Source organism: Staurois parvus, unplaced genomic scaffold (genome assembly GCF_062004578.1).
Source record: "Staurois parvus isolate SC_StPar_1 unplaced genomic scaffold, SC_StPar_1.0 ptg000380l, whole genome shotgun sequence".
In the NCBI taxonomy this organism is placed as follows: domain Eukaryota; kingdom Metazoa; phylum Chordata; class Amphibia; order Anura; family Ranidae; genus Staurois; species Staurois parvus.
In genome coordinates, this window is record NW_028318176.1 from 1,405,924 (window position 1) to 1,527,819 (window position 121,896).

Genomic DNA, 121,896 nt, shown 5'->3' on the forward strand with positions numbered 1-121,896 from the left:
ATGACAAGGGGGGCACATCTTCACGGGGGACTGATCTTGGGGGAGGGAATGACAAGGGGGCAGATCTTCACGGCGGATTGATCTTGCTGGGGGGGAATGACAAGGGGGGAAGATCTTCACGGGGGACTGATTTTGGGGTGGAATGACAAGGGGGGCAGATCTGCACGGGGGACTGATCTTGCTGGGGGGGAATGACAAGGGGGGCAGATCTTCACGGGGGACTGATCTTGGTGGGGAATAATGACAAGGGGGACAGATCTTCACGGCGGACTGATCTTGCTGGGGGGTAATGACAAGGGGGCAGATCTTCACGGGGGACTGAATTTCACGGGGGGGGGGGGGGAATGACAAGGGGGGCACATCTTCACGGGGGACTGATGTTGGGGGGAATGACAAGGGGGGGCAGATCTTCACGGGGAACTGATCTTGAGGGGGGGGGATGACAAGGGGGGCACATCTTCACGGGAGACTGATGTTGGGGGGGAATGACAGGGGGGCAGATCTTCACGGGGGACTGATGTTGGGGGGAATGACAAGGGGGGCAGATCTTCACGGGGGATTGATGTTGGGGGGAATGAGAAGGGGTGGCAGATCTTCACGGGGGACTGATCTTGAGGGGGGGAATGACAAGGGGGGCACATCTTCACGGGAGACTGATGTTGGGGGGGGAATGACAGGGGGGGCATATCTTCACGGGGGACTGAGCTTGTTTGGGGGTAATGACAAGGGGGGCAGATCTTCACGGCAGACTGATCTTGCTTGGGGGTAATGACAAGGGGGGCAGATCTTCACGGCGGACTGATCTTGCTGCTACAGGTGTGGGGAAGTGACATGGGGGGGTGCATGACATGCGGTGTACAGTCACATGTCGGGGGATCAGTGACATGGGGGGGCCATAACATGTGTTGGTGAGGCAGTTACATGTGGTGGCCAGTCACATGGGGGGGGGGTAATGACATGGGGAGGACAATGACGTGTGGGGAGGATGGGGGTGTGACATGGGTAGGACATTGACATGTGGGGTTGAGGATGGGGTGGCCTTATATGGGGAGTACAGTGACATGAGAGGGGGAAGTGACATGGGGAGAACAATGACATGGGGGGGCATGACATGGGGAGGAGAGTGACATTGGGGGTGCATGACATAGGGAGGACAGTGACATTGGGGGGGCATGACATGTGGAGGACAGTGACATGGGGGGGTTAGTGACAGGGGGGTGCAGTGACATGGGGGGGTTAGTGACATAGGGGGGTGTGACATGAGGAGGACAGTAACATTAGGGTGGGCACCGAAATGGGAAGAGGACAGTGACATGGTGGTGCAGTTAGTGGTGCATTTTTGTTTTGTGCTGCCCTAGGCAAGACTAAAATCGGGCACCCCCGCAACTAAAGTTGTCCCACCAACTCATCTGCAAACTCCACCCCTTCCTCTTTAAGCTCCACCTCTTATTAGAGCTCCACCCACTGACAATGATGGGGCACTATTTCTCCCGCTGACACTAATGTTGGGACACTATTCCTCCCACTGACACCAATGATGGGGCACTATTCCTCCCACTGACACCAATGATGGGGCACTATTCCTCCCACTGATACCAACGATGGGGCACTATTCCTCCCACTGACACCAATGATGGGGCACTATTCCTCCCACTGACACCAATGATGGGGCACTATTCCTTCCACTGACACCAATGACGGGGCACTATTCCTCCCACTGACACCAATGATGGGGCACTATTACTCACAATGACACTAAGGATGGGACGCTATTCCTCACACACTGACAATAATTATGGGGCACCATCATTGGTGTCAGTGGGAGGAATAGTGTCCCATCATTGGTGTCAGCGGAAGGAATAGTGCCCCATCATTGTCAGTGGGTGGAGCTCTAATAAGAGGTGGAGACTAAAGAGGAAGGGGTGGAGTTTGCAGATGAGTTGGTGGGACAACTTTAGTTGCGGGGGTGCCCGATTTTAGTCTTGCCTAGGGCAGCACAAAACAAAAATACACCACTAACTGCACCACCACGTCACTGTCCTCTTCCCATTTCAGTGCCCACCCTAATGTCACTGTCCTCCTCATGTCACACCCCCCTATGTCATTAACCCCCCCATGTCACTGCACCCCCCTGTCACTAACCCCCCAATGTCACTGTCCTCCACATGTCATGCCCCCCCCCAATGTCACTGTCCTCACCATGTCACTTCCCCCTCTCATGTCACTGTCTTCCCCATGTAATGCCCCCCCCAATGTCACTGTCCTCCCAATGTCATTACCCCCCCATGTCACTGGCCCCCACATGTAACTGCCCCACCAACACATGATATGGCCCCCCAATGTCACCGATCCCCCCCACATGTGACTGCACTCCCCAATGTCACTGTCCCCCCCATGTCACTTCCCACACTTGTAGCAGCATGATCAGTCCCCCGTGAAGATCTGCCCCCCTTGACGCAACCCCCCCCCCCGAAGCAGCGAGATCAGTCCCCCGTGAAGATCTGCCCCCCTTGACACAACCCCCCCCGTAGCAGCGAGATCAGTCCCCCGTGAAGATCTGCCCCCCTTGACTCAACTCCCCCCCCCGCCTGTAGCAGCAAGATCAGTCCGCCGTGAAGATCTGCCCCCCTTGTTATTCCCTCCCCCCCTCAATATCAGTCCCCCGTGAAGATCTGCCCCCCTTGTCATTTCCCCCCCAGCAAGATCAGTCTCCTGTGAATATCTGCCCCCCTTGTCATTCCCCCCCAGCAAGATCAGTCCCCTGTGAAGATATGCCCCCCTTGTCATTCCCCCCCAAAAATCAGTCCCCCGTGAAGATGTGCCCCCCCTTGTTATTATTCCCCAGCAAAATCAGTCCCCCATGAAGATCTGCCCCCTTTGTCATTCCCCTCCCCAAGATCAGTCCCCCGTGAAGATCTGCCCCCCTTGTCATTCCCCCCCAGCAAGATCAATCCGCCATGAAGATCTGCCCCCCTTGTCATTCCCCCCCCCCCCATGATCAGTCCCTCATGAAGATGTGCCCCCCTTGTCATTATTCCCCAGCAAAATCAGTCCCCCGTGAAGATCTGCCCCCCTTGTCCATACACCCCCCTAAGATCAGTCCCTCGTGAAGATCTGCACCCCTTGCCATTACCTCCCCCAAGATCAGTACCCCGTGGAGATCTGCCCCCCTTGTCATTACCACCCAGGAAGATCAGTCCCCTGTGAAGATCTGCCCCCCTTGTCATTACCACCCAGGAAGATCAGTCCCCTGTGAAGATCTGCCCCCCTTGTCATTATTCCCCAGCAAAATCAGTCACCCGTGAAGATCTGCCCCCCTTGTCATTCCCCTCCCCAAGATCAGTCCCCCGTGAAGATGTGCCCTCCTTGTCATTATTCCCCAGCAAAATCAGTCCCCCCGTGAAGATCTGCCCCCCTTGTCATTACCCCCCAGCAAGATCAGTCCCCCATGAAGATATGCCCCCCTTGTCATTATTCTCCAGCAAGATCAGTCCCCCGTGAAGATATGCCCCCCTTGTCATTATTTCCCAGCAAGATCAGTCCCCTGTGAAGATCTGCCTCCCTTGTCATTACCACCCAGGAAGATCAGTCCCCTGTGAAGATATGCCCCCCTTGTCATTATTTCCCAGCAAGATCAGTCCCCCATGAAGATGTGCCCCCCTTGTCATTCCCCTCCAGCAAGATCAGTCCCCCGTGAAGATCTGCTCCCCTTGTCATTACCCCCCAGCAAAATCAGTCTGCCATGAAGATCTGTCCCCCATGTCATTATTCCCCAGCAAGATCAGTCCCCCTTGAAGATCTGCCCCCCTTGTCATTTCCCCCTAGCAAGATCAGTCCCCCGTGAAGATCTGCCCCCCTTGTCATTCCCCCTCAGCAAGATCAGTCCCCCGTGAAGATCTGCCCCCTTGTCATTCCCCCCCAGCAAGATCAGTCCCCCGTGAAGATATGCCCCCCTTGTCCTTATTCACCAGCAAGATCAGTCCCCCGTGAAGATCTGCCCCCCTTCTCATCCCCCCTAAATCAGTCCCCCGTGAAGATCTGCCCCGCTTGTCATTCCCCCCCAGCAAGATCAATCCACAGTGAAGATCTGCCCCCCTTGTCATTTCCCCCCCAAGATCAGTCCCCCGTGAAGTTGTGTCCCCCTTGTCATTATTCCCCAGCAAAATCAGTCCCCGTGAAGATCTGTCCCCCTTGTCATTACCACCCAGCAAGATCAGTCCCCCGTGAAGATATGCCCCCCTTGTCCATACACCCCCGCAAGATCAGTCCCCCGTGAAGATCTGCACCCCTTGTTGAAGGGAAATGTATGTCTTTTAGGTCTGTCATTTTGTTTTTCCCTACTCCATTTTATATTCCATGTTGATTAATTGTTTTGTATTATAACCAGAATGAGTTAATGAAAATATGCTATGTCAGTTATGTGTTACAGAGCTATACTCACAATATTCTTCTATCTCTTATCTTAGCTTAGCCTTGGTAGAGACGGTGAAAGTATCCAACTATTTCTTTGTATTAACAAGCACCTGTTTCTGTTATGATACAATTAAATGTCAAATATTTCTGTCCCATGAGAAAATAATTGTTTGTTACTTATAACTAATTACAATGCCTGAGAAAGATCATGTTCACAGCCTTGAAAAGTATCTAGCCAGATTCTATTGTATGTAGCAGATAAGTTTTTTGTAATATTATAGACACATTCCTTATTCCTGGGAAAGTTAAATTTTGCTTCTCATCATTATTCAGGATTGACGTAAATGCTTGTATTTGTATTCAGCCAATCAATTACTGAGAATTAAGTTTTTCCCAGATACTCTGTGCCCCCCACCTTTCTTTTTTGTTATATTAATCCTCTTCCCGCTAATAAAAAATGTAGATTAATTTCACCTATCACTGTGTGCACTTGTCTATTACTTAGGTGAAGTTAGTCTTCTGGACGTCCATACCTTCAAACAGACTGATCAAGACAGATAGCCAGGGGCTAGCGACAACCTTTCAATTGGAGGTCCCACCGAGATTGGGAGGTCAACCCGTTTGCGGTCACCCGGTAAGATAAACAAAATCTGTCTGTCTGTCCGGCTGTCCGTGGGCTCTGACTAAACTCTCGATCTCTGAACTGTAACAGGAGTATTCTGGGAATACTTCATTGAGTCTCAGGGAGACTCAGATAAGGAAAGGTGATTTCTGTAGACGGGGTCTACATTTAAAATACCTAGACAGGGTCTAGATTAATTACAGAGTCTTAACTAGTCTGTTGAGGGTAACCAACTTTCTTTTCTTTGCTTCTATTATCAAATGCATAGAGTATAAAATAATTTGTTTATGCAAATAAGTGAACCCGGTTGGTAAGTGAACAGGTCGAAGTTATTGAAATAGAGTCAATATTTAAGTTCTTACTGTCTATCCTTTGTTGAGAGTGATAAGTGGTCACGTGTCACTCGACCCGCTCCATACTGTCAGCACGGCTGAAGTACCACTGTGGCTAGCTCACGTTTATGGAAGGCGCACCAAAGTGAAAACTGCGGTGGCAGCTGAGCACTGTGAGCATTCCACTAGATCTCACATATGTGTGGTGTATTGATCCAAAATACCGGGGTAGATGTAGGAGAACACATAATCAGATACATTTCCGTTGACCCTTACAACATACACCAAGCGTCACCTACCATAGATAATCCAAAACAGTACTGTAAAAGACAGTACCTTTATAAACATAATTTTTCCTTTTTAATACATAACGATTTTATTGGGCGAACTTTAGGAGATTTACGATTTTTTATTAAGTCATTTAACAATTTTGTAGGACCAATATGGGAGGTGGTAAATCTAAATCAATTTCCCATCCCCTCCTCAAGCTGAAGAGACATGCAAGGACTACATAGCTCGTGTCTGTGGCACGGACTATTTCCTCATTAACCCTTTTGTAGATAATCTTTCCGGGTGGACTGAGTCCATGGGAAGTTGTAGTCCTTTCCCTAGGAACGGGGCAAATGATTCCTTCCATATGGATATGGTAAAGGGGCTGTGTTTAGGAGATGAGGAAGCATGGCCATATTTTGGTCCCGACCCTCAATGGGACCATAATTATATGGAAGAAGGAGGACTAAATTGGTTAACATATGCTCCACACTGGTATGAGACAACTGATAAGGGACAGAAAGTGAAAAACAAAAATAGTCAGGTTAAGTTTCACGAACTACAAAATAAATTGACAGCAAATATTAAGCCCAACAAACCTCCTCCATATAAACACATCTATCCCTCTTTATCACAAAAGGACATAGATGAACTTATGATGACTAGTGCCACCCTATTACCCCCACCACCCACTGTTCCCACGCTGCCTGACCAAAGACAAGACGTTCCCGGAGCAGACGGTTCACCCGTCATAGCAGACACAACAACTCATGACCACCCAGAACAGGAATCTGACGAGGAGGAAAGTCCTCCTCCCTCGAGACATGAGACACAACCTGACTCCACACAGTCCAAAGCCACCCCAAGACGGTCCGTTTTAAAGATAGAATTACCACGAAGGACAGGTAGGAATGCTAGCAAGAGTAATGAAGCAACACACCTGCCGTTTATGACGGTTGGGGAGCAACTCTTAAAGAAACCAATCGAAATCAAGGACATTAATAAAATAGTGAAACACTGTCCCAAACCAAACACGGCACCACAGGGCACCATTACTTATTTAAAGAAAGCATGTAGGGGGAGAAATTACACTCAGGAGGACATGCGGTTAATCATAGACGGAGTTGTAGGGACACACTCTGGATGGGATTGAACAAAGGTACCCTCCATTAACAACATTCAAACGGGTGACCCCAATGGTAATCCCATTGTTCCCTATCCCACAGCCTCTACCTATGCCCTTAACACCCCAGAGGGACAAGAAACCATGTGGCAGGAGATTATTGACCATATGACGGAGATCTTTAAAACCAGATCCTCCCTTTCCACTGCTATAGCCTGTAAACAGAAGGGCTCTGAGACCCTTACTGAATTCTGGAGGAGATTTGATGCCTTTTGGACTCAGGAAGCAGGACTGGAGAAGACTAATAATGCCAGCCTCCTGATTTCAACATGGATCAGTGATACCCTGCCACACTTGACGGTCCCAATCAGGCAAATGATTCCCTCATGGACATCCGATACACTAGATGATTTTCAGAAACAACTTTATGATAGAGAAGCTGCAGGATGCTTTGACATCAAGAAAACAATGCCCTCTACACATAACTATGACAATATCCTCGCACCACAGAGAGGAAACCATCCCCGTGGAAGAGGTAGAAGGGGAGGACAGACAGGTAGAAGTGCCCCTAATAAATACCAACAACCCCAAACTCACCGCAACTTAGATTTCTCACCGGTCCAAGACCCACAGGTTTGCTATAACTGTGGCAGGCCAGGACATTGGGCCAGAAACTGTCCACAACCCAATAAGAAACAACAACCTAGGAATGAAAGCGCAACAATCACACAAAAGCCAGCACCACCCCAGTTCCCCATAGATTGGAATAACCACCAAACCTCACGTTTCTGAAGGGGCCCGGAGGCTGGTATCCCGACTTTTCCTCAGATCACTGACAGTTGGAGGGAGGCTCTCTTGATTGTTCTCAACATCAATGGATCCTCCATTCCATTTCTCGTTGATTCTGGGGCAACCACTAGTGTGATATCTGAAGAACACTATGATGGTCCTAGAGGAAAGTCGGAGCCTTCTGTGGGTATAAATGGGATACCAACAAAAACTTACTGCACAAGACCACTCATCATTACAACAGATGCAGGAGATGTGGTAACCAAACATGTGTTCAGGATCGTACCAGGGTGTCCTGTAAATCTACTAGGGAGAGACCTCTTTGACAAATTAAGTCTTTCCATTTCAGTCTCCCCACATGGCGGGGGATTACAGGCAGAATCTCCACTGTTACCCATCTCAATCCCCAGAGGCAAACATCAGCAAGCCCTACCCGAGATCTTGGCTTTCCAGGATCTCCCAGAAGAAATATGGGCTACAGAAGAGTTTGACATGGGTCTAATCTCCTGTACCCCATACAGGGTCACCTTAAAACCAAATGTGGCCCCAGTGTTTCAAAAACAATATTCCCTGTCACAAGAGAAAATTGAAGGTATCACCCCAATGGTTGAGAGGTTCTTACAGGAAGGTATTCTAGAAGAGATTATCTCTCCCTATAATACCCCTGTGAACCCGGTAAAGAAACCCAATGGTACATACCGATTTGTACAAGATCTGAGAGCGGTTAATGACCTGGTGCAGCCTATAGCCCCCATAGTACCAGATCTAAATGCCCTTCTCACTCGCATACCACATGACGCAGCAGTATTTACTGTAATTGATCTTAAAAACGCCTTTTTCAGTGTCCCAGTTGACAAGGAGACAAGACCCATTTTTGCTTTTTCCCTTGATGGGCGGCACCAACTGACCTGGTGCAGAATTCCACAAGGCTTTGTGGACAGTCCCGTGGTATATAGCATTGTTTTACAGTCCACTCTAAGGCCCTGGCAACCCCCCCAAGGTTCGGTAGTACTACAGTACGTCGATGACTTGATGGTCTGTAGTAAGTCCTGGGAGTCCTGCCAATCAGATAGTGAATCACTGATGTTATGGTTATGGAAGTGTGGTCACAAAGGCCCTGATTCACTATTGGGCGTGGGCGCATATTTATGGGCTTAAGCCCAATTTTCATGGGCGTCCGTCCATTTTTGACCCTGCAACCTAATTCACTAGTGAGCAGAGCCCATAAGCAGACGCCCAATCTAATTCACAAAAAGACACACGCCCGGAATCAGACTCACAAAAGCAGACTTGCTAAGAAGCACGTCTAACACCATGAAAAATCACTGTAGAGACATGTTCACTTAGAAATTTGCTTTGCCAAATATCAGGACTTCACTTGAAACAATATCTGCTATTTCCAAAAAAATTAAGAATGTGTTAAAAATCGTTTTTCTCAAGGAAATCGACACAGTAAAAATCTAGATGCCCGTGCAGTGTCTTTGGCAGATAGAACTGAGCATGTGCAGAACACATTTTAGTCCTCTGCCATGGGCGTTTGCTTTTTAGCCACTGACTAATAGTGAATCTGATTGTGGATTCCTCTGACAGCCGGCACTCGGTCGCGACTACTGTGTTTAATAAACAGCATTAAGCATATCTTCATGTAATCTAATTAGATTTCCTTCGTTTTAGTGATTATATTTTTGTTTCTTATCCTTTATAATTATTTCTGTTATGATTTTACTTATTTTGAAGGTCTAGATAAAATTTATTTTGAAAGCTGAATGTAAAAATAAAGGTCCGCAATAAAAAAAAAAAAAAAAAAAAAACAGCGTGGGTCCCCCCTCTCATCCATACCAAGCCCTTCGGGTCTGGTATGGATATCAAGGGGGAACTCCATGCTGAAATTTTAAAAAAAAACAGCATGGGTCCCCCTCAATATCCATACCAGACCTTTATCCGAGCATGCAGCCCGGCAGGTCAGGAAAGGGGGGGGACGAGCGAGCGCCCCCCCCTCCTGAACCATACCAGGCCACATGCCCTCAACATGGGGGGGGTGCTTTGGGGCAGGGGGGCTCCCCCCCCAAAGCACCTTGTCCCCATGTTGATGAGGACAAGGGCCTCTTCCCCACAACCCTGGCCGGTGGTTGTGGGGGTCTGCGGGCGGGGGGCTTATCAGAATCTGGAAGCCCCCTTTAACAAGGGGGCCCCCAGATCCCGCCCCCCCCCCCCCTACGTGAATGATTCTGCGGTACACGGTCCGCAGACTCATTCACAAAAAAACTAAGTGTGGTGTAAAAAAAACACAGTACAGGGTCTTTGACAAGTCCTTTATTAAAACAATGTCCCCCGAAGTAGATCCAACGTCAATCACGGCGGCGGCGGCAGGGACCTGAAAAAAGAAAAAAAAAAAAGGTTCCGCTCCCGTCCGAGGCTTCCAGCCTAGTGAAGAAGAGGCTAGCTGACAGTTCTTATATAGGTATGGGGCGGGGCCAGCCGGGCACATCATCCACGCCCCTTACCTATTTGAGAAATGTCACCCTGTCTCTCCACTGAGGCTAACTAGCTGAATGCAGGAGACAGTCTGACATTTCTTATATAGCTATGGGGCGGGGCCAGCCGGGAACAGCAAGCATGTGACATGGGGCGGGTCACTCAGATGATGTCCCCGGCTGGCCCCGCCCCATACCTATATAAGAACTGTCAGCTAGCCTCTTCTTCACTAGGCTGGAAGCCTCCGACGGGAGCGGAACTTTTATTTTTTTTTTCGGGTCCCTGCCGCCGCCGCGACTGACGTTGGATCTACTTCGGGGGACATTGTTTTAATAAAGGACTTGTCAAAGACCCTGTACTGTGTTTTTTTTACACCACACTTAGTTTTTTTGTGAATGAGTCTGCGGACCGTGTACCGCAGAATCATTCACGTGGGGGGGGGGGGCGGGATCTGGGGGCCCCCTTGTTAAAGGGGGCTTCCAGATTCTGATAAGCCCCCCGCCCGCAGACCCCCACAACCACCGGCCAGGGTTGTGGGGAAGAGGCCCTTGTCCTCATCAACATGGGGACAAGGTGCTTTGGGGGGGGAGCCCCCCCTGCCCCAAAGCACCCCCCCCATGTTGAGGGCATGTGGCCTGGTATGGTTCAGGAGGGGGGGGGTGCTCGCTCGTCCCCCCCCTCCCCTTCCCTGACCTGCCGGGCTGCATGCTTGGATAAGCGTCTGGTATGGATATTGAGGGGACCCACGCTGTTTTTTTTTTACATTTCGACGTGGAGTTCCCCCTTAACCTCCTTGGCGGTATTCCCGAGTGTAGCTCGGGGTAACATTTCAGTACCAAAAGCGGTAACCCCGAGCTACACTCGGGCTTACCCTGCGGCACTGCTCCGGCATGTGTTCTTCACTTACCTTACCCTGCGCTCCCACGATGTGTCCCCTGCAGCGTCCCCGGCCATCTCCTCCGGCCGATGCCGGCATCCGGCTTCTGTGTCCTGTCCCTGTGATGTCGGGACATACGGGCGCCGCCGCCGCCGCCGCCGCCGGCGGCGGGAAATTTAAAAATTTTAAAAAATGTCATTTTTTTTTTTTTTCATTTTACACAGTAAAACATTGCTGTTTCAACCTATTTCACATACATATTGTCCCTAGTGCTTTGTCCTGCGCCCTGCCTGCATTTTGTCTGTTCTTTCTGCCTGGAAACTGAGAAATGTCCATGGCGTCCAAAAAGTGTCCCTTTAGGTCAAAAGCGGTTTAGATCAGCTAGAGAACAGCGATAGTAAATCAGAACCACTTGCAGAATTGAGTGATAATGATTTGTGGGGGAAATTCGTCATCAGACACTGAAAACGATTTTGCGACTGAGCTCAGCAATGTGCGAACTTGGCGCTCTATTTCACATTTCAGTGTTTTTGGTTTGATTATATTATTGAATTAAATTTTTTATTATTTTTATGATTATTTATTAAATTATAATTTATGATTTTGTGTTTCAAATTTTATCATACCCGGGATGTTTACTAGACTCTTGTTCGGACAGATTTCAGTGAGTTTTTCCTAAAAATTACAGCCTACAATAAAAAAAATACATATTTCCATGCAAAAAAATGGTACCGCTTTCAGCACCAAAAATCTGAAATAATCATACCGCCAGGGAGGTTAATATCCATACTAGATCCGAAGGGCTTGGTACAGATGGGAGGGGGGACCCACGCTTTTTTTCTATTATTTATGCAATAAAGGGAATTATTTTACATTCAGCTGTCAGTGGGGAACCCCGCTGACAGATGAAACATTAACTCATGGCTGTCGCTCCTACAATCCCGCATGAGTTATGTTATCAACTCATGCGGCGTTTTAGTAGTGAAAACCAATGCAGCGCTCATGTTTCAGCTGTCGGCGGATTTCCCCACTGACAGTTGAATGTCAAAGTATTGCAGGGATTTAGAAACAGTTCTTTAAATAACTGGCGTGGGGTCCCCCCTCCCATCCATACTAAGCCCTTCGGGTCTCGTATGGATGTTAAGGGGTACCTCCACGCTGAAATTAAATAAAAAACAGCATGGGGTACCCCCCAAAATCCATAACACATACTTATCCGAGCATGCAGCCCGGCAGGTCAGGAAAGGGGGGGGGGGACGAGCGAGCGCCTCCCCCCCTCCTGAACCATACCAGGCCACATGCCCATACCAAATTATTCAAACATTTGTAAACAGACCAATTAACTGAAATGGTTTGGCATTTGTACCCCAAATATGACGTTCCCTGAGGCTTTGGTAAACCGAGGTACGCCTGTATTAGTATTGCAATCCTTTGTATTGGGATACATAGAACCAACATACATCTGAATTGGCAACATAGCACAACATTTGTGTCACATTGGAGATATCTGGCTAGTTAAACTGACCATGCCCAGGGACCTAGGATTGATTCACAGCACAGAAATACAGGCTGGGTTAGCAATTTAGCTCCGTGGGTTAGTGGTTAGCACTGCTGCCTCACAACTCTAGGGTTGTCGGTTCGAATCCCAACCCCGGCGAGGTAGTAGCATGATCTCCGTGTGTGGCTGTCTTCACATACATGTTCTGGCAACATCTTTGCATTCTGTCTAAATGATCCCTAAAATGTGAATTAGAATGAGGCCTTGTCTGTTGAAACACCTTCAAAGCTGCACCTTATGTGAATGTCATACAATGGTATAAGATAAGGGCCTGAATCACTAATAGATTTGATAATGATGGTTTACACTCCACCCACTTTTGTGAAGGATTTGGCAAGCAAAGAGCTGACAGAGAGAGAGAAGAGTGAGACGAAGAAGAGTGAGCGAGAGATACATATGAAGAGTGATAAAGAGAGACATTCAGAAGAGTGAGCGAGAGAGAAGAGCGAGCCAGTGAGACGAAGAAGAGCGAGCCAGTGAGACGAAGAAGAGTGAGCGAGAGATACATACTGAGGAGTGATAAAGAGAGACATTCAGAAGAGTGAGCGAGAGAGAAAAGACTCGGTTGGTGAATCCACACATCAAACTTGTCACAAATCCTGGCGTGCATTTTTCCCCCAAATGCATAGCAGTCCCTTATCCCAGCAGGCAGGTACCGCACGCCTTCAAAGATTTATTTCCTTTGGTGATTTTCCTGCTTTGCTCACACTATATGCAATTGAAAATTACTCTTTAAGTTGCCAATTTTACTGTGTTTTCTAGAGAATTACTAACTAGTTGTGTTTTCAATTGTGTGTAGCATTGCGATTTCTATTTGAGTCTAGATGTTAAATTGCTAATAAATGGCCACAATTCTCAAATACCTTTGAACTCTCGCTGCAACAAATGGTGTATGTTAATACACTCACATTCATTATATCCAATATCAGGTACGATGTCAATGCACAAATCGCACCTGAAATTGCACACCCTGGATGTGACTTGTCATGTGATTGGCATGGCCAGCAGCTTGCTCTTTGCATGGCAAATTGCACCCAATGTTACTGGGGGCCAACACCACTGTCACATCTAATCCGATGCGGCAATTGTCCAACTTACAGTGAAGTTGCACGAGTTCACAATCCAATTGGATGTGAACAGAGCCTACAGTGGCCAATAGGGTGCGACTTGGTCTACGATTTGCAAGTCGCCTGTCATGCCAATTGCATGGCAATCGCAAACAATGTTACTAGGGGCTACCCGGTCACATTAAAGCAGATTTCTAAGTGGTGTTATTGACACCACAGTCACATCATGTGACTTGCATAGAAGTTGCATGATTTCAAAGTCGGGGTACATGGTGATTTCAAGTGCAATTTGCAAGACATTCGACATCGATCTCTCAGCAAATTGCATGAAAAGTAGTGTATTCATTACTCTATTATTACTTGCGGCTCCTACCAAGTTTGAACCACAACAATATGAACGCTCCAATAGCGTGCTCATTGAGTGGGACTTGGCATGTGATTTGCACAACATGCAAGCTGTAAATCGTCTGCAAAGTCGCACCCTATTGTCTGCTATTAGAGTGACCACATGGGTGCGTTTCAAACACTGATTTCTATAGTAGTACATGTACTACTTTAGTGGCAATTTGCATAGAGATCTGTGTCAGATGTCTTGAAAATTGCATTGAAATGGTCAACTTTACTGTAAGTTGCATGATTTGTAAATCAGCTTTGCCCAGAGTGTAATGTTTGGTGATGTTTGATTTCTGGAGTGTTTTACCAATTGATGGGAAATTCACCATACTAGTCAAATCGATTTGTCATTTTCAGTATTGCATACAAGATGTGGTCATGTGACTGTCTTAACTCATGCGAGAATCTGGAGGGAATTGTGACCATAGTAGCAATAAAGGTTCCAATTGGGGTTCCCTTTCACATCCCTGCTCAATGTTCTGTTGTATGCTGCACACGTACATTTCACTGTATATTTCTTTCTGATTTGTGGGGCCTGTATACCAAGGGTTAATGCAGGTAGGAAGGGGATTCATCAGGTGAAAACACTTTCACTGACCAAATTAAGGTCAGTGGTGGGTGTGGCTTCATTGGGTGTGGGGCCTTGTTTGGCGTGCTCCAAATACAACCTAGCTTATATAAAGATGTGCAGTAGGGAGTGATTTGGCCTGTTACTAGGCCGGGTGGTTTGTGACCAAGTCCTTGCTTGCAGTGGTTTGGGGGAGGAAGAGATTTTGTGCTGAATTGCCCCAGACACCACTCAGGCTGTGTTTGGAAGTGGGCTGGAAATGTTTGCGTATTTTTGGCCTTGTAAAGTGTGTTTGTGTGTTATTGCACAATGATTGTGTTTTTTTCTCTTTGCATTGAAAGCCTCACACATGTCAATCGTTTTGTTTAAAATCTGCTCTTGTTTTAATTTTGCTTGCTTATTTAGACTCAAATGCATTTTTCTTACAAACCTGCTGACAAATGTATGTGTAGGGGATTTGTAGAGGTGGGAGGGGATTTGTAGAGGTGGGAGGGGATTTTCACATATGTCTTGTTTTCTTTATATTTTGATGTGTAGACTTTTTTTGTGAATGGATCTTTATACTAAATGATTGTGTAAGTAAACCTTATGTGCACGAAAATGTTACTTGATTCATCTTCCCCTTTGTTTCCTGCTATAACCTGAGCACACACAGTTCACTAGAAGTATCTTTAGATTGTAAGCTCTTATGAGCAGGAGTGTTTTATTTTTGCCACATCAATCCTATTTTTGTGACTCACCAAGATATTGACTATACCTACTTGTTCCTGCTGACCAAATAAATGAAGATATATTTGATCAATAAATGTTTCACCAATGTTTTTGTGTTTATTTTATGTTCAATATATGAACAACCTTAATAGTTACTTTGTATACTTATATAATCTGCTCAAATGTAGCTTGTAAGAGCGTGAATATGCAAGTGGGTGCAAACTGGCTTTTTCAAAACCAAACAAAAAAATAAAAAACCTGCTTGCACCACAATATTGTTATGTACTAATGAATATGTCACATTCACTGTGCAGCCAGCTACAGGTTTTCTACAATTTGATTTACAGTAATAAAATAGTCCCCACTGTATGTTGATTTTTGGCCTTTGGCAACAAATATATATTAGCCAAGGTTTAAAAAGAAAAAAATCACTAAAACACACATTCGCGAAAGCTATCATAGCCGTGCATAGAAATGAGCGATCGTGCATAGATATGCGCGATCGTGCACAAATAAACGCCAAACAGGTGTCCCCCATGGCGCACGAGCAGCTATCCTCCTGGAAGTCCGTCATCTGGTGCGCGCGCACCCGGAAGTGGTTGTGGGGAGTGTAAGTGGATGAGAAGTGGTTGGAGGTTTTGTGTTGGTTGAAAATTTTGATAACTTTATTGGCATTTGGACATGGCGAGAGCACAGTTCTCAACTGAGGAGATGATCCTTATATGTAAAGTAACTGTGGCCATTGCAAATATGTTTAGAACATGTGAGGGACAAGTAATTGTAATTTTGTGGGTGGGGCCTAGCAGAATCTCACTTGGTGCACATGCTACTTATCTGTACATTAGCTCCTGGGTATTGATGGGTCAATTATATTAACCACTTGCCTACTGGGTACTCATACCCCCTTCCTGTCCTGGCCAATTTTCATCTTTCTGCACTGTTACCCTTTGAATGACAATTGTGCGGTCATGCCACATTGTACCCATCTTAAATTTGTATCAGTTTTTTCAGACAAATAGAGCTTTCTTTGGGTGGTATTGACTTGCTGCTGTGAGTTTTACTTTTTGCTCAATAAACCACAAAATAGCTCATAATGAATAAAAGTCTGTTTATATTATAACATTTGGTAAACTGGTAATTTAGCAACACTGATGTGCGTTGATGAGGCGGCACTGCTGGCCACAGGTGGGCGGAACTGTTGGGTGGCACTGGTGGGCACTGATCATCGGGGCCGACCCCTGCTTTGATAACTGCTGGTTCTCGGCAGTACTTTCCACACATTCTGACAGCGTGATGAAAGTGCAGCCAAGACCCGGCAAATGCATTTCCCGGTGATCAGCGTGTCGTTGGACATGGCTGATCACATGGTAAAAAGCCGCTGTGATTGGTCTTTACCACATCACGTGATCAGCTGTGTCCTTAGGACACAGCAATCACGGAGAGCGCGTTCTGCCAGGATGTCATATGACACCCTCCCAGAGCTGCCTGGATGCAGTGTAGCGTTATTCGGCTATCTGCGGTCGCCAAATAGGTAACCAGCTAGGCCTTCATGGCTAATCTTTGAATATCTGGACATGTATACTGCGTATAATGCATTACATTCTACAATGTGTTGGTGTACATGGTATAACAGTGTGCAATGCGTTGCTGGATTCTGCATGACAGTGGACAGCGTATCACAGTGTGCAATGCGTAGCTCCAGCCTGCATGACAGTGTACAGTGCATTACAGTCTACAATGTGTGGGTGTACACGGTATCACAGTGTGCAATGCGTTGCTCCATCCTGCATGACAGAGTACAGTGCATTACAGTCTACAATGTGTGGGTGTACACGGTTTTACTTTGTACAGAGTATTACAGTGTGCAATGCGTTGTACACTGCAGTGTGCACTAAAGCATTTTACACTCATGCACTGTACACACTAACGCATTTGACATTTCTAGTGTGCAATGCGTTAGTGTGCAATGCCTTGGACAGTACAATGCATTTGCAGTATTGGTGTATGTTTATTAAGCACAGATAATTCATCTGATTTTAGTTATCAAGGAGAAGTCTTCTCTGTCCCCCTGTTTATGAGGTGGAGGACAATTGTTTTCCGAAGAGGAGAGGAGACATTTTTTCAAGGAGATCTGTATAGATTTCCAGAGATATGTGTAGATGGTTGAGGGACTGCATGTGATCTCCGGAGATAATTGTGATTAATGATCACCTGAGTTAAACCAGTGAATGAAAAGTGTAAAAAAACATGGATTGAAAATAATCTGCAGTGACCACTGTGCTTTGTCAAGCCACATATTGGCACATTCTGGTGTCACACAGATGCGATGTGAAATTTGCAGTGTTTTCTGTGCAAGCGCTGCACCGCATCACAACCGCAACCCCTTCATGCCACCTGCTGCGGCTTTCTAGGTGAAGTTACCAACACACCAATATTGGTACACAAAGCGTATTGCGATTTGCCAAATTGGATGGCATGCCTATTCACACCCATGTGCATACCCTGAAAAAGGGTCCTGCACATTTTTGGCCCGGATGCGGTGCAATTTGAGGTGTGCAAAATGTTTGTCTCTAATTGCAACGCACACAAATTGCATGTGATTTGCCCAGGAGTGCGGTGTTAGACCACAATGCATGTATGTGAAGCCAGGATAAAAGGATGTGGATTTTGTCTATTTTTACTTGCGCATGTTAACATTATGGAAGTGCGTTATTCTTCTGTTTAACATGCTATAGAAATGCAACATGCATTTGGATGTAGTGTTTTTGTATGTGCATTTTGGAAGTATTCTAAACACACATTGACCCTAGGGCCACACCATATCTTATGCAGGCCATAGATGGGTCGAAAATCGGCCGATTTTTCGGCCGAAAATAAAATCGGCCGATTTTCGGATCGTTAGTGGGCTATTTGTTCGGCCGTTTTTCGGTATTTTGGCAGATTTTTTTTTTCGGTAAAGTTGGAAAAAAACGGCCGAATTTGCCGATCGGCCGATTTTCGCGGCAATGATGGGCAAATCGGCCGATTTTTTTACTGATAAAAAATCTGCACATGAGCAGTGACCTGCAAGAGGAAGACAAAAAGAAGAAAAAGAAGAAGAGGATGATGATGATGAAGATGATGAAGAAGAGGATGATGATGATGAAGAAGAAGATGATGAAGAGGAAGAAGAGGATGATGATGAAGAAGAAGAAGAAGAAGAGGAAGAAGAAGGATGAAAAATGAGAGGAATTCCAGTATGGCAAAAAGTGTCCCTGCAGAGAGCTCCGCTATTTCTTTGACAGTTCCTTGACATTTACAGCGGTTGCAACATTGTATCTATTTGTTTCCGAATAAAAACATCTGTATCCAAAATGGATACAAATACATTGTTGCAACCGCTATAAATGTCAAAGAACTGTCAAAGAAATAGCGGAGCTCTTTGCAGGGACACTTTTTGCCGGCTGTAGACGGGATGAAAATCGGCCGATTTTTTTTTTACCATTGCTGGTAACGTCGGCCGCCTGAACAACCGATTTTTCATTTTTTAAAAGAAAAATCGGCTGTTTTTCTCCCCGTCTATGGCCTGCATAAGCATTAGTGTGCCTGGGGGAGGGGGGGACCTTTGGCCTTTCCAAACACAGTAGATGCTCCAAGAATGTTTCCTTGAACTCTTGAAATGGTTAAAAAGGAAAGACACTCTAGATAGCCTGCACTGAGAATTGACTGTCATGATGACGTGTCAATGATTATTTGCTCTCATTTTTCAGGAGTGGTACTGCTTGCGGTTGAAGCTGGTAGAAATCCACCTTCACGTCCTCCACTCACCTTCACTTGTGGCCAGTGGATATTTTGTGGCCGCAGGCAAGAACTGGCATCGAGGACCTGCATAATGACCCTGGCATGCCAGAGGTGGTTTGGAAGCAGCACAGCAATTTGACCATCCCTTTCCTCTATGTTGGTTTTAGGGTGCAGAATTGCTTCTCGTTCGTGAACGGACTGTCGCCGGATATCAGAGTCCCCATATTTTCAAGATATGTTTTAGCCATGTTGGCTTATTTTTATGTTATTTTCCAAGTGTGTCGCACCTAACCGCACAGTAGTGTGGTGCCATGCGTATTTGTGGCTGTGAATGGGGCTGTTTTTAATAGACGTGTGTAGGTGCAACAACGTTTTCATCATGGTACCTGCGCACATCTACATAGGGCATTGCATTTCTTTGCTGTGCTGGAAAATGTGTGTTCTTGCATGCGTTTCTGCACCACCAATGGTGTGAACAAGTCCTAAGGGCTGGTTCACACTATAGAAACAGTCTAGATGTGTTCCTGATGGGTTTTTTTCATGCCCTTTTGGCATGCATGTTTAGTGTGTTCCAGTACATTTTGGATGCGTTTTGGACATGTTTACATTGCATTTTTGTATCCCTTCCACTTATTTTTTTCTATTTTCTTTGTATTCAATGTAGTTAGGGACATGTGCGTTTTAGTACATTCAAGGACGTTTCAATGTGTTCCAGTACAGTTCTGTGCAGAAACAATGCAGCGCTGATGTGAACTATGACATTGACAACCATATAACCTTCTTTCTGTGCGTTTGTGATGCTGAAAAAGCAACTGAAACACATGTAGTGTGAACTGGCCCTAAAGGTTATTAGAGGTCAGGGAACAGGACTGACCAGGAATTGTGAATTCAATCAGACTAGTGGTGAGATACAATCAGCAATTGTATAATAATGTGAGATCTGAGCTGTAGCTGATAGAAAATGAGACACATTCACTTGATCAGTAAATAGATAGTTAAAGAGTGGGGCGGTGATCCATAGATTTGCATATGGGACAGGTGATGATGGGGTGGGGGAGGGGGTCAAGTTGTATAAGGAGACAGATTTAAAAGAGAAAAAAGTTACAATGAAATATACACGGCATGAAACTTGCACATGACCTAATTGGCAGAAGAACAGTACGCAAGTAACATTCATCCACTTTCTAGTCACTAGGCAAAATCATAATTGATTGATCAATATTCCTGCCACAACCCAGAAAATTGATCTCCATTTTTTTGGGATGTTGCCAAGACTGGGATTAGAACCCATGACCCAAGTGCTGTAAGTTCTGAGCTCTAACCACTAAACCACTGTGGGAAACACAGTTTGAGCTATAATGTAGAATAGTTACATTGTTTAAAAATGATAAAGCGAGCGCTGGTCAAATGATATAGACTAGTAAAATGGTATTACACAAGATAAATATAACCACGAACAGTAGTGCATGAACTCGTGAAAGGTCATCCACCCCTGTGACAGTGTACTACACTATTGAGCACCTTTCTGGCTCCTGTGGCTGAGCTAATTCCTCCCCAGGACCATTTGGGCACCCACCCTGATGGATGGATGGATGGAGCTGGATGACTAACCCATAGCTGCCAGCATACCGCTGCACCCCCAGATGTGCGATGTGTATAACCCATGCACATTAATACTTTTTTTCTGGTGAGTGTAGACCAGTCCCAAGGGTGGTTTACCTTTCACGAGTTCATGCACTACTGTCCGTCACGGAGAGACCACACGTGCCATTCATAGGCACTCTCTGAGTTGGTACTCTCACACGAAGGACATTCCATTATTCAGGAATGATTCTATGAACTTATTTTAGCACGATTTACCAGTTTACATCATTATTGCAATTCTTTGCACTTTTTGGTTTTTACATGCGTTCATTATTGATCACATGCATTTATAGCGCTGCACTTGTCTTTAACATAGAATAGTTTTGTGATTAAAGAGAATGAAGATATATAATTATATTGGGAAATTAGAAGTATATAAATTATTTGAGATATAAGTGTGAAAAATTTGAAAATAAAATGTATGACATTCATTAGTGAATGCAATACTTTCCTGATCATTTTGGAGAAACAGCCAAAAAAAAAAAATAGCAAAAGAGAATTTTCAGAATGTAATAGTACAGCTGTATTAGAATTTTCTATCAGAAAAACGCCAATGTTAATAAAGCCCGCGCTTGTGCGCCATCTAGCGAATATATCCGGTATTGCACCTAAAAATGTGCCAGACGGGATACCACATTCACTAATGGCAAAGTAGTCAGTAGACGCTCGTTAATGAGCTTGCTAGACGCTGGTCAGACCACTGATTGATTGACCGGAGTCTGCCTGAATGGTCAGTCTCTGCTAATACACTCACATCTCAGTGAATCAAGGCCAAAGTGTCTAAGCAAAAGCTGCAGTGGTGTAAGGGACAAGTACAGTATTTGGGCTGTGTCTTCACAAAAGGTCAAAGGAGAATCAGTACTGAGCGCATCCATGCCATCTTGGGCCTGGTCACCCCACAAACTAAGAAGGAAATGCTGTCCTTTCTTGGAATGATAAACTACTGTAGGCAGTGGATCGCTGACTGCTCCTATTATGACAACATTTTAAGACAAGCCACCCTGAAAGATGCCCCAGACACCATACACTGGTCTAATGAAATGTTACAAGCTTTTCAAACTTTAAAAAGGTCTATGATTGTCAGCCCTGGTTTAGGACTCCCAGACTACAAACTTGTATTTCATGTGTATGCTAGAGAAAATTGTAAAACCATGGCGGGCGTGCTGGCACAAGAACACGGTGGCAAGCTACGGCCTGTAGCTTATTTTTCAAAGGTCATGCCTCTCCAAGTCCAGGGACTCCCCTCATGTTTGCGGGCGTTAGCGACATGTGCTATGATAGTGGAAATGTCAACTGTTCTCACATTAGGCCACCCTACCGAACTTCATACTTCACACAATGTAGTTACTCTTCTTAAGGGTATACACACACAACACATGTCTGCCCAACGACTCAGCGGATATGAGGTCATTTTGATGAGCAACCTCATGTTGCATATCAAGTATAGCGCAAACAACTCAGGCCCAAGATCCTAAACGCACTGTTGGGTCTCAAATCGTCAAACGATCTGGAACCCGAGGCTCATGACTGCCTCAAATCCATTGAGGCTAATACTTCACCCAGACTGGATTTATCAAAGTTTCCAATCCCAAATGCTGATGTTGTTTTCGTAGATGGCTCCTGCACTAGGCCCAACGATAACACTTACCATGCTGGCTATGCAGTAGTTAAACTCCCTAACACCATTATAGAAGCAAAACCAATCCCTTTTCAATCAGCCCAGGCTGCTGAATTGATTGCTCTCACTAGAGCATGTGAACTGTACAAAGACCAGTCTGTCACTATTTACACGGATTCCAAATATGCCTATGGAACAGTATATGACCATGGTGTATTATGGTCTCTCAGAGGCTACATAAGAGCTGATGGGAAAAAGATTGCCCATTCCCAACTAATAGCCAATTTGCTCAAGGCTCTCACACTTCCCAAGGTACTTGCTGTCATACACTGCAGAGCACATACCAAAGGGGACGATGATATAACAAAAGGTAACGCTCTAGCAGATTATGAAGCAACTTGCTTTACTACAGATGCCTACTCTATGCCCCATCCTCCCAGATGATTCCCAATTGATCACAACGTTGCAGCAGTCAGCTTCCACAGAGGAGCTCAAAGACTGGTGCTATCCTATTTTACAGAAGAATCCAAAGACTGGATTAATCTGCAAAGAGGGGAAACCATGCATCCCACGGTGTAGCGCCCCAATATACATTGCACAATACCATGGGATAGGACATATAGGATGGAAGGCAACCCTAAAACAACTTCAAAAAGATTTTTATATCTGTGGAAGCAGTCAGCTTCCACAGAGGAGCTCAAAGACTGGTGCTATCCTATTTTACAGAAGAATCCAAAGACTGGATTAATCTGCAAAGAGGGGAAACCATGCATCCCACGGTGTAGCGCCCCAATATACATTGCACAATACCATGGGATAGGACATATAGGATGGAAGGCAACCCTAAAACAACTTCAAAAAGATTTTTATATCACAGAAGTGGCGGAGTTAGTACAAGATTATGTGAAAAGATGCATCACATGTATCAGTAGTAACCCAAACAACCCAAATAAAGCCATGCATCAACACCTGCCTTACCCCACAACACCTTTTACACATCTTCAAATTGACTTTACACACATACCCCAACCAAAGGGAGGACAACAACCAGCTTGTGTGGTCACAGATGTGTTTTCCCGATGGCCAGAAATGTACCCCACAAAAAGAGAAGATGCCAAAACCGTGGCTAGATTGCTCACACGGGAAATAATACCTAGATGGGGAGTGCCATTACAGATCAATTCAGATCAGGGTCCAGCTTTCACCTCCCAGATCTGCAAGGAGCTGGCCAGATCTTTGCGGATTGAGTGGAAATTTCACATCCCATATCACCCACAGAGTTCAGGGATAGTGGAAAGGATGAATAGGACTATCAAGGATAAGTTAAGGAAGGCAACAGGAGGCACATATAATGACTGGAAAAGGTATCTCCCAGCTATATTGGCAGAAATTAGGATGACACCAAACAAGACTACAGGATACTCACCTTTTGAAATCCTTATGGGAAGACCATTCCCTACCCCCTGGGCCAGGGATATATTCATGACAGGAGACAACTATGATAATATCAGAGATGAATATGTAAGGAAGCTTATTGAAATATTGATAAAAACTGAGAACGATGTTATCCGCAAGCTTCCGTCTTTTCCACAGGAAAATACCCACCCGTTCCAGGCCGGAGATCGTATTGTGGTAAAACAACTGACGAGAAACAAGAAACAGCAGGATTTTGCCTATGGACCAGAAACTACGGTCGTAGCAGTAACCAGAACAGCAGTCCTCACTGAACATAGCCCCACCTGGATCCATGCTTCCAGAGCAAAGCTGGTCGAGAAAGGCCCAGGACCAGACCCAAGGGAAACAGGAAAGGAGGTACTAACGGGGGCAGAAAGCCCTGACCTCGAACAGGACAATCAAGGAAAGGAGGTACTAACGGGGGCAGAAAGCCCTGACCTCGAACAGGACAAGGTGCTGTTTATTAAAGGAGGTGAAGCAGGTGATACAAATCCTCGAAGAGTGAGTGAAGCCGGTAACAAAGTCTCTGAAAATAATCAAGATGAGCATTCTGTTAGCCAAGGACTCTGGCAAACTATGGATTCTGCTGGGACTGATTACATTTTTAGTGTTTACCCCAATATGGACAGTGACTAACTGTATATACTCCCCAGAGGATTTGGGTGCTGTTCAGGTTATATGTGGTCACAACAACAATGCTAAAAACACCTCAGAAAAACACACATTTGATAAAAACACCTCAGAAAACGCACACCCAATAGACACTAGGACCAAAAGAGAAACCAATGTACCAGCACAGAAACCAAAGGTTGCTATAACCAGAGAGGGGAAGATTATTACATTGTGGTTTGACTCTTCTAATCCAAATTAAAAGGTATGCGCTAATAACAAACTTATACAAAAGTGTATGTCATCATCCAAAAAACATTAGTGTTTTAAATAAATTATAGTGTCCAAACATAAATTAGTGTCCAAAAAAAAAATATATCTTCAGTGACTTGAACCAATTGTGAGAAATCCACCACCAAAGGAGATTAAATAAACTCACCAGAGCTAATGGCTGGTCAGATTATGAACCAGCAACAGCGCTTGTGCTCTGGGAGCAATGAACCCGATGTCCAAATAGATATGGTGATGTTTCAGATACTTCCAGATAATAATCACAGCCAAACAACTTTGCAGCCCAAGCTCTTATGATGAACTTCTCCACTCTTTCTCATACCTCCATGAGAGCATGCAGTACACTCAGGGACAAAAAAGAGAACATAATGGTGCAATACGTTTTTTTCATTTATCTCTTTAATAAAAAAGGTATAAGGAAACTCACAAACAAGGTGTCCAAAATTTATTTTGGGTGGGATATGCTGCTGACACTTTGGTGTTTTTTGTAAGTGGCGCTTTTTTCTTTTTTAATTTGGTAGTGACTCTTCTAATACCTATGTTGCTACCTTTTCTTTCACCTATGACGACCTAACAGAAAAAGGGGATGAAGAGATAGCAGGAAAAGGGCGCATAAGAGGGAGGGAATAGGTTACATTTGTGTAACTGATGATTATTGGGGGAGTAACTGTGATTATTGGGGAGCAGTGGGATGGAACATAGGAACTGACTGGGGATACAAACCTGACACAGCCATAAATAAGAAGGACAAGAACGGAAAATCCCTCATAAACAGAATGACTCTTACCAAGCCCAATGCCAAATATACGCTTACCATAGAAAATCCCAGCCCTAGTTATTCGGGAATGTATGTATTTGGGTTATACTGGGGAGGAGGTATATCAGGCACAAGGGGAAAATTTAGGATACAAGACATGCATAATAACAATGATTACAATCCCCTGAAGCCACGTATCAGTACTATTAGGGATATGATTGCCATTGCTGATCCTTCTTTCGAAGATACCGTAGCAGCGGAGACGGGATTTTCAGATGTAAATCTTTGGTTAGAATGGATGAGGTATAGTGCCCTGCAGTACAACAAGTCTAATTGTTATGTCTGTGGAGCAGCCAGACCCCATGTGGGAACAGTGCCACTAAACCTTCCTGAAGATGTTGAAGAATGTTTTCTAAGACTTTTTACAGGAACACATGACAAGAATGCTTCCTGTGAAACCTGGAAAGCAAAGTATCCCATAGTTACAAAAAACCCCAAACCAGGCGAAGGTTTGCAAATTTACCCAGGGAATTATACCTGCTATAGAGGATTGGCAAGAAAAAGAAGTTTTGGAAATTTTACAAAAGGTTTTTGTCACACATACAGCAACATCTCATCTAGGCTTTTACAGAATCAGACACAATCTTTAGGTGATATCTACTGGATTTGTGGTGATGGTATGATCAGGTCTAGATTGGAGAAGGAGTGGTCTGGTGAGTGTGCTTTGGCCAAAGCTATTATGCCCCTGCATATTTTTAGTGAAATTCCTTCTGAGATCCCTGAAGATGTAACAGGAGGTACTCAGAGGTACAAGAGGGAGGCCCCGATGGGTAGTTTTGACCCACATGTGTATATAGACGCCATAGGGGTTCCAAGAGGGGTCCCAGATGAGTTTAAGGCCAGGGACCAGGTCAAAGCAGGTTTTGAGTTAATCATTCCAATCATCACCGTCAACAAGAATGTTGATTGGATAAATTATATATATTACAATCAACAGAGGTTTGTCAACTACACCAGGGATGCATTGAAGGGGATAGCGGAGCAGTTGCAGGCTGATTCCACTATGACCTTTCAAAATCGTATGGTCTTAGATATGATGCTTGCAGAAAAGGGTGGTGTGTGTGCAATGATAAAAGGAACAGGTACTTGTTGTACCTACATCCCAGACAACACTGGGCCAAATGGCAAGGTCACTATGGCTATAAAAAACTGTCTGATCTGTCGGAAGAGTTGAAAAGGAATTCAGGGATCACTGATCCATGGGATCAATATTTTGGATGGCTCAAGGGATGGAAGCAGATGCTAGCACAAATAGGAGTGATTATTGTAGTCACCCTGATACTTATAGCCCTGATAGTGTGCTGTGTGATTCCCTGTATAAAGAAGCTTATGAACAAAGGTATAGATATGACTATGTACGAGGAAGAAATCCAAGAACAAACTGCCCCACTGAACCCAAAACCCAAAGAGTACAATAGTTATCTAGCCAAATACAGAGAGAAGCAGAAAAAGAACTATGTTGTATAAGGGAAAATTAAAATCATATATGTAAATAATGATTATAAGAGGGGATTGAAGGGAAATGTATGTCTTTTAGGTCTGTCATTTTGTTTTTCCCTACTCCATTTTATATTCCATGTTGATTAATTGTTTTGTATTATAACCAGAATGAGTTAATGAAAATATGCTATGTCAGTTATGTGTTACAGAACTGTACTCACAATATTCTTCTATCTCTTATCTTAGCTTAGCCTTGGTAGAGACGGTGAAAGTATCCAACTATTTCTTTGTATTAACAAGCACCTGTTTCTGTTATGATACAATTAAATGTCAAATATTTCTGTCCCATGAGAAAATAATTGTTTGTTACTTATAACTAATTACAATGCCTGAGAAAGATCATGTTCACAGCCTTGAAAAGTATCTAGCCAGATTCTATTGTATGTAGCAGATAAGTTTTTTGTAATATTATAGACACATTCCTTATTCCTGGGAAAGTTAAATTTTGCTTCTCATCATTATTCAGGATTGACGTAAATGCTTGTATTTGTATTCAGCCAATCAATTACTGAGAATTAAGTTTTTCCCAGATACTCTGTGCCCCCCACCTTTCTTTTTTGTTATATTAATCCTCTTCCCGCTAATAAAAAATGTAGATTAATTTCACCTATCACTGTGTGCACTTGTCTATTACTTAGGTGAAGTTAGTCTTCTGGACGTCCATACCTTCAAACAGACTGATCAAGACAGAGAGCCAGGGGCTAGCGACAACCTTTCACTTGTCATTACCCCCCCCCAAGATCAGTACCCCGTGAAGATCTGCACCCCCTTGTCATTACCCCCCCCAGGATCAGTACCCCGTGAAGATCTGCCCCCATTGATGCAAGCAACCCCTCCCTCCCCCAAGCAGCAACCTCACGTGCAGATCTACCCCCCCCCTTGACGCAAACCCCCCCCAGCAGCAAGCTCAGTCCCCGTGAACATCTGCCTCCCTTGACGCAAATCCCCACCCCCATGTGACTGGCCCCCACGTGTAACTGCACCACCAAAACATGTTATTGCCCCCCATGTCACTGATCCCCCCACGTGACTACTCGCCATGTCACAACCCCCCGCAGCTTGGCAACATGTTGCGGTAGGATCGTCAGCGGCAGTAATCCAAGGGATGTGATTCAGTGGTTCGTGTAATTGCAATCCAGCATAAAAGGGGTTAACAGTGTAACAGAGCGAGATCTCTGATCGTCTGCTTATGCCTGAAATTGGCACATGCGCAGTTGTGTTAAGGGGGCAGATCTTCACGGGACAGTTCTGGAACACTGAGCTAACCAGAACACGTGTCACCACATCCTCCCCCCACCACTAGAGGTCTCCGCTCTACATACGAGTTCACGGAACAGGCGCCATTTTTCCGGAGACCACCCCCTCCTCCGGGTAACAGAATTCCACCCATCCTCAGGGGAGATCCGCTGCCCTTGTAGTGGAAAGCAATCCGATCATCGGACTCTGAATATGAAGGCGGGGTCTGGTCTCCGAAAGGATGAAGGAGTGGGAGGGGTCAGGACGGGGTTTAGTCTCCTGGACGATGGAAGGGTCGGAGGAGAGGATGGGCGTGTCAGGGTGTGGTCAAGGAGGTATATAAGAAGGGGGCGGGAAGTACCGACACATTGCTATGTGAGCACCTGACAGGTGAGAGGAGTCGAGAGCAGAGCCGGGCGGGGTTTAGTCTCTGGGAGGATGGAAAGGTGGGAAGGGTCAGGGCGGGATTTAGTTTCTGGAAAGATGGAGGGACGTGTCAGGGTGTGGCCAAGGAGGTATATAAGGAGGTTGCGGGAAGTTGCGGCACATTGCTGACTGACCGCCTGACAGGTGAGAGGAGGCAGGGTTGGAGTGCAGATGGCCCGTTTGAGAAGCTGCTGATAGAAGCGGACTCCTTGGCTGTGATGACGTCACTCGGAGCAGGACATCGATTCACAGATTCCATCGGAGCTTCCCCCCCGCGAATCTCCTCTCTCAGGAGAACTTAACACCCCCCCACCCCCCTGACTGGTGACTGTCCTCTCGCAGGAGATATTCTATCTCCCCCCGTGACTGTCTTCTCGCAGGAGATAATATACTCCCCCCGTGACTGTCCTCTCGCGGGGGGGGGGGGGGTTGGGTGGAGAATCTCCTGCGAGAGGACAGTCACGGGAGGGGGGGGAGGGGGTGAATATCTCCTGCGAGAGGACAGTCACGGGAGGGGGGGGGGGAGGGGGTGAATATCTCCTGCGAGAGGACAGTCACGGGAGGGGGGGGGGGAATATGGAGATTCCCCCCCAATGACTGTCTCGCAGGAGATATTCTCCCCCCCCCCCCATGACTGTCGTCTCCTGCGAGACAGTCATTGGGGGGGGGGGGGGATATCTCCTGCGAGACAGTCATTGGGAGGGGGGGGGGATATCTCCTGCGAGACAGTCATTGGGGGGGATATCTCCTGCGAGACAGTCATTGGGGGGGATATCTCCTGCGAGACAGTCATTGGGGGGGATATCTCCTGCGAGACAGTCATTGGGGGGGATATCTCCTGCGAGACAGTCATTGGGGGGGATATCTCCTGCGAGACAGTCATTGGGGGGGATATCTCCTGCGAGACAGTCATTGGGGGGGATATCTCCTGCGAGACAGTCATTGGGGGGGATATCTCCTGCGAGACAGTCATTGGGGGGGATATCTCCTGCGAGACAGTCATTGGGGGGGTTATCTCCTGCGAGACAGTCATTGGGGGGGGGGGGGGAGGTATCTCCTGCGAGACAGTCATTGGGGGGGGGGGGGATATGACTGTCGTCTCGCAGGAGATTTCCCCCCCCCCCCTATTGCTGACTCTGTGCTCCCTGTGTGATGAGTCATTGGGCGGGGGGGGATGTCACTCAGCTTCCAGCAGACACTTCTCACACTGGACTTCTCCCATAGGTTTGACATCAGTTGTAGGTGGTTTCTGGTGATCTGCCCACTGTGGGGTCCCCCTTCAGCTGATTGGCTGATGAGAGTCCCTCGGTTTGGTTTGGGGAGGGTTGTTTGTGTTGGGGGAGGATCGTGTGTGTGCCCATCTCTCTCTGCACGCAGGAGATCTCCCCCCCCACACTCTCCTCACGCAGGAGATCTCCCTCCCCTCATGACTCTACTCTCGCAGGACATCACCCCATTGCTGACTCTGAGCTCCCTGTATGATGAGTCATGGGGGGGGGGGGGGGGGATGTCACTCAGCAGACCCTTCTCACACAGGACTTCTCCCATAGGTGTGACATCAGTTGTAGGTGGTTTCTGGTGATGCTCCGCCCACTGTGGGGTCCCCCTCCAGCTGATTTGCTGATGAGAGTCCCTCGGTTTGTAGAGCGGCTCCTTTGGGGTGCTTGGCGGTTTCCTGCCTCTAAACTCACGAGGACTCGGGCTCAGGGGAGGTAGGTGAGGGGCTCCTATAGGGCTGTGTCGGGAGGAGAGGATTGGGTGTGTCTAGAGGGAGGATCGGTTGGGAGGGAGGGGAGGATTGTTTGTGTTGGGGGAGGGGAGGATTGGGTGTGTATAGGGGGAGGGTGTGGAGGATCAGTGGAGGGGAGTATCGGTTGTGGTGGGGAGGATTGGGTGTGATAAAATGTGGCTCCTCCCATCACCTGCTGACCTCTTTTCTCTTCCAGTTCCGGAGGTGAAGTCTACACCTACTCTGCTGGCACCATGGTGGAGTCCCCCTTGAGAGGTAACCGGCTGGGAGATGCCCATTCCACACCCTTCTCTGCAATGATTTGATGTAGCCTGTGGGCCCCTCCCCTCGGATGTACTCTGTAGGGATGGGGAAGGGGCAAGCTTTGGGGGTCCTGTCATCTGAACCAGAAGTGAGTCTAGTCTCCCAGACTAGGGGGTATGGCAAGCGACACTTCAACCTCCCCCATATATACTAAGAGGATGGGCCCGGGCGGAGGCCGGCGTGCAGGAGGGGTGGGCCCGGGCGGAGGCCGGCGTGCAGGAGGGGTGGGCCCGGGCGGAGGCCGGCGTGCAGGAGGGGTGGGCCCGGGCGGAGGCCGGCGTGCAGGAGGGGTGGGCCCGGGCGGAGGCCGGCGTGCAGGAGGGGTGGGCCCGGGCGGAGGCCGGTGTAGGGTGGAGCTCTAATCATTTCTGAGGTCCATATAACGTTCGTCGGGGTCGAAGAATAGGAACGCTCCATAAGATGGGTTTATGCTTCACTTTCTATCTGCTGCTCCTCAACTTGATCCACATTTCTCCTCCACAGAATGGAAATCCAAGTATCTGGCATCAGTGAAAGAAGTCTTCCAACACATTGAAGCCCATGACTCCCATGTGGGGAAGGTTGTCAGCCTTGGGGAGAGATATCCCAGGCTCCGCCCCCTCCAGGTTAATCGGGAGGAGAATGATACAATACCTTATTCTGGCACTTTACTTGAGCGGGCGGAGGTCACAGAGTCCTCAGACCGATATTCCCCATCCAAGGTCCAGGACCTGTTTGTTCCTGATGGCAGCGGGTTTGTCCCCAAGACTGTGGTGTTGGTGGGACCTCCTGGAATAGGGAAGACTCTGACCACATGGAAGATCATGCTGGACTGGGCCTCTGGAAGCCTCTACGCCGACCGCTTTAGTTTTCTGTTTTACTTGAACAGCAGAAAAATAAATAAGATTAACGGCAATATCGATATTGAAGGACTTGTGGCCAAAAGCTGCTCCAAGCTGCAGTGCCCAGAGAATATGATCAAGTCGGCTTTCAATGATCCTTCCAAGGTTCTGATCGTTCTTGATGGGTTTGATGAGCTGAGGTGGACCATGGAAGATGACGATGAGGACTGTGATGACCCTTTCCAACAGACCCACAAAGACACCTTCCTAAGATGCCTATTGAGGAAATCTATCCTTCCTGAAACCTCTCTGCTCATCACATCCAGATCCATGTGCCTCCCAAAGATGAAGGAGCTCACTCAGTCCCCTTGTTCTGTAGAACTTCTCGGGTTGTCAGAAGGAGATCTAGAAGAATATTTCCACAACTTCTTCAAAAACAAAGATGAGGCATACCAGGCAATCTCTGTGGTGAGAGAAAATGAATTTCTATTGGGTTTGTCTTCAGTTCCTTTGACCTGTTGGCTTGTCTGTAAGATACTGAAGGTGGGAATGAAGAACGAGCTGAGCCCAGCAAACTGTAGAACCCTCACCTCCGTCTACCTGTCGTATCTCAGGAGCTTACTCCTCAACCAAGGCGGCAACCAGGCTGCACTCCAGTGTCTGCAGAACCTCTGTGCCTTGGCCATCGAAGGCACCTCGAGTCAGAAGAGCTTGTTTGATGAGGAAGGTCTTAGACTGTGTGATTTGACTATATCGGTGGTAGCTTCTGTCTTCCCAGATGACAGCATTTTCCAGAAGGATGTGGAAGCCACAACCAACTACAGCTTCATTCACAAGAGCGTTCAGGATTTCTTTGCTGCATTGTATTATGTGTTGGATGAAGATGCTGAGGTTAAAGAGACCGGCATGGTGAGTGGAGATACGTTCCTCCCAAGAGTCTGCAGAGGAAGATCTCTGATTTTTCAGGCTGAATATCAGCCATACTTGAACTCCACCATACAGTTCCTCTTCGGCCTCCTGAATAATGATCAGCTAAAGGCGTTTGCAGAAGGCCTTGGGTCTAGCGTTTCCTTACGAGCCAAATCTGCCATGGAGAAATGGCTTGTTGATGGAAGGCTCTGCACCGATGCCCTAACCTGCTTCTACGAGGCTCAGGACAAGGAGCTGTGCAGCCGAGTGTTCAGTGCCAAAGACCTGGTGTTTGAGCCGTGTTTTTACAGCTCATCCATGGAGAATGTACGGCTCAGAGAGATGCTGTATTGTCTGGCAGACCAGAGGAGCTTTGTCTCTATCTGCCTGGAGGATCAGCTGATGAGACCCCGAGACCTGGAATTGCTGTCTCCCTTCTTCCATAGCTCCTCAAAGCTTTGGTAAGTCTTCTGTAGTCCCTTTACCCCAAACTAACATCTCTGATGTCTAGAGACCTTTCTTGTAGGACGTCATGAACAGTCACACCAACACATGGATCTTCCATTGCTGCTGGGGTCAAGTCTTCACACTTGCGTTTGTCTTTTGTAGTCTGTAGATTTAAGTTAAATTGAAGGCCTTTGAATGTCCAGCATCATGCAGAATGGACTACCTCTTAGGAAAAAAATGCCTCAAACTGTCTTCAGCTGGAGAACCAGGAGATCTGGTATGGAAACCCTTCCAGAATTGTGATAATCTAACATCACTGGAAGGCTGTCCTGACCATACCTGAACCCTGGGTGTTTGTGTATAGAGGTCTCATCTGTAATTCATGGCCTACAATGCTGGACCTAATCCACTGTCCATGGCCATTGTTTCTTAGGGAGGCCAAAGACTAAGTGAATTTCTTTAAGCTGAGAAATTCGCGAGTTTCCCCCATCAACACAGTGACTGGGATCCCTCTCGCTGAGCCATTGTGTTCTGGTGGGGGGGAGCTGTCCTTACTGGGAGAACAGGGATTATTGCTAGCAGCAGGCTGGTTATACCCAAGTTGATTGATGCATTCAGCCTCCCCATATATGGTTCAAATCTCAAGAGTTCCTGCTGAACCAGCAGAGATTCAAGCAGTGTATGGCTGGCTTTAGTTTGTTGGAGATGGTGGATGTCGTGGTCGAGGTTTGGAGTGGTTTGTGTTCTGGTTGATCAGTTGATGTGTTTTGGGTCTCCTCCTCCATGGGAGACCTCATTATCTAGTAACAGCTTCTTGAACCCATTGACCTGTGACAGAAATATGTTAAAGGGCTCTTGGCTTCAGAAGTTTGTCTCGTAAAATAATTGTTTGGTTCTGAGAGATCGTTTGATTTTTCCTGCAGCTTCACACGATGTGGCTTTGCTGAGGACCTTGCAAAGGGTGGAAAGGCTTCTTGGATGTCTAAACCGGACAGCAAGATCGAAGAACTGGAGTAAGTTTGTGCCCTTCTGGCCTCTTCCCTAATCTCTCATCAGGCTGCTTGTGACCTAGATTTGAACCTCAGGGTAGTCATGGTGTCCTTCCAATTTTCCGAACTGCTCATCATAAATAGAAATGTTTTCTGCTTGGTAGAAAACCTCTGGTGGATCCTTTATTCACTGGTGGACATGCAGACTTCTGGATTATAGTGTCCCATCACCACCATGTTGGACATTGACAGCTGCTCCTTCCTCATGGGTTGTCCCCTGCTGCTCCTTCATGGGCTGTCCCCAGGAGTCTACATTCTGTTCCCTACATGGGACTGTTAGCTGGGAATATAGGTCCCACAAATTCCTGATCCAGGTTCTCAAGGAAGGAAAGGAGTCAAGTTGTGGTGTGTGGGTTTTTTTTTTTTTTCTGGTTTTAGTTGGACTTTTTTGCCATCTTGGACCACAATCCTGAAGCTTTTGCTCTCCTCACAGGTTTCAGGTCTCTGTGGTCACCCCGTCCTTCTACGAGGATCTCCGTTCTGTTATTTCTTCCAGCCGATCGCTCACCAAACTTGTCCTGGGTCACCACACTCTGGAGGACTCTGCTCTGAAAACCATGTGCGATGGCCTGCGCCAGCCGGGCTGTGTCCTGCGGGAGCTGTCGTAAGCATTCTCCTTGAGGGGGAGGGACTGGTGGATGGGGGGGGGGGGCGGGCAGTCTCCTGGAGGGGGAGGGACTGGTGGATGGGGGGGGGGGCAGTCTCCTGGAGGGGGAGGGACTGGTGGATGGGGGGGGGGCAGTCTCCTGGAGGGGGAGGGACTGGTGGATGGGGGGGGGGCAGTCTCCTGGAGGGGGAGGGACTGGTGGATGGGGGGGGGGGGGCAGTCTCCTGGAGGGGGAGGGACTGGTGGATGGGGGGGGGGGGGCAGTCTCCTGGAGGGGGAGGGACTGGTGGATGGGGGGGGGGGGCAGTCTCCTGGAGGGGGAGGGACTGGTGGATGGGGGGGGGCAGTCTCCTGGAGGGGGAGGGACTGGTGGATGGGGGGGGCAGTCTCCTGGAGGGGGAGGGACTGGTGGATGGGGGGGGCAGTCTCCTGGAGGGGGAGGGACTGGTGGATGGGGGGGGCAGTCTCCTGGAGGGGGAGGGACTGGTGGATGGGGGGGGCAGTCTCCTGGAGGGGGAGGGACTGGTGGATGGGGGGGGCAGTCTCCTGGAGGGGGAGGGACTGGTGGATGGGGGGGGGGGGCAGTCTCCTGGAGGGGGAGGGACTGGTGGATGGGGGGGGGGGGCAGTCTCCTGGAGGGGGAGGGACTGGTGGATGGGGGGGGGGGGGGGCAGTCTCCTGGAGGGGGAGGGACTGGTGGATGGGGGGGGGGGCAGTCTCCTGGAGGGGGAGGGACTGGTGGATGGGGGGGGGGCAGTCTCCTGGAGGGGGAGGGACTGGTGGATGGGGGGGGGGGCAGTCTCCTGGAGGGGGAGGGACTGGTGGATGGGGGGGGGGCAGTCTCCTGGAGGGGGAGGGACTGGTGGATGGGGGGGGGGCAGTCTCCTGGAGGGGGAGGGACTGGTGGATGGGGGGGGGGCAGTCTCCTGGAGGGGGAGGGACTGGTGGATGGGGGGGGGGGCAGTCTCCTGGAGGGGGAGGGACTGGTGGATGGGGGGGGGGGCAGTCTCCTGGAGGGGGAGGGACTGGTGGATGGGGGGGGGGGCAGTCTCCTGGAGGGGGAGGGACTGGTGGATGGGGGGGGGCAGTCTCCTGGAGGGGGAGGGACTGGTGGATGGGGGGGGGGGGCAGTCTCCTGGAGGGGGAGGGACTGATGGATGGGGGGGGAGGCAGTCTCCAGGAGGGGGAGGGACTGGTGGATGGGGGGGAGGAAGCAGTCTCCTGGAGGGGGAGGGACTGGTGGATGGGGGGGGGGCGCAGTCTCCCTGAGGGGGAGGGACTGGTGGATATGGGGGGGGGGCAGTCTCCTGGAAATGGTGGGACTGGGTGGGGGAGGCAGGCTCTTTCTGGGGGGAGGGGGTGGGACTGGGTGGGGGAGGCAGGCTCTTTCTGGGGGGAGGGGGTGGGACTGGGTGGGGGAGGCAGGCTCTTTCTGGGGGGAGGGGGTGGGACTGGGTGGGGGAGGCAGGCTCTTTCTGGGGGGAGGGGGTGGGACTGGGTGGGGGAGGCAGGCTCTTTCTGGGGGGAGGGGGTGGGACTGGGTGGGGGAGGCAGGCTCTTTCTGGGGGGAGGGGGTGGGACTGGGTGGGGGAGGCAGGCTCTTTCTGGGGGGAGGGGGTGGGACTGGGTGGGGGAGGCAGGCTCTTTCTGGGGGGAGGGGGTGGGACTGGGTGGGGGAGGCAGGCTCTTCCTGGGGGGAGGGGGTGGGACTGGGTGGGGGAGGCAGGCTCCTCCGGTCGTTGGTCTCCTCCCTGAGTTCAGACATCTTTATGGTCCAATCTAAGTTCACAAGATGGCAGATTCCCAATTATGAGGCTCTGACTTTTGTTTGCAGGCTTAGTGACTGCAACTTGACTGCCCCGAGCTGTCAGATCCTTGGCTCCGCCATGAAAGAAAATCGATCTCTACACAAGTTGGATCTGGCACTGAATAAAATTGAGGACGAGGGAGTGAAATTTCTGTGTGAAGTGTTGGAGGTTCCGGGGTGTACCCTGCAGGAGCTGAGGTGAGTCTTCAACTCGTACAATAGAAGTACCAGAAGGGTTGTCCCATCCTAGACATGGCATCACTTCCTGTCCTGTAGACACAGGAGGACCAGAAGGTCTGTCTTGTAGACACAACAGGAAGTGATTGAAACTTCCTTGTAGACTGTCACTAGAACGGGGGTCCCCATTGGAGGATTTCCACTATTCCTTTTCTGGTGACAACTCACAATATTGGATTTCCCTTCCCTCTCAGCCCTAATATAGAGGGATAACCGTACTGGTGTCACAGAACCTGATGGGTTCCAGCCTTCCTTCCACGTGCCATCTTCAGCTTTCAGCACCAAATCTCTGTGTATTGGGTTGTAGATATTACTGGTAAAGCCGAGCCATAAGTTCTAACTGGACTTGTCCTTCCAGGATTGAGTTCTCTGATCTGACTCCGGCCTGCTGTGAATTCCTCCGCTCTGCTCTGATGACCAATCGATCTCTCACCACCCTGTACCTGAGAGAGTGCAACCTCGAGGACACTGGGGCCAAGATGCTGTGTGAGGCTTTCTGCCAGCCGGGCTGCTCTGTGAAGATGCTGGCGTAAGTTTTGGTGGGCCCATTGGTGGTGGGGAGGTGGTCTGGTGTTCTCATTATAGAACAGGAGAGAACTGTTGTAATGTACTTGTGGGGAGTAGATCTGTGATGGGATGATGCTGAGTATGAACCGCTTCTGACAGCAGATCCCAGGGTTGCCATGTAAATCCATACCCCCCTTCCCCCGCAGGGTGACTAGCAGTGGGAGGAGCCACCATACTGGGCAATTCCAATCCAGTTCCTCTCCACTATACACCAAACTATCCTGGAATTACTGTAGTGTGGACAATCTTTTATTTCCCACCAATGCTGAACAGACTGAATGCAGGTTGTCCATGGGGGGGCTCCTGGTCACATGGTCTTTGTTCTCTGCAGGTTGTTTGAGAATCAGCTCACCAGCTCGTCCTGTGAGGATTTCCGATCAGTCATTCTTACAAACCGGACCCTAACCAGCCTGAATTTGAGGGACAACAAGCTTGGGGACTCCGGAGTGAAGCTCCTCTGTGAAGGACTGTGTGACCCGGGCTGTACTGTGCAGGAGATGGAGTAAGAGTTCAGCCAATGGGGCTCAAGTCTAGCACCAGGTCCCAGGAGCTGATTGGGTAGATTTTCATATGGATGTCTCTTTCCAGATTAGCCACTTGTGAGCTGACCCAGGCATCCTGCATGGACCTCCGCTCCGTCCTCTCCACCAGCCGGTCTCTGACCAAACTGAGTCTCACCTGGAATAGTCTGGAGGATTCTGGAGTGAAGCTTCTGTGTGAAGGACTGGGAGACCCACGCTGCATCCTGCAGGAGCTGGAGTGAGTTCTATATATGCTGCGTAATGACAATTGGTTGGGGGGCAGTTTCTGTTTGATCGGTCCAAGTGCAGACCACCTTGAATAATGCCCTTCCAGCAAAATGTATCGTTCCCCCCCCCCCCCCCCCCATTAGTGCAATTACCCCAAGTGGGCCCCATTCCTTCTCAGATAAGCGTCATACTGCTGGAGTCCAAGAGTAGAGGTAACCCACAGTAGTATGTATGTGGTGGCTGTGGCTGACCGGGGCCCTTACAGGTAGCTCTCCCTTTGCTCTGCATTGTCACGTTTTTGTCATCCATGTCCAGCATTAAGCTGACCCTCCATGTTCCCTCCTCCAGGTTGTACGGGTGTGACCTGTCCTCCTCCTCCCTCCAGGATCTGGCCTCTGCCCTCCTCACCAACCAATCACTGACCAGCCTGGATCTGGCAGGAAACAAGTTTGAGGACTCTGGAGTAAAGCAGCTGTGTGAGGCCCTCCAGACTCCAGGCTGTACTCTGCAGACAGTCAGGTGACTCCTCCCTCATGGTAAGCACAGGTCTCTGAAGTAAAACTCCATACTTACCTCCTTGTCTCCGTTGTACAGAGTTGGGTATTGTGAGCTGACCTCCTCCTGCACTGAGGAATTCATGGCTGTCATCGATGCAAACACTTCTCTGGAGGAGCTGGACGTGTCGTTTGGCTATGAGGATGTAGCGCCCCCTGTTGATCTGGATGTGATGTTGCTGAGATTTGATCACCCATCCATCGCTGTGCGGAAAAACAAGTAAGTGTACGCTCCCCTGGCTGTGCCAGGAATGACCATGCCCTGTAATGCCTCTTTACATGAACTCTTCCCACAGGACTGCACCTGTCACCCAGTGCACCGGCCCCCACTGAACCGTTATTTTGTTTTCTTGTAGCACCCAGGATGGGCTATTCATCTATGTCAAATACAAGAAGCAGAATTGAGGAATCCCAGATTCCTGAGGGTCCCAACCTCCCATCCAAGGTAATTCCCCAAACCCCCCATCCCAATTCAACATGACCGCGCCACCCAAAATGTAGAGGAATGTAATTGAAATGAGACAACTCTGACACCCCAGTAAGTCTGCCCATGTATGGGTGGCCTAGGTGCTACAAACAGCCTTTCTGAACTGGTCCAGCCTGTCTACCCAACGCTGACAGGATAGTGATGGATGCTGGTGGGTGGAGTCTCCTGGTGGCTTCTGATTTTGTTTTGGGCATTTCATTGTCCCCCATAATTTAATTCTTGCTCCTCTTGCATGATTTTCTGCAGATCTGTACCCCAAGTGCCAGGTGTTGTGGTGGCCAGTCCTGAAGGAGCCCAAACCCCTTAATGACTGATTACCTAGGCCATGTCCACTGAATATAGTATCATTCATTGGTGAACCCTCCAGGATGAGCATTGGGGTATTAGAGTTGTGGGCCTCCCAGGATAAGCAGTGGGTGGTGGCAGTTGGTGCACCCTCTGGGATGAGCAGTGCATTTTAGAGTTGTAGGCCTGCCAGGATAAGCAGTGAGTGTCAGTTTGTGGGGCCCTCCATATGTAGTTGGAGCCATGAGACTTCCAGGATGAGCAGTAGCTCTTCAAGGATGAGCTTTGGGTGGTAGAGTTGGGCCCTCCAAGATGAGTAGTGGTCAGTAAGTAAGGGCCCGTGAGTAATTCCTCCGATAAGACCGGAAGGACCCAGTGCCTCCTGATTTGGACGGATCTACCTTGTCTGGCCAGGGGTCGGGAAGGCAGAAAGTCTGCAAACTCGGTGCCCCCTGAGTAGACTCCCTCAGGGGTGCCACTAGTAACACCTGGGTGTGGGACCCCACAGTGTGCAGATGGCACAAGGTCACTGTTTTTCACTTTTTGCACAAGCGCCCTTAGGACCAGGCCTTTTGGCTAGGACAGGGCAATTTTTGCTACAGGCCTCAGGGCCTGGTCTGTGCACAATTTGGCACGGTCCACTTTTTTTTTTTTCTATTTTAATTTATTATCACTCCCACATTTTGTTACTTTTGCTTACTTTTGTGTGTTTTTCCACAGGATGGAGGGTGTGGGTCCTCGGGCCTGCCCTGAAGTCTAGGGGGAGGATGTGTGGCCTTTTTGGTTCCTTCCTCCCCTGATCCCTAGGGGGTTTTCCTCTTCGGGAGAGCCCCCTGACCAAGTACTGGGTGTCCGGCTTCGGCTGGACACGAGGAACTGTGGTCCACCAGGCCTTTTGGCCAGGAGGACCAAATGGGAACCTTGTCCCTGTCAGGAGCTTCGTGCCCCGGGGGATCAGGGTAGCGGTCCTGCTCCTTTAAGGGTAGGACAAAAGCACACCCCTAAGTGCACTTTTTCGTGTGGTGTTTTGCACTTGCACTTTTTTTGTGAACACTTACAGGTTTTTTTGTTATAGTTGCACGTTTGCGGACTTAAAAAAAAAAAAAAAAAAAAAAGTCAGTAAGACCTTCACAATGAGCAGTGGGTGGTAGTCTTGGATCTGGACCCCTTTAAGTTCATCAGTTGGTGGGCCCTCCAGGGTGGGTGGTGGCTGTTGGTGGGCACTCCAGGAAAGGACAGTAGGCGGTGGGGGTTGGTGGGCCCCCTGGGATGAGCGGTGGAGGGTGGCAGGTGGGCCCCCTGGGATGAGCAATTGGTGGGCCCTTTGGGATGAGCAGTGGGAGGTGGCCGTAGGTGGTGGGCCCCCTGGGATGAGCAGTGGGAAGTGGTTTCGGTTGGTGGGCCCTCTGGGATGAGCAGTGGTGGTTGGTGGGCCCTCCAGGATGAGCAGTTAATGGCGTTCAGAAGATTTGGTAATGTAACTTCTCTTCTCTTTCAGGTATTCTGTGGTGACAGCCCCTCCTCCGCTCAGCACCTTATACACCGCTGGACACCAAAGACTCAGGACATGCCTCAGATTACAGGTGGAGGTGATCATTCATCCCCACCTAGGACTACTCCACTGATAACTGCACTATTCTCTCTCCTGACCTCCTGCACCTCAATTAGTGGAATGACCTAATCTGCAGATGATCGCTTTGTGACCTCTGACCCTCCCCCCCACCCTCATCCTTTCTGCAGCAGCAAGCTTTAATGTAAAGCTTTCTATTGGTGGCTTGTTCTGGATGGAGTGGAGGAAGTTTGGTCTCCATTGATCTGGTAACCATTGTTGGACAGGAAGTGATGGGTGATACCAGAACAGGAAGTGGAGATCTTCCAATGGGGACACCAGGATTCCACTCACTACCTGTTGTGTATCCTAGGACAGGAAGTGATGAGAAATCTCCCCAGTAGGCCAAAGGCTGGCATTAACCTACCTGGGGGGGGGGGTCTCACCTCTGCTCCATCCAAAACAAACTGCCTTTTTAGATAAAATTCCAGAAATGTCAGCAGCTGCTGTGCTTTGTAGAATGTGTCTGCAGCCAAGTGCCTTCCAGGGCTCCGAGCCCATCTCTGACTTTTACTACTGGGGATTTGTTTGCACTAGACAGTTATTCTGCCATTATTGGCACTATTCCATCCCCATAGCAACACTCATTTATAGTGTGGGGATTGGTGGTTGGGTCACATTTCATCTCACTTTTGTATCAGAAATGGTTTTGTTTAATAAAGAGCATTGAATGAAAGCAGAACTGCGTGATTACTTCATAGTGTGGTGTCACTGGGGTTGTATGACCTGGGGAGTGGTGGTGTCACATGACCTGGAGTGGTGTTGCAGATGTCACATGGCATTACTTGGTCATGGTTACCAGTGATGTCAATGAGGTTTTATGACCCAGGAAGTGGTGGTGTCACATGACTTGGAGTGATTTCACTGGTGTCACAATTTGGAGAGTCAAGACTCAGCCTTGGCATTACTTGTCCTGACAACTGATGGTGTCACTGGGGTTGTAGGACTTTGGGTGAGTTGACTGGTATCACATGACCCAGTTTGAACATGCCCTATGATGTTCCTTGGGTAACCCTTCCCCTGTGTCACATGACGTGTGGCAAGGCCCATATCTGTAGGTTTATTCCAGAGGCAGGAGCTGCTCCCACATGTCTGCTGAGACCATTCCACCACTAGGAGGAACTCCTCCCTGACTGACCGGCCGTTCCTCCCCCTAGAATTCCATCTGAGTTCTCTATCCCCTAATAGAGGGGATGATCGTTTTCAGCCATAGTGATTAAAGCTCAAAGAGCTGAATGGTTTTTCACTTCTGAATTGAATATTTTGATGAACTTGTCAATTGATGGTCTTGCCTCTGATCTGATACTTGTAGTGCCTCCCTCAGCAAAGGAGATGTCCTGCCGGTCCTCAGGAATGATAACATCGCCATCCAATAGTGTAGCATAATTGCTGCTCAACCCAATCCAGTCTGTGGTTGCCATGTCTAAGATGGGAGGAGCCTTACACCACTGCAGGCCATGCCCTCTGACATGGTTCTCCCCACCCACAGCAGCCTAGGGGTAAAGGGAGAGGCAGGACAGAATTTGTGAGTTCTTGTGTTCTTCACCTCTACAACTACAGGATGGGTGAAACATGTCAGAGGGCGTGGCCTGTAGGGTGCTGTAAGGCTCTGCCCATCTTACACATTCTCCAGAGTGGATTGGGTCTCTGCTGGTATCACTGAAACCTATTGATTTCCTTCATATGGGCATCCACCTGCAGAGGGCTAGCTTTAGATTGGTCAAAGTCCCTGGATCAGCGGTTTCTCCCAAGACTGGTGCACACATGACACAATCTGGTTGTACAATCTCCTTTTTAGATCTTCCTGATTTGGATAGTTTCTGGTACATCTGAAGTTTAGAAAAATTGACATTTGATAGTATAATGGAGGGTAAATGTTTATTGGAGGTGGCTACTAAATGCCAATATAATCCATCCAAGTTTATGCCTGAGAAGGGTTGCTCTGGGATAAATCTGTGAGGAGACAACCTCACCATAGATGTAGCACAGAATGTCACCCAACATGTTTCTCGCCACAAAGTCCACGTTCCAAGGATGAATTTGCAGTTCCAAGTGATAACACATCATCCAGGTCCATACAGCCACTATCGGACTGATACATTTGTTACATTGTGGTGGGGGAGGGTTCTCCATTGTGGAGATCTCCCCACCCAATTCAGTCTATGGGGCATTTTCCTCTCCTTTGTACCCAGTGCCTTCTGAAGGGTGACCTTTTTTTTTTTTTCATAGAAATGTTGAAAGACAGTCATAACTCCTCCCTCTGAGCTGTCGCATGCAGTCTGTGTATTGATCGATTAGACCACATGGAATGTATGGACATCTGTAATCTGTGACATGTTTTGTTCTATCACTGCACACCCTAGGGTGTGTCATTGTCTCTAGGGGGAGGGGTTGTCTGTGACCATTGATGAAATCTTTATATGAGAAGATAAACATTGGATGCTTTCATCTGTCGGGTGTTTGAGGTTCACATCCCATAAAGATCCTTATTTCTTAGGGAGTGAAGGATAGGGATGCCAAAAGCGGATGACTCCCTCATACTGTCAATTGTTTTCTATGGAGGTTCCTAAATCTAAAGTGTATTCAAGACTGCAACCCGGCCACTTACGTCCTGGATCTGACACTTCCTAGGATGACCACCTGGGCAGACATGGAGCTCAGAGTGTGATGGATCGACCTGGGCAGACATGGAGCTCAGAGTGTGAGGGGTCCACCTGGATAGACATGGAGCTCAGATTGTGAGAGGTCCACCTGGCCAGACATGGAGCGCAGAGTGTGAGGGATCCACCTGGCCAGACATGGAGCTCTGAGTGTGAGGGATCCACCTGGCCAGACATGGAGCTCTGCGTGTGAGGGATCCACCTGGCCAGACATGGAGCTCTGCGTGTGAGGGATCCACCTGGCCAGACATGGAGCTCGGAGTGTGACGGGTCCACATAGGTCAATTATACTTCAGTGAGATGATCAGATTTTGTTGAATTATTTCCGCCTTTGTCAAATTACAGTAAAAACAGGCAGAGTTATTGCTCAGGGAAGGTCTATGATTGGCCGAATGGACTCCTTGTGGGAAGAACCGGTTCTAATAATCTGCCATTCTCTGAATTCATGTGAAAGCTTCAGCATGAAAAAACTTTATTTACCAAGATAGAAAACATGATTCATTCATGTTCACTTCCACCCTCCCACCGCTCTGCCCAAAATATGTCTCCGCCCTCTCACCGCTCCGCCATATGATTGTCTCCGCCCTCCCACCGCTCCACCAAAAAAATGCCTCCACCCTCCCACTGCGCCACCAAATTATTGTCTCTGCCCTCCCACCGCTTCCCCCAAATTATTGTCTCCGCCCTCCCACCACTACGCCAAAAATATGTTTCGACCTTCCCACCGCTCCACCAAATTATTGTCTCCGCCCTCCCAGCACTCAGCCAAAAATATGTCTCTGCCCTCCCACTCCGCCAAAAATATGTCTCCGCCCTCCCACCGCTCCGCCAAAAATGTCTCCGCCCTCCCACTGCTCCGCCAAAAATATGTCTCTGCCCTCCCACCGCTCCACCAAATTATTGTCTCCACTCTCCCACCGCTCCGCCAAAAATATGTCTCCGCTCTCCCACCACGCCACCAAAAATATGTCTCCACCTTCCCACCACTCCACCAAATTATTGTCTCTGCCCTCCCACCACTCCACCAAAAATATGTCTCTGCTCTCCCACCACACCACCAAAAATATGTCTCCACCTTCCTACCACTCCACCAAATTATTGTCTCCGCCCTCCCACCACTCCGCCAAAAATATCTCAATGCCCTCCTCCCACTGTTCTAGCGAAATATCATCTCAACCACTCTTCTGAAGGAATACTCTTTGCCCTCACAACACCCCAATAAATTATCCCTCTAGCACCCTACCACAAAACCCCTCTGTCCCCTCACCACCCTACCAAAAAAAATTCCCTCCATCTTCTCGCCAGCCTGCCAAAGAAATCCCATCTTCCCTCACACCACCCCACCAAAAAATCCCCTGTTCTCCCACCACCCTACCAAAATTATCCCTCCCGCCCTCCTTCCTCTGTCCCACTAAAATATCCCCTCCATCTTCTCACCAACCTTCCAAAGAAATCCCATCTGCCCTTACACCACCCCACCAAACAAATCTCACCGGCCCACCAAAACATCCTGTCTGTCCTCCCACCGCCCCATCAAACGCCAGCTCAGTTTTAATTGCGGTGTGTCCTCTGGTGTCTGGTAAGATGGGTCTTCCTGCTGAACCTCTTATTGCACTGGATGCAGGGGAAAGGCCGCTCCCCTTGGTGGATCTTCTCATGTCGGTGCTGAACTGACTTCAGTGTGAAACGTTTCCCGCATTCGGAACACACAAAAGGTTTCTCGCCAGTGTGTTTTCTCTGATGGACGATAAAAAGGGACATCTTGGCAAAGCACTTTCCACACTCGAAGCATATGTGCGGCTTCTCACCTGCATGGCGGGTCACATGTCCAACAAGGCCGGAGAGATCAGGGAACACTTCGTCACAGTTGGAGCAGGAGAATTGTTGCTCCCGCATGTGCATCCTTTGGTGGATCATGAGCGTTGAACGCAACTTAAAGCCTTTCCCACAAACTGAGCAGGTAAAAGGTTTATCTTGCATATGGACGGCTTGATGGCGGTCAAGATTAGTGCGCTGGCTGAAACATCTCCCGCAGTCAGCGCAAGAAAAGGGTTTGACTCCCGTGTGGACTCTCTCGTGGTTCTCCAAGTCTGATTTCCGGGTAAAGCCTTTGCCACATTCGGAGCAAACAAATGGCTTTTGGCCTGTATGGCTCCTGAGATGGACGGTGAAGTTAGTTTTACTCTTGAAACCCTTACCACACTCAGGGCAAACCAAGAGATTCCACTGCCCGACCTCAGTTTTCGGCAAAACCATGGAATCTGTCCAACCATCAGAAGACGCAGAATGCCGTTCTCCAGTATGAACTTGGAAATGGGAAACAAGTGTAGACCACCGACTGAATTTCCTTTCACACTCCAAGCACTCAAATGGTCTATCGCCTGTGTGGCTCTGCATGTGACGGACCAGCGTTCCTCGCCGGTTGAAACATTTACCACATTCAGCACAGACAAACGGCCTGTCACCATTATGAAGCCTCATGTGATTCACCAGACTGGCCTCAATGCCAAAACACTTTCCGCAGTCTGGGCATTCAAATTGTTTCTCTCCTGAGTGAATTTTACTATGAATGGCCAATTCAGACTGCCAAGAAAAACACTGACCGCATTGGGGACAAGAGAACAGCATGTTGGATGGAGAATGCTCAACTCTGCCGATTATTGGCTTTCCAAGCTTAGTACTGCCTAACTGGTTTTCCATAAGATTCGAGGCACTGTTAGAGTGTTGTTGATGGTTGTCAAGATTCAAGGAACTGGTAGAGTGTGGTTGATGGTTGTCAAGATTCAAGGAACTGGTAGAGCGTGGCTGATGGTTGTCAAGATTCAAGGAACTGGTAGAGTGTTGTTGATGGTCATCAAGATCGAAGGAATTGGCAGAGCATTGTTGATGGTCATCAAGACTCAAGGAACTGGTAGAGCGCTGTTGATGGTCGTCAAGATTCAAGAAACTGAGAGAGCGTGGCTGATGGTCATCAAGACTCAAGGAACTGGTAAAGCATGGTTGATGGTGGTCAAGACTCAAGGAACTGGTAGAGTGTGGTTGATGGTCATCAAGACTCAAGGAACTGGTAAAGCGTTGGTTGATGGTCGTCAAGATTCAAGGAACCGGTAGAGCATTGTTGATGGACTTCAAGATCCGAGGAACTGGTAGAGCATTGTTGATGGTCAACAAGATAGAAAGAACTGGTAGAGAATTGCTGATTGTCTACAGGATGAAAGGAACTGGTAGAATGTTGATGATGATTGCCAAAATCTGAGGAACTGCTAAAACTTTGCTGATGATCAAAAATTTCAGAGGATCTGGTAGAGCTCTGCAGATGGTCATCAAGGTCCGAGGAATTGGTCAAACTTTGTCGATGATCAGATGGGTTATATATCTTATCTGAAGAGTTGGTTGCCATCTGTGCATTAACATCTCCAGGACAGAGTGCCAAGGTAATAGGTAAATATTGTATTTGGGGGGAAGGTGTGTCTCCTTGAAGGATGTTTTTTACTTCACTTAAGAATGGTTCCTCCTTGATGGTTGAGGGATTTTCAGCTGTTATGTCTGTGTTTAAATCTATTGAAAATACAATCGTCATGGTCAGATCCATACATTTTCCAATTTCGGAATCTAGCTTAAAACCTTTCCACAAATCGATCAGCTGTCTCCCGTGTCTGAGTAGACAATGTCAAGTCTTTAACATGACCCACCACTAGTCAGAGGAGAATTAAAGTCACTTTTGGAAGTGGGAATATCTTTTCTAGCATTACTTAGATATGATTTATAACATGATAAAATATTCTCTTACCTGGATCTGGGAGGGGGTGGTGGTCCTCCATCATGACGTCCTTGTAGAGATCCTTGTGTCCTTCTAAATACTCCCACTCCTCCATGGAGAAATAGACAGTGACACCCTGACGCCTTATAGGAACCTGACACATACAATGATACAGTCACCATCCAGACACATCCCTTGTCTGTTACTGGAGAATGTCCCAGAATTCCCGGCACCGCTCACCTCTCCTGTCAGCAGATGGACCATCATGGTGGTCAGTTCCAGGATCTTCTGCTCTTTGTTCCTCTCAGGTATTGGGGAACGAGGGGGAGGCACCATGGTGGGGCTCTGGATCCTGCTCCATCCTCCTGAGATTGGCTCCCCACTAGACTTCTTCACTACAACATAATCCTACAGATCAGGAGAAAGAGAAAACGATATCAATCATCTGACATCATCTACATGTCTACAAGAAGAACATGGTCTATTGGCCAGACTAGACCAGAGGGTTGTCATGTGACCTCCCAGAATCCTCCTCACCTCTCCGGCCAGGTCTCTGTGATGTCATGTGACCTCCCAGAATCCTCCTCACCTCTCCAGCCAGGTCTGTGTGATGTCATGTGACCTCCCAGAATCCTCCTCACCTCTCTGGTCAGGTCTGTGTTTTATTAAAAGAGATGAGAGTGATGTCATGTGACTTCCCAGCATCCTCCTTACCTCTCCGGTCAGGTCTGTGTGATGTCATGTGACCTCCCAGAATCCTCCTCACCTCTCCAGTCAGGTCTGTGTTTTATTACTAGAGATGAATGATGTCATGTGACCTCCCAGAATCCTCCTCTCCTCTCCGGTCAGGTCTGTGTGATGTCATGTGACCTCCCAGAATCCTCCTCACCTCTCCGCTCAGGTCTCTGTTTTATTAATAGAGGTGAGAGTGATGTCATGTAACCTTCCAGAATCCTCACCTCTTCGGTCAGGTCTGTGTGATATCATGTGACCTCCCAGAATCCTCCTCACCTCTCCGGTCAGGTCTGTGTGATGTCATGTGACCTCTCAGAATCCTCCTCACCTCTCTGGTCAGGTCTGTGTGATGTCATGTGACCTCCCAGAATCCTCCTCACCTCCCCGGTCAACAGATAGACGATGTCTAGGGCGAGTTTTAACATTTTTGCAGTTATGTCCATCTTTCTCTTCTCCATCCTCATGCAAGACTTTTTGTCTTCGCTAGGTGACCACCCTGGAAGCAGAAACATGGTGACATCATCATGGTGACATCATCAGACCGGAAGAACTTCTCATTTTTATTACCGGTCTTTGATAACCGTCTCCCTCCAGCCAGTGATCACGACTCCAATCTTCATCCAGGAGGATCTTCATGAGAAGTGAGGCCTCCTCAGCAACTCCTAAGTCTATGAGTGTCCTGCTATTCATTCACCAACCACAGCTGGCTTGGTGGCCGCTGTCTCTGGTCCCCCAGATGTAAGATGAGTGGCCAGTGAAGGGGGGGGGGGGGTGAAAGGGACTGGCCAGAGAGCTCTGACTGCAATGTCTATAACTGTGGGCCCTTGGGTATTGGGGCTCCAGGAATAGACCAAGGATCTAAAGGTGGTCCATTTACAATGTTAGGGGTCTCGGGGGAAGTTTAGTTCAGTCTGAGTGGTTATATCATTTTCAGAGAAGTCTGGAGGATTTGTTTTAGGGGTCTATCTATGATAAAATACCACAGACATTTGTCCAGCATATCTGCACGTACGTTCATTCTGTGTGCATTGGGTAAAAACGAATGTTCTTCAGGCTACTTCCTCTTCCCAACGAATGTTCTTCAGGCTGCTTCCTCTTCCCAATGAATGTTCTTCAGGCTACTTCCTCTTCTGAACGAATGTTTTTTAGGCTAGTTCCTCTTCTGAACGAATGCTCTTCAGGCTACTTCCTCTTCCCAACGAATGTTCTTCAGGCTACTTCTTCTACCCAACGAATGTTCTTTAGGCTACTTCCTCTACCCAACGAATGTTCTTCAGGCTACTTCCTCTACCCAACAAATGTTCTTCAGACTACTTCCTCTACCCAACGAATGTTCTTCAGGCTTATTCCTCTTCCCAACTAATGTTCTTCAGGCTAATTCTTCGTCCCAACAAATGTTCTTCAGGCTACATCCTCTTCTGAATGAATGTTCTTCAGGCTACTTCCTCTTCCCAACGAATGTTCTTCAGGCTACTTCCTCTATCCAACGAATGTTCTTCAGGCTACTTCCTCTTCCCAACGAATGTTCTTCAGGCTACTTCTTCTTCTGAACGAATGTTGTTTTATTGCAGGCAAAAGTAAAATGCAGCATGATGGCCGCTAGGTGGAGCTAAGGAGCATGGGAAATACGAATGTCTATGTAACAATTCCAGGGGACACTCACCATTGGATCCATCGATTTGCTTGTTCCCTCTATCGTTCTTTAGGATTGTTACATTGTATCTCTAGGTACATGTATGTATTTCCTGTGCTCCTCGGCTCCATCTAGTTGCTACAATGTCAGGAAATATCCTACAAACATTCGTCTTTCCTCGGTTCGCACAGAACGAATGTCCACGGGGATTTCCTGGACAAATAACCGAATGAGAAGAAATATTTTAGTTCATTTTATGTATTTTATCAGATAGAACAGCTGCTCCTCCCGCAGAGACGAGGCCTTCTGGTTGGGGGCCCTCTACAGGCGGTACCGGGGAGCTTTAGGGGCAACACAAATGCAACATGGGGGAGGAGTCACTGTGTACAATGGTATACTCCCAGCTGGGACCATGTATTGTTTTCAGGCATGGATGTGTGAAACGCAAAGCGCCGGGCACGATACTCGAATCACTATATACAATACTGACCGGACAGAACGGGGGCGCACTGCGAGGAATCCGCGTCCTTCCCGCCGTCTCCGGGAAACTCGCACCTCTCCCTACCTCTCCGCCAAAACCGGTTTAGTCACCTGCAGGTTTTTTTGAAGGCTCCTGGTCAGGACACGCCCACTTAACCCTTCCACCGCCACAACCCAGCTCCGCCCACGGGCCCCGAAGGGTGCAAGAGAGCAAAAAAAAAAAAGAAGTGCAAATACTAAAACAAAACAGGAAAATAAAGATCACAGGAATTGTTACAGAGTACAAGACGCCGAAATAAAACAACACAAAATTCAACGAAAAAGAACATAAAATAAAACAAAACAACTTAAAAAAAACAAAAAAATGAATAAATACAAATAAAACAAATGTAATAAATAAAATGAAACAATAACTATAAAATAAATAAAATAACAAACCAACCAGTAGTTGGTGTCTCTGCCCCTCCCACAATGGGGAGATTTCCCCTAGTAGTTTGTGTCTCTGCCCCTCCCACAATCAGATTTCCCCCAGTAGTTGGTGTCTCTGCCCCTCCCACAATGAGATTTCCCCCAGTAGTTTGTGTCTCTGCCCCTCCCACAATGGGGAGATTTACCTGTAGTAGTTTATGTCTCTGCCCCTCCCACAGTGGGGAGATTTCCCCCAGTAGTTTGTGTCTCTGCCCCTCCCACAATGGAGAGATTTCCCCCAGTAGTTTGTGCCTCTGCCCCTCCCACAATGGAGAGATTTCCCCCAGTAGTTTGTGTCTGTGCCCCTCCCACAATGAGTTTTTCCCCAGTAGTTGGTGTCTCTGCCCCTCCCACAATGGGGAGATTTCCCTCCAGTAGTTGGTGTCTCTGCCCCTCCCACAATGGGGAAATTTCCCTCCAGTAGTTGGTGTCTCTGCCCCTCCCACAATGGGGAGATTTCCCTCCAGTAGTTGGTGTCTCTGCCCCTCCCACAATGAGATTTCCCCCAGTAATTGGTGTCTCTGCCCCTCCCACAATGGGGAAATTTCCCTTCCGTAGTTGGTGTCTCTGCCCCTCCCACAATGGGGAAATTTCCCCCAGTAGTTTGTGTCTCTGCGCCTCCCACAGTGGGGAGATTTCCCCCAGTAGTTTGTGTCTCTGCCCCTCCCACAATGGAGAGATTTCCCCCAGTAGTTTGTGTCTCTGCCCCTCCCACAATGAGATTTCCCCCAGTAGTTTGTGTCTCTGCCCCTCCCACAATGGGGAAATTTCCCTCCCGTAGTTGGTGTCGCTGCCCCTCCCACAATGAGGAGATTTCCCCCAGTAGTTTGTGTCTCTGCCCCTCCCACAATGAGATTTCCCCCAGTAGTTTGTGTCTCTGCCCCTCCCACAATGAGATTTCCCCCAGTAGTTGGTGTCCCTGCCCCTCACAAAATGAGATTTCCCCCATTAGTTGGTGTCTCTGCCCCTCCCACAATGAGATATCCCCCCAGTAGTTGGTGTCTCTTCCCCTCCCACAATGAGATTTCCCCCCCAGTAGTTGGTGTTTCTGCCCCTCCCACAATGGGGAGATTTCCCCCAGTAGTTGGTGTCTCTGCCCCTCCCACAATGGGGAGATTTCCCTGTAGTAGTTTGTGGCTCTGCCCCTCCCACAGTGGGGAGATTTCCCCCAGTAGTTTGTGTCTCTGCCCCTCCCACAATGGGGAGATTTCCCCCCAATAGTTTGTGTCTCTGCCCCTCCCACAATGGAGAGTTTTCCCCCAGTAGTTGGTGTCTCTGCCCCTCCCACAATGAGATAAAAAAAACAAAAAAAATGAATAAATACAAATAAAACAAATGTAATAAATAAAATGAAACAATAACTATAAAATAAATAAAATAACAAACCAACCAGTAGTTGGGTGTCTCCGCCCCTCCCACAATGGGAAGATTTCCCCCAGTAGTTGGTGTCTCTGCCCCTCCCACAATGGGGAGATTTCCCTGTAGTAGCTTGTGGCTCTGCCCCTCCCACAGTGAGGAGATTTCCCCCAGTAGTTTGTGTCTCTGCCCCTCCCACAATGGAGAGATTTTCCCCAGTAGTTTGTGTCTCTGCCCCTCCCACAATGGGGAGATTTCCCCCCAATAGTTTGTGTCTCTGCCCCTCCCACAATGGAGAGATTTCCCCCAGTAGTTTGTGTCTCTGCCCCTCCCACAATGAGATTTCCCCCAGTAGTTGGTGTCTCTGCTCCTCCCACAATGGGGAGATTTCCCCCAGTAGTTGGTGTCTCTGCTCCTCCCACAATGGGGAGATTTCCCCCAGTAGTTGGTGTCTCTGCCCCTCCCACAATGAGATTTCCCCCAGTAGTTGGTGTCTCTGCCCCTCCCACAATGAGATTCCCCCCAGTAGTTGGTGTCTCTGCCCCTCCCACAATGAGATTTCCCCCCCAGTAGTTGGTGTTTATGCCCCTCCCACAATGGGGAGATTTCCCCCGGTAGTTTGTGTCTCTGCCCCTCCCACAATGGGGAGATTTCCCCCAGCAGTTAGTGTCTCTGCCCCTCCCACAATGGGGAGATTTTCCCCAGTAGTCGGTGTCTCTGCCCCTCCCACAATAGGGAGATTTTCCCCCCCCCCAGTAGTTGGTGTCTCTGCCCCTCCCACAATGGGGAGGTTCAGTGTCAGGTCACCTTGATAGTTTCTCTGTAGGTGGGTCAGTGACCCTAGGGTGTAACACGGCGCTGGTCTTCACACATGGAGGACAATTGTCATGCGTTTCTCCTGCGTTGCTGACCACGCCCGGACTGAACGAGTCCTTGAAGGACATCACAGAGGAAGACAATCGATTTTTCTCTGGTTTGGGTTCGTTCTTCCATATTCCTGTATTTGTGGAAATATATAAAAACATTCCATAAATTGTTGATGAAGAAAAGATTCTGCAGAGATATGAAGACAATGAGGTTCTTCAGAGGGAATGTGACTAAGAGGTGGAGCTCCAAAACTGCCCCCCCCCTCCCCCAACACACAGACCTCTAAATAAGGTTTGGTGCCTTGGTACCAGAATAAGTGGTGGGTGGTCGGTCTTGGACCTCATGGCCTTGATCCAACTCTGGAGAACATCATCAGTACTGCCGAGTGGAGGTAGATGCACATGGTCAGTGCAGTCATCTCCTCAGGATGGTGTCACAACGGGGGGGAGGCGGAGTCTGTTCTCTCACAAGGTCACCCTGTACTGACTGGATATGAGTTGGTGGAACAGTGGAGCCCAGGATTGGTAGATATCAAGGTGAGCTTTCTGCCAAGAGGGGTGTCCTGGGAGGGGGGGGTCCCCGGAATTGGCCAGAACCAATGAAAAGATGACAATGCCACAAACCTTGAATAAGTCCAGGAAAATTTTATTTTTCACGATCAGATCTACAACACATTTTAGGGGGTCAAAGCTCCCCCTTCATCAGGGCCCGAATATTTCTCTGTCTGGTGACACCGAACTTATCATCAGCTGACTTTGGAACCATCTTTGTAGGTTTACTCTGAGCATTCGAGCCCTCATGATGGAGGAGCTGTGGATATTGGGCATGTGGTCATGAAGGAGGAGCTTTGGATGTTGGAAATGTGGTCATGAAGGAGGAGCTGTGGATGTTGGTCATGAAGGAGGAGCTTTGGATGTTGAGCATGTGGTCATGAAGGAGGAGCTTTGGATGTTGGAAATGTGGTCATGAAGGAGGAGCTGTGGATGTTGGGCATGTGGTCATGAAGGAGGAGCTTTGGATGTTGGGCATGTGGTCATGGAGAAGCTTTGGATGTTGGGCATGTGGTCATGAAGGAGGAGCTTTGAGTGTTGGGCATGTGGTCATGAAAAGTAAAATCTTCCTGGACCCATTCGGGCCTAGTGCTGCCCTCTTCTCGTTAATACATTCTAGTCTACTCCAGTGATCCTCAGGGGCGGAGATCTGCCTTGGAAATCTGGATTCTCACCTCAATATCTACCAATCGTGGGCTCCACCAACACATATCCACCAATCCCGGGAGAGCCTGGTGACTGTGTGAGAGGACGGCCGGCCAACTGATCCCACAGAGGAACCTGAGAGGACCTCTGCTGACTGGAGCCACCCAAGTGTTGTGCTGCTCCCACGTGACACCAATAGATCAGTATGAGAACCACCGCCCCCCCGGTTCAGCCAATGATTGGAGATCAATAATAACAATAGTGCAGCGCTTGGAGGAAAACAAGAAATAAATACTGATAAAAGTCTGGTAATAAAAGTCTGGTTTCATAAAAAAAGTGCCAGGTGACTGGTAGTAATCAATGGTGATGATCAGTGAAGAATAGCAGAAATGCACACTCACCAGAAAGTAAATAAGTATAGGTGGTGTATATCATAGCTCCAGGATCCTCAATCAGGAAGAAAAGGTCTGGTCAGAATGGGTCAATCCTCCCTCAGGAATGTATTCAGGACTTGCCCAAAATTGATGTAAACCAGATCCAGGAGGTATCCAACATCCATTCCATGCTGCAGCAAATTCTAGCAGGTTCCATGTATGTGAACAAAAAGTGTATTAAGCCTGTTAGGCTTGTAAGGAGAAGTTCCTTTTTGCAGGGCCCTGTACCACGATTCCAGGCACCATACAGGCAACCCCTTCCATCCATCCAATTATAGAAGACCTCTGGATACCTGGATCTGGTTTACATCAATTTTGGGCAAGTCCTGAATACATTCCTGAGGGAGGATTGACCCATTCTGACCAGACCTTTTCTTCCTGATTGAGGATCCTGGAGCTATGATATACACTGCCTATACTTATTTACTTTCTGGTGAGTGTGCATTCCTGCTATTCTTCATGGATCATCACCATTGATTACTACCAGTCACCTGACACGTTTTTTTATGAAATCAGACTTTTATCAGTATTTATTTCTGTTTTCCTCCAAGCGCTGCACTATTGTTATTATTCTGCTGTAAGTCTATATTGGTTGCTTAGAGTCAGGGGCGGACTGACAACTCATGGGGCCCCTGTGTCCTTGCCCAAACTCAAAAAAGCCTATGAAAAAGTACCAGGGGTATCCCATGGGGCCCCCTACTGACCCCGGGCCCTCGGGCAGTGCCCGAGTTTCCAAATGGTCAGTCCGCCCCTGCTTAGAGTGTATAGCTGCTTTTTGGTTAGCGCTCACTTCTTACTTTATTCACAATGATTAGAGATCCTCTGATTGATCTTCTAATAACTCCGCAAAAGTCCACCTAACCAGCGGGATGCAGGGACTCCTCAATGACACCAGAAAGATATGGTGGCCAAAGTTCTGGTGTCACCACTGAGGAGGCTGCAGTAGACAATCATTGGTCTGAAGGCTGCGGGGTCAGGACTGGTGAAGGACGAACACCAATGGTGACTCAACTGGAGTTGGGGGTGTGTTTGGTGAAGAAAGGAGGACAGAGATCAATATGGGGGGGGGGGGGTGGGGTAAAATCAGATGTTACTGAAGACATGGGACCCTCAGTACCCCCCCTGGATGGATGTACTTCAGTGAGAACACCCCTTCGTTGTATTATATCTATGAATACAGTGCAGCAGGAGAGGTGAGACTTCCAATGAGTTTCGTGTTGTAGAACGATTCATCATTGCACCCCTCCCCCATACGGCTCCCTATACACCATTGGGGGGGGGGGGGTTCCGATCATGGAGAGCGAAGGGTTAATGAGAACCAGCATCCCGAAACTGCCTGACACTGGAACCCGGCATCCCGAAACCAGACCATCCGGCCGGAACACCAACCACAGTGCAAGGGAGGGGCGCTCAGAGTCATCCCCAGACCTGAGTCATGTAACCCATTCAAGGGCCTGGCCGGACGGACCTACAGAGAGGGAAACCCTCCATGATTGGCTGGCGTGTGTGGTGGTGAAAGCCATGGAACATTCGCTGCCAGTAATTGGCGGAGCTTCAATGGTCGGTGTCACTCAGTTGGCGCCTCTGCGACTGAAGTCAACGATTTATTGGCCGCGTGGCCAGGTTCAGGGTGTCAGGACAGGTCTGATGATGATTGGAGGAGAGCGGAGGGGGGTGTCAGAAGTCGGAAAATTGGAGCAGAGCAAGGGGGAGGATATCAGGAGAAGTCTAGTGAATGGAGGGGGGGGTGTCGGGACAGGTCTGATGATTGCAGGAGAGTGGGGTGGGGTTAGGACAAGTCTTGTGAATGCAGGAGAGAAGTGGGGGAGGGGTGTCAGGACAAGTCTGATGATGATTGGAGGAGAGGGGGAGGGGTGTCAGGACAAGACTGCTGATGATTGGAGGAGAGCAGGGGGAAGGGTGTCAGGACAAGTCTGATGATTGGAGGAGAGCGGGGGGAGGGATGTCAGGACAAGTCTGATGATGATTGGGGGGGAGGGGTGTCAGGACAAGTCTGGTGATGATTGGAGGAGAGTGTGGGGGGGAGGGGTGTCAGGACAAGTCTGGTGAATGGAGGAGAGTGGGGGAGGGGTGTCAGGACAAGTCTGATGATGATTGGAGGGGAGGGGTGTCAGGACAAGTCTGGTGATGATTGGAGGAGAGCGGGAGGGGGGGAAGGGGTGTCAGGACACGTCTGGTGATGATTGGAGGAGAGCGGGGGGAGGGGTATCAGGACAAGTCTGGTGATGATTGAAGAGCGGGGGGGAGGGGTGTCAGGACAAGTCTGATGATGATTGGAGGAGAGGGGGAGGGGTGTCAGGACAAGTCTGATGATGATTGGAGGAGAGAGGAGGGGGAGGGGTGTCAGGACAAGTCTGATGATGATTGGAGGAGAGCGGAGGGGGAGGGGTGTCAGGACAAGCCTGATGATGATTGGAGGAGAGCGGAGGGGGAGGGGTGTCAGGACAAGTCTGATGATGATTGGAGAGAGCGGGGGGGAGGGGTGTCAGGACAAGTCTGATGATGATTGGAGGAGATGGGGAGGGGTGTAAGGACAAGTCTGGTGAATGGAGCAGAGCAGTGGGGGGGAGGGGTGTCAGGCCAAGTCTGATAATGATTGGAGGAGAGTGTGGGGGGGAGGGGTGTCAGGAGAAGTCTGATGATGATTGGAGGAGAGCGGAGGGGGAGGGGTGTCATGACAAGTCTGATGATGATTGGAGGAGAGTGGGGGGGGGGGAGTGTCAGGAGAAGTGTGATGATGACTGGAGGGGGGCAGGGGTGTTGGCAGGACAAGTCTGATGATGATTGGAGGAGAGCGGGGGGGAGGGGTGTCAGGACAAGTCTGCTGATGATTGGAGGAGAGCGGTGGGGCAGGGGTGTCAGAACAAGTCTGATGATGATTGGAGGAGAGCGGAGGGGAGGGGTGTCAGGACAAGTCTGATGATGATTGGAGGAGAGGGGTGGGGATGTCAAGACAAGTCTGATGATGATTGGAGGAGAGGAAGAGGGGTGTAAGGACAAGTCTGGTGAATGGAGGAGAGCAGTGGGGGGAGGGATGTCAGGCCAAGTCTGATAATGATTGGAGGAGAGTGTGTGGGGGAGGTGTGTCAGGACAAGTCTGATGATGATTGGAGGAGAGCGGGGGAGGAGTGTCAGGACAAATATAATGATTGTAGGAGAGCGGGGGGTGTCAGGACAAGTCTGATGTTTGGAAGAGAGCGGAGGCGGGGGTGTTGGCAGGACAAGTCTGATGATGATTGGAGGAGAGCGGGAGGGTGTCAGGACAAGTCTGATGATGGAGGAGAGCAGAGGGGGAGGGGTGTCAGGACAGGTCTGATGATGACTGGAGGAGAGTGGGGGGGGAATGTCAGGACAAGTCTGATGATTATTGGAGGAGAGCGGAGGGGGAGGGATGTCAGGACAAGTCTGATGATGACTGGAGGAGAGCGGGGGGAGGGGTGTCAGGACAAGTCTGATGATTATTGGAGGAGAGCAGAGGGGGAGGGGTGTCAGGACAAGTCTGATGATGACTGGAGGAGAGGGGAGGGGTGTCAGGACAAGTCTGATGATGACTGGAGGAGAGCGGAGGGGTGTCAGGACAAGTCTGATGATGATTGGAGGAGAGCGGAGGGGGAGGGATGTCAGGACAAGTCTGATGATGACTGGAGGAGAGCGGGGGGAGGGGTGTCAGGACAAGTGTGATGATGATTGGAGGAGAGCGGAGGGGGAGGGGTGTCAGGACAAGTCTGATGATGACTGGAGAAGGGAGGGGTGTCAGGACAAGTCTGATGATGACTGGTGGAGAGCGGAGGGGTGTCAGGACAAGTCTGATGAGGACTGGAGGAGAGCGGAGGGGGAGGGTTGTCAGGACAAGTCTGATGATGATTGGAGGAGAGTGTGGGGGGGAGGGGTGTCAGGACAAGTCTGATGATGATTGGAGGAGAGCGGAGGAAGAGGGGTGTCAGGACTAGTCTGATGATGATTGGAGGAGAGCGGGAGGGTGTCAGGACAAGTCTGATGATGATTGGAGGAGAGCAGAAGGGGAGGGGTGTCAGGACAAGTCTGATGATGACTGGAGGAGAGCGGGGGTTAGGGGTGTCAGGAAAAGTCTGATGATGACTGGAGAGCGGAGGGGGAGGGGTGTCAGGACAAGTCTGATGATGATTGGAGGAGAGTGTGGGGGGGAGGGGTGTCAGGACAAGTCTGATGATGATTGGAGGAGAGCGGAGGGGGAGGGGTGTCAGGACAAGTCTGATGATGACTGGAGGAGAGGGGAGGGGTGTAAGGACAAGTCTGGTGAATGGAGGAGAGCAGTGGGAGGAGGGATGTCAGACCAAGTCTGATAATGATTGGAGGAGAGTGTGTGGGGGAGGGTTGTCAGGACAAGTCTGATGATGATTGGAGGAGAGCGGGGGGGGGGAGTGTCAGGACAAATATAATGATTGTAGGAGAGCGGGGGGGGGGAGGTGTCAGGACAAGTCTGATGATGATTGGAGGAGAGCGGAGGAAGAGGGGTGTCAGGACTAGTGTGATGATGATTGGGGGAGAGCGGGAGGGTGTCAGGACAAGTCTGATGATGATTGGAGGAGAGCAGAGGGGGAGGGGTGTCAGGACAAGTCTGATGATGACTGGAGGAGATCGGGGGGGGAGGGGTGTCAGGAAAAGTCAGATGATGACTGGAGGAGAGCGGAGGGGGAGGGGTGTCAGGACAAGTCTGATGATGATTGGAGGAGAGTGTGGGGGGAGGAGTGTCAGGACAAGTCTGATGATGATTGGAGGAGAGCGGGGGGGAGGGGTGTCAGGACAAGTCTGATGATGATTGGAGGAGAGGGGAGGGGTGTAAGGACAAGTCTGGTGAATGGAGCAGAGCAGTGGGGGGAGGGGTGTCAGGCCAAGTCTGATAATGATTGGAGGAGAGTGTGGGGGGAGGGGTGTCAGGACAAGTCTGATGATGAGTGGAGGAGAGCGGGGGGGGGGTTGTCAGGACAAGTCTGATGATGACTGGAGGAGAGCGGAGGGGGAGGGGTGTCAGGACAAGTCTGATGATGATTGGAGGAGAGCGGAGGGGGAGGGGTGTCAGGACAAGTCTGATGATGACTGGAGGAGAGGGGAGGGGTGTAAGGACAAGTCTGGTGAATGGAGGAGAGCAGTGGGGGGAGGGATGTCAGACCAAGTCTGATAATGATTGGAGGAGAGTGTGTGGGGGAGGGGTGTCAGGACAAGTCTGATGATGATTGGAGGAGAGCGGGGGGGAGGAGTGTCAGGACAAATATAATGATTGTAGGAGAGCGGGGGGAAGGTGTCAGGACAAGTCTGATGATGATTGGAGGAGAGCGGAGGAAGAGGGGTGTCAGGACTAGTCTGATGATGATTGGGGGAGAGCGGGAGGGTGTCAGGACAAGTCTGATGATGATTGGAGGAGAGCAGAGGGGGAGGGGTGTCAGGACAAGTCTGATGATGACTGGAGGAGATCGGGGGAGGGGTGTCAGTGAAAGTCAGATGATGACTGGAGGAGAGCGGAGGGGGGAGGGGTGTCAGGACAAGTCTGATGATGATTGGAGGAGAGTGTGGGGGGGAGGGGTGTCAGGACAAGTCTGATGATGATTGGAGGAGAGCGGGGGGAGGGGTATCAGGACAAGTCTGATGATGATTGGAGGGGAGGGGTGTAAGGACAAGTCTGGTGAATGGAGCAGAGCAGTGGGGGGAGGGGTGTCAGGCCAAGTCTGATAATGATTGGAGGAGAGTGTGGGGGGGAGGGGTGTCAGGACAAGTCTGATGATGACTGGAGGAGAGCGGAGGGGTGTCATGACAAGTCTGATGATGATTGGAGGAAAGGCTGAATCCCCGACACAGAGAAGTGTGGTCAGTAGTGGGGAGGCGGGGCATGGAGGGGGGAGGAGACTCTGTAGGATTGCAGTTGTCACCTGGACAGGAGGTGTATGGCAAGCCACGCCCCTGTTGGCCAATCAGGGCCCCGCCCCGACTAGACTTCCGGAGGGGGCAATTTCCCAAGCGGAGTCTCCGGTACAATAGCAGAAGCAGATTGCGGTGTCCCGGCCTCGGAGACATGATTCTGGGGCTCCCTTACAGCTCTAGTTATTCTGGTCTCCGGTAAAATGGCGGACGTTCAGGCACATACAGTGTCTCCTCGTGTTGGCCTCCAGTAAAACGGTCGGAATGCGGAACAGAAGAGGTAAGCCCCGCCGTTCCCCCATGGCGGCCTGTGATTGGTTTAGTGAGAATGCGGAAGTAGGATTGGCCAATCATTGGCGGGCTGTGGCGCTTCTCCTGGATTCAGCCGGTGGAGGGAAGAGAGGGATCTCCATAAGGTAAAGAGTGGACAGGCGTGACGTCACCTGGACCCCCACACACAACATTGCGGCTGCGGGGAGGGGGGTTAAAGGGGAACCCCAGGGCGGGGCTAGTAGAAAGTGTGGGGCCCCTGAGGGGGGAGGGGCCCCTCTGGGGTGTCAGACACATGGGGGAGAGGGGCCCCTCTGTGGGTGTCAGACCCATGAGGAGGGAGGGGCCCTTCTGTGGGGTGTCAGACCCATGAGGGGCTCAGAGCTCAGTGTGTGCCTGGATGAGGGGTCATTGCTCTGGGGGAGGGGAGGAGGGTGGGGTGAAGTTTCCCACATGGGGCATTGCTCTCCTCCAATCATCATGAGACGTGTCCTGACACCCTCCCCCCTCCTGTGTTCTGAGTGGAGCTCAACTCACACCTCCCCCAATCTCTGGGAGTTCCCCTTTAAGAAGTGAGCTCAGATTTGCACTGTCACCAATGACCACCCCCCTGCCCAGCACAGATTGACCCCCCCCCCAATTCACTATATATTGTATAACATCTTCCTTCCCCACCCAGGGGAGGGACTTCCTGTAACTCAGGGGTTGGCTGTCACATGATCTGATCTCTACTATGGGGGGGCGGGGACACCTCATCCCTGTGTGTGGATGTAAGTCCCGCCCACTTTGCTCAGGGGGTGTGTACATCATCCATTTGATTCTTCGGCTCTACCCCCTGTATATGGGGGGGCTCTGACATCACCCACAGGCTCCTATGTCCTGCCCATTGTCAATCCCTCCCCCCTTTGAAGGGATTGGATACCACAACTGGTTGGCCACGCCCCATTCTGCATTCTTCGGTTTCCTCGCTTTCTATTGGAGGTTATCGCTGGAATCCATCCCCCAGAAATATCCTGCGAGGGCAAATCCACTCCGGGGAAATATTCTGTGTCCCCCACTTCACTCTGCTTCCCCCCCCCTGCTTCACTCTGCTTCCCCCCCCCCCTGCTTCACTCTGCTTCCCCCCCCCCGCTTCACTCTGCTTCCCCCCCCCCCCCCTGCTTCACTCTGCTTCCCCCCCCCCCGCTTCACTCTGCTCTCCCCCCCCCCCGCTTCACTCTGCTCTTCCCCCCCCCGCTTCACTCTGCTCTTCCCCCCCCCCCCGCTTCACTCTGCTCTTCCCCCCCCCCGCTTCACTCTGCTCTTCCCCCCCCCCGCTTCACTCTGCTCTTCCCCCCCCCCCGCTTCACTCTGCTCTTCCCCCCCCCCGCTTCACTCTGCTCTTCCCCCCCCCCCGCTTCACTCTGCTCTTCCCCCCCCCCCCCCCCGCTTCACTCTGCTCTTCCCCCCCCCCCCCGCTTCACTCTGCTCTTCCCCCCCCCGCTTCACTCTGCTCTTCCCCCCCCCCGCTTCACTCTGCTCTTCCCCCCCCCCCGCTTCACTCTGCTCTTCCCCCCCCGCTTCACTCTGCTCTTCCCCCCCCCCGCTTCACTCTGCTCTTCCCCCCCCCGCTTCACTCTGCTCTTCCCCCCCCGCTTCACTCTGCTCTTCCCCCCCCGCTTCACTCTGCTCTTCCCCCCCCGCTTCACTCTGCTCTTCCCCCCCCCCCCCGCTTCACTCTGCTCTTCCCCCCCCGCTTCACTCTGCTCTTCCCCCCCGCTTCACTCTGCTCTTCCCCCCCCGCTTCACTCTGCTCTTCCCCCCCCGCTTCACTCTGCTCTTCCCCCCCCCCGCTTCACTCTGCTCTCCCCCCCCGCTTCACTCTGCTCTTCCCCCCCCGCTTCACTCTGCTCTTCCCCCCCCGCTTCACTCTGCTCTTCCCCCCCCCCGCTTCACTCTGCTCTTCCCCCCCCCCGGCTTCACTCTGTCACTCTGCTCTTCCCCCCCCCCGCTTCACTCTGTCACTCTGCTCTTCCCCCCCCCGCTTCACTCTGCTCTTTCCCCCCCCCGCTTCACCCTGCTCTCCCCCCCCCCCGCTTCCACTCTGCTCTTCCCCCCCCCCGCTTCTTCACTCTGCTCTCCCCCCCCCCCCCGCTTCTTCACTCTGCTCTCCCCCCCCCCCCGCTTCTTCACTCTGCTCCCCCCCCTCGCTTCTTCACTCTGCTCTCCCCCCCGCTTCTTCACTCTGCTCTCCCCCCCCCTGCTTCTTCACTCTGCTCTTCCCCCCCCCGCTTCTTCACTCAGCTCTTCCCCCCCCCCCGCTTCTTCACCCTGCTCTTCCCCCCCCCCGCTTCTTCACTCTGCTCTTCCCCCCCCGCTTCACTCTGCTCTTCCATCCCCCCGCTTCACTCTGCTCTTCCATCCCCCCGCTTCACTCTGCTCTTCCATCCCCCCGCTTCACTCTGCTCTTCCATCCCCCCGCTTCACTCTGCTCTTCCATCCCCCGCTTCACTCTGCTCTTCCATCCCCCCGCTTCACTCTGCTCTTCCATCCCCCCGCTTCACTCTGCTCTTCCATCCCCCGCTTCACTCTGCTCTTCCATCCCCCCGCTTCACTCTGCTCTTCCATCCCCCCGCTTCACTCTGCTCTTCCATCCCCCCGCTTCACTCTGCTCTTCCATCCCCCCGCTTCACTCTGCTCTTCCATCCCCCCGCTTCACTCTGCTCTTCCATCCCCCCGCTTCACTCTGCTCTTCCATCCCCCCGCTTCACTCTGCTCTTCCCCCCCCCCGCTTCACTCTGCTCTTCCCCCCCCCCCCGCTTCTTCACTCTGCTCTTCCCCCCCCCCGCTTCTTCACTCTGCTCTTCCCCCCCCCCGCTTCTTCACTCTGCTCTTCCCCCCCCCCCCGCTTCTTCACTCTGCTCCTCCCCCCCGCTTCTTCACTCTGCTCTTCCCCCCCCCCGCTTCTTCACTCTGCTCTTCCCCCCCCCCGCTTCTTCACTCTGCTCTCCCCCCCCCCCCCCGCTTCTTCACTCTGCTCTCCCCCCCCCCGCTTCTTCACTCTGCTCTCCCCCCCCCCGCTTCTTCACTCTGCTCTCCCCCCCCCCCGCTTCTTCACTCTGCTCTCCCCCCCCCCCCGCTTCTTCACTCTGCTCTCCCCCCCCCCCCGCTTCTTCACTCTGCTCTTCCATCCCCCCGCTTCACTCTGCTCTTCCATCCCCCCGCTTCACTCTGCTCTTCCATCCCCCCGCTTCACTCTGCTCTTCCATCCCCCCGCTTCACTCTGCTCTTCCATCCCCCCGCTTCACTCTGCTCTTCCATCCCCCGCTTCACTCTGCTCTTCCATCCCCCCGCTTCACTCTGCTCTTCCATCCCCCCGCTTCACTCTGCTCTTCCATCCCCCCGCTTCACTCTGCTCTTCCATCCCCCCGCTTCACTCTGCTCTTCCATCCCCCCGCTTCACTCTGCTCTTCCATCCCCCCGCTTCACTCTGCTCTTCCATCCCCCCGCTTCACTCTGCTCTTCCATCCCCCCGCTTCACTCTGCTCTTCCTCCCCCCCGCTTCACTGTGCTCTTCCACCCCCCCCCGCTTCACTGTGCTCTTCCACCCCCCCCGCTTCACTGTGCTCTTCCACCCCCCCCCGCTTCACTGTGCTCTTCCACCCCCCCGCTTCACTGTGCTCTTCCACCCCCCCCCCCCCGGTTCACTGTGCTCTTCCACCCCCCCCCGCTTCACTGTGCTCTTCCACCCCCCCCCCCTGCTTCACTGTGCTCTTCCACCCCCCCCCTGCTTCACTGTGCTCTTCCACCCCCCCCCCCCCTGCTTCACTGTGCCCTTCCACCCCCCCTGCTTCACTGTGCCCTTCCACCCCCCCTGCTTCACTGTGCCCTTCCACCCCCCCTGCTTCACTGTGCCCTTCCACCCCCCCCTGCTTCACTGTGCCTTTCCACCCCCCCCCTGCTTCACTGTGCCCTTCCACCCCCCCCCTGCTTCACTGTGCCCTTCCACCCCCCCCGCTTCACTGTGCTCTTCCACCCCCCCCCCCCGCTTCACTGTGCTCTTCCACCCCCCCCGCTTCACTGTGCTCTTCCACCCCCCCCCCGCTTCACTGTGCTCTTCCACCCCCCCCCCCCCGCTTCACTGTGGTCTTCCACCCCCCCCCCCCGCTTCACTGTGGTCTTCCACCCCCCCCCCCGCTTCACTGTGGTCTTCCACCCCCCCCCCCGCTTCACTGTGGTCTTCCAACCCCCCCCCGCTTCACTGTGGTCTTCCAACCCCCCCCCGCTTCACTGTGGTCTTCCAACCCCCCCCCGCTTCACTGTGGTCTTCCAACCCCCCCCCGCTTCACTGTGGTCTTCCAACCCCCCCCCGCTTCACTGTGGTCTTCCAACCCCCCCCGCTTCACTGTGGTCTTCCACCCCCCCGCTTCACTGTGCTCTTCCACCACCCCCCCCCCGCTTCACTGTGCTCTTCCACCCCCCCCCCCGCTTCACTGTGCTCGTCCACCCCCCCGCTTTACTGTGCTCTCCCCCCCCCACACGCTTTACTCTGCTCTTCCCCCCCCCCGCTTCACTCTGCTCTTCCCCCCCCCGCTTCACTCTGCTCTTCCCCCCCCCGCTTCACTCTGCTCTCCCCCCCCGCTTCACTCTGCTCTCCCCCCCCCCCGCTTCACTCTGCTCTCCCCCCCCCCCCGCTTCACTCTGCTCTCCCCCCCCCCCCCGCTTCACTCTGCTCTTCCCCCCCCGCTTCACTCTGCTCTTCCCCCCCCCCCGCTTCACTCTGCTCTTCCCCCCCCCCCGCTTCACTCTGCTCTTCCCCCCCCGCTTCACTCTGCTCTTCCCCCCCCCCCCGCTTCACTCTGCTCTTCCCCCCCCCCCCGCTTCACTCTGCTCTTCCCCCCCCCCCCGCTTCACTCTGCTCTTCCCCCCCCCCCTTCACTCTGCTCTTCCCCCCCCCCCGCTTCACTCTGCTCTTCCCCCCCCCCGCTTCACTCTGCTCTTCCCCCCCCCCGCTTCACTCTGCTCTTCCCCCCCCCCCGCTTCACTCTGCTCTTCCCCCCCCCCCCAGCCTCACGCTGCTTCCCCCCCCCCCCCCCCAGCCTCACGCTGCTTTCCCCCCCCCCCCCGGCCTCACGCTGCTTTCCCCCCCCCCCCCCCAGCCTCACGCTGCTTTCTCCCCCCCCCCCCCCAGCCTCACGCTGCTTTCTCCCCCCCCCCCCCCAGCCTCACGCTGCTTTCTCCCCCCCCCCCCCCAGCCTCACGCTGCTTTCTCCCCCCCCCCCCCCCAGCCTCACGCTGCTTTCCCCCCCCCCCCAGCCTCACGCTGCTTTCCCCCCCCCCCCCAGCCTCACGCTGCTTCCCCCCCCCCCCCCCCCAGCCTCACGCTGCTTTCCCCCCCCCCCCCCAGCCTCACGCTGCTTTCCCCCCCCCCCCCCCCCAGCCTCACGCTTCACTCTGCTTCCCCCCCCTCCCCCGCGCTTCACTCTGCTTCCCCCCCCCCCCCCCCCAGCCTCACGCTGCTTTCCCCCCCCCCCCCCGGCCTCACGCTGCTTTCCCCCCCCCCCCCCCCAGCCTCACGCTGCTTTCTCCCCCCCCCCCCCAGCCTCACGCTGCTTTCTCCCCCCCCCCCCCAGCCTCACGCTGCTTTCTCCCCCCCCCCCCCAGCCTCACGCTGCTTTCTCCCCCCCCCCCCCCAGCCTCACGCTGCTTTCTCCCCCCCCCCCCCCCAGCCTCACGCTGCTTTCCCCCCCCCCCCCAGCCTCACGCTGCTTTCCCCCCCCCCCCCAGCCTCACGCTGCTTTCCCCCCCCCCCCCAGCCTCACGCTGCTTTCCCCCCCCCCCCCCCAGCCTCACGCTGCTTTCCCCCCCCCCCCCCCAGCCTCACGCTGCTTTCCCCCCCCCCCCCCCCCAGCCTCACGCTTCACTCTGCTTCCCCCCCCTCCCCCGCGCTTCACTCTGCTTCCCCCCCCTCCCCCGCGCTTCACTCTGCTTCCCCCCCCTCCCCCTGCGCTTCACTCTGCTTCCCCCCCCTCCCCCGCGCTTCACTCTGCTTCCCCCCCCCCCGCGCTTCACTCTGCTTCCCCCCCCCCCCCGCGCTTCACTCTGCTTCCCCCCCCCCAGCCTCACGCTGCTTCCCCCCCAACCTCACGCTGCTTCCCCCCCCACTCCCCCGCGCTTTACTCTGCTTCCCCCCCTCCCCCGCGCTTTACTCTGCTTTACCCCGCTTCATTCTGCTCGCCACGCTTCACGCTGCTTGTATGTGTATATGTATGTATGACTTTGTGCGGCCCTGTAGCAGTGATCCTCCATAGGGCGGTATGTGAGCGGTTCAGATGCCCCCCCTTCCCCTGAAGCTGATGGAAGGACCACCTCTGGTGGGGACATCACTGGCCCCCCGATGTGTCCTCCTAGTAAAGGTCGGCAGGTTCAGGATTTGTTGCTGTTGACGTTCAGTTTTGGGGGGAGCCCGGAGCTCCTGTGTCATGTGACCCAGATTGGGGGTCTCCATTCCTCATCAGTCTTTTCTGCTGTTTCCACAGATGACCCTCCCCTGACCTCACAGGTCACCCCACCCCCTAGTGATGGCCACACCCTCCTCTACAGGTAAATAAAATTGTGAACACGTCAGTTGAAGTCTCTCCAGGAGGGAATTTAGTTCAGTATGTCTGGAGGGGCCCTTTATTACAGGGGGCCAGTGAGGGGAATATGGGGTACATTAGGGGATAGGATGGGGGGGAGGAGATAGACTCACTATGGACCAAACAGCTTCATAGCCAAAGCAACAGGTTCTCTTTATGACTTCTGTCACGAATCGCAAGATTGCCGCCACCAACATGCGACAATCTCACGATCGCGACATCCATTATGTCGCGATCGCGGCGTCAGACCCCAGACCTTCTCACCAAACTCGTGACTGAAGGACTGGCCGATCTAAAACCCGCTATGTGACGTGCTTAACAATACCACGCCCAGCCGCACCCTGCACAAAGATTTTCCAGCTAATGGACTACAATCTATGTACCTGCGACCTGAGCGATTGTTACTGGGTCGGGTTAATTACGCAACTAACCCTCCACACTGCCACCACCGCCTTTTTGATCAGACAAAGGAGGAAACTCGCAATATCGCTATAACACTAATAATAATTGAAATAATCGTCCGCATAACCCGGTCATTGACACAGGCCGGTTATACAGAGAGTTAAACAAACAGTAGCGTCTCTTTAAAGGCAGGGATTCGTAAATTGCAATTAAGAGTTATAGAAACAGTTCAACACTTTCAGAAAGAGAGATTTATTACTAAAAGGGTCAAACAGGTGCAATAAAAATATTTACAGAGAAGATATAACTAAGATATATATACATATACAGGAAACAGCATAGCACAGCAAAGAGATAACAGAGAGAAGTTAAAGGGTTAAGTTACTTGCCAGTAAGCCTTTGATGTAAGTAGATCCAAGCTTTTTAGAGCAGAATGGTGCTTTGATCTCCTGCTGTTACGATGGAAAAATGGGAGATATCTTCAATTCTACTTTCCTTAGGCTTGACAGCCTGTTTTAAAGTTTCCCAGCAGGGGGTGGTTCTGAGGTAAGGGCTCGTTCACACTTGACTGTTTTACCAACGCTTGCCAAACGCCCCTATACTGTTTGGCAAGTGTTGGTCCGGCGTTTGCGGAGCGTTTTTTAATGCCCCGCATGCGCGGTTTAGTGGTGGTTGCTAGACATTTGCCGAGCGTTAAAAACGCCCCACAAATGCCTATAATGCAGTTTGAATGGTGTTACCACTCCGCAAACGCCCCGCTACTGCACCACAAACGCCGGCCGGGCGTTTGCTGAGCGGCACCATAGACTAGAATAGCAATAGGGTTGGGGGTTTGGCCCATGTTTAGGGTTGGGGGTTTGGCCCATGTTGGGGGTTGGCCCATGTTAGGGAGTCAGTAAGGGGTTCGTTGACGTTTTGGGGGTTAGGTGTGAGGAATAATTTGAGGGTCTCTCCCTTCTTGGTGGTGCTGTTTGTCTCTCCTTGTCCCCTGAAGGCCAGACGCACATCTTTCACTGTGCCTCTCAGGAAGGGAGGGGGGAACGAGAATGAGGTTGAGGCCAAAATGGTTGAACCGTGTCCATCTCTGATGTGCACGTTTGCAACAACTTCCTCCACTAATCCGATCCCCCGTGGGGGTGGGGAGGAACTCCTGACACCCCCCCCCCCCCCCGACCCTCTCATGTATAGGGTTAGAGGTTGGTGGTAAGGGGTTCAGGGTTTGGCCCATGTTCAGGGTTAGGTTCTGGCTTCATGTTTGTGGTTGGGGGTTTGGCCCATGTTCAGGGATGTGGGTTTGGCCCGTGTTCAGGGATGTGGGTTTGGCCCGTGTTCAGGGATGTGGGTTTGGCCCGTGTTCAGGGATGTGGGTTTGGCCCGTGTTCAGGGATGTGGGTTTGGCCCGTGTTCAGGGATGTGGGTTTGGCCCGTGTTCAGGGGTGGGGGGTTTGGCCCGTGTTCAGGGGTGGGGGGTTTGGCCCGTGTTCAGGGGTGGGGGGTTTGGCCCGTGTTCAGGGGTGGGGGGTTTGGCCCGTGTTCAGGGGTGGGGGGTTTGGCCCGTGTTCAGGGGTGGGGGGTTTGGCCCGTGTTCAGGGGTGGGGGGTTTGGCTCGTGTTTTGGGGGTTGGCTCGTCTTTAGGGTTGGGAGGTTTGCCTGTGTTTCGGGTTGGGGGGTTGGCCCGTGTTTCGGGTTGGGGGGTTGGCCCGTGTTTCGGGTTGGGGGGTTGGCCCGTGTTTCGGGTTGGGGGTTTGGCCCGTGTTTCGGGTTGGGGGTTTGGCCCGTGTTTCGGGTTGGGGGTTTGGCCCGTGTTTCGGGTTGGGGGTTTGGCCCGTGTTTCGGGTTGGGGGTTTGGCCCGTGTTTCGGGTTGGGGGTTTGGCCCGTGTTTCGGGTTGGGGGTTTGGCCCGTGTTTCGGGTTGGGGGTTTGGCCCGTGTTCAGGGGTGGGGGGTTTGGCCCGTGTTCAGGGGTGGGGGGTTTGGCCCGTGTTCAGGGGTGGGGGGTTTGGCTCGTGTTTTGGGGGTTGGCTCGTCTTTAGGGTTGGGAGGTTTGCATGTGTTTCGGGTTGGGGGGTTGGCCCGTGTTTAGGGTTGGGGGGTTGGCCCGTGTTTAGGGTTGGGGGGTTGGTTCAGAGTCAGGGTTGGGGGGTTGGTTCAGAGTCAGGGTTGGGGGGTTGGTTCAGAGTCAGGGTTGGCCCATGTTTAGGGTTGGGGGGTTGGCCCATATTCAGGGTCAGGTTTGGGGGTTGGCCCATGTTTCGGGTTGGGGGTTGGCCCATGTTGGGGGTTGGCCCATGTTAGGGAGTCAGTAAGGGGTTCGTTGACGTTTGGGGGTTAGGTGTGGGGAATAATTTGAGGGTCTCTCCCTTCTTGGTGGTGCTGTTTGTCTCTCCTTGTCCCCTGAAGGCCAGACACACTTCGTGGACCAGAATAGGGAGAAGCTGATTGGCTGCATAGACAATGTGGAGGTGGTCCTATCACAGCTGCTGCAGGACAATCTTCTCGTCTCCGAGGAGTACGAAGCCGTGAGGACCAGAACTACAAACAGGGAGAGAATGAGCAAACTCTTCTCCTTCATCCAGGACTGGACCAACTCCCAGAAGGACAAACTCTACCAAGCCCTCAAACTGAACTATCCAGCCACCGTGCGGTACATGGAGAAGACGATGGAGCAAGGTACCTACCTGTGTGCTTAGTACCTTACTGACCAGAGCACCCTTCAGTCCTGGGACACTTCATTATTAGGGGACCTGAGTAGGAAAGTATCGGGACATCTGTCCGTCTGACATCTTATACTGAGGCTATTAATTAGGAGTCCATCCTCTGTGTTGGCCTCCACAGGGAAGATCCTCTAGATTCTGGATCATTGGTTGGACTGAAATGTAGAGGACCATCAGTGGAGGCTTTGATGGCAGCAATGTAAGTGGCCACTACACTGACCACTGATATAAGGGGGTCCTTTTCCCATCGGTCACCAATGTAAGGGACCACTACACTGACCACTGATATAAGGGGGTCCTTCTCCCATCAGTCACCAATGTAAGAGACCGCTACACTGACCAGTGGTATAAGGGGGTCCTTCTCCCATCGGTCACCAATGTAAGGGACTGCTACACTGACCACTTATATAAAGGGGTCCTTCTTCCATCGGTTACCAATGTAAGAGACCGCTACACTGACCAGTGATATAAGGGGGTCCTTCTCCCATCGGTTACCAATGTAAGGATTTACCACTTCAGGTGACCATCAGTGGAGGCTTTGATGGCAGCCAAGGAGGATGGACTTGATCCTTTTGTAGGCCAGATGTTGGACAGACTGGTGTCTGGTGGCCATGTACTGCAGGTACCCACAGTATTTAATACCTAGTGTTGGTGAGGATGGAGAGATCGATGGATAGATGATTTTCGGAGGGACGGTTCAAAAGTGTTCTGGGTGGAGCAAAGGCTGAGAACAACCTGGAAGAGGGTTCTAGAGATCGGGTCAGCTGTAGGGGACCAGACTGAACAGCGCTTTGTGTGGCCGCCATGATACTTTATAGAATATTATCGTCTTTCACTGAATCTGGTAACATTCTAAATATCGTTTTTCATTTTCCATTTTCCACCCATAACAGAAGAAGACATTGAGACGTGTATAAATACGCACAGGGAGAACCTGAAACGCCATTTCCAGTTGGTGAAGGACCGGAACTCCCGCATGGGTGAGAGAGCCGTCCTGAGGAGGAGGTACACCAAGCTGGTTCTGTTGCGGAAGTTTCGGGGCGAAGAGGAGAAGAAGCGGGAGTTGAGTTCTTCGGGGGAGGAGCAAGCTCAAATACTGATTGACCGGTCTTCTTCTGAGGAATATTCCTCGACTTCCGTCGAGGAACTGTTTGACCCGGACGATGACGGTGTCGTTCCAAAGACCGTGATCATACACGGACCGACCGGTATCGGGAAATCTCTGACCGCCCACAAGATCATCTGTGACTGGGCCACCTACAATCTTTACGAAGGGAAGTTCGATTTCTTCTTCTATATAAGTTATAAGGATTTCAACAAGATCACCAAAAATGTGAGTCTAGCTGGACTTCTCGCCAAAACCAGCGGAGTCGGTCTGTCCCCCAGGGTCCTTCGGAACATTCTGAGCCGCAGGGAAAGGTTAGGGTTCTTGATTAGCAGCTTCGATCAAATGAAGTGCAATTTACGGGACCAAGGCGACCTCTGCCAAGACCCGTTTGAGGAGACCCACAAAGATGTCCTCCTGAGAAGCTTGCTCAAGGGACAGCTTGCCAAGGGAGCATCTCTAATCATCACCACCAGAACCTTTTTACTGGATCAGCTGCAGACTTTCTTACCAGATCCGCCCCGACACGTGGAAATTGTCGGGTATACAGCGGAAGCCCGGGAGTATTACATCCGGGCGTACTTTGGAAGCATAGACACGGAGATGGCTGTGGACATCACCAAAAGGAACGAAGTTCTCTTTAGTCTCTGCACTGTGCCTTTCATGTGTTGGGTCGTTTCCACCGTCACCAGGCAACAGATCTCAAACTATCCCTCGAATTTCACCACCGACACCTCCATGTTCCTCTACTACCTCAAGGGTTTAATCCTCTACCACAGTAGGGATGACGCTGTGGTTTCCTGCCTGAAGAAAGTCTGTGGTCTGGCCAACGAAGGTGTCCTCAATCGGAAAGTCCTCTTCGAAGAAGAAGACCTGAAACGGCACAAACTTTCCATGTCCTTGGTGGAATCCGTGTTCCTGAACAACGTCTTCTTCCATGGCGATGTGGAGAAACGCACCTGCTACAGCTTTGTCCACCACAGCTTTCAGGAGTTCCTGGCTGTGCTGTACTACGCCTTGTCCGGGGAGGGAGAGAGTGGCCGTTCCGGAATGAGGGTGGTGAGGGAGAGCACTTACCTGCCAGAGGTCTGTAAGGGGAAATCCTTAATGGACCTTCTGGAAAAACACCCGCATTTGGCCCTGCCCATCAGATTTCTCTTCGGACTCTTGAATCAAGCGCAGATTGAAGACTTCAACAGTAGCGCTGAGTGTAGCCTGTCCTTCCAAGGTACCACGGCCATGATTACGTGGCTCTTTGGGGGCGAAATAACTGAGTTCGATACGGAGCGCCTGTTGTTCCTCTACGAGACACGAGATGATGAGTTCATGCAGTATGTGGTCAACCGTGCCGTGAACCTGACCTTCTCGCAGAGCCAGAAACCTGACAACTGGGCCTACCAATTGGCCTTTTGTCTGAAGGCGTGTGCGGGCAGGAAAGTCACTCTGTCTGGGTATGTGCTGGACCGAGACAACCTGGCAGCCTTGTGTCCCGTGCTGAAGAAGTGTTCCCAGGTTTGGTAAGTGGACTTGAGTTCAATCGCATGCCTTCCATCCTTGGGGAGCCACTTTCCTGAACTTGTGTTCTTCTTGCAGCTTTCGAAGTTGTCGCTTTGCAGATGACGTGAACTCTCCGAAAGGTTGGAAGAACTCGTTGTTTGCATCAATGGTCATCCAGGACAGTCAAATCCAAGAGCTATGGTGAGGAGGAATCTTCCATGATCACCTATATCTGGGGGACCCCAATAATGTACAGCTGTCCACAGGCTCTTACTGATTCATTGTTGGATGGGGGATGGGAGAGTACTTCTGCTGACATAAAGACGACACCCCACATCACAAAATACTGCACCCCCAGATCTTTCACATCCCTCTGCTGCCATACACAGTGTACCCCACATCTTACCTGTACAATAGAGGAAGCACCCCACATCTTACCTCTACAATACGGGAGGCACCCCACATCATACCTCTACAATACAGCCGACATCCCATATCACAAAACACTGCACCCCCAGATTTTTCACATCCCTCTGCCGCCATACACAGTGTACTCCACATCATACCTCTACAATACAGCCGACAACCCACATCACAAAACACTGCACCCCCAGATCCTTCACAACCCTCTGCCCCCATACAAAGGGTACCCCACATCATACCTCTACAATACAGGAGGCACCCCACATTACGTTGTTCAGGTCATGAGACCTGTCTGTACCAAATACAGTCCACATATTAGACCTACATAGGAAATCCTGCACCCCCAGATCCTTCACAACCCTCTGCCCCCGTAAAAAGGGTACCCCACATCACGTTCAGGTCATGAGACCTGTCTGTACCAAATACAGTCCACATATTAGACCTACATATGAAACTGCACCCCCAGATCCTTCACAATCCTCTACCTATACAGTGTACCCCACATTATACCTCTACAATACTGCCGACACCCCACATCACAAACCACTGCACCCCCAGATCCTTCACATCTCTCTGCCCCCATGCACAGTGTACCCCACACCTTACCTCTACAATACGGGAGGCACCCTACATCATACATACTACACCCCCACATCGTATATACATACTATACCCCCACATAATTTCCCAAAACTCTACCCTACGTCATGAACTGCCCAGTACAACCTGCACTGCACTTTGCCATTGGCAGTGGTAGGTCACATGGTACCGGCTTAGTCTAATTATCATCTTCTTCCTGACCCAGCCCAGCCTGATGTCTCTGCCTACAATGGAGGTGGGAGCAGGTTTGGCATGGGAAGGACAACCACATGGAAATGGACCGGGGTTGGGTTGTGCCCTATGGGCCATGAGTTGGATGTAGACATGTCCCAGGCTTGAGTTGTGTCCTATGGGCCGTGTGTTGGATGTGGACATGTCCCAGGGTTGGGTTGTGTCCTGTGGGCCGTGCCTTGGATGTAGACATTGACCGGGGTTGGGGTGTGTCCTATGGGCCGTGTGTTGGATGTAGACCTGTCCCAGGGTTGGGTTGTGTCTTGTGGGCCCTGTGTTGGATGTAGACATGGACCAGGTTGGGTTGTATCCTGTGGGCCGTGTGCTGTATGTAGATGTGGACCGGGGTTGGGTTGTATCCTGTGGGCCGTGTGTTGTATGTAGATGTGGACCGGGGTTGGGTTGTGTCCTGTGTTGGATGTAGACATGGACCGGGTTGGGTTGTATCCTATGGGCTGTGTGTTGGATGTAGACCTGCCCCAGGGTTGGGTTGTGTCCTATGGGTTGTGTGTTGGATGTAGACATGGACCGGGTTGGGTTGTATCCTATGGGCCGTGTGTTGGATGTAGACCTGCCCCAGGGTTGGGTTGTGTCCTATGGGTTGTGTGTTGGATGTAGATATGGACCGGGCTCGGGTTGTGTCCTATGGGCCGTGTGTTGGATGTAGATATGGACCGGGGTCGGGTTGTGTCCTGTGGTCCGTGTGTTGGATGTAGACATGCCCCAGGGTTGGGTTGTGTCCTATGGGCCGTGTGTTGGATGTAGACATGGACCGGGGTCGGGTTGTGTCCTATGGGCCGTGTGTTGGATGTAGACATGGACCGGGGTCGGGTTGTGTCCTATGGGCCGTGTGTTGGATGTAGACATGGACCGGGGTCGGGTTGTGTCCTATGGGCCGTGTGTTGGATGTAGACCTGGAGCGGGCTTGGGTTGTGTCCTATGGGCCGTGTGTTGGATGTAGACGTGTCCCAGGGTTGGGTTGTGTCCTATGGGCCTTGTGTTGGATGTAGATGTGGACCGGGGTCGGGTTGCGTCCTGTGGGCCGTGTGTTGGATGTAGACGTGGATTATGTCCTGTACATTGTGTATGGTAGGTAAGTTCCATCTCCTATCCATGATTCCTCGCCTTCTCTCTCTCCAGCCTGTTGGGTTGTATGTTGCCTCAATCCACGTGTGAAGTCCTTGACAACGCCAGCAGGCAAAGCCGCAGTCTCTCTATACTCTATGTGATGTTTAAAGTCAATACCAAGGAGGAACAAGAAGAAATGAGACGCTACCATCAGGTCTTTAAATCTCCAGAATGCACCGTGTCAACCAAAAAGTACGTCCTGTGTGTGTTTTTTGTACATGTATGTGCGTTTACATGTGTGTACAGGATATGTGTAGAGGTGTGTGACTCCAATGTAAATTGAATACCTATCCAATGTGTGGTGTAGAGGCTCACAAGGAGGCTTCCCCCGAGATATTCCTACATGTCATGTACAGTGTATGCCAGTCTGATGACACGAGGAGGATTCCCCCCAGAAGGTCGAACCTTTCATATATACCCTGGACTGAGGATGATGGGAGCTCCTCTGATGGTCTGGAGGACATCCTGTGTCTGTTGGCCAATACTGGAGGCCTATGCTTGGAGGTCACAAATGTTCCTCCTCCATGTTTCACATTCATCGCTCTAACGGGAAATATTTTTTAGGCCCAAAAACCAGGTTAAAAAAAGGAAATCTATATAAAAAATCACACAAAACATTTTGTTTCCATTCTAGTAGGATTGTGTTCCAGGTAAGTGTCAGGTGGCCAGTCCCTCACAGATCTGCGGATAGTCCTGTGGAAGAGGACCAATGACATGGAGATACATTTGGCTTTCTGGACTCATGAGTAGTAAAAGGGTGGACTATAGAGAGCAGAGTACAGAGATCCTACTGGGGTCTCTGACCTGGAGAAAGGTCCAGGACCAAAACTCACCTCAAGTGAGAGGCCAAAAGTCACAGTCCCTGTATAATGTCCATATACTGGAGACATCATGAAATACCACCATTGTCCCCTCAGTGAGGACCACATTCTCTGAGAAATGTCCATATACGTTTGATGAAATGCTTGGGCTTCATTGTCCAAGTTCACATACAATTCTTGTCCCTAATGAGGACCTCAGTCCAGAGTTTCATAATCAGTTTGAAATGTTTCGTTCTGTAGACATCAATGTGTTTGTTTCGTGTCCTGAACTCTTCTCTCTTTCTGCTTTTAGGATGTTGGGTAAAACCTGGTTCATGATGAGGTGCAAACGGGAGAGGGTTCCCTCCTTTGAGATGGGACCTCATATGAGATGGGACATGTTTGACCCGGAGGACTTTCCCTTCGACTTCCGCGCCCGGATTCTTTTTTCACGCAGACATCTGTGATCGCGGTTTGTCCTGGCATTGGCCTGTTGTCCTGGCATCGGCCTGCAGTTCTCTACAGACGTTCTCCGGGAGGCCAGAAGAACATTACATTTTCCTTTTTTATACGTTCTGCGAGAAGTTCGTTTGTTGGACTCGTCCCTTTTATTCTGTTACCAATCAGCACACGTAGATGGCGTGTCGGTTTTATATTTCCACAAATGTAATCATCGGACGACTTCTACCTTTTATAATTATATTCTGATTAAAGTTCTTTATTCTTTCTGTGGTTGTCACCTGGAACCTCGTCTGTCCCGTGTGTGTGTGTGTGTGTGTGATATGTCAGTTAGGGTCCCTCTATGTGAACTGCTAGTCCTCAACCCTGGATGGAAGTGTTTAACAGAAGATCGATGGATTGAAGAGTGCTGGATCGATGGGCACCAGAGTAGGAGAACTGGATGGAATAGCATTGATTGGAAAGGTGATAGATGGATGATCACTGGATTGAAGAGTGCTAGATCGATGGGCACCAGATGGAGGAGGATCGAAAGGATAGATGCCAGATGGATGATCACTGGAAGAGTGCTAGATCAATGGGCACCAGACGGAGAACTTGATGGAACAGTGTTGATTGGAAAAGTGCTAGATGGAGGAATGCTGGCTTGAAGAGTGCTAGATCGATGGTCACCAGATGGAAGATCAAAAGGAGAGACTCCAGATGGATGATCACTGGATTGAAGAGTGCTAGATCGATGTGCACCAGATGGAGGAAGATCAAAAGGAGAGACGCCAGATGGATGATCACTGGAAGAGTGCTAGATTGCTGGGAACTAGATGGAGGAGGATCAAAAGGAGAGACGCCAGATGGATGATCACTGGAAGAGTGCTAGATTGCTGGGAACTAGATGGAGGAGGATCAAAAGGAGAGACACCAGATGGATGATCACTGGAAGAGTGCTAGATTGATGGGCAGCAGATGGAGGAGGAACAAATGGAGAGATGCCAGATGGATGATCACTGGAAGAGTGCTAGATTGATGGGAACCAGATGGAGGAAGATCAGATGGATTATCATTGTATTGAAGAGTGCTAGATTGATGGGCACCAGACTAGGAGAACTGGATGGAACAGCATTGATTGGAAAGGTGCTAGATGGAGGAATGCTGGATTGAAGAGTGCTAGATCGATGGGCACCAGATGGAGGAGGATCAAATGGAGAGACGCCAAATGGATGATCACTGGATTGAAGAGTGCTAGATCGATGGGCACCAGACAAAGAGAACTGGATGGAAAAGCATTGATTTGAAAGGTGCTGGATAGATCACTGGATTGAAGAGTACAAGATTAATGGACACCAGATGGAGGAGGATCAAATGGAGAGACGCCAGATAGATGATCACTGGAAGAGTACTAGATTGATGGGCACCAGATAAAGGGCACCAGATGGAAGACAACTGAAAGGAGAGACGCCAGATGGATGATCACTGGATTGAAGATTGCTAGATCGATGGGTACCAGATGGAAGATCAAATGGAGAGACGGCAGATGGATGATCACTGGAAGAGTGCTAGATCGATGGGTACCAGACAAAGAGAACTGGATGGAACAGCATTGATTGGAAAAGTTCTGGATGGAAGAACTCTGGATTGAAGAGCACAAGATTGATGGACACCAGATGAAGGATGATTGAAAGGAGAGACGCTGGAAGGATGATCACTGGAAGAGTGCTAGATCGATGGGCACCAGACACTGGATTGAGGAACAATGATTGGAAAGGTACCAGATGGAAGAATGGTGAATTAAAGAGTCAGAACAATGGGCACCAGATAAGGAGTATTTAATGGAAGAGTATTGAACCATAAGGTGGTGGATTGAAGAGTTCTAGATCGATGGGCAACAAAAAAAGGAGTGCTGTATGGATGAGCCCCAGGTGTAAGGTCACTGGATTGAAGAGCATCTGATTGTTGAGCACCAGATGGAAGAGCGCTGTACTTTTCTGTACAGTTGAGAAGATCCAAATCATGCTTAGAACATCCCCCCCCCCTTTCTCTGATTCTGTACATTAAGAATACATTTTGTACCTGCCGGTCCTTGTGTTGTCCCCGGTGTATGTAGAGGAGAAGACAATCGGGTCCACCTAAACACATTTACTACCCAAGTATTGATGTTCATATATTATACATGCCATGTGTTACTGCCACGTGTGTTGGGTCACCCCTCTAGAAGTCCTATAAGAATCTGTCCTAAGAGATGGGTTAAAGCCTGGATGGCTAGAGATCCATAATACGCCCCACTCTGGAACCAGAGATGGGTTAAAGCCTGGATGGGTAGAGATCCGTAACACGTCCCACTCTGGAACCACAGATGGGTTAAAGCCTGGATGGGTAGAGATCCGTAACACGTCCCACTCTGGAACCACAGATGGGTTAAAGCCTGGATGGGTAGAGATCCGTAACACATCCCACTGTAGAAGCACAGATTGGTATTGATCCATAATGGACCTCCCCCTTTGTAACCATGGATAAGTTTGGTTCTATAGTATAGATCCATAATATATATCCCCTCTGTAATGCTGGACGGGTATTGATGCACAATGAACCCCAGATGTGTATACACTAGATCAATGATGTATGCTTGGACATCCCATTTCAAACCATGGACCTTAACCCCTTCCAGTCCGGACACTTTCCCCCCCTTCCAGTCCAGACACTTTCACCCCCCCTTCCAGCCCAGGCCAATTTTCAGCTTTCAGCGCTATCACACTTTGAATGACAATTGCGCGGTCATGCAACACTACCCATAGGAATTTTTTTGAGACAGATAAAGCTTTATTTTGGTGGTATTTATTCACTGCTGGGATTTTTATTTTATTGCTAGATAAATGAAAAGGTCTAAAAATTTTGAAAACTTTTTCTTATAACATTTTGCAAATAAATAATCTTTCTTCATAAATCTTGGCCAAAATGTATTCAGTAATCTTTTTAGCAGAACAAAAAAAATAACCCAAATTAGTTTATAACCAAAAATTATAATTTTTCACAATTTTTTTTTTTTTTTTTACATTTTTATTTTATTTTTTATATATATTTTTACATACTGTCACCCTAGCAGTACAGTGTCACCATGTCTTTATGGAGCTGGCTTTGTACACGGGGGACAGTCATGGGGGAACAGAAAGGGTCCTTCACCAAACTGGTCATCCATGTCTTTATGGAGCTGGCTTTGTACATGGGGACAGTCATGGGGGAACAGAAAAGGGTCTTCACCAAACTGGTCATCCATATCTTTATGGAGCTGGCTTTGTACACGGGGGACAGTCATGGGGGAACAGAAAAGGTCCTTCACCAAACTGGTCATCCATGTCTTTACGGAGCTGGCTTTGTACACGGGACAGTCAAGGGGGAACAGAAAAGGGTCTTCACCATACTGGTCAGCCATGTCTTTACGGAGCTGGCTTTGTACACGGGACAGTCAAGGGGGAACAGAAAAGGGTCTTCACCAAACTGGTCAGCCATGTCTTTACGGAGCTGGCTTTGTACACGGGACACTCATGGGGGGACAGAAAAGGGTCTTCACCAAACTGGTCCTCCATGTTTTTACGGAGCTGGCTTTGTACACGGGACAGTCAAGGGGGAACAGAAAAGGGTCTTCACCATACTGGTCAGCCATGTCTTTACGGAGCTGGTTTTGTACACGGGACAGTCAAGGGGGAACAGAAAAGGGTCTTCACCAAACTGGTCAGCCATGTCTTTACGGAGCTGGCTTTGTACACGGGACAGTCATGGGGGGACAGAAAAGGGTCTTCACCAAACTGGTTATCCATATCTTTACGGAGCTGGCTTTGTACACGGGGGACAGTCATGGGGGAACAGAAAAGGTTCTTCCCCAAACTGGTCATTCATGTCTTTACGGAGCTGGCTTTGTACACGGGGGACAGTCATGGGGGAACAGAAAAGGGTCTTCACCAAACTGGTCATCCATGTCTTTATGGAGCTGGCTTTGTACACAGGACAGTCATGGGGGAACAGAAAAGGGTCTTCACCAAACTTACCACAACTGGGATGTCACTCTTAGTCTGACCCATCACCTTAAGACTTGTTTGACTGGGTGACCCTACCAGGGTGAAGGTTTCCATTGGCACAACTTAACTTTCAGGCACACAAGCCATTCCAGGATTGGGGTGGTGGGGGTTATTCTTTCCCATTTAAATCTCTTCATAGCGATTGGACAGAAGGATCGGGGGAAGTTTGTATCCAAAAAAATAAGAACTGTAAAGAGTCCTGATGAAGGTTCTCAGGTAGTCTTGCCTGTCTGTAAAGAGCTCAACGACCAAGGTGGGTCTCCGATCATATCTTGTGCAATGGTTGACATCCGAGGTAGATGCTTCTGGTCAGGTGTAGTGTCAGGTATGGTCCTGAGGCCTTCAGGCATGTGGTGCAATATCTTGACCATCAGGGCGATGGCTGTGATGAGCCGTGTGGACCTTTTCAGATGGATCATCTTCATTATCACCCCCCTGTTGATGTCTATCTGGGTCTTCAGAAGCTGTTCCACATGATGATCCAAGTGGTGTTTGATGGTAGGATGGTCAATGTACTGGCAGGAGTAATAGACGGGGTTCATAGTGGGGACATGGCCTCACAGCAGATCTTTTGATGTTTTGTGGGAAGGTCTTCATCACCAGGCTTGATCAAATGTACGGCCATAATGAGCCATTCTGTGGCTATCCGGGCAAGACGTTCTCTATTCATACTCATCATTATGAGGATCTGATCCACAAGGCTTCATCTGTAGTACAGCCATGGGATGGGGAATTGTGAGCTGTACTACCGTCCGAGGTCTGGAACTCCTCCTAAGACTTATCATGGACCCATCCTCAGCTGCAGCATGGGGGGGATGGGGAAGTGTGAGCCGTGCTACTGTCCGAGGTCTGGAGCTCCTCCTAAGACTTATCATGAACCTATCCTCGGCTGCAGCATGGGGGGGGATGGGGAGCGGTTAGCCCTGCTACTGTCCATCAGGCAACCGAAACCCCACATGGAACCATCCATAGCTGAGACATGGGCTCTGCTGCTGTTCGGTAGGGTGGGGGTGGTGTTGGTCTCTGCCCTGATCATGGACCCATTCTCAGCTAGAGTGTTTGGGGGGAGGGGGGGAATAGGGAGCAGTGGGCTCTGCTAGCTCCCATGGGCCTTGGAGTGATTCTTCATCCACCACCCTTCATGGACCCACCCTCAGATGAAGCATGGTGGGGGGGGGGGTGGGCTCTGCTACTTTCCATTGCCCTTCATGGACCCACCCTCAGATGAAGCATGGTGGGGGGTGTGGGTGTCGCAAAAACTGCACAAAACAGTGAAGTACGCAGTTCAACCATTTTGTAGGCACCTCCATCTTGGTACGGAGTATATATTGTGTGTCTCATTTCTCATTCTCCTTCCCCATCCCTTCCTGAGAGGCACAGTGACAGATGTGTGTGTGTTAAAAGTGTCACTGGCAGGTAGAGCAGCAGGGGGCCCAGAGCTACAAAGCCCCCCCAGAGAGACAGAGCCTAGCTGCCCAAGAACATGTGTAATTTCTCACTTCGTAACCAAGATAAGGCAGCTTTTCCCAGGAATTGAAAGAGATTGTAACCTCATAAAACCTAGCAACGTAGGTGACAGAATTAAATGAACATTCCTCAAGTCAGTTTGTCCCCTATGTTTCATATCATGAATTATGAAGATGTTGGTTCTAATTCAGAGTCTGCCCGGTGATCCCTCCCTAAACAGAGTATTGGGCAGTTACTCAGAGCCACCCCCCTGCTGGGGGACTTTAAAACACAGGCTAGCAGGCCTAAAAAGTTAAGTTGAAGACTTCTCCCATTTTTTCCATCGTAACAGCGGGAGATCAAAGCACCATTCTGCTCTGCAACTTGGATCTGCTTACATCAGTGGTTCTTAACCTTGTTGGAGGTACTGGACCCCACCAGTTTCATATGCGCATTCACCGAACCCTTCTTAATTGGAAAAATAAAATATGATTTTTAAAATTCAAAACATAGGTATATATTTATACATAGGTGCACAAAATGAACAAAACCGTTAAGAACAAAGAACAAAACCATTAAAACATGATTTTCACACAAAAACAAAAACATAATAATGAATATTTACTGCACGAATCGTATGAGTCAGGTGTGGGTCTTCACCTCCGCAGAACCCGCGAGACTGACTCACCGAACCCCTGGGGTTCGATCGAACCCAGGTTAAGAACCACTGGCTTACATCAAAGGCTTAAATGGCAAGTAACGTAACCCTTTAACTTCCTTCTTATTATCTCTCTGCTGTGCTATGGTTCTTTGTGTGTGTATATATATATATATATCTTAGTTACATCTTTTTCTGTAAATATTTTATTGCACCTGTTTGACTCTTTTAGTAATAAATCTTTCTTTCTGAAAGTGTTAAACTGTTTCTAAAGCGCTTAATTGCAATTTACGAATTCCTGCCTCTAAAGAGACGCTACTGTGTTTGTTTTCTCTGCCCAATCGGCCTGCGGTGACCGTATTGGACAGACGACTTTTCAACCATTACAGTGTATATTTGATAGAGAGTTTCCCCTTTCTTTGTACAAAAAGGGGTGGTGGCAGTGAAGGGTTAGTAGCGTAATTAACCCGACCCAGTAACGATCGCTCAGGCTGACGGCACATCGATCAGTTGACCATTAGCTGGAAAATCGCTGTGTAGGGTGCAGCTGGGTGTGGCATTGTTACGCACGTCACATCGCGGTTTTAGATCGGCCGGTCCTTCGGTCACAAGTTTGGTGAGAAGGTCTGGGGTCTGACGCCGCGATCGTGACAGTGGGCTCTGCTACCTCCCATTTGCTTTGGGGTCATTCTTCATCCAACACCCTTCATGGACCCACCCTCAGATGAAGCATGGTGGGGGGGGTGGGCTGGTATGGGGGTACCTGTTGGGGGTGGAGCCTGGTATGGGGGCGGAGCTATATATACAGAAACTGATAACCACTCTATTATGTTGTGATGAGGGGGTGGAGCTTGCATGTACAGGGGGCGGAGATTGCAGTGTATGGGGGTGGGGCCCCCGGAGAGCAACCTAGAATCACCCCTCCTGGATGAGAGCGCCCCCACTCTGGAGGAAGGAGCACAGGGGCCACAGCAGCATTGCCAGTGTGGAATAGCAGATTGGGTCACGTGACCAGCAGGGACTCCCACCATTGGTGAAGGATCTGTGACCTTTGCCCCGGAGATGGGCTCCTGTGATTGGTCAGGACGGTCCTCCCGGAGAGGAGAGCATACGCCCGCTGCAGGCCTGACATCCAATCATCGCTCAGCTCACATTTCTGTTTTTAGGGTTGCGTACCACTTTAAATCTGCCAGGGGGGCGGAGACTGCCATGTCTGGAGGCGTGGCTATGCTGTAACGGCCGTCCTCTACCTTCGCTAATCCTTATGGGAGGGGCGTAGATTCCTTTGTGGGCGGTGCAATGCAACGGGATGAGATTGGAGGGCGGGGCCTTACTGAGACGATCTCATCCCGGGGGCGGGGCTTTGCAGGATGTAGAGTGACGTGAAGGGGCGGGGATGGAGCGGTATCTTGGGCACATGCGCAGTGTGAACAGAGCGGCGTGGACGCGCACGGGGAGTCGGGAATACAGACGAGGAATCGGATCGAGGTGTGAGAGGCCGGACACCGACTACGAGCACGGGGGGCGGGGCCACTATACGGGGGGGAAAGGTTATGGAGGACCTGGGAGGAGCCGACAAGAGAAAGACGGCAGGGGCGGGGCCTGGGCAACCTCCTGGTCACATGACTGCTGAGTGTTCTTCCAGGAGCCCCAAAATCTGGAGAGAGGAGATGGAGGAGGGGCAAAACCCTGCAGGTAAGGGTGGAGCCAAGATTGGGAAACGCCCACATGATGCCACCCCCCCCCCACAGAGCTGTACTTCCTGTCACATGACACCCCCAGAGCCCTTCCCACATACAGAGCTGTACTTCCGGTCACATGACACCCCAGAGGAACACCCCCAATACAGAGCTGTACTTCCTGTCATGTGACACCCAAGAGCAACACTCCCATACAGAGCTGTACGTCCTGTCACCCCAGAGCCCCGCCCCTCATACAGAGCTGTACTTCCTGTCATGTGACACCCCAGAGCGTCCACCCCATACAGAGCTGTACTTACTGTCATGTGACACCCCAGAGTCCCCGCCCCCAATACAGAGCTGTACTTTCTGTCACGTGACACCCCAGAGTCCCCCCCATACAGAGCTGTGCTTCCTGTCATGTGACACCCCAGAGCGCCCCCCCCCCCATACAGGGCTGTACTTCCCGTCATGTGACACCCCAGAACGCCCCCCCCATACAGGGCTGTACTTCCTGTCACGTGACACCCCAGAGCTCCTCCCCCCCATACAGAGCTGTACTTCCCGTTATGTGACACCCCAGTGCCCCGCCCCACATACAGAGCTGTACCTCCTGTCACGTGACACTTTAGAGCGCCTGCCCCCATACAGAGCTGTACTTCCTTTCATATGGTACCCCCAGAGCTCCGCCCCCCATACAGAGCTGTACTTCCTGTCATGTGACACCCCCAGAGCTCCGCCCCCCTATACAGAGCTGTACTTCCTGTCACGTGACACCCCAGAGCGCCTGCCCCCATACAGAGCTGTACTTCCTTTCATGTGGCAGCCCCAGAGCTCCGCCCCCCATACAGAGCTGTACTTCCTGTCATGTGACACCCCCAGAGCTCCGCCCCCCTATACAGAGCTGTACTTCCTGTCACGTGACACCCCAGAGCCCCCCCCCATACAGGGCTGTACTTCCTGTCACGTGACACCCCAGAGCGCCCCCCCCATACAGGGCTTTACTTCCTGTCAGGTGACACCCCAGAGCCCCCCCCCCATACAGGGCTGTACTTCCTGTCACGTGACACCCCAGAGCCCGCCCCCCATACAGAGCTGTAGTTCCTGTCACGTGACACCCCAGAGCGCCCGCCCCCCCCATGCAGAGCTGTACTTCCTGTCACGTGACACCCCACAGCCCCCGCCCTCCCATACAGAGCTGTACTACCTGTAATGTGACACCCCAGAGTTCCCGCCCCCATACAGAGCTGTACTTCCCATCACACCCCAGAGCCCCCGCTCCCCATACAGGGCTGTACTTTCTGTCACGTGACACCCCAGAGCCCCCGCCCCCCATACAGAGCTGTACTTCCCGTCACGTGACACCCCAGAGCCTCCTCCCTCCCATACAGAGCTGTACTTCCCATCACGTGACACTACAGAGCTGTACTTCCCATCACGTGACACCCCAGAGCCCCTGCCCCCCATACAGAGCTGTACTTCCCATCACGTGACACCCCAGAGCTCCTCCATACAGAGCTGTACTTCCTGTAATGTGACACCCAGAGTCCCCGCCCCCCATACAGCGATGTACTTCCCGTCATGTGACACCCCAGAGCCCCCGCCCCCCATACAGGGTTGTACTTCCTGTCATGTGACACCACAGAGCCTGCCCCCCATACAGAGCTGTACTTCCCATCACGTGACACCCCAGAGCCCCCACCCCCCCATAGAGGGCTGTACTTCCTGTCATGTGACACCCCTGAGCCCCCACCCCCCATACAGGGCTGTACTTCCTGTCATGTGACACCCCAGAGCCCCCCCCCCATACAGAACTGTACTTCCTGTAATGTGACACCCCAGAGCCCCCCCATACAGAGCTGTACTTCCTGTTATGTGACACCCCAGAGTCCCCCCATACAGAGCTGTACTTCCTGTTATGTGACACCCCAGAGCCCCCCCATACAGAGCTGTACTTCCTGTAATGTGACACCTCAGAGCCCCCGCCCCCCATACAGCGCTGTACTTCCCGTCATGTGACACACTAGAGGCCCCCCCCCATACAGAACTGTACTTCCTGTAATGTGACACCCCAGAGCCCCCCCCATACAGAGCTGTACTTCCTGTTATGTGACACCCCAGAGCCCCCCCATACAGAGCTGTACTTCCTGTTATGTGACACCCCAGAGCCCCCCCATAGAGAGCTGTACTTCCCATCACTCCCCAGAGTCCCCGCCCCCCATACAGGGTTGTACTTCCTGTCATGTGACACCACAGAGCCTGCCCCCCCATACAGAGCTGTACTTCCCATCACGTGACACCCCAGAGCCCCTACCCCCCTATACAGAGCTGTACTTCTTGTCATGTGACACCCCAGAGCCCCCCCATACAGAGCTGTACTTCCGGTCATGTGACACCCCAGAGCTTGCAGACACATAAAGGGTCACTCCCCACATCTGTGGCTTCTTACATTGCAGTCAGTGTCTGTGTGTAGAGTTCGGTGTCACATGTCACATGGATGGTCTGAGCAGGCGAGATCTCCAAAGCCTTGAATATAGCAGTCAGTGCTTTTCTGTCAGTAAGAAGTGGAAAGTTCAGGGATCTCTGGATACCAAGCCAAGGTCAGGTAGACCAACAAAGATGGCTGCCCCAATGGCCGGAAGAATTGTCCGGGATACAAAGAAAACCCCCCACAGGTGACCTCGGGGAGTCCAGGCGGCTCTGGAAACAGACAGTGTGATGGCTTCAAGGAGCACAATACAGTAATACTTCAACAAAACTGAGCTGCATGGTGGAGTTGTCAGAAGTCTTTTTTTTGTGTCATTGGCGCAGTAAAGACTTTTTTTCTGGCAACTCCACCATGCAGCTCAGTTTCGTCGTATCATCACATTGTGCTCCTTCACACGACCACACCGTCTAATTCCAGAGCATTTCTCCTGAGGTGACCTAGGGGGTTATGCTTTGTTTCCCGAACAAACACTTGCTGGGTGTGGTGGTGATTTTCCTGGGGGAGGAGTTGTGGGTGGAGTTTTGTATTTCAGACACTTGCTGGGTGTGGTGATAATTTTCCTAGGGGAGGACTTGTGGGTGGAGTTTTGTATCAGACACTTGCTGGGTGGGTGTGGTGGTAATTTTCCTGGGGGAGGAGTTGTGGGTGGAGTTTTGTATCTTCGACACTTGCTGGGTGTGGTGGTGATTTTCCCGGGGAGGAGTTGTGGGTGGGTTTTGTATCTCAGACACTTGCTGGGTGGGTGTGGTGGTGACTTTCCTGGGGGAGGAGTTGTGGGTGGAGTTTTGTATCTCAGACACTTGCTGGGTGGGTGTGGTGGTAATTTTCCTGGGGGAGGAGTTGTGGGTGGGGTTTTGTATCTTAGACACTCGGTGGGCGTGGTGGTGTTTTCCTGGGGGAGGAGTTGTGGGTGTAGTTTTGTATCTCAGACACTTGGTGGGTGTGGTGGTGATTTTCTTGGGGGCGGAGTTGTGGGTGGAGTTTTCCAGGACTGCAGTAACAATGAGTGACCTCTCCCCTACAGGTCCATCTGATACTCAGCTCCTCCCAAAGTCCAGGACTGCAGTTCCTGTGGCCAAGGCTCCCTACCTGATGGAGAATCGTATTCCGCCCCCAATTGGCCAGTTCCTGGATGCCACCACTCATCCCCCCGTAGGTCGTATTGATGGGCGATATCCCGCAGTCATGGGGTCCGTGGAGCCATATTGGAGCGGAAATTTCCTGAGCACCCGACACCCTTCCCCAGCACAGTACACTCTGTCCAATATGGCGGAGTTTAGTAAGGGCGGAGCTTATATGACAGAGTCGAGCAGGATGCGCCCACCAGGGCCCCCAGCCCTCTCAGAGCCTAATGTGGCCTGTTCTCCGGTCCTAACTCCCACTTACTGCTCCAACTGCAAGAATATGTTCGCCACCATTGAAGCCTTCACCAGACACGAGCCCATGCATGCCCTGAGCATCAAGCTCTTCCCGTGTGTGGAGTGCGGTAAGTACTACCGCCACAACACTGCGTTGGTCATCCACCGCCGCACCCACACCGGAGAGAAACCGTACGGCTGCACCGAGTGCGGCAGGCGCTTCAACGCTCGCTCCAGCCTGGTCACTCACGGCAAGATCCATGCCGGCAAGAAGCTGTACAAGTGTTCCGAGTGCGGCAAGTCATTCACCCGGACCGACGACCTCTTCCACCACCAGCTCATACACAACCGAGAGAGGAAGTTCGCCTGCGACGACTGCGGCAAGTGCTTCAAGGCGGAGTCCGAGCTTGCCGCCCACCGCAGGGCGCACCCGGCCGAGGAGCTGTTCCTGTGCTCCGGCTGCGGCAGAGACTTCACACAGTACACCAAACTTCTCCGACACCAGAAGAGTCACCCCCAACCACCGCCTGTCTTCATCACTGGGGAGAGGGTGCTGGCTGACCAGTGAGCCTGAAATACGAAACTATCACAAGGGATCCAATCGTAACATTTGGAAGTCCACATTCATAGTGTTTCTACAACGGAAATGTGGCATTCATTCTAGAGCCTGCTGGCCTTTCCCAGAAGATTCATGCACCAAAGAACAGCTGACATTTTTGCCCAATTTTGGATGGTGGCCCACCCATGGGATAGATCTCCTTACTGTACATGGGACAGTCAGAACCAACCCTCACCACCTGCCCACCCATGGTATAGACCTCCAGAACCAGCCCTCACCACCTGCCCACCCATGGGATAGACCTCCTTACCGTACATGGGACAGTCAGAACCAGCCCTCACCACCTGCCCACCCATGGTATAGACCTCCAGAACCAGCCCTCACCACCTGCCCACCTATGGTATAGACCTCCAGAACCAACCCTCACCACCTGTCCACCCATGGGATAGACCTCCTTACCGTACATGGGACGGTCAGGACCAGCCCTCACCACCTGCCCACCCATGGTATAGATCTCCTTACCGTACATGGGACAGTCAGAACCAACCCTCACCACCTGCCCACCCATGGGATAGACCTCCTTACCGTACATGGGACAGTCAGAACCAGCCCTCACCACCTGCCCACCCACGGTATAGATCTCTTTACCGTACATGGGACAGTCAGAATCAGCCCTCACCACCTGCCCACCCATGGTATAGATCTTACCGTACATGGGACAGTCAGAACCAGCCCTCACCACCTGCCCACCCATGGTATAGACCTCCTTACCGTACATGGGATGGTCAGAACCAGCCCTCACCACCTGCCCACCCACGGTATAGACCTCCTTACCGTACATGGGACTGTCAGAACCAGCCCTCACCACCTGCCCACCCATGGGATAGACCTCCTTGCCGTACATGGGACAGTCATACCAGCCCTCCATACCATATACCGGCCCACCCACGGTATAGACCTCCATACCATACACCGGCCCACCCACAGTATAGACCTCCATACCATATACCGGCCCACCCATGGTATAAACCTCCATACCATACACAGGCCCACCCACAGTATAGACCTCCATACCATACACCGGCCCACCCACGGTATAGCCCTCCACACCATATACCGGCCCACCCATGGTATAGACCTCCATACCATACACCGGCCCACCCACGGTATAGATCTCCATACCATACACTGGCCCACCCACGGTATAGATCTCCATACCATACACTGGCCCACCCATGGTATAGACCTCCATACCATATACTGGCCCACCTACGGTTTAGACCTCCTTACCGTACATGGGACAGTCAGAACCAGCCCTCCATACCGTATACCGGTTTACCCACGGGATAGACCTCCATACTGGCCCACCCATGGGTCACTATTTGGTTGTATGCCGGCTCCTGGGTTTCCATACTCCAGTAAATGTAGCTTGTCTTGTGATCAGTAACTTAAGACATTTAAAACTGATGAGTTGTTGTTGGCTGGAGAGCCGGAGCAGCTTTGTTCGGAAATTGCAGACCCGTAGGATGTGTCATATGTAGACCACAAACATACAACTGTGCCACGTCACCAGAAGGCGAGCTTTCCTCCTAGTCTCCTGTCTCTTTACTGGGCGATAATATTGTAATGGGCATCTTTATAAAGAGGGCTTAGAGTTTTATAGAGAGGATGACGGCCATCTTTAGAAATGAGGCCTAGAGCTCTCCAGTAAGGGAGATGACCATCTTTATATATGAGACCCAGAGCTCTCCAGAGACATAAACAGCCATCTTCATAAACAAGGCCCAGTGCTCTCCAGAGGCATGGATGGCCATCTTTATAAACAAGGCCCAGTGCTCTCCAGAGGCATGGATGGCCATCTTTATAAACAAGGCCCAGTGCTCTCCAGAGACATACATGGCCATCTTTATAAACAAGGCCCAGTGCTCTACAGAGACATAGACGGCCATCTTTATAAACAAGGCCCAGTGCTCTACAGAGACAGACAGCCAGCTTTAAAAACAAGGCCCAGTGCTCTCCAGAGGCGTGGATGGACATCTTTATAAACAAGGCCCAGTGCTCTCCAGAGATGTGGATGGCCATCTTTATAAACAAGGCCCAGTGCTCTCCAGAGGCGTGGATGGCCATCTTTATAAACAAGGCCCAGTGCTCTCCAGAGGCGTGGACGGCCATCTTTATATACAAGGCCCAGTGCTCTCCAGAGGCGGGGACGGCCATCTTTATAAACAAGGCCCAGTGCTCTCCAGAGGTGTAGATGGCCATCTTTATATACAAGGCCCAGTGCTCTCCAGAGACGTGGATGGCCATCTTTATAAACAAGGCCAGTGCTCTCCAGAGACGTGGACGGCCATCTTTATAAATGAGACCCAATTTCCATTGGGGAGTCCTAGTCCCCGAGATACTTCTCCTCTACCTTCCCATTGGGGAGTCCTAGTCCCTGGGATACTTCTCCTCTACCTTCCCATTGGGGAGTTCTGGTCCCCGAGACACAGCAGGAAGTCAGAGAAAATATCTGAACGTGTTATCACCAGGTGTCCCCATTGCAAACCGTCTCCTCTATTCTTCTGGTGACAACTGCAAACGTTGGGGTTCCCCGTCACATTGACCGCCACCGGTTAAATTTCCCCAGAGGGGACACAAACAGCAATAAAAACCTTTCAAAATGAAGGGTGTAGGAGGAACGCCTTGTGGTTCTCGGAGTCAAATGGTCTACTTTATCCAGAGATACAGGAGGAAAACAGCGGGAGACGTGTCCACAAACCAGACACGCAATCCAGGAAATGTTGGCCTCCCACAAGTATCTATGGGGGTCATACAAAGGGTCTCAGATTGGCCGAGGCTCCTTCTGCAGGGGCTTCCACATATTTTGTAAAATATTTCCAAAGAACTACCAGAAGATATTGAAGTATGCCAAATACTCGAGTGTAGACGTGTCAAAGTCTGGTGACCACATCAGGACTAAACACGTCAAGAATGCCAAGTACATCAATAGCCAAAAGCCATTGCTGCCAATGGATTCCCAGGTCCTCGTCGGTCAGGAGAACCTCCCAAACGTCACCCCTGGGGACCTCCTGGCCATCGGACTGTAGCTTTATTATTGCAGATTACTCCATTTTTTTACATGTTATTTTTGTTATTCTTGCTTATTATGTGCACTTGTATATCATGTCTCCTGTGTATTGTTCATGTCCGCACTGCCAATAAAATCCAAAGCACTTGTAGCTGTATGATGGAGGTTCTCCCGTCTTTAAGGTGGGCATGGGGTAAGGGCTTTGCATTTTAGAGTCCATCACAGGTTACGTAATTCTTTTGATGTGTAGATTCCGTATGTGGACAGAGGTAGGCTGTGCCACGGCTTTGTGTTGTACTCAGCAGGTGCAGTACTGGGAGCACCTCTAACTCCAGCTTGGATGGAAAAGGTCCTTCATCAACATCCCGTCACTAGTCTAATGATGTAAGACCAGGGCGGCCTTGTATTTCAAATGAGCAAAATGAAGGTGGCTTTTGCAAGGTAGGATGGGCTTTCAATGGCTCCTAAGCTTTATGGAAACGTCTTTCAACTATGCCAGACCTGTCCACGTACCAACAAAACAGCCCCGGGGGGGGGGGGGGGCCGGGAACATGATGTCAACGTGACGCAGATCCATACAATAGAAGGTATTATACTGTATTTACCTCACCTCCATCGCCCTGTGTCTTCCACCTCACCTCTCCAGTGACCCGTGTCTCCTACATCACTTTAGTGACCCGTATCTCCTACATCACCTCTTCAGTGACCCGTGACTCCTACGTTACCTCTCCAGTGACCCGTGTCTCCTACGTCACCTCTCCATCACCCTGTGTCTTCCACCTCACCTCTCCATCGCCCTGTGTCTTCCACATCACCTCTCCAGTGACCCGTGTCTCCTACATCACCTCTCCAGTGACCCGTGTCTCCTACGTCACTTTAGTGACCCGTGTCTCCTACCTCCCCTCTCCAGCAACCCATGTGTCCTACCTCACTTCTCCAGTGACCCGTGTCTCCTATCTCCCCTCTCCAGTAGCCTGTCTTTTACCTCACCGCTCCAGTAACCCGTGTCTCCTACGTCACCTCTCCAGTGACCTGTGTCTCCTACGTCACCTCTCCAGTGACCCGTGTCTCCTACCTCTCCTCTCCAGTGACCTGTGTCTCTTATCTCCCCTCTCCAGTGGCCTGTGTCTCTTCACTTCTCCAGTGACCCGTGTCTCTTACCTCACCTTTCCAGTGACCCATGTCTCCTATCTCCCCTCTCCAGTGGCCTGTGTCTCTTACCTCACCTCTCCAGTGACCCGTGTCTCTTACCTCACCTCTCCAGTGACCCGTGTCTCTTACCTCACCTCTCCAGTGACCCGTGTCTCTTACCTCACCTCTCCAGTGACCCTTGTTTCCTACCTCCCCTCTCGTGAATTGTGTCTCCTACCTCCCCAGTGACCCGTGTCTCCTACCTCACCTCTCCCATGTCTCCTACCTCTCTTCTCCCATGACCCGTGTCTCCTACCTCCCCTCCCCAGTGACCTGTGTCTCCTACCTCTCCTCTCCCATGACCCATGTCTCTTACCTCACCTCTCCAGTGACACGTGTCTCCTATCTCCCCTCTCCAGTGGCCTGTGTCTTTTACCTCACCGCTCCAGTGACCCGTGTCTCCTACATCACCTCTCCAGTGACCCGTGTCTCCTACGTCACCTCTCCAGTGACCCGTGTCTCCTACGTCACCTCTCCAGTGACCCATGTCTCCTACCTCACCTCTCCAGTGACCCGTGTCTCCTATCTCCCCTCTCCAGTAGCCTGTGTCTCTTACCTCACTTCTCCAGTGACCCATGTCTCTTACCTCACCTCTCCAGTGACCCGTATCTCCTATCTTCCCTCTCCAGTGGCCCGTGTCTCTTACCTCACCTCTCCAGTGACCCGTGTCTCTTACCTCACCTCTCCAGTGACCCGTGTTTCCTACCTCCCCTCTCTCGTGACCCGTGACTCCTACCTCACCTCCCCAGTGACCCGTGTCTCCTACCTCACCTCTCCCATGTCTCATACCTCTCCTCTCCCGTGACCCGTGTCTCCTACCTCCCCTCCCCAGTGACCTGTGTCTCCTACCTCTCCTCTCCCGTGACCCATGTCTCTTACCTCACCTCTCCAGTGACGTGTCTCCTATCTCCCCTCTCCAGTGGCCTGTGTCTTTTACCTCACCCCTCCAGTGACCCGTGTCTCCTACATCATCTCTCCAGTGACCCGTGTCTCCTACGTCACCTCTCCAGTGACCGGGGTCTCCTACATCACCTCTCCAGTGACCCATGTCTCCTACCTCCCCTCTCTCTTGACCCGTGTCTCCTACCTCCTCTCTCCCGTGTCTCCTACCTCCCCTCTCCCGTGACTCCTACCTCTCCTCTCCCGTGTCTCCTACCTCCCCTCCCCAGTGACCTGTGTCTCCTACCTCTCCTCTCCCGTGACCCATGTCTCTTACCTTTCCTCTCCAGTGACCTGTTTCCCCTACTTCCCCTCTTCAGCAGCCCATGTGACTTATGTCATCTCTCCAGTGGCCCGTGTCACCCACCTCACTTTTCCGTCAGAGTTCTGGTGATTCTTTACAGTTTCCAAGTGGGAGAATTCAGAGAAAGTGGTCACCCAAGTCGTGTTCAAGACTTGTATCACATGTGGATGATGGCAAATGAGCTCACCATTGGGCAAGACTATCAGGGACAGGAGGTTCAATTCACCAAGGTGTACCACAAGGACACGGATCTTTATTGTGACTCAGATAAAAATAACTGCCACTTTTTTTTTAAAGAAGGATCTTTATCCCGGTGGATTCTTTTATTTTTCCTTGCCCTAAACGGCTTCTACCTGAGGAGAGTTCACCTTTTTCCACACTGACTTCTACAGGTGGAGAAATTGGTTCAAGTGAACTCGGCTCTACACCATCCAAAATTCACACAACTCGCTTCAGGTCCTTCGAGTCTTCTTCACAAATGGCCAACCTACAGAAGACCTGAGGGGATGAAGGGATGCCGTCCGATGTTCAGGCCTTCAGTTTGGACCTGCTCAATATTCTTCTGTCTGGGCGTGGCAGCAATCGCTATTTAAAGGTACAGTCCCACTTTTCTAGACTCCCCAAGACTCAGCAAATTCTACCACCCAGGTTGGGCAAATCACCCAAAGAGTCTACAGAGTGTACGAGGGCCACTCATTGCTCATTCCATTTATGAACATCTGGGCTGGTGGGCAGCAAACCCCAGGACACCCCAATGGAGGATCACCAGACCCCAGGACTCCCTAATTGAGGATCACCAGACCCCAGGACACATCAATGGAGGATCACCAGACCCCAGGACACACTAACGGAGGATCACCAGACCCAGGACATCCTAATGGAGGATCACCAGACCCCAGGACACCCCGATGGAGGATCACCAGACCCCAGGACACCCCGATGGAGGATCACCAGACCCCAGGACACCCCGATGGAGGATCACCAGACCCCAGGACACCCCGATGGAGGATCACCAGACCCAGTACACCCTAATTGAAGATCACCAGACCCCAGGACACACTAATGGAGGATCACCAGACCCAGGACATCCTAATGGAGGATCTCCAGACCCAGGACACCCCGATGGAGGATCTCCAGACCCCAGGACATCCTAATGGAGGATCACCAGACCCCAGTACATCCTAATGGAGGATCACCAGACCCCAGAACATCCTAATGGAGGATCACCAGACCCCAGGACATCCTAATGGAGGATCACCAGACCCCAGGACATCCTAATGGAGGATCACCAGACCCCAGGACACCCTAATTGAAGATCACCAGACCCCAGGACATCCTAATGGAGGATCACCAGACCCCAGGACACCCCGATGGAGGATCACCAGACCCAGTACACCCTAATTGAAGATCACTAGACCCCAGGACACGCTAATGGAGGATCACCAGACCCAGGACATCCTAATGGAGGATCTCCAGACCCAGGACAACCCGATGGAGGATCACCAGACCCAGGGCACCCCGATGGAGGATCACCAGACCCAGTACACCCTAATTGAAGATCATCAGACCCCAGGACACACTAATGGAGGATCACCAGACCCAGGACATCCTAATGGAGGATCACCAGACCCAGGACACCCCGATGGAGGATCACCAGACCCAGGGCACCCCGATGGAGACCAGACCCCAGGACACCCCGATGGAGGATCACCAGACCCCAGGACATCCTAATGGAGGATCACCAGACCCCAGGACATCCTAATGGAGGATCACCAGACCCAGGACACCCTGACGGAGGATCACCAGACCCCAGGACACCCCGATGGAGGATCACCAGACCCCAGGACACCCCGATGGAGGATCACCAGACCCCAGGACATCTAAAACGGAGGATCACCAGACCCCAGGACACCCCGATGGAGGATCACCAGACCCAGGGCACCCCGATGGAGGATCACCAGACCCCAGGACAACCTAATGGAGGATCACCAGACCCCAGGACAACCTAATGGAGGATCACCAGACCCCAGGACATCTTAAAGGAGGATTACCAGACCCCAGGACACCCCAATGGAGAATCACCAGACCCCAGGACACCCCGATGGAGAATCACCAGACCCCAGGACATCTTAACGGAGGATTACCAGACACCAGGACCCCCCGATGGAGGATCAACAGACCCAGGGCACCCCAATGGAGGATCACCAAACCCCAGGACACCCCAATGGAGGATCACCAGACCCAGGACAACCTAACGGAGGATTACCAGACCAGCACACCCTGACAGAGGATCACCAAACCCAGGGTACCCTAATGGAGGATCACCAAACCTCGACACCCTAATGGAGGATCACCAGACCCCAGGACACCCTGATGGAGGATTACCAGACCCCAGGACACCCTGACGGAGGATCACCAGACCCAGGGCACCCTAATGGACTATCACCAAACCCAGGACACCCTAATGGAGGATCACCAGACCCCAGGACATCCTGATGGGGGATCACCAGACCCCAGGACACCCTGATGGAGGATCACCAGACCCCAGGACACCCTGATGGGGGATCACCAGACCCCAGGACACCCTGACGGAGAATCACCAGACCCAGGACATCCTAATGGAGGATCACCAGACCCCAGGACATCCTAATGGAGGATCACCAGCCCCTCCATCCCACTCTGTGGCTAGGTCTTCCCATCCATCAGATTATTGATACCCACCAGACCCTCCACACCATGCTGGGGCCACATCTTGGAGCCCACCAGATCCACCAACGTATGAGCAGCCTATGAGTGACTGGGATCTCCGTTGGAGGCGGAGCTATGACACTACACACCACCTGAAATATCACTAGGTCACCTCGGGATGGCAGCTCCTAGGGGGTGGAGCTGATCATTCTGGGTGTGTCCACAGGGCAGGTTAGAGAGTTACCAATCAGGTTTAGGTCTTCCTGGGAGTCTATCCTGCAATATCTGTAGATGTATACCCACCAGCCCCCACATAGGGAGCCCCCCATATAAATATAATACACTCCTCCCTCATATATGTATGTGTGTATATATATATATATATATATATATAATTACACTCCTCCCCATATATATATATATATATATAATAAATACTGCTGACCTACATGGATTATTACCCCCCTGTGATGACAGTGGGGGTCAGGCAGACATCTTCCTCCTACCTCAGTGCAGTGTATGGCGCAAGGCATGCCGGGATAGCTCCACCCTCTCCGCCGGCTTCATTTTCCGTACTGCGCAGGCGCCTCACGGAGAGGGAGGGCGGGGATACATCCACGGATGGCAAACAGACCGGAAGTGTCTGAGGACGTGACCCGCAGAACACGGAAGTAGCGTGGAACGCAAAACCAGAAAGGGGAGGGGGGACTTCTGGTGGAGGCCTGCAGCATAAAAAGGAGCAGACAGCAACTGACAGGAGGAGGTAACTGTGCCTCATACCTCACCTGGGGGGGGGGAGGGGATAACTGTGCCTGATACCTCACCTGGGGGGGAGGGGATAACTGTGCTTCATACCTCACCTGGGGGGAGGGGATAACTGTGCCTCATACCTCACCTGGGGGGGAGTGGATAACTGTGCCTCATACCTCACCTTGGGGGGGGGGGGATAACTGTGCCTCATACCTCACCTGGGGATGGAGGAGGGGCACACAGTGTGGGGATGGGGGTCCTCCATTATCTTCTATGTATATAGGTGGTGGGAGGAGCATGTCTCCCAGAGCTCCTCCCACCTGAGTTTTATATTGATGTATTTTCTGACTTGTAGGTTAGAAGAGCTGAGAGCCCAGCCCGATGTCACTGAGCACCGCCCCCGAGCACCTCTCCTGACCTACCATCCTCAAGCACCGCCCCCGAGCACCTCTCCTGACCTACCATCCTCAAGCACCACCCCTGAGCACCTCTCCTGACCTGCCATTCTCAAGCACCGCCCCTGAGCACCTCTCCTGACCTGCCATCCTCAAGCGCCGCCCCCGAGCACCTCTCCTGACCTTCCATCCTCAAGCACCGCCCCCGAGCACCTCTCCTGACCTGCCATCCTCAAGCACCGCCCCCGAGCACCTCTCCTGACCTGCCATCCTCAAGCACTGCCCCTGAGCAGTAACTAGACTCATTCCTCAACTGGAGTGGAGCAGACAGAGCACCTCATGACATCCTGATGAAGGATCCAAACACCAATCACATCACCAGGTGAGAGGAGGGGGAGGGGCTGATGCCGGGGGAGGGATCAGTTCCTCCAGTGTAGCCCTGTGACCAATCATCAGACTGGGATTTTGGTGCAGAAAATAAGATTTCTGATTGGCTGGTAAATCCTTTTCTTGATACAGGACACAGGAGGCATGTCCAGGGACGTCGGGTTATGCTGCTGCCTTCAGGAGACAGCCCAGTATAACTCCTCCCACTCCCAATAAAAGAAACAGAGGGGAGGGGCCTATGTCTCGTGCTGTCCCGGGACACAGGAGGAGTGTGCCGGAACACGGGGCATCCAGGAACCTCAGGGGTCGGTACCACAGGGAAATGATCAGCTGACAGACCCACCAGAGGGGGCCCGAAGGAGCAGCCTGAAGGACCCATCATCAGCCCTGAACACTCATTGGGGGAACCTACCCAACCAAGACCAGGCGGGACCCTCACCAATCTGATGCCGAGAAGTCCTGATGGACTCCGTGTCATGTGGAAAGGTGGGATCCAGTCCCTGAGTCTATAGGCCAGAACCAGGAAAGAGAAGAAGACTGTCCCCTACAGGGACCTCTAGGAATGACAGAGACTCCATACCACATCCAGGCGATGGGGGGACACCTGTTCGTGTACTGTGCGTGTCCCGGAACAATGTCCCCGATGTGGTAGAAGAGTGTCCCCGATGTGGAGGAGTGTCCCGGAACAGTGTCCCTGATGTGGTAGAACAATGTCCCGGAACAGTGTCCCCGATGTGGTAGAAGAGTGTCCCGGAACAGTGTCCCGGATGTAGAAGAGTGTCCCAGAACAGTGTCCCCGATGTAGAAGAGTGTCCCGGAACAGTGTCCCCGATGTAGAAGAGTGTCCCGGAACAGTGTCCCCAATGTGGTAGAACAATGTCCCGGAACAGTGTCCCCGATGTGGTAGAAGAGTGTCCCGGAACAGTGTCCCAGATGTGGTAGAAGAGTGTCCCGGAACAGTGTCCCCAATGTGGTAGAAGAGTGTCCTGGAACAGTGTCCCGGATGTGGTAGAAGAGTGTCCCGGAACAGTGTCCCGCATGTGGTAGAAGAGTGCCCCAGAACAGTGTCCCCGATGTAGAAGAGTCCCAGATGTGGTAGAACAGTGTCCCGGAACAATGTCCCTGATGTAGAAGAGTGTCGTGGAACAGTGTCCCCGATGTAGAAGAGTGTCCCGGAACAGTGTCCCCAATGTGGTAGAACAATGTCCCCGATGTAGAAGAGTGTCCTGGAACAGTGTCCCCAATGTAGAAGAGTGTCCAGGAACAGTGTCCCGGATGTGGTAGAAGAGTGTCCCGGAACAGTGTCCCCAATGTGGTAGAAGAATGTCCCGGAACAGTGTCCCCAATGTGGTAGAAGAGTGTCCCGGAACAGTGTCCCGAATGTGGTAGAAGAGTGTCCCTGAACAGTGTCCCCGATGTGGTAGACGAGTGTCCCGGAACTGTGTCCCGGATGTAGTAGAAGAGTTTCCTGGAACAATGTCCCGGATGTGGTAGAAAAGTGTCCCAGAACAGTGTCCCCGATGTAGAAGAGTGTCCCGGAACAGTGTCCCCGATGTAGAAGAGTGTCCCGGAACAGTGTCCCCAATGTGGTAGAAGAGTGTCCCGGATGTGGTAGAAGAGTGTCCCAGAACAGTGTCCCGGATGTGGTAGAAGAGTGTCCCGGAACAGTGTCCCCCATGTGGTAGAAGAGTGTCCCGGATGTGGTAGAAGAGTGTCCCGGAACAGTGTCCCTGATGTGGTAGAAGAGTGTCCCGGAACAGTGTCCCCGATGTAGAAGAGTGTCCCGGAACAGTGTCCCCGATATAGAAGAGTGTCCTGTAACGGTGTCCCCGATGAGGCAGAACAGTGTCCCGGAACAATGTCCCCGATGTAGAAGAGTGTCCCGGAACAGTGTCCCCAATGTAGAAGAGTGTCCCGGAACAGTGTCCACAATGTAGAAGAGTGTCCCCAATGTAGAAGAGTGCCCCAGAACAGTGTCCCCGATGTAGAAGAGTGTCCCGGAACAGTGTCCCCGATGTAGAAGAGTGTCCCGGAACAGTGTCCCCGATGTGGTAGAACAGTGTCCCGGAACAATGTCCCCGATGTAGAAGAGTGTCCTGGAACAGTGTCCCCGATGTGATAGAACAATGTCCCGGAACAGTGTCCCCGATGTGGTAGAACAGTGTCCAAGGAACAATGTCCCCGATGTAGAATGAGTGTCCCGGAACAATGTCCCTGATGTAGAAGAATGTCCCGGAACAGTGTCCCAGATGTAGAAGAGTGTCCTGGAACAGTGTCCCCGATGTAGAAGAGTGTCCCAGACCAGTGTCCCAGATGTGGTAGAACAATGTCCCGGAACAGTGTCCCCAATGTGGTAGAAGAGTGTCCCAGAACAGTGTCCCCAATGTAGAAGAGTGTCCCAGAACAGTGTCCCTGATGTGGTAGAAGAGTGTCCCGGAACAGTGTCCCTGATGTGGTAGAAGAGTATCCTGGAACAGTGTCCCCGATGTAGAAGAGTGTTCCGGAACAGTGTCCCTGATGTGGTAGAAGAATGTCCCGGAACAGTGTCCCCAATGTGGTAGAAGAGTGTCCCAGAACAGTGTCCCCAATGTAGAAGAGTGTCCCAGAACAGTGTCCCCGATGTGGTAGAACAGTGTCCCGGAACAATGTCCCCGATGTAGAAGAGTGTCCTGGAACAGTGTCCCCGATGTGATAGAACAATGTCCCAGAACAGTGTCCCCGATGTAGAAGAGTGTCCCGGAACAGTGTCCCCGATGTAGAAGAGTGTCCCGGAACAGTGTCCCCAATGTGGTAGAACAATGTCCCGGAACAGTGTCCCGGATGTGGTAGAAGAGTGTCCCGGAACACTGTCCCTGATGTGGTAGAAGAGTGTCCTGGAACAGTGTCCCAGATGTAGAAGAGTGTTCCGGAACAGTGTCCCTGATGTGGTAGAAGAATGTCCCGGAACAGTGTCCCCAATGTGGTAGAAGAGTGTCCCAGAACAGTGTCCCCAATGTAGAAGAGTGTCCCAGAACAGTGTCCCCGATGTGGTAGAACAGTGTCCCGGAACAATGTCCCCGATGTAGAAGAGTGTCCTGGAACAGTGTCCCCGATGTGATAGAACAATGTCCCAGAACAGTGTCCCCGATGTAGAAGAGTGTCCCGGAACAGTGTCCCCGATGTAGAAGAGTGTCCCGGAACAGTGTCCCCAATGTGGTAGAACAATGTCCCGGAACAGTGTCCCGGATGTGGTAGAAGAGTGTCCCGGAACAGTGTCCCCAATGTGGTAGAACAATGTCCCGGAACAGTGTCCCGGATGTGGTAGAAGAGTGTCCCGGAACAGTGTCCCAGATGTGGTAGAAGAGTGTCCCGGAACAGTGTCCCCAATGTGGTAGAAGAGTGTCCCGGAACAGTGTCCCGGATGTGGTAGAAGAGTGTCCCGGAACAGTGTCCCGCATGTGGTAGAAGAGTGCCCCAGAACAGTGTCCCCAATGTAGAAGAGTCCCAGATGTGGTAGAACAGTGTCCCGGAACAATGTCCCTGATGTAGAAGAGTGTCGTGGAACAGTGTCCCCGATGTGATAGAACAGTGTCCCCGATGTAGAAGAGTGTCCCGGAACAGTGTCCCCAATGTGGAAGAACAGTGTCCCGGAACAATGTCCCCGATGTAGAAGAGTGTCCTGGAACAGTGTCCCCAATGTAGAAGAGTGTCCAGGAACAGTGTCCCGGATGTGGTAGAAGAGTGTCCCGGAACAGTGTCCCCAATGTGGTAGAAGAATGTTCCGGAACAGTGTCCCCAATGTGGTAGAAGAGTGTCCCGGAACAGTGTCCCGGATGTGGTAGAAGAGTGTCCCTGAACAGTGTCCCCGATGTGGTAGACGAGTGTCCCGGAACTGTGTCCCGGATGTGGTAGAAGAGTGTCCTGGAACAGTGTCCCGGATGTGGTAGAAAAGTGTCCCAGAACAGTGTCCCCGATGTAGAAGAGTGTCCCGGAACAGTGTCCCCGATGTAGAAGAGTGTCCCGGAACAGTGTCCCCAATGTGGTAGAAGAGTGTCCCGGAACAGTGTCCCGGATGTGGTAGAAGAGTGTCCCAGAACAGTGTCCCGGATGTGGTAGAAGAGTGTCCCGGAACAGTGTCCCCCATGTGGTAGAAGAGTGTCCCGGATGTGGTAGAAGAGTGTCCCGGAACAGTGTCCCTGATGTGGTAGAAGAGTGTCCCGGAACAGTGTCCCCGATGTAGAAGAGTGTCCCCGAACAGTGTCCCCGATGTAGAAGATTGTCCTGTAACGGTGTCCCCGATGTGGCAGAACAGTGTCCCGGAACAATGTCCCCGATGTAGAAGAGTGTCCCGGAACAGTGTCCCCAATGTAGAAGAGTGTCCTGTAACGGTGTCCCCGATGTGGCAGAACAGTGTCGCGGAACAATGTCCCCGATGTAGAAGAGTGTCCCGGAACAGTGTCCCCAATGTAGAAGAGTGTCCCGGAACAGTGTCCACAATGTAGAAGAGTGTCCCCAATGTAGAAGAGTGCCCCAGAACAGTGTCCCCGATGTAGAAGAGTGTCCCGGAACAGTGTCCCCGATGTAGAAGAGTGTCCCGGAACAGTGTCCCCGATGTAGAAGAGTGTCCCGGAACAGTGTCCCCGATGTGGTAGAACAGTGTCCCGGAACAATGTCCCCGATGTAGAAGAGTGTCCTGGAACAGTGTCCCCGATGTGATAGAACAATGTCCCGGAACAGTGTCCCCGATGTGGTAGAACAGTGTCCAAGGAACAATGTCCCCGATGTAGAAGAGTGTCCCGGAACAATGTCCCTGATGTAGAAGAATGTCCCGGAACAGTGTCCCAGATGTAGATAAGTGTCCTGGAACAGTGTCCCCGATGTAGAAGAGTGTCCCGGACCAGTGTCCCCGATGTGGTAGAACAATGTCCCGGAACAGTGTCCCCAATGTGGTAGAAGAGTGTCCCAGAACAGTGTCCCCAATGTAGAAGAGTGTCCCAGAACAGTGTCCCTGATGTGGTAGAAGAGTGTCCTGGAACAGTGTCCCCGATGTAGAAGAGTGTTCCGGAACAGTGTCCCTGATGTGGTAGAAGAATGTCCCGGAACAGTGTCCCCAATGTGGTAGAAGAGTGTCCCAGAACAGTGTCCCCAATGTAGAAGAGTGTCCTAGAACAGTGTCCCCGATGTGGTAGAACAGTGTCCCGGAACAATGTCCCCGATGTAGAAGAGTGTCCTGGAACAGTGTCTCCGATGTGATAGAACAATGTCCCGGAACAGTGTCCCCGATGTGGTAGAACAGTGTCCAAGGAACAATGTCCCTGATGTAGAAGAGTGTCCCGGAACAGTGTCCCAGATTTAGAAGAGTGTCCTGGAACAGTGTCCCCGATGTAGAAGAGTGTCCCGGACCAGTGTCCCCGATGTGGTAGAACAATGTCCCGGAACAGTGTCCCCAATGTGGTAGAAGAGTGTCCCAGAACAGTGTCCCCAATGTAGAAGAGTGTCCCAGAACAGTGTCCCTGATGTGGTAGAAGAGTGTCCCGGAACAGTGTCCCTGATGTGGTAGAAGAGTGTCCTGGAACAGTGTCCCCGATGTAGAAGAGTGTTCCGGAACAGTGTCCCTGATGTGGTAGAAGAATGTCCCGGAACAGTGTCCCCAATGTGGTAGAAGAGTGTCCCAGAACAGTGTCCCCAATGTAGAAGAGTGTCCCAGAACAGTGTCCCTGATGTGGTAGAAGAGTGTCCCGGAACAGTGTCCCTGATGTGGTAGAAGAGTGTCCTGGAACAGTGTCCCCGATGTAGAAGAGTGTTCCGGAACAGTGTCCCTGATGTGGTAGAAGAATGTCCCGGAACAGTGTCCCAGATGTGGTAGAACAATGTCCCGGATGATGGCCTAAGGACAGCCTTCTCCTTGTGTAGATCCATGAAGGGTTCCGTACAGGTTGAAGCCACCAACCCAGAATTCATCTCACATGATGGCAACCAGAAAGGCACCCAGTATGAGGGAACAATGTGAGGGACACCCTGTATGAAGGAACAATGTGAGGGACACCCTGTATGAAGGAACTATGTGAGTGACACCCTGTATGAAGGAACTATGTAAGGGACACCCTGTATGATGTAACTATGTGAGGGACACCCTGTACGAAGGAACTATGTGAGGGACACCCTGTACGAAGGAACAATGTCAGGGACACCCTGTACGAAGGAACTTTGTGAGCAACACCCTGTACAAAGGAACAATGTGAGGGACACCCTGTATGAAGGAACAATGTGAGGGACACCCTGTATGAAGGAACAATGTGAGTGACACCCTGTACGAAGGAACAATGTGAGTTACACCCTGTTTGAAGGAACAATGTGAGGGACACCCAGTACGAAGGCCTTCACTAAGGAGCCCTGAAGAAAGAACCGCTAAGACTTAACCTACAATGGGACTCAAGGCCAAATGCTGACCCAGAGCAGACTGGAGAACAGACAGGATCCATCCTACCGTGAACGTCCTCTGGTGGAGTTTCCTTGTCTCGCACCAAGAGAGATTCATATTCCAACTGTGATGGTAGACTTTGTGAGAAGTCAATTCCCATATGAATATGACCGAATCTGAGAGACCCGTCCCTCAGGACCCGAGCTTCAGCAGCCACACCATTAAGGCCTGCGACCGAAAAGCAGGATGGCAAACCGATCCTTGGGACGATCTGGGAGGACCCACAGACCGTGATCCAAGAACCACATCCAGCTGGGCAGGTTTGGTGCTGTGGGAATCACAGGAAAGCCCTCCATCTCCATCCTACTCATGAGGTGAAGAAGGATCTTTGGGGGAGGAAAGCCTAGATCACCTTGAACTGATCCCACAGTCACCAGAGCATCCACTGCCATGGCCAGATGATCCGTAGATTTGGAGACAAACCCTGCTGTTGAACCTGGAAGCCAGGAGGTCCACATCCAGCATTCCTCACCTGCAGCAGAGGTCTTAAAACACTTCGATGTGGGGAGACCATTCTCTGGAATCCAGACACTGTCATCTGAGGAAGTCCACCTTCCGGTTTTCCATGGCTGGCATGTGCTGGCGGTCAGGACTGAGTTATGATGTTCTGTCCGAGTCAGAATCAGATCCACTTCTCTCTGAGCTGCCAGACTTCTTGTTCCTCCATGATGGTTGATGTAAGCCACTGCCATGGCTTTGTCTGACTGAACCTCGTAGACCAGAAGTCCTGCGTAGAAAGGATCATTGTATAACCTGAGCTTCAGAATACTGGTCAGGTGACCTCGTAGACCAGAAGTCCCGTGTAGAAAGGATCATTGTGTAACCTGAGCTCCAGAATACTGGTCAGGTGACCTCGTAGACCAGAAGTCCCGCGTAGAAGGGATAATTGTATACACTGAGCTCCAGAATAGTGGTCAGGAGACATGTTTCCTCCAACAACCAGATCCCTTGTATTGTGAAGATACCAGGCATCTCCCATGAGCACCTTCCAAACCATTGGGAGGTTGGATTTTCTCGATTCCAGTGCCAAACTTGTAACCCACCAAGCCAGGGCAAACCTGATCCTGATAGTCATAGGACAGTCCAGAAACCACACCCTCTTGTCTCATGTTGCCATAATAATGACTTTCTATTGTCTGAAGTGAATTTGGACATATGGAACTGCCTCGTAGGGGGACACCATAAGGCCCAAGACCTCCATGTGAAAATGTAGGGTCGGTTGGCTCCTGGCCTGCAATGTCCGAGGCTGAAGTTCGTCCAGGGGAAGGAAAACCTTGAAAAGGAGATCAGGCCCAGATACTCTAATGAGAGGGATTCCAGCACTGATTTTTGGAGGTTTAGGCTCCACTCCAATCTAATCGACTGTTCCCTCAAAAGAAGGTCTTCAAGATATTCCATTATGGAGATGATCTTCAAGTGAAGCAGCTAGAACAGGGGCTAGCCCCTATATGAAGACCCGAGATACAGTGGACAGGCAAAAAGGGTAATGTTACATGCAGGTAGCATTATTGCAATGTGAAGATGGGGACATTCAAGTAGATTTCCTTGATGTCCACAAAGACCAGTAGGTCTCCTTGATGGAAGGAAGCAATGGCTGACCGAGCAGATTCCATATGGAATTTTTGAACCAGTAAGAAGGTGTTGAGAAACTTTAGTTCCAATATGGGGCAGTTTGAATTGAGACTGAAACCTCTCCTTTTCTAGGACAATGGCTGTGATCCCTCGAGAGAGGAAGCAGGAAGAGCATGAAGAGCCGCCAATCTTCGAATTTGACAACATGAAGTAGGGTGTAGACAAAGACCAAAATTCCAGTTTGTAGCACCTAGATACAATATTCTGGAGCCAAGTCTCTGAAAAGTCTTTGGATCAGATAGCTGTAAAGGACAAAAGAAATATCCCCAGTTTGACAGGTGGACTTGCTCACTTGGGGGTCCAGACCTAAGGTGGAACTGGGTTCCAGGCTTGGCTTTCCTTCGACCTTAATATCTGAGAGAAACAAAGGGAATTATTTTTGCCTCAGTAGAAAAGGGTTTCCCAGGTGGGGATTTGCCCTATTTTTCTGGGGTAAAAGGTTACTCCTCTCCATGGTGGCCTCCTTGAAAAATTTGTTCCCATCAAAAACCGTATGCAAGAGGTGTTTCTTGTACTGATGCTCCACAGACCAACATTTGAGTTTAAGGGTCCATCAACAAAGTAGAGGCACCAGCACGAGCTCCATAAAGATCTGTAAGTATAGATCCGGAACCCTGGGACATAACCCTGGACCAGCCAGCTAAGGTTTACCAGAAGGATATGGTTGCAATGGCTGGTTGCAGGGGAGGACTTGTGAGGAGAATACAAGTCCTTAAAAAGCCAAGCCTTTTATCCACCGGGTCTTTAAACACGGGGATGTCCTCAACAAAAGCTTCTTAAGACACAAAATGGCTGGGTCCACAACAGGAACAGACCACTTACTTAGGAACTCCTCATCCAAAGACTATTGCTGGCCAAAACAGTTAGGAGGAGAAGACCTTTTCCAGGTTAGGTCAATCACTCTACAGGACTGGATGCAATATGGAATGCACTGGACAAGTCGTAACAGGTTGAGGGCTTGGTTAGAGAACCCAAGGTAGTCACTTGGTTAGAGAACCCAGGGTAGTCACTTGGTTAGAGAACCCAGGGTAGTCACTTGGTTAGGTGGGAACCGTACCCAGCACCGCACAGCTTCTGTATCCAACACATCCCAGTCTGGTTCTTTTTCTATCGGTCTCCAGCCATCCTGTGGAGTGCATATCATCCATAGGAATCAGTGGAGCTGCAGTGTGCACTAGGCAGAGGGCCCCCGTTGTTGTGCAGCATGGGGCAGGACCACGAAGTGGGATGGAGGATGAAGGTAACAATGTCAGATACACTAGGGGGAGGGGGGTTACATACTAAAAGTGAAGTCCTATAACTTGTCATGTTATTGTGCTGCTCCATACATGAGCGGGTGGTGGTGGTTCTTACTCTTTCCTTCTTTCTGGCAGGTCAGCAAGAAGCCACCAATGATCTGGGAGCCATTACATCGGAGTTCATTCATGTGTTACAGGAGGAGACCTTTATAAATACTCACCACGGTAGCATGATCTGAAGCTTAGCAGTAGTGTGAGATCCAAAGTAGGAGAGCCTCAAGAAACATGGCAGTGGAAGAAACTCGGACGGAGACAAGGGACATGGAGATAATGGGCATAGAAGAGCCCTGGACTGAGACAATAGAAATGGAAGAGACCCGGACTGAGACAAGGGACATGGAAGAGACCCGGACTGAGACAAGGGACATGGAAGAGACCCGGACTGAGACAAGGGACATGGAAGAGACCCGGACTGAGACAAGGGACATGGAAGAGACCCGGACTGAGACAAGGGACATGGAAGAGACCCAGACTGAGACAAGGGACATGGAAGAGACCCTGACTGAGACAAGTGACATGGAAGAGACCCAGACTGAGACAGTGGACACGGAAGAGACCCAGACTGAGACAAGGGACATGGAAGAGACCCAGACTGAGACAGTGGACATGGAAAAGACCCAGACTGAGACAAGGGACACGGAAGAGACCCGGACTGAGACAAGGGACATGGAAAAGACCCAGACTGAGACAACAGACACGGAAAAGACCCAGACTGAGACAACAGACATGGAAAAGAGCCAGACTGAGACAACGGACACGGAAGAGACCCAGACTGAGACAAGGGACAGGGAAGAGATCCGGACTGAGACAGTGGACACGGAAAAGACCCAGACTGAGACAAGGGACACGGAAGAGACCCAGACTGAGACAAGGGACATGGAAAAGACCCAGACTGAGACAACAGACACAGAAAAAACCCAGACTAAGACAGTGGACATAGAAGAGACTCAGACTGCAATAATGGACATGGAAGAGGCTCAGACTAAGACAACAGACATGGAAGAGACCACCTGGACTGGGACAACAGACATGGAAGAGACCACCTGGACTGGGACAACAGACAAGAAGCGGGAATCGGTGAGAGGTCACATAGAAAGCTCTACATGTACAACACGGTTCTCCATGATCATCAAGGAGGAGACGTCTTCACACTCTGACTGCAATACTCCACTATATAAGGCCACCATTAAAGAAGAACCTCTACCAAATCAAGAATGTGCTAACGTTCCCACACCCAGATGTCTTAGACCATGTACACATGATGAGGTCACCCCCTCATTTCAAAAAGACAACATTCCAGCAACTGGGGCTTCTACATCTGCCAATCACAAACTCACATCCAGTCATATTAGGAAGAATTCCCAATCAGGACACAATCTCCAGGACACCAAGCAGTCCACCCTTGCAGATCATAGAAGGCATATGTCATCTCGTATTAAGAAGGAGCCCTGCTTGCATGAAGGAGAAGACCTACCCCATGCTCAAGCATCTCAGATTAAGTTGGAACCCTTCTCAGCTGACCATGACTGTTCTTCCTCCGTGATTCAGATAAAGCAGGATCCTCTCACATGTGGCAGGAGGAATCTCCAACACGGTAATATCTTAGACCCCCCAGCTCATGTACAGTGTCCATCTGTAAAGATAAAGGAAGAACCCCAATCCCCTGATGAGGAAGATACCACCAACGTGGACCTCTCTCCACCCACTGATTCCACACAGTGTCTATCTATTCAGATTAAAGAGGAGGAGGAGGAAGATTTCCCTCCTGAAGGGATTCACATACTCGAAGGGACCATCACGGACTCTGACATTCACTCTTTTACCATTACTGGAGAGTACATTGAAGGCATTGAGATCAAGCTGAAGACCAAACCCATGCAGGACAAAGTGGGCTCTATGTCTCAGTCATCGAAGACCACCTATGCCTGCCCAGTGTGTAAAAGAAACTTCACTAATCACGGCAACCTGGTGCGGCACCGCGAAACCCACAAAGGGAAGAAGATGTCCTGCCTGGAGTGCGGAGCTGATTTCTGCAACAAGACGGACCTCACGGCACATGCCCGGATACACAAAGCCAACAGGGTCCTCTACTGCTCAGAGTGCAACATCACCTTCCCGAGCAACTCACACCTCATCATCCATGAGAGGATCCACACAGGAGAGAAGCCCTTCGCCTGCTCGCATTGCGGGAAACGCTTCTCCAGCAAGTCCAACGTCGCTGAGCACATGAAGGTCCACACGGGCTCCAAACAGTTCTGCTGCTCGGCCTGCGGCAAATCTTACGCCCGCCAAGAGAATCTGCTCAGCCACCAGCGGATCCACCAAGAGGCGGTGACGTTCACCTGCACCCACTGTGGCCAGTGCTTCGTGGACCAGCACAAGTTTGCCAGACACCAGCGCTTCCACACCTTAGACAAACCATACCCGTGCATCCTCTGCGGGAAGCGCTTCGCTCACAAGGCGCTGCTCCTCAGACACGAACGGACTCATGTCGGCGGGAATCCGGTCTGCTCTGACTGCGGTAAGTGTTTCTTTCGTCAAGCCGAGCTGACCAAACATAAGAGAGTCCACATGGGCACCACTGAGAAACTGTTTGAATGCTCGGAGTGTGGGAAGCAGTTCAGCTCGGGGCCCCGCCTTCTAAATCACCAGAAACTGCACACGGCAGACAAGGCCTATCAGTGTACCGAGTGTGGCAATTGTTTCAAGCAGAAGAACAACCTGGTGAGGCATCAGAGGGTTCACGAGGTAGAAAAGCCCTTCTGGTGTGCCGAATGTGAGAGAGGGTTCACCACCAGGTCCAACCTCAAGGTCCATCGTAGAGTCCACATAATGCGAAGGCAACACCCCTGCCCACACTGCAGCAAGGAGTTCCCCTTTAAGAGCCGGTTAAACGAACATTTAAAGAGTCATGAAGAGAATAAAACTGACGAGGGGTGAAGCTAAAACTAGGGGAAGGATGACTGTACGCGACTCGTATAGAAGGTCGTTTATCTGGACTTTGGCACCTTAGAGAGTGAGATCCGCTTATCTCGCTGACCCTTCATATATAAAAAATGGATAAAAACTAGAAATATACTCGCCTTCCACCCCCTAGTTTTTTATGTTTTACTTTGTTCGTTTTGTGCTCATTTTTCATATTTTTTTATCACTTTATTGCCATCACAAAGGTTCTGAAGAACCCCCTTTTGAGTGACAAGTACTCTTAGGTCAGGGGTCTTTTGGACCAACGTTACTTCCCCCGCACTCAGCCGACACAAGGTCCCCGATCTGTTGCTTCACCCGGTTCCTAGCTGGGCACTTCCGGGTTCAGAGATGGAGGAATGGACGTTCCCATCTCTCCATGCTCACCGTCCTGATGTCAGGGGAACCCAGGAACTGGGGAGGGTGGGTGTTCGGAACGAGGCACCATGGAAGGGTTTCGATGCTGTAAAGCAGCTGGACTGCTCTACAATATAGCCGGCAGCCTCTTAAAACAAACGAATGGTTGCTATTGGAGCTATAAATCTGCATGCCACCACAGACACCAAAGTAGTAGTTATGTCAGAGGCATAAAAGGATAAAGGAGGCCCCGTTTTGGTATCTTCACCCATTCTCCCGTAGGGGTCAGTCCTCAATGAGATATAGAGGGATGCTGCCGGGGTGATGTCATCTGCACCGTTGTACTGGGAGTGCAGGGTGCCATGATGAATTCCTCAAGGAGGTCCGGAGTGATGCAGATGACATCACCCCGGACCTCCTCGAGGAATTCATCATGGCGCCCTGCACTCCCAGTACAATGGTGCAGATGACATCACCCCGGACCAACCTTGAGGAATTCATCATGGCGCCGTGCAGTCACAGTACAACGATGACAACTGGGGACCATCAATGGTTTCTTGAAGAAACTGCTGCTGGGATGATGTTATCTGCACCGTTGTACTGTGAATGCAGGGCGCCATGATGAATTCCTCAAGGACGTCCGGGGTGATGTCACCTGCACCGTTGTACTGAGTGCAGGGCACCATGATGAATTCCTCAAGGAGATCCGGGGTGATGTCATCTGCACCATTGTACTGTGAGTGCAGGGCGCCATGATGAATTCCTCGAGGAGGTCCAGGGTGATGTCATCTGCATCGTTGTACAGTGAGTGCAGGGCGCCATGATGAATTCCTCGAGGAGGTCCGGGGTGATGTCATCTACACCGTTGTACTGTGAGTGCAGGGCGCCATAATGAATTCCTCGAGGAGGTCCGGGGTTATGTCATCTACACCACTGTACTGAGTGCAGGGGTCCATGATGAATTCCTCCAGGAGGTCCGGGGTGATGTCATCTACATCGTTGTACTGAGTGCAGGGCGTCATGATGAATTCCTCCAGGAGGTCCGGGGTGATGTCATCTACATCGTTGAACTGAGTGCAGGGGCCTTGATGAATTCCTCCAGGAGGTCCAAGGTGATGTCATCTGCACCGTTGTACTGTGAGTGCAGGGCGCCATGATGAATTCCCCAAGGAGGTCCGGGGTGATGTCATCTGCACCGTTGTACTGTGAGTGCAGGGCGCCATGATGAATTCCTCGAGGAGGTCCGGGGTGATGTCATCTGCACCGTTGTACTGTGACTGCAGGGCGCCATGATGAATTCCTCGAGGAGGTCCGGGGTGATGTCATCTGCCCCGTTGTACTGTGAGGTGCAGGGCGCCATGATGAATTCCTCGAGGAGGTCCAGGGTGATGTCATCTGCACCGTTGTACTGTGAGTGCAGGGCACCATGATGAATTCCTCAAGGAGGTCCGGGGTGATGTCATCTGCATTGTTGTACTGAGTGCAGGGCACCATGATGAATTCATCGAGGAGGTCCGGGGTGATGCCACCTGCACCGTTGTACTGAGTGCAGGGCACCATGATGAATTCATCGAGGAGGTCCGGGGTGATGCCACCTGCACCATTGTACTGTGAGTGCAGGGCGCCATGATGAATTCCTCGAGGAGGTCCGGGGTGATGTCATCTGCATCGTTGTACTGTGAGTGCAGGGAGCCATGATGAATTCCTCGAGGAGGTCCGGGGTGATGTCATCTACACCGTTGTACTGTGAGTGCAGGGCGCCATAATGAATTCCTCGAGGAGGTCTGGGGTGATGTCATCTGCATCGTTGTACTGTGAGTGCAGGGCGCCATGACGAATTCCTCGAGGAGGTTGTACTGTGAGTGCAGGGTGCCATAATGAATTCCTCGAGGAGGTCCGGGGTTATGTCATCTACACCGTTGTACTGAGTGCAGGGCGCCATGATGAATTCCTCCAGGAGGTCCGGGGTGATGTCATCTGCATTGTTCTACTGAGTGCAGGGCACCATGATGCATTCCTCGAGGAGGTCCGGGGTAATGTCATCTGCACCGTTGTACTGAGTGCAGGGCACCATGATGAATTCCTCAAGGAGGTCCGGGGTGATGTCATCTGCACCATTGTACTGTGAGTGCAGGGCGCCATGATGAATTCCTCGAGGAGGTCCGGGGTGATGTCATCTGCATCGTTGTACTGTGAGTACAGGGCGCCATGATGAATTCCTCGAGGAGGTCCGAGGTGATGTCATCTACACCGTTGTACTGTGAGTGCAGGGCGCCATAATGAATTCCTCGAGGAGGTCCGGGGTTATGTCATCTACACCGTTGTACTGAGTGCAGGGCGCCATGATGAATTCCTCCAGGAGGTCCGGGGTGATGTCATCTACATCGTTGTACTAAGTGCAGGGCGCTATGATGAATTCCTCCAGGAGGTCCGGGGTGATGTCATCTACATCGTTGAACTGAGTGCAGGGGCCTTGATGAATTCCTCCAGGAGGTCCGGGGTGATGTCATCTGCACCATTGTACTGAGAGTGCAGGGCACAATGAATTCCTCGAGGAGGTCCGGGGTGATGTCATCTGCCCCGTTGTACTGTGAGTGCAGGGCGCCATGATGAATTCCTCGAGGAGGTCCGGGGTGATGTCATCTGCACCGTTGTACTGTGAGTGCAGGGCACCATGATGAATTCCTCGAGGAGGTCCGGGATGATGTCATCTGCATTGTTGTACTGAGTGCAGGGCACCATGATGAATTCCTCGAGGAAGTCTGGGGTGATGTCATCTGCATCGTTGTACTGTGAGTGCAGGGCTCCATGATGAATTCCTCGAGGAGGTCCGGGGTGATGTCATCTGCATCGTTGTACTGTGAGTACAGGGCGCCATGATGAATTCCTCGAGGAGGTCCGAGGTGATGTCATCTACACCGTTGTACTGTGAGTGCAGGGCGCCATAATGAATTCCTCGAGGAGGTCCGGGGTGATGTCATCTGCATCGTTGTACTGTGAGTGCAGGGCGCCATGACGAATTCCTCGAGGAGGTCCGGGGTGATGTCATCTACACCGTTGTACTGTGAGTGCAGGGCGCCATAATGAATTCCTCGAGGAGGTCCGGGGTTATGTCATCTACACCGTTGTACTGAGTGCAGGGCGCCATGATGAATTCCTCCAGGAGGTCCGGGGTGATGTCATCTGAATTGTTCTACTGAGTGCAGGGCACCATGATGCATTCCTCGAGGAGGTCCGGGGTAATGTCATCTGCACCGTTGTACTGAGTGCAGGGCACCATGATGAATTCCTCAAGGAGGTCCGGGGTGATGTCATCTGCACCATTGTACTGTGAGTGCAGGGCGCCATGATGAATTCCTCGAGGAGGTCCGGGGTGATGTCATCTGCATCGTTGTACTGTGAGTGCAGGGCGCCATGATGAATTCCTCGAGGAGGTCCGGGGTGATGTCATCTACACCGTTGTACTGTGAGTGCAGGGCGCCATAATGAATTCCCCAAGGAGGTCCGGGGTTATGTCATCTACACCGTTGTACTGAGTGCAGGGCGCCATGATGAATTCCTCCAGGAGGTCTGGGGTGATGTCATCTACATTGTTGTACTAAGTGCAGGGCGCCATGATGAATTCCTCCAGGAGGTCTGGGGTGATGTCATCTGCACCATTGTACTGTGAGTGCAGGGCGCCATGATGAATTCCCCAAGGAGGTCCGGGGTGATGTCATCTGCACCATTGTACTGTGAGTGCAGGGCGCAATGAATTCCTCGAGGAGGTCCGGGGTGATGTCATCTGCCCCGTTGTACTGTGAGTGCAGGGCGCCATGATGAATTCCTCGAGGAGGTCCGGGGTGATGTCATCTGCACCGTTGTACTGTGAGTGCAGGGCACCATGATGAATTCCTCGAGGAGGTCTGGGATGATGTCATCTTCATTGTTGTACTGAGTGCAGGGCACCATGATGAATTCCTCGAGGAGGTCTGGTGTGATGCCATCTGCATCGTTGTACTGTGAGTGCAGGGCACCATGATGAATTCCTCAAGGAGGTCCAGGGTGATGTCATCTGCATCGTTGTACTGAGAGTGCAGGGCGCCATGATGAATTCCTCAAGGAGGTCCGGGGTGATGTCATCTGCATCGTTGTACTGTGAGTGCAGGGCGCCATGATGAATTCCTCCAGGAGGTCCGGGGTGATGTCATCTGCACCGTTGTACTGTGAGTGCAGGGTGCCATGATGAATTCCTCAAGGAGGTCCGGGGTGATGTCATCTGCACCGTTGTACTGTGAGTGCAGGGCGCCATGATGAATTCCTCCAGGAGGTCCGGGGTGATGTCATCTGCACCGTTGTACTGTGAGTGCAGGGCGCCATGATGAATTCCTCGAGGAGGTCCGGGGTGATGTCATCTTCACCGTTGTACTGTGAGTGCAGGGCGCCATAATGAATTCCTCGAGGAGGTCCGGGGTTATGTTATCTACACCGTTGTACTGAGTGCAGGGCGCCATGATGAATTCCTCCAGGAGGTCCGGGGTGATGTCATCTACATCGTTGTACTAAGTGCTGGGCGCCATGATGAATTCCTCCAGGAGGTCCGGGGTGATGTCATCTACATCGTTGAACTGAGTGCAGGGGCCTTGATGAATTCCTCCAGGAGGTCCGGGGTGATGTCATCTGCACCATCGTACTGTGAGTGCAGGGCGCCATGATGAATTCCCCAAGGAGGTCCGGGGTGATGTCACCTGCTCCACTGTACTGTGAGTGCAGGGCGCAATGAATTCCTCGAGGAGGTCCGGGGTGATGTCATCTGCCCCGTCGTACTGTGAGTGCAGGGCGCCATAATGAATTCCTCGAGGAGGTCCGGGGTTATGTCATCTACACCGTTGTACTGAGTGCAGGGCGCCATGATGAATTCCTCCAGGAGGTCCGGGGTGATGTCATCAGAATTGTTCTACTGAGTGCAGGGCACCATGATGCATTCCTCGAGGAGGTCCGGGGTAATGTCATCTGCACCATTGTACTGAGTGCAGGGCACCATGATGAATTCCTCAAGGAGGTCCGGGGTGATGTCATCTGCACCATTGTACTGTGAGTGCAGGGCGCCATGATGAATTCCTCAAGGAGGTCCGGGGTGATGTCATCTGCATCGTTGTACTGTGAGTGCAGGGCGCCATGATGAATTCCTCGAGGAGGTCCGGGGTGATGTCATCTACACCGTTGTACTGTGAGTGCAGGGCGCCATAATGAATTCCTCGAGGAGGTCCGGGGTTATGTCATCTACACCGTTGTACTGAGTGCAGGGCGCCATGATGAATTCCTCCAGGAGGTCTGGGGTGATGTCATCTACATTGTTGTACTAAGTGCAGGGCGCCATGATGAATTCCTCCAGGAGGTCCGGGGTGATGTCATCTACATCGTTGAACTGAGTGCAGGGGCCTTGATGAATTCCTCCAGGAGGTCCGGGGTGATGTCATCTGCACCATTGTACTGTGAGTGCAGGGCGCCATGATGAATTCCCCAAGGAGGTCCGGGGTGATGTCATCTGCACCATTGTACTGTGAGTGCAGGGCGCAATGAATTCCTCGAGGAGGTCCGGGGTGATGTCATCTGCCCCGTTGTACTGTGAGTGCAGGGCGCCATGATGAATTCCTCGAGGAGGTCCGGGGTGATGTCATCTGCACCGTTGTACTGTGAGTGCAGGGCACCATGATGAATTCCTCGAGGAGGTCTGAGATGATGTCATCTGCATTGTTGTACTGAGTGCAGGGCACCATGATGAATTCCTCGAGGAGGTCTGGTGTGATGTCATCTGCATCGTTGTACTGTGAGTGCAGGGCACCATGATGAATTCCTCGAGGAAGTCTGGGGTGATGTCATCTGCATCGTTGTACTGTGAGTGCAGGGCTCCATGATGAATTCCTCAAGGAGGTCCAGGGTGATGTCATCTGCATCGTTGTACTGAGAGTGCAGGGCGCCATGATGAATTCCTCAAGGAGGTCCGGGGTGATGTCATCTGCATCGTTGTACTGTGAGTGCAGGGCGCCATGATGAATTCCTCCAGGAGGTCCGGGGTGATGTCATCTGCACCGTTGTACTGTGAGTGCAGGGCGCCATGATGAATTCCTCCAGGAGGTCCGGGGTGATGTCATCTGCACCGTTGTACTGTGAGTGCAGGGCGCCATGATGAATTCCTCGAGGAGGTCCGGGGTGATGTCATCTTCACCGTTGTACTGTGAGTGCAGGGCGCCATGATGAATTCCTCGAGGAGGTCCGGGGTGATGTCATCTACACCATTGTACTGTGAGTGCAGGGCGCCATAATGAATTCCTCGAGGAGGTCCGGGGTTATGTTATCTACACCATTGTACTGAGTGCAGGGCGCCATGATGAATTCCTCCAGGAGGTCCGGGGTGATGTCATCTACATCGTTGTACTAAGTGCTGGGCGCCATGATGAATTCCTCCAGGAGGTCCGGGGTGATGTCATCTACATCGTTGAACTGAGTGCAGGGGCCTTGATGAATTCTTCCAGGAGGTCCGGGGTGATGTCATCTGCACCATCGTACTGTGAGTGCAGGGCGCCATGATGAATTCCCCAAGGAGGTCCGGGGTGATGTCATCTGCACCATTGTACTGTGAGTGCAGGGCGCCATGATGAATTCCTCGAGGAGGTCCGGGGTGATGTCATCTGCATTGTTGTACTGAGTGCAGGGCACCATGATGAATTACTCGAGGAGGTCTGGTGTGATGTCATCTGCATCGTTGTACTGTGAGTGCAGGGCGCCATGATGAATTCCTCGAGGAGGTCCGGGGTGATGTCATCTGCACCGTTGTACTGTGAGTGCAGGGCGCCAAGATTAATTCCTCCAGGAGGTCCGGGGTGATGTCGTCTGCACCGTTGTACTGTGAGTGCAGGGCACCATGATGAATTCCTCGAGTAGGTCCGAGGTGATGTCGTCTGCACCGTTGTACTGTGAGTGCAGGGCGCCATGATGAAATCCTCGAGGAGGTGCGGGGTGATGTCATCTGCACCGTTGTACTGTGAGTGCAGGGCACCATGATGAATTCCTCGAGGAGGTCCGGGGTGATGTCATCTGCATTTTTGTACTGAGTGCAGGGCACCATGATGAATTCCTCGAGGAGGTCTGGTGTGATGTCATCTGCATCGTTGTACTGTGAGTGCAGGGCATCATGATGAATTCCTCGAGGAAGTCTGGTGTGATGTCATCTGCACCGTTGTACTGTGAGTGCAGGGCACCATGATGAATTCCTAGAGGAAGTCTGGGGTGATGTCATCTGCACCGTTATACTGTGAGTGCAGGGCTCCATGATGAATTCCTCAAGGAGGTCCAGGGTGATGTCATCTGCATCGTTGTACTGAGTGCAGGGCGCCATGATGAATTCCTCAAGGAGGTCCGGGTGATGTCATCTGCATCGTTGTACTGTGAGTGCAGGGTGCCATGATGAATTCCTCAAGGAGGTCCGGGGTGATGTCATCTGCATCGTTGTACTGTGAGTGCAGGGCGCCATGATGAATTCCTCGAGGAGGTCCGGGGTGATGTCATCTACACCGTTGTACTGTGAGTGCAGGGCGCCATAATGAATTCCTCGAGGAGGTCCGGGGTTATGTCATCTACACCGTTGTACTGAGTGCAGGGCGCCATGATGAATTCCTCCAGGAGGTCTGGGGTGATGTCATCTACATTGTTGTACTAAGTGCAGGGCACCATGATGAATTCCTCCAGGAGGTCCGGGGTGATGTCATCTACATCGTTGAACTGAGTGCAGGGGCCTTGATGAATTCCTCCAGGAGGTCCGGGGTGATGTCATCTGCACCATTGTACTGTGAGTGCAGGGCGCCATGATGAATTCCCCAAGGAGGTCCGGGGTGATGTCATCTGCACCATTGTACTGTGAGTGCAGGGCGCAATGAATTCCTCGAGGAGGTCCGGGGTGATGTCATCTGCCCCGTTGTACTGTGAGTGCAGGGCGCCATGATGAATTCCTCGAGGAGGTCCGGGGTGATGTCATCTGCACCGTTGTACTGTGAGTGCAGGGCACCATGATGAATTCCTCGAGGAGGTCTGAGATGATGTCATCTGCATTGTTGTACTGAGTGCAGGGCACCATGATGAATTCCTCGAGGAGGTCTGGTGTGATGTCATCTGCATCGTTGTACTGTGAGTGCAGGGCACCATGATGAATTCCTCGAGGAAGTCTGGGGTGATGTCATCTGCATCGTTGTACTGTGAGTGCAGGGCTCCATGATGAATTCCTCAAGGAGGTCCAGGGTGATGTCATCTGCATCGTTGTACTGAGAGTGCAGGGCGCCATGATGAATTCCTCAAGGAGGTCCGGGGTGATGTCATCTGCATCGTTGTACTGTGAGTGCAGGGCGCCATGATGAATTCCTCCAGGAGGTCCGGGGTGATGTCATCTGCACCGTTGTACTGTGAGTGCAGGGCGCCATGATGAATTCCTCCAGGAGGTCCGGGGTGATGTCATCTGCACCGTTGTACTGTGAGTGCAGGGCGCCATGATGAATTCCTCGAGGAGGTCCGGGGTGATGTCATCTTCACCGTTGTACTGTGAGTGCAGGGCGCCATGATGAATTCCTCGAGGAGGTCCGGGGTGATGTCATCTACACCATTGTACTGTGAGTGCAGGGCGCCATAATGAATTCCTCGAGGAGGTCCGGGGTTATGTTATCTACACCATTGTACTGAGTGCAGGGCGCCATGATGAATTCCTCCAGGAGGTCCGGGGTGATGTCATCTACATCGTTGTACTAAGTGCTGGGCGCCATGATGAATTCCTCCAGGAGGTCCGGGGTGATGTCATCTACATCGTTGAACTGAGTGCAGGGGCCTTGATGAATTCTTCCAGGAGGTCCGGGGTGATGTCATCTGCACCATCGTACTGTGAGTGCAGGGCGCCATGATGAATTCCCCAAGGAGGTCCGGGGTGATGTCATCTGCACCATTGTACTGTGAGTGCAGGGCGCCATGATGAATTCCTCGAGGAGGTCCGGGGTGATGTCATCTGCATTGTTGTACTGAGTGCAGGGCACCATGATGAATTACTCGAGGAGGTCTGGTGTGATGTCATCTGCATCGTTGTACTGTGAGTGCAGGGCGCCATGATGAATTCCTCGAGGAGGTCCGGGGTGATGTCATCTGCACCGTTGTACTGTGAGTGCAGGGCGCCAAGATTAATTCCTCCAGGAGGTCCGGGGTGATGTCGTCTGCACCGTTGTACTGTGAGTGCAGGGCACCATGATGAATTCCTCGAGTAGGTCCGAGGTGATGTCGTCTGCACCGTTGTACTGTGAGTGCAGGGCGCCATGATGAAATCCTCGAGGAGGTGCGGGGTGATGTCATCTGCACCGTTGTACTGTGAGTGCAGGGCACCATGATGAATTCCTCGAGGAGGTCCGGGGTGATGTCATCTGCATTTTTGTACTGAGTGCAGGGCACCATGATGAATTCCTCGAGGAGGTCTGGTGTGATGTCATCTGCATCGTTGTACTGTGAGTGCAGGGCATCATGATGAATTCCTCGAGGAAGTCTGGTGTGATGTCATCTGCACCGTTGTACTGTGAGTGCAGGGCACCATGATGAATTCCTAGAGGAAGTCTGGGGTGATGTCATCTGCACCGTTATACTGTGAGTGCAGGGCTCCATGATGAATTCCTCAAGGAGGTCCAGGGTGATGTCATCTGCATCGTTGTACTGAGTGCAGGGCGCCATGATGAATTCCTCAAGGAGGTCCGGGGTGATGTCATCTGCATCGTTGTACTGTGAGTGCAGGGTGCCATGATGAATTCCTCAAGGAGGTCCGGGGTGATGTCATCTGCACCTTTGTACTGTGAGTGCAGGGCGCCATGATGAATTCCTCCAGGAGGTCCGGGGTGATGTCATCTGCACCGTTGTACTGTAAGTGCAGGGTGCCATGATGAATTCCTCCAGGAGGTCTGGGGTGATGTCATCTGCATTGCTGTACTGTGAGTGCAGGGCGCCATGATGAATCCCTTGAGGGGTCCATAATGTCATGTATATACAGGAAGGGAGTTGAATAAGTGGGTGTCATTCATTCTAGAAGAGAGATGGTGCTAGATCACCTAGTGGGTAGGTTTTCGGGGGACAGCACTGGAGAGGAGGTAACGCAGTGGGAGATACTTCCTTAGTTCTGCGATGGCTGGAGAACAGAAGTTGGGCTTTAGCTGGCCTTTCACAGGGGTTGGGGGTCAATCAGATAAGCAGACCTTGCATCTTCATGCCATAATAAAGTCCCATCAGAAGTGAAGTTCAGGTGCAGAACCCGAGACGGGGGTAAATGACCTTCATATGTGAGTCCCGGTGTCCTTTCCCTGAATTTTGCTGCTATAAGACACCCTTTGGAAATTCTCTATGATCAATGCAAGTCTTTTGGCCAGATTCCATCATCTCAATCCTACGAGAAAATGTGGACCGTATTTTGATATTCTGTAGCGTCAATAAAGGTTCTTCCTTGTTCCTTGTGTCTTCTGTTGTATTGGTGCTCAGGTGAGACCTCATTTATAGAGAAAGTTGATCCAGGGAATATCCGATTGCCTCTCGGGGGATCAGGAAGGAATTGTTTCCCTTGCAGGAGCAAATTGGATCATGCTTTGCTGGGTTTTTTTTTGCCTTCCTCTGGATCAGCTGTGGGTGTAGGATTATAACTTTTTTTATGGTTGAACTGGA

At 51.3% G+C, this 121,896-nt stretch overlaps 6 protein-coding genes and 1 long non-coding RNA gene across 9 annotated transcripts; 6 read left to right on the plus strand and 1 right to left on the minus strand.

Annotated features, from left to right (window-relative positions):
- Window positions 1–16,615: 16,615 nt before the first annotated feature.
- Window positions 16,616–27,522, plus strand: LOC149455963 (uncharacterized). The gene is made up of 2 exons (XM_089685607.1): window positions 16,616–16,729; window positions 23,834–27,522. Exon 2 carries the CDS (start codon window positions 25,372–25,374, stop codon window positions 26,584–26,586), a length of 1,215 nt encoding a protein of 404 aa, XP_089541733.1. The 5' UTR covers window positions 16,616–16,729; window positions 23,834–25,371; the 3' UTR covers window positions 26,587–27,522.
- Window positions 27,523–28,661: 1,139 nt separating this feature from the next.
- LOC149455964 (NACHT, LRR and PYD domains-containing protein 3-like) lies at window positions 28,662–41,431 on the plus strand. Of its 2 annotated transcripts, none has more exons than XM_089685539.1 (13): window positions 28,662–28,718; window positions 30,521–30,579; window positions 31,111–32,818; window positions 33,728–33,817; window positions 34,287–34,457; window positions 36,295–36,465; window positions 36,863–37,033; window positions 37,403–37,573; window positions 37,660–37,830; window positions 38,169–38,339; window positions 38,415–38,594; window positions 38,731–38,819; window positions 40,645–41,431. In XM_089685539.1, the coding sequence occupies exons 2-12, from the start codon at window positions 30,558–30,560 to the stop codon at window positions 38,777–38,779; spliced, it is 3,075 nt and encodes a 1,024-aa protein (XP_089541665.1). In that variant the 5' UTR covers window positions 28,662–28,718; window positions 30,521–30,557; the 3' UTR covers window positions 38,780–38,819; window positions 40,645–41,431. The 2 variants fall into 2 exon arrangements, with proteins under 2 accessions (XP_089541665.1, XP_089541664.1); XM_089685538.1 differs by lacking the exon at window positions 28,662–28,718 and adding an exon at window positions 30,104–30,286.
- A 3,395-nt stretch (window positions 41,432–44,826) lies between these two features.
- On the minus strand, window positions 44,827–46,449 carry LOC149455965 (uncharacterized). The gene has a single exon (XM_089685608.1). It carries the CDS (start codon window positions 46,113–46,115, stop codon window positions 44,967–44,969), a length of 1,149 nt encoding a protein of 382 aa, XP_089541734.1. The 5' UTR covers window positions 46,116–46,449; the 3' UTR covers window positions 44,827–44,966.
- A 14,136-nt stretch (window positions 46,450–60,585) lies between these two features.
- On the plus strand, window positions 60,586–76,771 carry LOC149455966 (NACHT, LRR and PYD domains-containing protein 3-like). Its single transcript, XM_089685571.1, has 7 exons — window positions 60,586–60,673; window positions 67,046–67,109; window positions 69,946–70,215; window positions 71,153–72,881; window positions 72,958–73,062; window positions 75,256–75,435; window positions 76,357–76,771. Exons 2-7 carry the CDS (start codon window positions 67,088–67,090, stop codon window positions 76,508–76,510), a joined length of 2,460 nt encoding a protein of 819 aa, XP_089541697.1. The 5' UTR covers window positions 60,586–60,673; window positions 67,046–67,087; the 3' UTR covers window positions 76,511–76,771.
- A 7,268-nt stretch (window positions 76,772–84,039) lies between these two features.
- LOC149455967 (uncharacterized) lies at window positions 84,040–91,981 on the plus strand. 2 transcript variants are annotated; one of them, XM_089685619.1, is made up of 2 exons: window positions 84,040–84,158; window positions 87,862–91,981. In XM_089685619.1, exon 2 carries the CDS (start codon window positions 87,930–87,932, stop codon window positions 88,761–88,763), a length of 834 nt encoding a protein of 277 aa, XP_089541745.1. In that variant the 5' UTR covers window positions 84,040–84,158; window positions 87,862–87,929; the 3' UTR covers window positions 88,764–91,981. The 2 variants fall into 2 exon arrangements, with proteins under 2 accessions (XP_089541745.1, XP_089541744.1); XM_089685618.1 differs by lacking the exon at window positions 84,040–84,158 and adding an exon at window positions 84,206–84,365.
- A 5,618-nt stretch (window positions 91,982–97,599) lies between these two features.
- On the plus strand, window positions 97,600–110,964 carry LOC149455968 (uncharacterized). Its single transcript, XM_089685547.1, has 3 exons — window positions 97,600–97,709; window positions 98,052–98,473; window positions 107,944–110,964. The coding sequence occupies exon 3, from the start codon at window positions 108,094–108,096 to the stop codon at window positions 110,806–110,808; it is 2,715 nt and encodes a 904-aa protein (XP_089541673.1). The 5' UTR covers window positions 97,600–97,709; window positions 98,052–98,473; window positions 107,944–108,093; the 3' UTR covers window positions 110,809–110,964.
- Window positions 110,965–111,660: 696 nt separating this feature from the next.
- Window positions 111,661–121,687, plus strand: LOC149455969 (uncharacterized). Its single transcript, XR_016313978.1, has 2 exons — window positions 111,661–112,971; window positions 113,084–121,687. It is a non-coding gene; the product is annotated as an uncharacterized LOC149455969 (long non-coding RNA).
- Window positions 121,688–121,896: the final 209 nt, after the last annotated feature.

Coding starts and splice junctions, on each gene's coding strand:
- LOC149455966 (XM_089685571.1), top strand. CDS start 67,088: ATGGCCACACCCTCCTCTACAG. Junction 67,110..69,945: donor GGCCACACCCTCCTCTACAG/GTAAATAAAATT, acceptor TGTCCCCTGAAG/GCCAGACACACTTCGTGGAC. Junction 72,882..72,957: donor AAGAAGTGTTCCCAGGTTTG/GTAAGTGGACTT, acceptor TTCTTCTTGCAG/CTTTCGAAGTTGTCGCTTTG.
- LOC149455965 (XM_089685608.1), bottom strand. CDS start 46,115: ATGGAAAACCAGTTAGGCAGTACTAAGCTTGGAAAGCCAATAATCGGC.
- LOC149455963 (XM_089685607.1), top strand. CDS start 25,372: ATGACTCTTACCAAGCCCAATGCCAAATATACGCTTACCATAGAAAAT.
- LOC149455968 (XM_089685547.1), top strand. CDS start 108,094: ATGGCAGTGGAAGAAACTCGGACGGAGACAAGGGACATGGAGATAATG.
- LOC149455967 (XM_089685618.1), top strand. CDS start 84,224: ATGGAGGACCTGGGAGGAGCCGACAAGAGAAAGACGGCAGGGGCGGGG. Junction 84,366..87,861: donor GGAGGGGCAAAACCCTGCAG/GTAAGGGTGGAG, acceptor TCTCCCCTACAG/GTCCATCTGATACTCAGCTC.
- LOC149455964 (XM_089685538.1), top strand. CDS start 30,156: ATGCTCCGCCCACTGTGGGGTCCCCCTCCAGCTGATTTGCTGATGAGA. Junction 37,574..37,659: donor TGTACTGTGCAGGAGATGGA/GTAAGAGTTCAG, acceptor GTCTCTTTCCAG/ATTAGCCACTTGTGAGCTGA. Junction 38,340..38,414: donor TGTACTCTGCAGACAGTCAG/GTGACTCCTCCC, acceptor TCCGTTGTACAG/AGTTGGGTATTGTGAGCTGA.